This window comes from Hippocampus guttulatus, chromosome 3 (genome assembly GCF_054856545.1).
Source record: "Hippocampus guttulatus isolate MCC_2025c chromosome 3, RoL_Hgut_1.0, whole genome shotgun sequence".
In the NCBI taxonomy this organism is placed as follows: domain Eukaryota; kingdom Metazoa; phylum Chordata; class Actinopteri; order Syngnathiformes; family Syngnathidae; genus Hippocampus; species Hippocampus guttulatus.
In genome coordinates this window covers 26,769,355-26,906,569 of record NC_141263.1, presented here as the reverse complement: position 1 = coordinate 26,906,569, position 137,215 = coordinate 26,769,355, and the positions used below count along the sequence as shown (strand labels likewise).

Genomic DNA, 137,215 nt, shown 5'->3' with positions numbered 1-137,215 from the left:
CTGCCAGCGTTTTTGACAAAGCCCACGTCGGCCAACACAGCCTGGCAGATGTCACAGCAGAAGCAGTCAGGGTGCCAACTGTTATTCATGGCCTTAATAACACGACCAATGATGAACTCACCTGAAAGAGACCACAAGTGATAGATTTACGTCACTTTTTTTTCTGTCTTGCTGATAAGCACTCCCCTGGAATCAGAGGGAAAGGATCATTGAGCGAATTCAACAGCTGGTGTTCCTAGTTGCTGATATGAATTAAAATTGTACATAGGAAAGTTCAAGTATGAATCATCCCTTGTTAGATTCCACAAGATGTTGAGTACTCTCTTTTTTCCACACATCAACGGAGCTTTTAAATATACAGTATTTCCACATATTGCTGCACTTTATCATTAGCTAAACGAGTGTGGGACATCACCTAAAAACTAAAACAGTACTCACATTGTTAAATAAATGCAATCAGACAATCCCATTATCAGCTCTTGTACTTCAACTTACAAAGTGGATTTCATGACGTTGGTACATTCAATCAAGAGTCCAGTCAATGTGGAATTTACGTTCTTGCGGTTTGGTTTCATCTCATCTTGTTTTACTGATTAAAAAAATATTCATTCTTAAGGTAGTACAGTTCAACACCCACCACATTGGCGACAGCAGGGAGCAAAGAGCATCTGAAAGTCGTGCTCACAGTATTTTCTGCCTTCAAACTGTAAAGCAAATGAGATCCATTGGAGAAAAGCATTTTCAAATCATAAGAGTGCTTGTAATCAGTGACAGTTTTTTTTATTACCGTGAGTCATGCTTGATAATGAGACCTGATAATGAGACCTACATGAAATGAAGCACTACCTCATAGAAGAGTCCTTCCGGAAACTGCTGGAAACACTGGGCACACACGAAGCACTGCTCATGGTACAATTCTCCATTGCTGTTAACAATCTTCTCAGTGGCAGCAAAGCCACTCTTACATCGCTCACAGGCTGCACTGGCCAGGGCATTGGCGATGCTGTTGCATGACACGAGAAAGCAATAAATTAGTCATCTTACACGACACTTGATGAATCTTGGCGTTTTTCACACAACTCCAATATCATCTGCAACGACGTTTCTTCCAGCACTTGTTACCATCGAAGCCAATCAGGGGGGGAAACCAAAATTACTCCACGCATCTCATCGTAGAATTCGGTGAGAAAGAGAGGCACAACGATGTGGCCTCGCCTCTAAACTCAAAAACGCACACCTACCTACAGACTTTGTCTTGGCATGGACGCATTAGTACGTGTTCACTCGGTTATTACTGCCCATGCCGACATACATACTCAATTGCAAAAAGAAAAGTTGCAGGGTTGAAAAAAACGAATTAGCATGCTAACTTAAACACATAACGGGGTAGGACTAGATAAGTTTTTTACTTCCTCCTACTCCCTTGAACATAATAACTGTGTTGAATGAAGACTGATTTCTTTCTTTTTACTATTTTATCTACCTTATTTTCTGTCAAATTATTACTGTATAGGTTTTATGTTAAATAAACAACAACAAACCAAAACTTGCTAACGTTCGCTCAAGAGTAAAAAAATGTATTTAGCCAAACTGTGCATTTATTTTAATAATCGGTCCGTAATTAAGAACTTGGATATCGTCGGGCACACGTCCTGTTAAAATGACGTTAGCTTTGGCTCGCCAGTGACTAGCGCTAGCTAGCTCTTGAATTAGCAGCAGTGAATGCTCGCTGTGTTAACTCGGTTCATGTTCATGTTGACGCTCACCTGCCCGTCACTCCGGCCACCCCCAGCATCACCTCTAGACATTCAAGATTTATAGAAACGTATTTGGTGAACTGAAGCGTTGGTTCTTCTCTCTGAGCTCAGTCTGTTGTTTTTTTCTGGGATTGGGCGATGCCTTGCCCGTGTCGTCACGCTACGTGAAGAGACTTGCCCGCTGGGCGAAGACTCTGCTCCAGACAACTCCACTCTCGCAGGGATAGGAAGTTCACCCTCACGCTGCAGCTGCTGGCGCATTTAAATCTGTAAATGTCGCTGTTCCACGTGTTCTGATTTGAATCCAAAACTCGGTTTTGATTGAAAAGATCCAAGTGCATCGAATTGAACCGCTTTAACATATGTGAAGATAGAGTTCCTCTTTTTTTTTTTTGGTCATGTATACACGTGTGCATGACATTTGCCCGATGACAGTGAACACACTGTCGGTGTAACCAGGGGATTAGTTAAGGGGATAGATGCCTTGCTCAAAGACACGGCAGCCCTGTGTCGGGTCAACAGACAAGAGTTTGTGCTCTCTGGTTGGTTACTTTTGGTTTCCATTAGATCTACTGCCAGGCATAGATGTTGAAATCTACTGAGATATTTAACCCAACCCGGATAACTGTTGAGCCATTCTACATATGCAGGTACATTTAGCCGTGCTATTGCAACGAAGGACGGGTGCACAACCTATCAAATAACAGCGCATTTTATTTCACACCGTGGCGCAAATAGGGACAGTGGCTGAGAACCTTAAATTCCAGAAAACAAAACACATGCTGCTTTAAGATCCGGGTATCTAGCTGTATAGTCATGTTGCATTCATATGTTTAAGGGAAAAATAGCTTCTGGTTTTCAATTTAAAACAAGACTGACAAACTTCTGGCCAATATTAGCCTATCTGCAGACAGCTAAATTGGGTCGCTGAAGAATTCTGTCTCTTGAAATGTGTTTTCCCGGTTGCAACGTGTCCACTTCCGTTCTTGCACGAAACACCATTCTTGTTCAAGTTGGTACATTTCAAAGACAAGGTGATCGCTCTTCAAGACAGCACTGAATGATTGTTCAATGTCAACTTGGGTTTGAGTTTGAACGCTTCCCATGTTGTCACAATGCGGCCGGAGGTTAGCGTGCCACTTCACGCTGAACGCGCAAGTGCTCCATGCCATTTCGGTGGTGGTTTTGTTTTTTCAAATAAATGAATATTTGAAAAAAATAATTAACTGCACAAGTGCCCATGCCCTGAGAACTAAATTTTTTCTAGCTTTGCTATTGTGCACTAACACGGACAGATGAACAAAGGTTGTGTCCACCAATACACGGTCTGCATTTATGAAGACATTTTACCGTATAGCAAAAAAGAACAAAGCCCACTGCCAAGGTCATGCACCCCTGTAGCAGATGGCGAACATTTACAAATAAATGAAGAAATAACAAAAGCCTGATCGTCAACCTTGAACAGGCAAAGCGGTGCATAAAAATGGATGGAAGGTTTCAACACAATGATTTAAAGGGTTCCTTTATTGAACAGTCCAAGGGTGATGTCCTTCAGTGAGTCCACAGACAAGAGACGTGCTTTGTGTATTTTAAGACTTTATCCAGTTACATTCTGCTTGACTGCCAGGAAAAATAGTGAAAAATGAAAACATCTCACTGACAGACAGCAATAAAGTTTCACCCGCCGAGACGTTAGTTGAGCACTTACTCGGGATGATTTCCATTTTTGAATTCTAATTACATATGAACAGTGACTACTATTCAAGCATTGGGGTGGGTTCCTCTTGCTCGTATACCAAAAAAATAAAAATACAAACCCCAACTAACCGGACTTTTGAGTCGTACAAAATAGATATCGGTCTGCTCAGATTCAACCTGAGATGATGCTGTTGCATCAGTACAGCTAGAGGCCCTTATAAACGTGCATTTTCTCAAATGTATAGTAGAGTACGTGTAAATCCTGAGGACTGTACTTTACGTTTCAAAAACCCAGGAGCTCATAGACAGCATCATCAATTCACAGCTACGAGACCGTCATGTATCGCTAAGTGTGTTGGCTATCAAATACATTGCGGGTGCCTTTTAAAAAAACCTTGAGTTAAAATACTTGGCGATGAAGAACAATGGATATACTCAGAATTCATTCGGAGACGGAAACTGCCAAGTACGGGATAACTGCTTAGTACACAGGTGTCAAACCCAAGGCCCGAGGGCCAGATCTGGCCCGCCACATCATTTTATGTGGCCCACGAAAGCAGCTCAAACATGTCAACTTCCATGATCCTTTCTAATATGTCTACCAAAATGTCAAATTCTCATATGTAATAAATAAGAGATCTATTCAAAGGATTTTTTTGTTACCAAACCCCTCACGATAGTAACTAAAACATTAGTTGAATCAACACTTATTCTTGACTTCTTTATATGGTTTCAGTGGTTCACCCCGAAACCTACGAAGACATTTTTAATCACAACGACAAAAATGTGAGCTTTTAAAGGTTATTCACTGCAAATCTCTCCGTGCGCTCTATGAGGGCCATTAAAAGTGTTTCTTTCACCCCGTGCCTCCATATACTGGAGACAATGTCAAAGGTGGACTGTCTGGAAAAAAGCTGAAATTCAAAGCAGATTGTGATTCCAATTTGAAAGGTTCTCCTTTATGTCAGAGGCGTACGGTTTCTTACTCAATAAATACATACGGACGTCCAGGATACCACTGCCGCAATGTCCCCTACATTCCAAAACATTTCTGTTGATTTGCACGGAAAATGTCATCCCTAAAATCTGCTTCTGTCAAATCTGTACGTTGCTGAGAGAACAAAGCGCTGAAGGTTTCGTCAAAACAAAAACAATTAATTTAAAGATATATAAATATACAGAAAAAATATATATATACTGTATATATACAAAGAACAGCCTGGCAGACGTGAGAACAATTTGAACAGATTTCTTTTGGAACCCACGGGATTAGATCCAAATCTAAATCGATGGAATTTTGTCCATGTTGTAAAATGTACTAGAGTACATTTCATTTTTCGCAATAACACTCCCAAAAAAATAAAATAAAATCTCGCCGCAGCTCCCCACCCTGGAACGACTTCACCAGGTGGGCATCATGTCAGGGAACCAGACGCGGCCCAGATGCTTCGACACCTCCCAGTGGATATCATCCAGCCCGTAGCGGTGATCTGGAACAAGCACTTCTTCCATGATTGACAACTGGGTCAGTCTGTCTCCGCACATCTTGACAAACTCCACAAAGGCGCTGCAAGACACTTCGCACTCTCCCAAGCCGATGGCCGAGAGCTGCGTGCAGCGCTGAGCTATGCGGATCAGCTCCTCATCCAGCGGCCGCAGCCCATTGGCGCACACCACCAACTCCACCAGGCGAGGGCAGGTGAGCCCGACGCGGCCCAGCACGTCTTTGCTGACCGAGCGGCCGAAGTACAGATGCGTGACGGGCAGCTCGTCACGGAAGAAGGGGCCAAACTCATCCTCGTAGAGGAAGAAGTACATGACCAGGTTGAATTTCGGGGAGTGGCGCACCATGGCGTCCCAGCTGCTCTTCTTGATTGTATGGAACTGCTGGCCCGGATTCTCACTCACCACGTCGATGCGCAGGTGCTCCAGGTGAACGTGCTTCTCTGAGGAAAGTGCGATGAGGAGCTCGTCGCTCAGCAAATGGTAGTTGAGAGCCAATTCTCGCAGACCGTGGCACTGATCCGCCACACACAGGATGCCTGAGAGAGGAGAATGTGACTTAGGCCGTGAAGAAAAGACCGTAGTTGCGCAGTTATACTCAGAAGTAGTCAAGAAATTTTGGATTGCCCTGCAAAAAAAACTAAACAAAACTTCATTTCCTTTTCGCTTCTTCCCGAAGATTCGCTTCTTCCCATTTTCTATTTGTTAAAAGTCCAGCCATGGGGCCAGACAGAATTGATCTTGCCAAGACGGATTGCTGCAGCAACTTTGCACACCAACAGCAACAATTGTTGTAGATCAATCGAATGGTAATGATAATTTATCACGAGGCCTTATTCTCTAATTTGTTCTCGCCGTCAGTACCTGCGGGTGACACGTGAGGACAACTGCTCATTTTCAGCAGTTTCAGCGTGTCGCTGTTATTGGCCACGAGTACTTTGAGGGAGGGGTCGTCCACAGGCGTGTCATCAATCTTCAGGGAGGACAACGATTTGGAGTTGACAAAAACCACCGTCAATGCTGAGATGAAGTGAGACTGTTGAACAGATACCGCAAAAGGACAAATATGTGAGTTTACTTTTTTATCTCGAAGGCAAAAGCACCATATCCGATTGTGCTCAGAAAGACGGCAAACGCTGGCAATGTAGACAACGGGGATGATGTCATTATTTTCTTCATGCTATGCTTGGGTCGAATTGTTGCTTTTGTTTAATTATTGTGTTATTTTTGGGACGGCTCATTTTCAGGATGCAGAGGAAACATTTGGTCGGACTACGACACGTATGACAATTCCACCGCGGAAGATTCTACTGACCTTAGGCAGCTCCATGAAGCTGGGCCGAGCCGTGGAGATGAGGCCCAGCGTTTTCAGAGAGCAATTAACAAGCTGAGAGAGGATGTCGCATGCCGCTTCTGCTGACTCTCTGCTGCTGTCCACCTGGGTGCGGAATGACAAAGACTCCGATATGAGCTGAGACGGCACATCCGCAACGGCGCCTGTTCTCCCCTCGCTGACGGGCTCGTACCTTGAAGCTGACGTACTGCAAGTGGTCGGCGTGCCTTTTGATGATTTGCTTAATGAGGTCCGGGTGTGTGGCCTTCAGGTAGGAGCTGGCTGGCTGATTCAACTCAAACTCAAAGCATCGCCACAGCTCAGGCATGTGAAAAGCGTGGTTCCAGCCTCGGCACACCTGCGTTCATACAAGTCGCATCAGTCCCGCCTGGTCCGAGTCACCCCAGAATTAAAACACCCAGGAAATAGCAACAATTCTCTCAATACCATCATCTGTATTTTCAGTCCGTTATGACATTAAATGACTTGGACTTAGCCATGTGTCCAATGTTGCCTTAGCCACCAGGGTCAGAGGTCACACCCCTTCTTTGGAGGAAGTGCACAGAAAGTAATGGATCCTGACGAGAAGGGAGTGCAAGTAATGACCTGAAAACTGAACTCACCTTCTTATTGTTTTCTCAAATGATTTAAGGGTAGAGGTGTCAAAATTGTTTTTGTTCAGGGGCCACATTCATCCCAGTTTGATCTCAAGTGGGCCGGACCAGTGCATTTGCGGCCCAAGAAACTATAACTAAGTCCACGTTTCCCCATTTTTGGGTGCAAACGATTCCATTTGGAAAATATTCACATTTATGAATTATCTTGATGAAAACCTTGTTTCAAATAAAAAGAGTGCAATTTCAACACTATTTGGAATCACGTGCAACTCAACTTAAGAGTCACGGTGGCACCTTCTATAGAGCAACTAATGATAACGAAATCATTTGAAATTGACGTCATTTCCATATCCATCGGTAAATCTTGACAATCTTAACTAAACTCGTCACACCACACAAACTAAGGTGGTAACTATTGAGAAAGAGGTTATTCGGCTATTTTGAAAATATATGTATAAAAATACCAACGCGTTGTGGCAGTCCCTGAAAAAAAAATGGTGGTTGCAGACGATTTGAGAATGTTATCTAAGTAGTCGTCAGAGCACCCTCCAGTGGACAAAATGAGCAACGACAGTTCATTTTGTTGAAAATTGTTCTGTCCCCATGGGCTCAGATTGGACCCTCTGGTCAGCTGATTCTGGCTCATGGGCTGCATGTTTGACATCATTGATTAATTATGATAATGAAGATACAATTTCCAGAATAGCTGTCTTAAAATTACCATTTAAACTATATGTCAGTCAGTCACATTTTTCTTTCTCTGCGTGCAGAAGTCCAACAGTTGTAAAGGGACTGTGTAAAAGAGGCAAACCACTGATTCTTGCCGAGTACTTTCCACTGGTTGTACTGACTCTAGATTTGCTCAAATGTGTACCTGAGATGCATACGCTCTATCCAGCAGAGGCAGGTACTGGAATATGTGGAGAAGGACCTCCTGCGGCAGGCACTCCCAGTGGACCGCTTCTTCGTCAAGTTCTGCGTCCCTCTTCTGTTTACGAGACCGCTTGAGAGACCCGCTACTGGTGCCGCCCCCATCCTCCTGTTTAGTTCCCTGGAGACCTCGTTTCATCCTGGAGGTTACAAACGGTCGACTGTTGAGGGGAGGGCCGTGGTAAACACGTAATTATGTAAATATGCTTGATCAGACAACAGATGTTATTACACTGAACTGATGGAATTTACATGATTAAACAGTATTCATACGTTCTTCATATATAATAAGATTATCAATTATTACTACTAGTGCCGTTGCTCGGTAATATTCTGTCAAAATAATTTTCATATTTCAGTCAGAAGGGCAAATAGGGATAATGATGTATGGTAGGTTGACATATACTGTATTCAAAGTCAGCATTGCAACGACTCGGCTCATCTGATAATGATCAGCGATCACATTCAAGAGGGTGGACACGCCTCCCTTTTGCCACAACAAACACGAGCGTCTCATGAGCAATTCATAAACACTACGTTATCTTCGACTCGCCAAAACTGGTTTCCCAGCCAAGATAACCAAAAATGCAGTTAGCTCCGACTCTCGGGTTATATCTAGCATTGGCTAAAACCGACCGCATGAGTAATTTGCTTACACACACACACACACACACACAACAGTTAGCTCGCTCGCTCACTTGCATGTCATGTAGCTTAGCCAAAGCCATACTTAGCACGTTCGAGAAAACGTCGAGCTGCCAACGTGCAATCGTCGAGTCAAACACAGATACTAACAAGAGTCCCAAAAGTCTTCCTCTTACCTGATTTCGCCTCAGTCAGCTGCTTGTTATAAAAAGCTACCAGTGAGCGTCAACCAGGTCCGACACAACAAAACTGCGTTCGGGCTGCCCGACCGCTCAAACACATTGGACCATAAAGCGTCGCGATTGATCGAGAGATTGGTAAATATCAGCGAGGATGCGAAGAGTGGAGATTTCCAGACGCCGTTTCGTCTCCGAATGCGTGACCCAGATTCGTCCAACAGGGCTGATTCAGTAGTTAGTCAGTCAGTTTAAAATGGCGTTTGCGTTGCTGGCGTCGAGAAGCCGTTCGGCTGCCTGACCTGCCTGCGCTTACAGTGAAAGGTCAACCGGGGGCGCTAATTCACTGAGTTTTCTATGCTACTCGAGTTTCATTTTAACAATGGTGATAACGTTAAAAATCAAAACAAACAAAACCCACGCTGGTAAAAGTATTGATATATAAATTACACACATTTGCGCTTGGTTCACCATCTTCCTCTCACATTCCCCAGAATATACATGTTCGTTTTATTACAGCCAATTTCCACTTTTCCAATTTCCTTCCAAATTGTCCATGAGTATGAAAGTGAGTGGCTGGTGAGCTCTCGCCTACTAACCACCGACAGTATAGATACTGTCGAAAATGGATGGATGGGTGAGCATGTATATGTAAGCGAGTCTGCTCATTTTAAAGTTGTATTGTCATAGTAAGACAAAGGTTTCTAACTGCAAGTTTGCTATTCTGAGGTATAGTGTGTCCTCCTGTAGAACAGCCTGGAAATGTTCTCTTGAGGCAAGCTAGGTGAAAATGACATCCATGGTGTGTACAAATGTACACGAATCAATTTACTACTACAGTGCTGATGAAGAAATCAGGAATCCAAAAAATACCCCCGGAAGACAGAGCATTGAGTTAAACAAAGACACTCCAAGTACATCTGTGGAACATTTTTTTAAGTGCAGTTCATGGAATCCAGACCAACACGGTTGAATGTTTCGTATTGAATTTATTAAATTTGTTTTGCAGGGGGGTCCGGTTTTAAACATATGTTTTATGTTCAATAAACAAACAAACAAACACTGAAGATTGTTTTTGTTGTGAAAACATAAGTCTACTGATCTTACAGGAATTAAAACACGAATGCCAGACCGTAAACGATTTCTCAAAGGAGCAGTGGAGGAAGTTCTTCGGGGTTTGTATATTGAGGTTTACAGCGCCATCAATTTTAATAACGGACAGTGCAACAATTCAAATACAAAAGTATTTCATTCATTTGAATTTGGAACCATGAGTAAAAACAGTTTGCACGGCTTCAACGAATATCCCATTCTTTCACGATCAAAGTAGCGGTTTTATTTTCCCACAAATTCAGTCCAGTGCTGAACTGCCACAGTAAAAGACAAACACTCATCACACATTACGAAGTCTGTCACTTTTACACATATGGCCGTAATTTCAGGTATTTGCTCTAAGTAATACAATAAAGCAATGTCACCTTCCCTTTTTAAACGTGTGGTGCTGCAGAGTAAAAAATGAATAACTGATGATGGGAGTCAGTTACATTTGGCCTAGTGATGCTATTTTTTTTAATTCACTCTGTGGGTAAGAATGGAAATTGCAGCACTGATTCTAGAGCAGCATCAACGGGGAAATCAATATTTGAAGAAATCCAAAAGGAATTGCAACTATGTGCTTCGAATTGTAACCAGTTTTGTCAGTTGTTGAGCTAGTTCAAGCTCTTTCGTCATTTACACATCATGCATTTCGAGATGAGCAGTAAACCTCATCATCAACAAGGAAAGTCATCAAAGTCACCAGATGCAAGAGCAAATTACAACACATGTATGTTGTTAATTCCAACAACCAGAACTTAAGGCAGAAGGTAAACGGTAAAAATAGCTTTTTCATTTGAGAGGCCTCATGTCGTCTGCGTGGTGCTTGTTAGATGAATCAGCAAAAACAACTCAACAGTGAAGCTCGAGATAGTGTAGGAGTTGTCTTGTTCTTGATTAAATGATTAAGGGGCAGGTCATTTAGCTTTGACCTTGTTTATTTAAAAAAAAAAAAATCTGAATCGACTGCATCACACGCTCAACACCATCTGCTTCCTCTCACAGTTGCACTTTCCTCTTCTCTCAAACACATCGCTGCCTTTGTGATTCTTGCAGACTCCATCAGTGACTTAACCACAGCAACGGATGCTTTGCCCTCGTCCACAAAGTCATCAGCCTTGGCAAAAGCCAGCACAACCTGCGTCGTTTGGGCGCTTCTAATCATAGATTACACTGTTGTGCGGTGGGCCACGGCTCACGTGTGGTTGCTGCTGTTAGCTAATTGTCTCTTTGTTGGGGAGTCTCTCATTCTTTGGGCTGCACAGTGTGTATGGACAGGCACGCCGCCCGGCAAACACACCACATCGGGGTCACTGAAGGTGTTGTGGCATAAGTGGCATCCCTTCTTTGTCGACACAGCAATTGGCTTCTTCGTCTCTTTCAACTGGATCAGAAAAAAAAAGTGTGTAAGAGATGTGGTCCAGTAGTGAAAACTATTTCCAATACAGGGGATCTTTGACTGAATTGTGGTATGAACTATGAATATAAATCAAATATGCAAACATACAAAAATGACAAAACTTTTGTCACCATTAATGTGAAAAGAAAAAAAACCCACGCAGGCACGGGGAGAACATGCAAACTCCACACAGGAAGGCCGGAGCCTACACCTCCGCACTGTGAGGCCGACGTGGCGCGCAGACTGGTGCAACCAAATAATCTGTTGGTGAACCTCCCCTCTCTCAAAGATATAATTCCACAAAAACCTGGCATTCGAACAGGGATTTTACATCCGCTACATGCATGTTTGTATGCATTTACTCTGCGCGTAATGAAGCGCTCACCTTGTCGTGCAATATTTGAAGATGTTCCGAGTGGGCGAGCCCAAGAGCAATCTGGGACGTGCGGGAGGCATGCATGCTAGCCCTGATGGCTCGACCCAGAAAAGGCCGGAGCAGCTGCAGCGACCAGCCTTCCGGCAGTATCCTCAGCACCCGGACAGGATCAAACAACTCTCCGTGACGATTCAGCAGGTCGACCGCTGCCATTTCTAGATCGCCGCTGTCGTCGCACACTGCCGACTGGGATTTGCCGGTGGCGCTTTTGTCAAGATACATCCCCAGGAGGAGGTGGAACAGCTGCTGTTTGTAAGCAGAATCCCGACAAGACGAGGTCCAAATACAAAAGGCTTCGGCAGATTGGAAGTCTCTCAGCTTGTGCACTAAAATATGCAGCGCTTTATCATGGTCCTCCAATTTTCCATACAGAGTTGCACGCTCCAGCAGCAGTTGTTCGCAGTTTTCCATCTTTCCTAAATAACGTCAAAGCAAAAAAAAGATAAAATAAACAAACACGCAGTCACATCAGTAGTTCTTGAACAGAAAGAATCTGGAGGAAACTTTTGTTGTAAATCATTTTGGAATGGTCACATTTTGGCATGACAGTGATGAGAAACATGTCGCCCCGTCAAATATCAAACAGCTCTCGATCATCAGAATGCATTTCCAATGACGATCTCACCTAAAAGATACTGAACTCGGTACAAATTGGACTCCCTGAGTAGACCTTGGAGCTTCTCTCTGGATCTACTGAGCTGCTCTTCATTGGTCGGAGACTCTGACAGTAAAGAGAAGACCCTCTCCAGGTACAGGACTGCCAAATGCGTGTGGAATTGCTCCTCCTACAGTCAAGAAAAGAATCACAACTGCAAATTTACCGATATTCAAGGTCCTCTCAAATAGTCAGAACACCAGCACATAGAGTTGTGCATTTAAAAAATGATGTCTGTAGGAAAAAAAAAAATTGTGTGAGCCTGATGATGTCAGCGCCAGAATGATGCTACCCTATTGGTTTGGTTGAAAAGTTAAGAAAAAATGAAACTAAATGGGCTGGACTAAGCAGAAGTGTAATTTGCAGCAATCATTTCAACAATTCTGAATTTTACAATACATCTTTATTGATATAGTGCAATCACAACAGCCGCAGCTGTAACAAAGCGCTTTACAGAACAGTTAAGATAAAAAAAACAAAACACGGTAATAAAAAAACAATAACCCCACATAAGACATGGACAGTCATGCAAGTGAGTTTAGTGAAATACAACCCTTTTAGTTTTTAACCTTTGATACTATATAAAACAAACCAGCATTTAATAATATGCTCGATGTGTACAGTACACGCTCCTATCACTATTTCTATGGCCATCGCGTTCACATGAAGATTCTGTGAGCGGTACCTGAATCCGTCGTTCATGCACCAGGTGCTCCAAGTAGAGAAGAAGAGCCTCCCTGTGCCTTTCCAGGTATGTAAGGACATCCTCGGGATTCATGTCTGACTGGGCTTTGCCAACGGGCCTCTTAGTGAAGATGTGGACAGCTGTCTATGAAGAAAAGTGAATGCCACGGGTTACCATTGCACCTAAATTGCATGATACACGCTAGCAAATGAAAGTACTGTGGCCACAACAACAGTAATGGAGAGGTATTTATTTAACAATACGTTTATTATTCCACTTGTGTCATATCATGAGTTGTTTTTTTTTTTTTAAAGCTTTGGTTACCTTACTGAGCTACGTTGGAGAAACAATAGTTTTCTTTTCCTATGACTCGTCGTCAAAGTAACATCTGCAAGCAACTAATAGAGGTTGACCTACAGTGGGATTCTTGTGTAGGGCCCAGGTTGCAAACTTCCACACTAGGTCCACATCGGCAGTGGAGCTGAGAAAATCTACAATATACTCAAAGAGATCAGGTCTCGTAGTGTCCTGCAGTTCCTTGTCTGCAACCCGAATCCACATCTGCGGGGGAGGGGAAAAAAAGTGCGTAAAGAATTCCGTCCGATTGCATTGGTGTAGTTTCACACGTGTGAGTTTACCTGAAGTGCCGCCGGATCCTGACCATTACAATGGTAAAGCAGCCCAAGTGCAAAATATCTGCGACAGGGAGGAAGGAAAACGGTGCTTGATGAAACAAAATCTTTACTGGGATGTTTTTTTCAAACAAAGTATTGCGAGAAACAATACAAGGGTGGTAATAGGCAGCTGCATATGTGATAGAAATACGGTTTTTGACGCCTTTCCCCTTATCAAGACATGAATTAACTCCGCATTCAAACTCGCTGTTCATTGTTGCGATCGTGGCTCCATTCAAAGATTCAAACTTTGCTCTTCAATTTCTCCAGGGGACTCCTTGCAGGGAAGTCAGGTGCACCATCAATTAAATATTAAACATGAGGTCTAAAGTGCAGTCAAGTTTCAGTTTTATGGGAAAATGTTTGGGATGATCCATTTCATCGATCGCTCTACACCGTCTGCTCCAAAGCAGCGTGGAAAGGGATGGAAATCAAAACACAGAAAAAGCATACACACTTTTGATATTTCTCCAACCAGGGGACACAGTCTGCGAGCAGGCAGGCGTTGTCTGATGCTAGCAGGTCGAGAAGGCTCTCGTGATTCTGTTCAGCGTACAGCTTTAACAATGCCGTGTCCACATCCTCTCTGCAACCGTTAACGACTTCTGTGCTTCGGACCTGCAAAGTGAGCAGCATAGGCATAGATAATGAACGATGAGGCACATGGATGGAAAATAACAAACGCATTAAGCCTCTGATGATGAGAAAATTAAAGCAATCAAGTATGTTTAAAAAAAAAACTGTTTTCTCTGTTACCTCTGTCAAATAAGTGATTAGGAATTTCTTGCATTTCAAGACTTTTTCCTGATCACCCTGTGCCAGGTGGTTGAGATCTGCAAACTCATGGAGAGGAGGGTGGCAGCGTGTGAAGGAAGATGAAGCTGGCAGTAGCAGCGGGTAGAGAGAGATCAGCTCACGCACATCCAGCTGACCTTTCCTGCAATCGCAAAGCCAAAGAACGGAATGTGGTGGACGCCAACCGACTGCCCCTGACAACCTAACGCCACATAAAAACATTTACCGGTACCTGAAATGTTCTTTTGCTTCTACAAACTGAAGTTGGCCAAACTGTATGAAGCCTGCCTGCTGCAGGATTCTTTTGTACAAAACCTGTGTCACCGTGTAGAAATTGAGATGAAAGTTAATACTGTTGACATGATGTCATCCGTTGAAATACATGTCGGACACATGCAGATGATAGTAGAAATTAATCACTGATCCTTTTTATATGGAAGATATAATAAAATGATGTGGCACAATTATAACAGAACACATAATAAAGGGACTGTTTATTACCATGAACTTTTCTTTGGGAATACTTCGTTGTGCCCCCTCTGTTAGGACAAGTGCCTCCTCCACTCTGTGGCTGGCCAGTAAATCTTGGATTTGTCTCTCCAGCGGCAAGGGCACCATAACGTACACAGCTTTAGTGGACGCCACAATGACCTTTCCTAGGAACGAAAAACATAAATAAATAAAACGGCATCAGAAATCCACTGCTCTACACGCTACCCATCATCCTGTTCAGACACCGTATGAAGATGAAGAAAAAAGAACAGCAGGAAGATTCATGCCCGAGTACCTTCAAAGTCTTGCATAATGCGCCCATCCCTGAATGAAAGTGTCTGCTTCAGCTGCTGATCCAACATGCTGTGGATGGTGATGAAGCTCTCATCCAAGGCCACCACATATGGGAAGCACACAGCCGCACCAATGACACTCTCGGACCAGTTGACGGGAGCCCGTTGAGAAGCCCCGTCCGCATTGGCAAACATGCCTATCGGGAAGGGCCGGGAGGAGATGTTCAAGAGACATGACAGGCCTTACTACCTCATCTGAGCGTGATTGACATGAGGTCATGTTTCATTGATGACAGCTTGGTTAGTTAGACAGTTATGGAAAGGTGACAGAACTGATTGCCACCAAAAAAAAAAACTGTAAAGGGGTAATGCAAGAGCCAAGGGGAAACCTGTTAAATTTTTGGAGGCGCTACGGATAAATGTGCAGCTCAAGAAAAGCTTCTCCGTTTGAAGTTGTCTGCTTGCGTAGGTGTAATGACCGGCCAGCAGACGCAGGTGCAATGAAAAAGCATGCTGTGTGTGGTAGTTGGTGGTATCCACTTTGTTTTGTGTATTATTGCCATGACAGGGATGGAGGTCATAATTTTTCAACCACAGCTTCAAAGATGCTTCATAAAGCAGTTCTTGTATTTTTCACCTCCTCAAGATGGCGCTCCATGTTCAACGTGTCATTCATTTGATTCCTTTCTCTCAAACAACAGTGCCATCAAGGAGACAAAAAAATTCGGCAACTTGTTCATGAAGCATCTTTGAAGCTTCATTTTCCAATCACTAATTATTGAATAACAGAACGTTGTAATAGCCATTGAGATGCTAGCACAGGGGTGGGCAAACTTTTTGGCTCGGGGGCCGCATTGACTTTTAAAATTTGACAGAAGGGCCAGGTCAGCACGAGCTATGGTACATTAAAAAAAAACTGCATTTGTTGACAGTCCATATCAAACGTCAACAGAACAAAAGCATGAAAGTACGGTATTAATATACTTTTTTTAAATGGCAAAAGTGTTGTTGATGACCTATTTTAGCCTGTGCATCGCTGCAGATGGGTTGTGATCAGACCAGTAGAAGTAGAGCGATACAGAGGTACTAAGTGGTCGAAAAGATTGCCCCGCCCCCCCGTGTTCTGCAACTTCAAGTCAATGCGCCACCTGGCGGTGAAATGCCTGTCATTACAAGTCCAATTGAAATGAATGCAATCATTCACATCGAACCTTAATTGAGGACCAACCTTCGGCGGGCCGGATTAAAAAGACCAATGGGCCGGATTCGGCCCGCGGGCCGTAGTTTTCCCACCACTGTGCTAGCAAGCCAAAAAACATTATGACACAATATAGTGACAGCTCTGATTAAATCGCGTGTGTGTGTGTGTGTGAAAAGTCTTGAAAAAGGTGCTTCATAGGGAAGTCGTAAATTCCATGAATAAAGTGAATAATTAAAAGCCAAAGCTTGAGCATCTTTAAGTTGGAGGTAATTTTGAAACTCATCATGACTCAACTTACCAAGACCACCTGGTGCCGCCAAGAGGAACTCCTCCCGAGCAATTCTTTTTACAATGGGCCTCCGCTCCTCACTGTTGTAAGGGAAAAGATCTTGTGCAGCTTCTGTGTTGTAGTTTAGGATCATGTACTGCGTCGCCAACGCCAGGCACAGGAAGTAACCATCGAGACTGACAGCACAGGGTTGCTCCGGCGTGCTCACCTCTTTAACCAGCTGTACCCTGTCCTCATAAACTATGTAAATTTGCACTGTCCTACGCTTCAAGGAAAGGACACCCATTTCCACGCAGAATGGATCACCGTTCACTGGATTCTCATTAACGCAGAATGTCGTCACACCTCTAATCCTGGCACCGCCTCCTGACGTTGACGGCACATTTTCCAGAGTCACCATGTCCACGAGAAAAACGATTCCATCACAAAGGACTATGAGACGCTCCAAAGCAGAGGCGGCCCGCAGCTCTGCCACAGGCTTCTTAAGGCCCATGTATTTGTGCAGCAGTTTCTGAGCCGCGTAAGTCAGTTTCCCTTTGGCAGAAGTGAGCTCGTCGAGCAGGAAGTGGTGGATGAAGCAATCGTTGGTTCCCACATACAAGTGTTTCCCACAACATTCTATACACTCAATGTTGATGCGAGCCTTGTCGCCCATGAGGAGGTCCCGCTCCACAGCCGGGATGAGCTCGAAGGCCTTCACGCTCATCTTGGTCGAGGCATTGAAACTAGAGGAAAAAAAAAGAGTGGTAGGAATCATCTTATCTGTGAAAGAATGGTCAGTATGGAGGAAGACTACTATTAGTACAGTGATAATATCACAGCCAAAGTATACTTTTAGCACATTTGAAAGGCCCAGATTCCATGTGAAATGTAAAAGGACAAAGCTAGACTATTTCTTTGGCATGTCCCAAACAATCGACTAAAATGAAAAAGTTCAATTTTCAAAAACATAAATATATGGGTGTCGAAGTGGACATTTTAAAAATCACTTTACAGCCATATTAATCCTCACATAAACGTTTGAAAGTTAAGATTAGAGTACACGTTTAGAGGACCACAACAACTTTGCTTGTTTTAATGCCCAGCCAATCTGCAGCACACAGACAGGCAAACAGAATCAGTAAGGCAGAAATGAAATCTGTGTAGTTGATATGCTCTGCCATCCACAGTATTTAGCACTTGAATACAAGTACATGCAGGTGATTTACTGCATGATATCCTTGTACTGTATATTCTGTATGAATAACTGTCACAAACCTGATGTATCCTGACAGTACGAAATTCGTTCCCATTCTCTTTTTGATACTATTTCATGTGTCACTTTTGAAAATGTTTCTGGTCCTGTTTAGCAGGCGACAGCCCATATCAAAACAATAGCGACGCCCTTTTCAAGTGCTAACGCTCAGAATGTTAGTGCTAGCTAGCTTGTCAAATTCATGGACGTTCAGGTCAATCATGGCGTATACTTGTGGTTAACGCTGCTTAAATGTGACAGAATTAGGTTGAAGAACGTAGTGCATCCACAAACTAGTGAGGAAATCTTGCCTCGTGTTAAATTCATTCAATAGGAAGCTAACGTTAGCCTTCACTGACTGCTCTGTGCTGCCAAAGCTAGCAATCGATATGGGACTTTTCATGGGGGTTATTCATCATATGATCAAACAGATATACAGTACACGCACGCACGCGCACACACACATGGTGACACTTATTGAAACAATGCAAATCTTTCCAACCAGCCTTTCTTCCCTGAAGACGATCTGCGTGTACCAACCCCCTGCCCAGTTTCCCCACATGCTTGCTTGGCATAACTTACCGCTCAAGACACCCTCGCTGAAGACAGACTGGAAACAGAGGAAAGCACTACTCCTCCGCAAATAACCACGAAGTATGCACACGGACAAATATCAATCTGTCCATTTTGACAGGTGACACAAAACCGCATGAAGTGGCATGAGTGGTGACGCTCGGTCTCGTCGATCCAGAATTAAACACCGCCCAGAGCATCTGACTCTCACTTGGATCTGACTAGTCAGAATTGCGTCCAAGACCATTCAGCAACACGAATACGTCATTTTAAATGAAGCAGTTGAACGCCTGTTTCCCCAAAATCTCAGCAGAAAAATATTTCTGATATTAGGAAGATTTTTTGATTATTTAAATACGTTAAAATGATCTGATGTTTCTCTTCTGTTTTCAACATGTAATGAACTTTCTGTTTCTTGTCTCAAGCCCACTCCATTCCAAAGTGTCCCTGAACGCAACTCGTTTATATTCACCCAAGATGCACCTGTCCGAATGAACCGAAAAGCCATTTTGTTGCGTAAGCTAGCCGTTTGGGCAAAATGTAAATAAAAACAACGTGTTAACATGAATATCATGGACCTGTGACACACACCCTCACTATTTCACCTCTTTGATGTATTTTGCTATCTCAAGATGTTAAAATCGAACCAACTCGTTCCCGTAAGTCGTCATACGATTTGTGGATTAGCAGTGATGCTAATGCTTTGCGGCGGCGACGTTAAGTATGCTGCAGTTACAGAAGCACACTGTCGCCTAGCCGGCTGCTCTTTATTGTTTTATTTGGTTGAGTAACCAAACATTACTCAGGGTTTTTTCGCAGATGTTCTGTATAAAGCCCGCGGCTCATTTTCTCGCGATCAAAGGTACTTGGTTCAAGAATTACGCTTTATATGGTCACTAGGCGGCTGGGCAATCAAAGGGAAAAACTTGGCGAAAACACTTGGAAGGAGCAAGCGTTAGGCTTTTAAAGCTAATCTGATCATGGCCGAAGACACCAGACAGGACAAGAGGGCCAACTTCTCGGCTTTAACGGACACCAACGGGATGACCAGGACATCTTCCATGTCTTCCGGAAAATCTGTCTCTTCCAAGAAAATAGTGATAAAAAATTTTAAAGGTATTGTTCTCAACACCATGTTAGCCACAGTGACCCCGTTTTATATTGACAGACGGGATGCATTCATCCTGTCCCCCACAGTTAAAAATCAACATATAATTTGATAACAGGTGTAAATTAGTTGCACATGTCGGGCAATTCTCTCAATGCCTCTAATGTGTAACTATTGATCACGCTAACGTATGATGTAACTTAACTGCATGCACTTTCTTGCTGGACACCGCTGGCAACGTTTTGATGGTTTTGTAGCCCCTTACACTATTAGAACTTTATGAGGCAACAGTTGGAGTGCTAGTATTGGGTGCCCTTGCCTGTAAACAGATTATAGTCTATGAATTTGCCTAAAAATATCATACCACGTCTATTACTTAATCGGTGACGTTTGAATTAAACTGCAAATATTTAGCCGAAGTGGGCAGTGTTTATAAACCAGTCTATTTTAACGACCAGTCAAACCTATAATCAATGCTGTACTCTTATAATGAAGCACTACAACATTTTGGCTGTTTTTCTCTCATGACAGATCGGCCCAAATTAGCCGAGAATTACACTGAGGACACTTGGTTGAAACTGAGAGATGCAGTCAGTGCCATCCAGAACAGCACATCTATCAAGTACAACCTTGAAGAGCTCTATCAGGTTTGCTGTCATTTCATTGCCAATTAGTCTTTGTCAGGTGACTTGTATAGAGAGAGGCTGTTCCGTTTCAATCTGTTTTGATTCATCTGAAATGTTCAATGTACATTATCTAGCATAGTTGATTGACTGATGTTTTTCTATTTTTTTTTCTTTCACCCTTGGCTTGTTCTTTCTTGCCGAAGGCTGTGGAGAACATGTGTTCCTATAAAGTCTCGCCCACGTTGTACAAGCAGCTACGGCAGGTCTGTGAAGATCACGTGCAGGCCCAGATCTACCAGTTTAGAGAATATCCTTTTATTCTGCATGCTCAAACCGCTGAAACGTTGACAGTGTTGTTTGTTTCAACACCGGGGATTCACTGTATTAAAGATCCGGATTTGTTGCTAAGGCATTTTGTATTCAAAATTGGTAATTTATTGACATAAGAGAGGCACGCCTCAATGCGAAGCTGTGCAGTTCTACAATGCTGTGATTACAACCACACAAAGTCCAGAAAAAAACAAAAACGCTTTGAAAGATGACTTGAGGTCACATTTCCTCAATATTGAGCTCACAGAATCTTTGGACAACCTGTCTTTCCTGAAGAGGATGAATCGCTGCTGGCTGGATCACTGCCGGCAAACTGTATGTGTGTGATCAGCTCTTGTTACTTCATGGGAACGTTTGAGCGTCGATACTGGATTGATACGAATGTTCTTCCTTGATCTTTCATATAGATCATGATACGAAGCATCTTTCTCTTCCTGGATCGCACATATGTCCTGCAAAGCTCCTTGCTCCCATCCATCTGGTAATTGTCACCCTTGCAATTACTTTGGCGAGGTGAATGAGGAGACATTTTTTTGTTTTGTTTTGTTGTGCCATTCAGGGATACTGGGCTGGAACTGTTTCGTGTCCACATTGTAAGTGATAGCGTTGTCCAGAAGCGTACGGTAGACGGCATTTTGGAGCAGATCGAACTTGAGCGGAATGGCGAGACAGCTGACCGCAGTTTGTTGAGAAGCCTGCTGGGAATGCTTTCGGACCTCCAGGTAGACCATTGACTGCCCGCCGTAGCGATAAGCAATGCCGTTTTACTTTTGTCCGATGTCTTTGCAGGTTTATAAAGTGTCTTTTGAAGAGAGGTTTTTGTTTGAAACAAATCGCTTGTACGCCGCAGAGGGACAGCGGTTGATGCAAGACAGAGACGTGAGTGACACGGAGCACTCATGAATCTGGAATGAATGCAGGCGTGCCTTATCTTGTGCGTTTTCCACGCAACCAGGTGCCCGAGTACCTGCACCATGTGGCTCGTCGACTGGAGGAGGAGAACGATCGTATCATGAGCTACCTCGACCTGAGCACCCAGTAAGACTTGCATTCAATGTAAAAACGGTCATTCTGGTCAAATAATTTGGGTTTCATCAGACTACATGGAAGTCATGTGACATTATTATGGCGTTTAGGAAAGAGAAATTATTTTGGTCATCGTAACTGACCAACAAAAGGAAACGTGTCGTCTCATTTCATGCCGGAACACTGAGGAGAAAAGCCGAGTGTGTCTTCAGGTGTAAACGTACGGTTTCAACTGTAATTTTTTTTTTGTGTACGTGTTTTGTTACATTTCTTTATGTTGTCTCCACTTTCATGTAGGAAACCTCTGATTAGCTGCGTTGAGAAACAACTTTTAGAGGAGCACATGAATGCAATTCTGCAGAAGGGTACGTTGGCCCAGAACTTTACACTTACCTCTGTGCGCATTTTCAAAAATTTCTACTGAATGACTGCATATACTGATTCGCCTTCACTGTGAAGGGATCTGTTGGGAAAACTGTTTTGTTTTGTTTTTTTCCTAAAATTGCACAGAAATGTCTACTTTTAATGACAATTTGTGTGTGACATTTTCACAGGTTTGAGCATACTTTTGGATGGGAATCGTGTGACCGAGCTGGCCCTCCTTTACCAACTGTTCAGTAAGGTGGTGGGAGGACTGTCCACATTATTGCAGTTTTGGAGGGACTACATCAAGGTGTGCGCGTCACTTCCATCTGCAGTCACCCCCCCTCCCTCCCGCCCCCTTACACGCACACACACACACACACAGTGCTGCTGACCTTCTATTATGTACTTGATGTCCATAGTCCTTTGGTGGAGAGATTGTCTGTACCCCAGAGAAAGACCAGGACATGGTACAAGAGCTGCTGGACTTCAAGGACAAGATGGACAATGTGGCTCAGAGCTGCTTTGCGCGGAACGAGGGATTCATCAATGCCATGAAGGAGGCCTTTGAGACATTTATCAACAAGAGGCCCAACAAACCCGCAGAACTCATCGGTATGTCGGGCTTAAGACATACTACTCTATTTTACAGGAAAAAATGGCCTCATTGTTCAAAATGTTTGGGTGGGAGTTATAGGTTGCATATTTGAGTGTTTTTTATTTATTTTTTTTTTTTTACTTCACCTTTTATTTACCCTTGGCTTTCATTCCAGCTAAATACGTGGATTCTAAGTTGAGAGCTGGTAACAAGGAGGCTACAGAGGAAGAGCTTGAGAGAATTCTTGACAAGATCATGATCATTTTCCGCTTCATACACGGTGAGTTGCACATTTGAAGTGTTTGTTTTTCACTTTGGGCACTGACGGTCGGATGAGAGTTTTCATGCATTGCACGGCAAATGTGGCAAAACACCTCCTGGCAATATTGTACAACTCACTGTTGCATTCATTCCTGGGACGGAGTTGTTGCTTGCCGAAGTGAGTGCTGGTGTGCAGGGCACCCAAGATGGTTTGAACGCAAATAGAAACATGATGTGTCAGATGTAAATACGGTTTTCTCAGTCAAGTGCATTTATTGTCAGTCAACTCTTTAGATGCACTGAACACCCCTGTTGTCGCGCTTGCTTGTCTAGGCAAAGATGTTTTTGAAGCGTTTTACAAAAAAGACTTGGCCAAGCGTCTACTGGTTGGCAAGAGTGCTTCTGTCGATGCCGAAAAATCCATGCTCTCCAAGCTGAAACACGGTAAGCCGGCCGGTATATCATTAGTATAAATTTGTAACTTACTTTGTTGCATCCTGCTTTGGGCACAATATTCCATTGGGAATTTTGTGTCATGGCAAAGCTCCATAAAGCTCTCTTGTATAGCATAGAAAAGCGTAGACATGTTTTGGCTGTTACGTTTGTGCCGTTGACTTCGCACAGAATGCGGAGCGGCATTTACCAGCAAGCTCGAAGGGATGTTTAAGGACATGGAGCTCTCCAAAGACATCATGATTCAGTTCAAACAGGTACTCTCACGTTCTCTGTCCGCGTCAGGCCACTTTGAAAACGTAACGCGAGAATCTCCGCTGTCATTTCACGCCTGAAATTGTGGCGTTTCCTCTCAGTACATGCAAAACCAGAGTGAGCCGAGCAACATTGAACTAACAGTCAACATCCTGACCATGGGCTACTGGCCTTCATACTCGCCCATGGAAGTCCACTTGCCCCCAGAGGTAAGTACACTGAAATCATCGTATTTATATTCCTCATTGTTCACATACCGTGCCTTGAAAAATGTTCATAGCCCTGGAACCTTTTGCCATATTGTGACCTTCCAATCACCAACGTCAGTGTATTTTGTTCAAAAATTGATGTGATAAACAAACACAGATCACAGATAGCACATCACTTTTGAAGTGGAACAAAAATGAGATGTGTTTTTCAAGAGATTAATCTAATATGAAAATGAAGAATGTGGTGTGCATTTGAATTCTGCATTCTGATGCATTCCACGGCAATCACGTGCCTTTGTAAGTTACAAAATAAGCAAATAGAATCTACTTGTGTATAATTGACCCTTAAAGCTCATCACCCTGCAGCTAAAATAACACGTATTTTTGTTGAATTAATAATACCTAATATTGCAATTAAGATGTAGCAGGCAGAATTATTGAAACAGCTCCGAATGGATCAGTATTGGGTTTTACAGCTACGCTAGATTTTGCAGGCAGGCGCAAAGTCACGCCTAGTGATCAGTGATTGATCCGTTATTGTACCCTGTGTGTTTATCTCATCTGACCTTGACGGTACGGTTTTCTCTTTTATTTATTTATTTTTTGGAGATGGTAAAACTCCAGGAAGTGTTTAAGCTCTTCTACTTGGGGAAGCACAGTGGGAGGAAGCTGCAGTGGCAGCCCACGCTGGGCCACGCTGTCCTTAAGGCGGAGTTCAAAGACGTAAGTTCATTCGTGATCACAGCTCCGAAACTCAGCTTGTCTTAAGACGTTTATTCATCGATCGCCCTGCAGGGAAAGAAGGAGCTTCAGGTCTCCCTGTTCCAGACGTTAGTGCTGCTGATGTTCAATGAGGGAGAGGAATTCAGCATGGAAGAGATTGGCGCTGCCACGGGTATAGGTTAGTGGGGTTTGCTTATTGCCTCAATCATTTAGCAGGCGAGTCAGTAGACACGCCCGAGGTACACCTTAGCTTTTCTCTTCCCGCACAGAGGAGGGCGAGCTCAGGCGTACGTTGCAGTCGCTGGCCTGTGGAAAAGCCCGCGTCCTCAACAAGATTCCGCGGGGAAAAGATGTGGAGGACGGAGACCGCTTCGATTTCAATAATGAGTTCAAACACAAACTCTTCCGCATCAAGATCAACCAGATCCAAATGAAAGAAACCGTAAGAACGCATTTCATGTCGGGCCCATTCCCAAAGTCGGCGCTAGCTTTGCGATGAAATGGCGTTTTCCTTGTAGGTAGAGGAGCAGGTCAGCACCACAGAGCGGGTGTTTCAAGACCGGCAGTATCAGATTGATGCAGCTGTGGTGCGCATCATGAAGATGAGGAAGACACTCAGTCACAATTTACTTGTGTCAGAGCTCTACAACCAGTTGAAGTTCCCCGTCAAGGTGACGACTACGAGTCTAAAACTTCTCTCGACACACGATCACAAAGCTCATTCGCCTCTGACTCACTCTTCTCCCCGCAGCCCGGCGACTTGAAAAAGCGTATTGAGTCCCTCATCGACAGAGACTACATGGAACGTGACAAGGAGACGCCAAACCAGTACCACTATGTTGCCTGAGGTGGCAGCACTGAGCAGCCATGTTTTTGTTGTGAAGTGTTGGGCTGGTCCCCAAAGCAGCCCCGCAGTCCTTCAGCCGCCGACTTTATTCCTGGTGCCACGACATTGGGTGCAGCATCAAGGTCCCAAGAGTCGAGACTTGGCTGGGTTCTGTCTCGCACGCGATGGCTCTGCCATGGGAGTTAAGTCCGAGAGGAGGCTGGAGGAGTGATCCAGATTGTTTGTTTGGTTTAAAAAAAAAAAAAGAAAAAAACTAAGACAAGCACTTTCCTTTCACTTTGCTTTGTTTTATTGCTGTGGGAGGGGATTTTTTTGTTTTCCCTCTATTGCCCTGCTCTGAAGTCATTTCAGGGTGGCTTTTGTTTTGTCGAAGTTTTATGTTTTAAGTGTTTAATTTCTTCCCCAAGAAGTTATCTCCAAGTGTGATTGTTACTGATGTGAAGCGAGGGTTGTGGCTGATGAGAATGTAGGTGTTTTACCAAATTGCTCAAATGTCATGTGCAAAATTACTTTTTTTGGTTTTGAGATTAAATTGTTTTCAATGTATTGACAAAAGTAAATAAATGGATATTCAATGAGTGATTTGACACGTGACAAGTGCTGTTATTTTTCTGGAGGATTCAACTGACGCTGTTTTTTCTCTATGTCGTGTGAATTGTGCAACATACTGAAATCTACTATGGAGCAATTTAAGTTTAATGTTTGAAAAGTGCCTTATCTGCCGTTCAAAATGTTGTCGATATGTGAGGAGAATGTTGCAAGATTCTGCAAAGTGTTGAAGCGCAGCATTAAAGCAGTCTGCGTTCCTGCTGGGGTTTTACACTCTCTCGTGAATTGATGCCTGTCAGCTGACTTAACCACAATACATGCACTTTGCACTTGTGTGTGTGAGAGAGAGAGAAACAGAAGACTGTCTCATGCTATCTACAACCCAACGTAGTGAGTACAGTAAAATGCAATCCAGTAGGACAATACTGGGAGGACAAAAGTTCTTTATTTACTTTCTGAATTAGTTTCTTTGTATTGGTTTCTTTTCAGATAATTATGGGAATTTTTGTATTACATTTACCTCGTACCAAGGCAATAATACTTATGGGTTGTGGTTAATGATAAAGCACTGTATTTCACAAACTTGTGTATTATTGAGTTGTAAATTCTGAGCAGCATGTTGAGAAATCGAAAATGTAAAGACCTCCATATCAAGCTGTGCTTCAAATGAAGTTCCTATAGGACCTAATGTGAACTGAAAGTATATATGTTCATGGCTAGCAATTATGAGCAGAGTGTAATGATAATGTGTACGTTAGTCTAACCAACAGGCACCAGGTAGCCCAAGTCCCCCAAGGATCGGCCTGTTCTAAAAATAGTTTACCAGTGATGGGAGATTATTCAAGGAATGTTGTTGAAGTGATCATTTGAACATGTAAAGCCTGCCAAAGATTCATGAAAATAATGTTTTGCAGATTGTGTTTATCTGTTCACAAATTATTGACAGATCATCAAAAATATAAGCGTCTTTAGATAAATCAATATTATTAATTATTGATAATAATATGTAACGCTTATTTGAGCAAATTTGTTTTGTCGGAAGCCTGGAACAAACTGGCATCCCTTCACATTGACAAGTCGCTCTCACAGTTACTTAACAAGAAAAGGTTCAAGTATCGCGTGGACAGCGCTCGGGGGGCGCGTTCACGTGACATGCTAGCTGTGGACGCTACCAGCTCACGTGACGTGACGTAGCTTTCAGTTGCTCCTGCTCCTCTTTGCTCCTTGACGTATAGAGGGAAGGCTGTTAAAACCGGCGCGGTGTTAAATCATTCTCACCTACGCCACCCACGAAGAAGAAGAGGACGAAGGCGCCATCGGATCCAGCGTCGCTTAATTTGACAGTGGGCTAACTGACGTGCACATTTCCGTGCGGAGGTCCCACCTGCGAGTGAGGAGCGGCGGCCGAACAGCATCTCTCGCTCCACCTCGACAGCCTTTCCGCGTCTTTGTGACACAAACGCTCATCCTCGTTCTGCATATTAGTAGCCTCTGCCGTGGCACGACGGAAAGGATGAAGCTCTCCATGGCTTCTGGCTCGCTGTTGCTGCTCACGTGGTTTGCCGTGTTGGGTGAGTATTTTTGCTCAATCAATGAACAGCTGCTTGCATGACCAGTGGCGTGATCGGCTAGCAGAGAATGCTACATGTTAATGTTCGCTACTAGTTTAGGTTAGCAACCCTAATTGGTGCCACAATATGTCACAAAGTGTACTAACTTAGCATATGTTAGTTAATGACCAACATATATCGTTCCTCACCCACATTTGGTCATTTGTGATTCAAAAAGAATGTATTTCCCCCACTGAATAGCAAGAGCTTTCCGATTTGTCTTCTTAACTCCTGTCGGTTTTGAAACAAAATGCCGTCAAAGTCGATCACAATACACGAGAAGTCTCTGGACTAATTGTATTGTGTTGTAATTCGTCATGCAAGTTGTATCGATTTTGCGCAACAGCAACAGCTTTGTCATCTGAGAGCTTCATGTGACTTCTGTGTGCTGCTTTGTGTTGCGTAGACAACGATGCACTACTTCTGATTTTCATATCGCGTTTAATATCTGTTCCAGTTACCGACCAAGAGCAGAAATACAAGGCAATCTAATTCTAGCTTTCTTGTTAATAAATATATCATTGTTTATTACAGTGACATTTCGATACAAATCTACATCAAAGCAAAAAGCAAAGTCGTGTCATTTTTGTGTTTTGTTTCTCTGTTGTGTAAACTGCGTGTGTTGACGTGGTGAACGGGGGTGGCAGTTGGTTCAAGTTTCAGCAGACAGTGCTGAAACGATGGTGTGATGGGGGTTGGGAGAGTACGGTACAGTACTGAATATTGAGTTCATAGTCACGGAGAAATAATGATAAGAATTAATGAATATGGCCAATCGGCTGTGGAATGTCAGTTCCAGTACCACTGTACCCGCGTTTACATGGTGGGTAACACTTATTAAAATTAAGAAAACCTTTATTAGTCTCGCAATGGAGAAATTCCTAATTCACAGCAGCAAAGTTATGAAAGGAAGAAGTAGAACAACAAAATATAGGAGCTGCTGGAAAGGCAGCCACTCTCACGGCGCCATTTTGAAGTCAAAATAACAAAAATAACACAACACAACACATAGGACACAGACAGCCGTGCAATCTTCACCACTTTTCTGCATACACTTTGAGCTCTTCTTTTTAATTGTAAATCAGTAAGTTGTGAGGGGCGTAACTTGTAAACATAATTTTCTTCTCTGAATTCCTAGATGTATTTTATTGATCGACAATTCTTCAATGTAGAAATAAGTGAAATAAAAAGCACTATATACTCAATAGAGGAAGCGAAAGGGGTCGTGGTCACTTGCTGATGCGATGTGAAATGTTTCAATCGTGACACCCCTATGCATATTGCTTTATTTGTAGGAGGGTTGAGTTTTTTTAAGGTTATTAGCAGAGCTTCGATTCACACCCCAAATCCTGATTGTGTTTTTTCTTTTGATGTCGGCAAGCAAGTTCTGAATAGATTTGTATATTTTGCACTTTTCCAGGCATTAAAAAAAAAACACCTCATTGTGAAACACATAAAAAATCCAATTAGATTGAAATGGAAAATGGAGTCCACTTGCAGGTACTGGTACTAATTTATGATACTTTGTATAATGCAGGCTTCCTTCAGGCTGTTACTCTCGAAGTGAGGGAGAGGAACTCCACATGCATCAAGGCTGAGCTCTCTGCAGTGTTCTCCATCACCTACAACACCTCCAGCAGCCCGGTACGTACAGCCGCGGATACTATTTTTCCAGCTATAACCGATACATTTGAACTTCCATCGGACATCCATTACGATTCTCAATCAATCCCTTGTCTTCCCTCAGAGAACTGTGCAGGTTCCGCTGCCCAACACCACCACGGTCGACTTAGCAAGCAGCTCATGTGGCTCAGTTGCCGGCACGCCGGCGCTAGTGGCAACGTTTGGATCTGGACATGCCCTGGGGCTGAGCTTCTCAACCAACGGAAGTCTTTATAGCATGGCTGCCCTGATGCTGCAGTACAACCTCAGCGACTCCTCCATCTTCGCCGAGGCCAACAGCTCTGGTGAGAATTGGCACGACAACAAATTGCACAGAAGCTTGTTGCCCTCCGCCAAGGTGGTGATTTTTTTTGTGTGCATCCATCTCATGATGGGTATTGTTCTGAAAATTTTGGCGATAAAAGGTCAGCATAGAAAAAGGTTGAAAACGGTTTATGATTCTTAACTTTAGAGGGTAATAATCTACTCATAGACTTTACAATTGACTAACGTGGTGCCAGATATTTGGCCCCGTCTTACTGCTCTGTTTGAAAAATGTCATTCATTTGGAGTAGAATTGAAATCATTTTTCAGGAAACAAGATCCACTTGTTTCAAAACTAATTTGGATTTCCTGTCTTCCTTTTTTTTTTTTTTTAAACCTTCAGCTGTGGTAACTGTCACGTCAGCTTCTCCTGGCATCTGGGCAGCAATCAACACCACCTACCATTGTGTGAGCGCCACCTCTGTCGTACTTGGGGACCAAACGGTCACCTTTTCTGAGATGAGACTTGAAGCATACATGCCAGGAAATGGTCTGAGTTCAGATGGTATGACATTTCTTGTGTCCGCAATTCTGCTCAATTTTATAGCTGCGGCTGCCAAGTCCCAAAACGATCTTTGCTTTGTTACTTCAGAAACAATATGTAGAGCAGATCAGGCTCGCACTACCACAACCACTCCCACCACCACTGCCCGTACTCCAACCACAGCGTCTCCAGCCCCCACAACACCCGGACCTCCTGAACGGGGAATTTACTCCATTCGCAACAGCAACGGCACAGTTTGCCTCTTGGCCCAAATGGGGCTTCAGCTCAATGTCTCCTATGTCTCCCAATCTCAGAATAAGGTAGTGCAAGAGCCACTCTGTAATGTTCGACCTATTTCCGATTAGTGATGCATCGGATTTTGTTTCGCTTCGTTTTTTTAAACAAATTATTAATGTATTTTCAGACTGTCCAAGAATATTTTAATCTCACTCCTAATCTGACAAATTCTTCCGGATCCTGTGAAGACAACAGCGCTACCTTGGTTCTGGCTCAGGGCCGGACGACCACACTCGGCCTCATCTTTACCCTGGTAACAGTACGCCGAGCACTGCTGTCTCCGCTACTCACGCTTTGTGCGTGGACTAATCCGGACTGTCTCAACAGAATTCCACGGCCAACAAATACCGCCTTAGCGGGATAAACGTGCTCGCCAATTGGTCTGATATGACAGGTATCGAAGCAACATGTTGCACGTCGATCCGAATTCAATTTCATGCGTGCCTCAGGGTTGTCTCTTTTCCAGCGCCCTTTTCAGCCGACAACACCAGTCTTGACTACCTACGGACCACGCTGGGACGTTCCTACATGTGTAATACGGAGCAAACTCTGGCTGTGGTGCCGAGCTTCTCTCTCAACACATTTAAACTGCAGGTTCAAGCCTTTGGGGTCACCACCAACCAGTTTGCCACAGGTACCAAAGCCTATTGGGTTTCTTCTGCGTGCGTGTGTGTGTACTCCTTTGACCTGAGGTCAGGGGTGCCCAACTCCGGTCCTGGAGAGGCCCTTATCCAGCCCGTTGTTGATGTATTCTTCCTTCGACTGAATCAGGTGCGTTAGAGGAGGGACACATCTAAAACAAGCTGGATAAGGGCCCTCAAGGATTGGACCTTAAGTCTTGATTTTAAAATTGTTGTCAGTGCCTATCATGTTCAAACTACCGTATTTTCCACACTAAAAGGCGCACTGGATTATGAGGCGCACCTTCAATGAATGGCCTATTTTGTAATTTTTTTTTTTTTTTTTTTACATATATTGGAGGTACCGCATTATAAGTTGCAATCTACAATGCATCCACTAGATGGAGCTACGCTCAAGGAAGTGCCAACAGAACACAACACTACACCCTGATTTATATCTTTCAGCGCTCTCTTGCCGCTGCTCTATTTCCGTGTTCAACTGCGAAACCGATCGCCTTTGGTTTGAACTCTGCGTTGTAAGCATATCTCTAGCAAGGAGCCATTTTGGGGTCGAACTATTACCGTAATGACCATACACAAGGCACATCGGATTTTAAGGCGCGCTGTGAGCTTTGAAGAAAATGGAAGGCTTTTCGGTGCGCCTTATAGTGCGGAAAACACGGTAATCGGACACATCAGCATTCTAGATTGTCACAAATCTCTCCACCTCCTCGCCGGTCTCCAGCGGAGGAGTGTCAAATGGATCAAGATGAGATGCTGATCCCCATCATCGTTGGCGCGGCCCTTGCCGGCCTTGTGCTGGTTGTCCTCATTGCATACCTAATAGGGCGCAAGAGGAGCCACGCCGGATACCAGACCATCTGAACCAGAACCCTCATCTGAGGGAAACGCCACAGAGCGGGTGTGAGGTGTAACAGCGAAGCGGCCAAACTGCAGGCACAAGCGTTAAGTCAGTGGAAACGAGTGTTGCCAAGTCTGCGTATTGTTTCACAATATTTGGAGATTATGTAATTTTTTCCCCCTGGATGATAAAGTCGAATGCAACCAAGTGGGCATCAAGATTGAGTCCGGGATCGAGGCAGCATGTTGACCATGACCTTTTTGGGGAATGTTTTCATGATGGAAATTCTTCTTTTTGCGTCAAATGTGTTTGTTTTCAGCTGAGTAAAGTATTTATAAATCTTGTCTTCTCCTGCTACTGAAGAGAGAGGGAATATGATGAAGTAAAGGTGTGATTTATTGTTGGCGGCTGGAATTGCTTTTTTTGGACAGCTCAGAATGTGTGTATTCAAATGTTTTAAGGATTGATTGGCAGTGAGTCTCCCATTAGCAGGTGGTGATGATCCAAGTCAGCGAATGCTCTGATGTTTCCCCTCTCCCGATGCTTTGCGGTGAAGCGTGACGTTCTACACTGTCTTTTACATTTTTATTTTTAATCAGTGTGTGTGGTGGTCCAACAACACAAGCGCTGCCTTGTCCCCCCCCCTCCCCCCATTGCCGATACCCTCAACATCCACTAAAAGTGTTCATAGAAACTGATGATTTGATCTTTATTTTTTTATAGAAAATACTCTAAAGTCATTTTTGCATTGTGCGTCCTACTGAAACATAATAAACATTTGGGTGGTGATTCCTTTTGAGTATACAGCGTGCGCAAGAGTGTGGGATTTGTTCTGTCATATCCATTTAACAGCGTTGAACTGAGTAATTCAACAGCACAGATAATAAGATCGATACCACGGTTATTTTGGAGTACTGAAACAATATCTGGCTTGAGAACGCCGCACCGAACAAATTGGACGCACCATTCCTGGAATCACATCAGCGGGAGTGCTATATTTTGGTCAGAGTGAGGGGAATGACAGACAAAACACAAGAGATGTACGATCCTGAAGCTCTAGTCATCTTTACAATTCACATTCATGTTGCAAGCTCATTGACGGTTCCCAATTCATCCACCTCAAAGAATTTGTCAACGCAGCAAGGATTTACCAAAAATACATCGGGCGTGCCTCTTGGCCGTGCTCAAAGTGTACAAAGCAAATAAATGAAACCTGGATTTTGACAGCTGTTGAGCAGACCCGGAGTACAATGCCTGATCTCAAGTATAAGCCCAAAAAAAAGTGTGTTTGACTTTCATGATGCTATAAATATTTTTAAAAAATGCATTTATGTTGGAACTGAAATGATGTTTAAGATGAAATCAATACATGGAGGTCAAGCCATAGCAAGTTGTTTGGTCCTTCTTCCAGTGGAATTTTCAGAGCAAACCGAATTCACTCGGCCTCCTCGGCGATAACTCGTGCTTGACACGCTGCTCTGAGCTTCGTCAACGTTGCAATGGATAGACTTCCGGGCTCAGTAAAGATTTTCTAGGTAGAAATTTTTTTTAAAAAAGATGAAGCGGATGACTTTGGCACTGTTGTCTTTTTACTCGGTCTTGTCTTACCTGCATGAAAGGGTGGCATTCTTCCACAAACGCCCCACTTGTGATCTGTTTGAAGATTTGGCATATGTCTGGCAGGGACTGAGCTTGTTCAATTAAATCTCTGTAGTGATGAATCAGTGTCAGCGCTACACGGAACAGGATTTTCGAGCCCTCGTAGAACAGGCAATCCCAAATTCGTAGAACTGTCTGCAATCGAAGGTCATTGAGGACATCCAAGTAGTTATAACAACACGGTTGATGGCACAAAAACGGTGTATTATGAATGATTAAGAATATGAATTTAAAACTGCACTCTGAACGAATTCATGAGAGCCTTGTGATGGGAAAATGAGGCCTCAAATTTGCTTCATGAGCCAGTTATACTTTTTGACTCCTCTAGACGGCAGTGTTGGTTTAATTAAAAAGCGTTTAACAAAGGGCAAGTTACTCTTTAACTGCCACATCTACAAGAGTAAAAAAAAATAATAATACAACTGGTTCATGAAGCATATTTGAAGCTTCATTTTCCCCATCACTACTAGAGCCCTCACCTCCACAGGCAGAATGTCTATGAAGAGACAGATGAACCATCGGGACACCACAAGAGTCCACATGACGTTGTGATCCATCATGGCCTTCCACACTCGGGGGGACTTGACTCTGACTAACTCCCCCAACACCTCCTGGTCCGTCTTCAAGCCAAGCATTGCCGGACTGTAGTAGTCTGCCACCAGACATGTACGTATGTAGGTCATGTAAACAAAGCCATTCTTCATGAAGCAATAGTAAGACGACGCGCGTACACGCACTGTAGGTAACAATGACTCAACACCTGGTAAGATTCTGCCAAGGAGTGCGTCCATCAGCCAGAAAGACTTCTCTTCATCTTTTGTTACGATAAGCAGATAGCCAGCTATAAAATTCATGCCCTGAGACCAAATCAAAAGACATGTGACATGACAAAATACGTACTCGAATCTAATCAAAACAAGAGACTACTGGACATGAAGAAAACGTGGGATGCGTAGCGATAAATGAAAGATACATTTACAATGCAAAGTAGGTTACTACGATGTGCTGAAAGAGATTTCCGTTCCAAATACAAAGCAATGACAACGGATGTGTTAACATTGTAGTCGACACAAAGTATTTACCTGGATGTGCTGTTTTCATGGTTAATTTTTAAACTCTGACTATGTCACCTCATGATGGAATTTTTCAAAAGCATTTTTTAACTGATTTGTATATTACCTGACAATAACCCACAGCGGCATTGTGGTGACCGTAAGCCAGCAGCACATTGTACAAAGCTTTCTGCAGACACGGGTTGGACGTCTTTCGAAATTGCACATTGTCTGGAAATGTCCGGTTCAAGTCTGGGAAATAAATAAATAACCATAATAATCAATCTGACCTCTGCCATGAGGTTTACCGTGAATAAAAGCTACCACAGGCTAACTAACCTGTGCAGATGGTCTCCACCAGTTTGGGGTCGTGCTGAGCTCCAAGCAGGGCCTGGTAGTAGCCTGGGTTTTTTTCTAACTGCTCTTGAGCGCCACTCGCCGCCATCCAAACCAGAGCCCGGTGCTCATTGGGCACCCCCTTACGTATGTAACGCTTTACTGAAGCGGAAGGGAAATGGCAGTTGACTGTGTGCAAGACGAGCCCGTCGTGACACTTGCGCGTTTCACACACTCACATTTCACATTCCGCTGCACCTTGCGTTTGCTCTTCAGTAGTTTGGACCACTTGATGGACCTTTGAGTGAGCACAACGAGATACTCGGACATCAGCTCTTCATAGGACTCGTAGTCAAAGTCTTCTGGGCGTTCAAAGCCATATGGATCCACCCTGGGCGAAATATGGCAAAATGAGAGTTAATACTTGTTCGCGCAACACTCTCGGAATGGGCCTACACTTGTGTGCTGCGCAAAGTATTTTGGTTTAGACTTTTTAAACAAATATGGAAACCCACCAAATATTCAGTTGAAGTGCATTTTGAAGTCTACCCACTGAACCGGAGTGTATTTATTTTGAACGGCAGAATGCTTTGTTTGTCTAGTCCCCTTACCTAAATATACTTTGCTATAGTGAGAGTGGATGGCTTGAAGCAGTAACTTTAAGAAGATTACATAACAGGATAAGCGTTCTTAACACTTTAACAAGAGTGACTACTTCTCCATAAGAATGAAGCATTTTATTCACATACATGACGTGTGTTTTGAAGAGGCCCAACAAGATTTTCATGTGAATCACCTGACTAGAATTTAAAGACAAAACGGTATTTAAAATGTCACGAGTGTGTGTAGAAGGTGATAAAGTCAACTCAGGATATCCGTATTGCCATAACAAAGGTAACGCTTTGGTGACGCAGGTAAATTGGGAAATAATTCCCCTTTTAACTTTGACAATTGTTGATTTTGAATTGGATGAGAACAAAATGTTCACACATGGAGAATGTTGGTTTTTTTTTGCAAAGGAGTGTCACACGAATTCACCTGACCAGTTTTTGCGACGTTTCCATCGTGTCCCATTTTCAACTAGTCAGGCAATCTATACTGTAGCTGCTTTGTAAAAATGCAAATAAATACAAAATGTACTTTTTGGATTTGCTGGCATGAATGAGCGAAAAAAATCAAACATGTATGTGGTGATTCATCTGCTTGTAAGAATGGGTCAATTTCACTCAATTAAATTTATGGAAAGGAAGCTGTGCTTTGTGGCATTCACGATACGAGTTCAAGCATAATCATTTTTGATGAGACATTCTTTGAAACAAAAGCAATTAACACTGTCCCTGCTTGTATTGAATCCACCATTTTTTTTGTATTAATCTGAATGTATAGCGTTCTTTGCATGTATGTAAATGCGAAATTGATTTGTATAATCTTAAATTGCATATGCCTAATAAAGTTCTGGTAAAAAAAAAAAGTAAATAAACACTAAAGAAGAATTTTGGGTGACCATGACGACAGTTAAGTTTTCTTCAGCGTTGAATATCACAGCTCAAGTTTTGCGTTCGTGTAGAAATCAATGAATTTTTAAAAGTTGAAGTTGAACTACCAAGTTACCTGTTCACTCTGTCTTTGGCTGTGTCGCCGGTGGAGTTCGTCTTGTTCTTCTCCATGCTTTCTCCTTTCCTCGCTTCTGTTCCTTTCTGCCTTATTTGCCCACCGGTGTATTTACAGGCTGCGTTCGATCAAAAGCTGCACGTTGAGTGTCAGGTGTTTGATTTTTTTTCTCTCGACCTGGAGGTCTCTGTACGCTGCACGCTATTCTTGACAACCGGACACGTTGGAAAACTGGTTATCCTTAATTTATCGTTTTCTTTCTTCGCCGCGCTCATGAAAATCGCTCACTTGTTGGCTTCGCAGATTCCCAGTCCGCCATTCTGGCTGCCATATGGCGAGAACTTTTAAGTTTGACTTTTACAGCCATTCACAACATGCACCTGCTGCTTGTTTTTCTTCGCTACCTCGGAATACAAAGAGTGGCCTGCCAAAAAGCTCGATTCACCAATGCAATCCGGACATAAAGACCGAAGGTTGGCTGCCTGCCGAGTGCCGATGCCAGCTGAAGATCTTCCTTGAGCTTCCGGAGATGTCCGTGGAAAAAAGGTTACACACGCGTGACGCTTGTCCCGGGATCGACTAACACATGCACTCCAGTCACAACTCATGGTGCCTTCAAGGGAATCAGGTAAAATCGCTCGCTTTTTCCCTCCCTAAACAGTGGTCACCGACCTTGTCCATGGCAACAAATTAGTAGATTTTGATCTACAGTATTATAGAGTAAATATTTGCATTTAAAACACTTATATACCATAGGTATAAAACAATTGAACGCAAAACTGTAAATACGGGGAAAGTGAGCGTGCTTTACTGTGTCTTGCGCAAACTATTTCTTTGGCGCTGTTTTAACCTAATAAAAAACGTCCGATTGTCCGGGCCATCACAAGCCGAGCACTCAGTGAAATTTCGAACGACCTGTCGCGACCCACCCATTTTGAGAATCACGGGTTTAAGTTTTGTAGCGCACACACTCTAGCCTACCCTTTGCACTTACCGTCTATTAAAACACGAATAATACTGCACTTGTTTTAACGTTTGAGTAGCGTGATAGAGAGAAATTCAAGCAAAAACAAGACCCGTTGTTATGACAAAACTCATCACAGCGTCTATATTAGTGATGATATTGTGGTCAAGAGTTATGTTGCATACAATCAGAGTGACAAAGAGGATCAAACATTGCACTTCTGAAAATACATCATTTAAAATCTAGTACGATTTATACGGGTTGGGATCGACCACTTGAGGGCGACACCGACAAAGAAAAATTGTACTGTGCAGTCGTCCACTTAAATTGAAGCGATAAAAAGAAAATCATTATTAGATTAGTTTGTATTAGGGGATATTTTACAGCACTGGAATAAGTCCAGTAGTCGTTTGGCTTCTACCATCTGGGGCACCATAACAGAAAGCAAACAGTCCACGGGACAATGATGTTCTGTCAACTACATACATATTGGACTAGGGCACAACTAGGGGCATATTTTTAATTCAAAATTCGACTCGGTGAGGTGTGTAAGGTGATTTTTTTTTCCTTTTTTGCGGGTTGTCGAGGTTTTGTATTTTAATGGGGGAAAATACCAAACAAATCAAAATAAAACACCTTCAATAACAACAATTATTTCCATGACTTCAACTTCGAAATGCCATTTAATGTGATCACACAGTTCACACGTGACACAAACATTTTTGAAAGTCTCACTCCAATTGACTACTAGCGTTTGGTAGGTAGAAATAGAAAATGGTTTGGAAAAAGTAAAGTGAGTTATTTTTCATATGGTCTGATTAAGATGCCTCTCGCCCAAGTCATCAAAATACAGCAGTTGTATTCAATTAAAAATGCTATAATTTCACATGTACAATCGAGAATGATGTCACATTACGATATTATCACCATATGAATCTGACAATGCGATAATTATCACGACATTGGAGGGAAATTGGTCACAATACGGGTCCGTTATTTGATGGACATATGATACTTTTACGAACGTAACATGACGGCGATGATATCACGGCAATTTTCGTTTTGCGATATCGCCATTATCGTTACATTCGTCTGGATGATTCCCAGCAACCTAGAAGGTAAATGTGTCGGTAAATCGTATGACCTTGGGTTTATATGTTTGTTTGACATCCGGGTCGCCGTAGTTTATCGACGTATACTTTGCTCTCTGAGTTTTGCTGGTCATCGGTAATTGACTTTGAGCCGGTGACGCTAGCATAGCGACAACGGGCTCAGATGTTTGACAGCTCTGTGGTAGGACTTCCGTGTCTCTCATTTCTGCTGTTATCGCGCCGCTTTTAACTTCATGCTGATCACGTTTTTGCCGAAATGTTCTTTCTGTTTTATTTTCTTCTGCTACACTTTGTACCTTAACATCAAGAGGGCGTGACTCCTGTAAAGTTCCCTTTGTGCTCAATCCGGCTCCAATAACATTTGTAGAACAGTTCCAGGGTGAAGTCGGCATTTTTGCCAAAAGAGATTCTGAGTGTTGAGCATCACCCTGTTGAGCATCAAATCTACAAATGTGTGGTACAGCGTAATGGGGCAGTCCTCTTTGGCTAGCTGCGTGTCTGTGTCGATTTGTGTCATCCATCAGTTCTTTCCCCATCGAGCTATAGTCTGTACCAATGGGGGGTCGCCCAAAATATGTATCTTTTTCTATCCGTTTTGTGTCAGGACTAGCTGAAGCCTCGTGTTTACGTCTCTTGAAGTATTGCTTCGGAGAAGAATCCCCACATGTGGACCATAGGATGGAGCATGGTAGCACGATGGTCATATGGCACTTCAGGGGAGCGTCACTGTGCAGAACAAGCCTGCAGGGCCCAGGGAGGCACCGCTGTGTTACACATCGAAATTGGATTATCTCTCGACGGGCGTAGTTCAGCTTTGCCGTGGTCCAAATCGTTTCTTTTCCCTCGCAGTCTATTTCACCAGAACTCCCGCAGTGCGCATCACTTCTGATGTCGTGTAACAAATTGAAACCGTTGTCATCCGAATGTGGCGGAATTCGCCCTCCTTTCAAGTTAAGGCGTTGCTTCTCCTCAGGGTTTTGTGGCCCCTCAGCTGTTCTCTGATTTGCTTTCGACCGCGTACGTAAACTTTTCGACGTCACTTTTTTACCTTGGCTTTGTTTGAGATCGTTTGCATCCACTGCTGGGCTGTGCCCCTTTTCACAGCAAGCAACCCGCTGCTTTACGCTGACTATTCCAGGAGGTCTCTCCCTTGGCCATTTTGATTTGATCCCCTTCGACACAATGGCCATGTTATCAAACTTGTCCATCAAGGAGGACAGGAGGATCCCTTTTCCAATGAGTCTCGAGTTCCTCTCCAGTCCCATTTCCTTCTGCTCGGTCATGGCAAACTTGGCCACGGTATCTTTGACGATGCCACCTCGCTTCCGCTTGTGCTCTCTTCTGTCTTTGCTCATTGCACGCACACCATCTTGCCTGTGATTTGGAGCACCCGCCGTTCCTCCGCTGAATGAAAGCGTTCCGACCTCCCTTCTGTTTGTCAGAGGCGGCTTTGGGGTAGACCTTGTGAATTTGGACTGGAGCAGCCGGAATGTGGTAAGGCGCCGGGGTGGTGGGTCTTCTACTCTTTCACCTCCTCCAGACATACTTTCAAATCTCTCTCGTGGTTGCAGGCACCATTTTTTTCCTGGGATCTTACACCTGTTTTCAGAAGTCTCTCTTTTGCTCATTTTATCCGGTGCATAAATCACCGGCATGCGACTTGTATTAAGTTCAGGCTGCTTAACCAAAGTCCGGATTCTCTGATCAATCTCTGGACACCCTCTCTTTCTCTGAAAGGAGGTTTTGAAAACGAGCTCATCCCCGTCTTGGGTTCCGGTGGTCCTATCGGAGAGGTCCTGTGTCAGGTATTGCAGGAGATTCTCCAGAATCCCTCGGAGTACTGGACGACAGGCACGGTCTCTGAGTAACTTCCTCAACATACTGGCGTCGGGGATGATACGGGCTTTCTGAGAATCTGGTCTATAGAGAATAGAGGATATGCAAAACTTAATCCACATGATTGATATGTCCAGATTAGCAGATAGAACACAGTTTGTCAGGATTTGGTTGAGGGACCAACAGGTGGCGCTGTAGTGTCGGGTCATTGTTTGCTCTTGCTACTGTCATATTTGTTTGTTTGCTGTTCCTTTGCTGCCGTCATGTTTGTTCTAGTAGTGTTTTGGTTATTGATAGTTTTTGTTTAAGTCATGGTTTTTGTTTGTTACTTTGGACTTTGTTTTGGATTTAGTTTTCTTTGTTTTCAATACAATTCGTCAAGTACACCCTGCTCCTCCCTCCTGCCTGCTTTTTGGGGTCCACCACCACGCAACGTGACACAGCTATGACGTTTTCTTTGTACTAGCTGCGCTTTTTCAAGTAAGTACGGTACTCATGCACGGAATCAACTTTTCTCCTCTGCGGTGACCTAACGTGTGTCAAACAAAAGAGATCCTTTTTTTTCCCCATTGGTTAAAGTGAAGCTACTTACTGTACATCCTCAAAGAAATGATCTGAATGCACATTCAAATAAAAAGTTCGTAAACTGAAGCTCGAAACTCTTTCAATGGAGCCAATTACATTTTTAGTGGACCAGCACGACTATTATTTTCTTTTGTAAATGGCTATGAACGTTTTTTTTTTAATTTTCATACAGTACATTCAAAAGAATTTAAAGGTAAAATATTTACCGTGTATATAATACAACCTGAAATGTCGTTTTTTTTTTCTCTCTGATTTGCTGGTATCCATTATTATCATTTGGTTGCATTTGTGTAAGAGCACATTTTTTATACTCTCGTGACGCCATCTCAGTATACACTTGAAAAAAAAAATGATGGTTAAAAGTTGCCATCTTTTTGACATGATTTTACTGTCATCAATAAGGTGCTTAGCAGCCAGCTTTGTGTTGATTAAGGAGCACAGTCATTCATTGTTAATCAAGTGCCAAGAGAAAAAGAGTCAGGGGCTTTTTAGAGCTAACTACATTTTAATCATTGCTAAGTTAACTCACATGCATGTTCACGTCACTCTTCAAATCACAATCACAGATTCTGGAAACACGAGTGTGCGTGCACTAAAATAAAATCTATTATTATTATTATTATTGACTAATTATGATCATGACGGAATTGAATGTACTGACAAGCTGCAAGTTGGAGAGACTCATGTCAAAAAAATCTCATTGAGAGCTTTGAGACTCTTATGAAACGTGTCCAGCTTTTTGTTGAAGAATATCGTTGATCTCGAGAAAATGTGCTTAAATGCAGGTTAGCATTTAAATGGGGATTAGGGTTCGGGTGATCCTTAGCTTGCTAAACGTTTGCTTAAAGGCTGCAAAAGTTGACGTCTATACACAGCAATGAAACACATTCCGATCCATACATGTGAAAAAAAACAAAAACATTCTCCATCATAGCAGATCGAGTACTTCATGTGGAATAGATGCTGATTAGTTCATTGGACAAATGTCGAATCATAGTTTGCGCAGTGGCCTAAGTTTGGCGTTTTTTGTGATTTGTTGTAATAAGTGGTTTTAGCAAGATGGGGGTGGGGGGTGGGTGTGAAGATGAAGAGAGGATAGGTTACATTAGAAAGAATCTGCCAGGACTAGAGGACAGTGCGGGGGACGAAGGGGTCTTTGGGTCGTGCAGTTCCTTTGATAGCCGTTCGGCTTGCGAAGTGCACTTTTACTTGTCTATGCACTTCTCCTCGGATGCCGCTTTGTAAAGCGCCTCTCCCAGCTCCTCCAAACGCTGCCTTTTGTCTAAATCCCGGTACAGGGTTGAGGGAACCTTGCTTAAGCCGTACATTAAGCCGTAGAGGCAACCGGCGATGAGGCCTGTGGCTTCGCTCTCCCCTAAAATAAGATAAGATAAGATAAGAAAACCTTTATTAGTCTCGCAATGGAGAAATTCCCAATTCACAGCAGCAAAGTTATGAGAGGAAGAAGTAGAACAACAAAATATAGGAGCTGCTGGAAAGGCAGCCACTCTCGCGGCGCCATTTTGAAGTCAAAATAACAAAAAGAACACAACACAACACATAGGACACAGACAGTCGTAACACACAAGTCTCAGTGAGCAGGTCTTCTTTCGGGTCTGCTCTCCGCCAAATGTCGTGATATCTTACCTCCATGGAACATGGCTCTTCTGCATAGTTCGGCCCAGTCATTTCCCGCAATCAGAAGGGCGTCGTAGGCTATCATAGGGGCGTCGTGTCCCATCCGGCCCGCACGGCCTTCTGAGCTCCATCGCTTGTACACCTGAGCCAACAAGAGTACCGTGTTACACTGTGTAACCGTACTCCGGAGTTGATTTCTACTGAAAAAAAAAAAAGGGACTTACCTTATCGGTTTCTTCCGCATCGTAGCGATTGTCAAACAACGGCTTATTCTGACCTTCTTTTTCCAGTTCTCGCTCTTCCAAGTAAAACTGCCACTTAGCCTCGAAGTAGAACCAGTTTTCCTGATATTCTGCAGAGAAACGCACTGAATAAGTGCCCGCAACATGCAGTCCGAGATTTTTAGCCTTCCCCTCTGGAATGTGTGTGTTCAAACTGAACTCGAACGGGTTTTCAATGAAATGTTTTCCCATTCATCGGTTCATTCCGTCTCTGTCGAAACGGAATTCATAAACATGAACCAAAATTTGGATTTACCTGCCACATGGCGTATGGTCTTCCGACAGTACTCCTCAGCGCGAGGAATGACTTTCATGAGCTCACGGCCCCAAGCCCCAAGAGGTTTTCCCTGGATTGCATAGGATGCAAACAGTGCGGTTGTCAGGGAACCCAGGAACCCTGAAAGGCAGTAGTGACATCTTCATACGGCACTTTGATATCAAAAATCATCTTGCGGATAGATCACCTGTGGGGTGATTGTGGGTCATCCTGCCAGTTTCAATGCTGACCTCTACGAGGCTGTCTAGTCTCTCAGGTTGCCAGTATTTCATACCCACACACATGGCCTTAGCAGCGCCCCCAAATCCTGACCCTGACCAGACATTTACATTTCAGCATTTTCATGGGGGGGGGGGGGGGGAATAGAAAAATCAAACACCCCCAACCCCCAAAGACCTTTTTCATTGAAGGGCGTATGCCAAGCGAGGAGAAAATTGTCAGGTTTGAGGTGAATGCAAGCTTCCACTGTCGCCGGATCAGGGCTTTTTCCCTGCAGAGACACCGTGGCTTCAACGTAGAGACGCACCAGCTCACGGTAAAGGTCCTCCAGACACCAGTAATCTGCACGCACACAAACGCAGAGTCTTTCTGAGTCATTCATAATTGGCACGCAAGAGGAGACGAGTGTTGCTGAAGTGGGACTAAGTTTAGCCTCAGCCTACAACCCGACCCATTAAAACGAGCACGCCTTGAGCAAGTGGAGACAGTAACGCACACACTGCTCAGAGGAGATCCACAAACGGATCTCACAGCCATGTCTCTTGTCTATTTGTTTCAGCGGCTTTTACTTGACTGGTCGACTGGTCAGAAGATTGAAATGCAGTCTAATGCGGTGGTCCTCAAACCTTTTGTGTCAAGGACCGGTTGAGACGAGTACATGCTGTTCGCGGACCGCCAACCATTTTTTTTCTTTGCATTTCATTTGCCAGTTTTAAACCACTCTTACTGACAATAAATATAGAGTAATTCAACATTTTATTAACGTTTGTTAATTTCAAACAGTATTATTCGACGGCACAACAAACGTAGGATAAAATAAAATGACACCAAGCGGTATTAAGAAATGGACCAATTAAGAAGAAAAAATATGCCTTATCATGTTAACATAATCTTTTTTTTTTTTTTTTTTAAGTTACGCTCCCACAAACAGCGTTAGCATGATTGCTACGTGTAAATGGGACTGATCAAAAGAGGACACGTTTGACTGCTGCTTCCATCCGGTGCTGGCTAGTTATTAGTGACGAAACTGCTCATACATTATTTACGTGGGCAGTGTGTTCAAATTCCGCTGGCATTTTTGCTACTTGTTCAAATAATTCAACGGGTGTCTTGTTTTTGAAGACAGCACGCACAACAGCTTTCTCCTCCATGTCACTGGGGGAGGAACTTCTCTTTTCATAATAGCTTCATCTTGGGAAGGATGTCCTGGCAGCTCAACAGCTATGCGTTGAGCTGGACAATCGGTCAATTTGTTACAATTACTTTCGGTTTGTGCTTCTTATTTCATTTAGTGGCGGATTCCGTTTATTTCAACCAGCAAGGTGATGAAGGGGATTCCGATTGGCTCGAGTGGCACACATTTCCGCCACGCGTATTTGCTCAAAGTTCGGAGGTCTGTCTCTGTGCGGGTCCCAAACGGGGACCACAGGTTTAGTGTTTCAGTCTGGCTGCCGTGCATGTTGATTTACGTGTGCGTGTGCGCATGTGTGCTGGCATTCCAGGATGTGTCTAAATGGGGAGCCCTAATCTCAAAAGATGTCATCGCCATGTTACTGTTGCCTTGTTACCAGCAGCGTCTGACCAGCTATTGTTCACCGGGGCCAGAGCTAAGCTTGCGTCTGCTATTTTGGACTCCTCCGTCCTGAAAATTTATCGCCATCCCCCGCGGGGCTTAAGATGGCATTCGGGTGAGGACAAATATACTTTCTCACGGTTTGTACTTTGATTTTCTCTTTTCGTTTTATCCATAAACGACGTGCTTCATCGATAACATTCTACTCAAATTAGAAACTGATATCGTCACTCAAGATGGATCCCAAACCATACCTGTGATAAGTGCCTCTGCTGTGGTCATGTGCATTAGCGTCGCATCACTCAGCGGCCAGTTGTCAGGGTCCAGTTTGAGCGCTCCCAGACCGCCAAGGGACACCAGTTCTTCTTGGATCTTTCTACCTGATGGGCAACTTTCCCAGTGGCCTTTTCTGAAGCCCAAGGCATCGCCGGCACCACCTAGAACCATACCTGCCTTGAATTTGTCCATTCTTCTGCGATTTGCTGTTCAGGTCACAACTTCCAATGAATGTCGAGGTTTTTCAATGATAGCTTTTCTCTCCCACCCCACTAAAAAAAAAAAAAACTAAGCGGTCCGGTATCGCTGCAAAATTTCTTTCAAAACTTTATGCTGTGCCAACAGCGTTGTGGTCATTGTTTCTTCACCAGGTTGCCATTATTGCAGCTGTCCTCTCGCTTTTCACCAGTTGTCCGTACCAAGTCCAAATCAGTCGTAAAATGCACCTTATGATTCAAGGATGGCCCCTCGCATTGGAGTTTGCTTTTATCATCTACAGCTTCTTTATGCCAGCCATGGTATGTCGACGGGAATCGGGTGTCTCCTAAAAAGGCAATCCCTCTTGGCTCCGTAGCTTAAAAGACAAGTGGCTGGGTTTGGGCTCGTGATGGGGCATGGAAGCTCTAACTGTAAGAGATGCTAATGGGCGGCTCGTCAGCTGGTGCTGGACCCTTGTTGCAATTCCACCCACCCCAACGGGAGGAGGAGAGTAAGCGCAAAACATCGTCCTCAATCCGAGCAATCACTCGGTGAAGGTGACTCGAATGCTTGGCGCACTATTGCTGACATTTTCAAACACTTTTTACATTTGTGTGCTGTGCTGCCCAAGTGTTCCGCTTGAGCGTCATTTTTGCCTATTCCAGAAAATGCTCAAATGTGTTGCTGGATTTGAAGCCTCGCCCATAATCTCTTCAGCCCCCCACACACACACACTTGTGAGTTGCCATTTGATTGCAGAGCCAGACAGCTAAAGTAACAGGAGACAAAGCATTACCACAAGTGCTTATGAACAACTGTTACCGAGCAGACATGAAGTCTCGCACACAAATACACAGTTTCTGGCAGCATTGAGTGCTGTACACGTCCAGACTTTTCATGTTTGTATGCCGATAATCTCCTCAAATTGATAAAACGAGTCTCGTATTTGCTATGGCACTGCGTTGTTTCGCAGGTTTTATTTTACTTTGACACTACATTCATGAATATTGGGTGGTCATCGCGTCTGCCTCGGAGGCCGAAAATCCGATTTGAATCTCTGATGAAACGTGTGTGCGGAGCTTGCAGTTGTTTTTTTTCTTGATGGTTCCTCACACATCCCGAGAATGTGCTTTCTTCATTAATTGAAGACGCAAAATTGTCACAAATGTGCATGACAGTGTGAATGGTTACATTTTTTTTGCTGTCTTTATGTGGCCCGCAATGAACTGGTGACCAATCCAGGGTGTTGCCCGCCTCTCCTCCGAAGTCAGCCGGGATAGGCTCCACCCAGAATTATAAGTGCAGCGAGGGTAAGAGAAAATGGACGGGTAATGGATTGAAAAGGAGAGCTCGGATATTTTTATGTGTACAAGCCTGTATTTTGATCTGCTTGCACTCATCCAATGATATCATGTGTATGAGCTATTTTAAAAGGCCGGCCGGCTTCACACATTAACCGAGGCGGATTATGAACCGCGTGCAAATACAGGAGCAACTGTCACAAAATAAAACAATCGATTCCTTTACTTCAAAACTCATGTGCAGTGACCCGATTGCTTCCATGCTCATTTCGCTCCGTCACTTAGTAGCACTGACCCCCCCCCCCCCCCCCACTAAATATAATGTCTGGAATCCAGTTCACACGCATGCTTTATTGACATTCTTGTGTAAAACACACTTTTGGGACGTAACAATCGCTCTCCTTTGCCAAGTCAAACTATTGGGGTAACCAGAAACAGAGGTAAAAGAGAGGACGGGCACAAAATGTAACACGTTGCTCATCGAACGTTACCTTTTCCCGTTCTGCGGTCATGCAATGAGGTCACCGGCAATCAGTTACATAAGCTTTCACATCATCTGCATATTTCCACAAGGACAAGGGTGTGCAGACGCCTACGGTGTGCCAAAAGTACACATCGGCGTACTAGAGTACACAAACAACCCGGTGCTGTCGAACACGGGCATCGCTCACTGTGGACAAAACCTGTTTTGTAGCGTTCACATTCAATGCAGGTTTCAAGATACGAGATGACAGCTTTGTGCGGACAGCAGTGCAAGATCTTGCGTGGAAATGAGATTCATTGATGCAGGTGCCGTTGCACTGCCCGCAGGCACCCCCAGATGGCAGCAGCAATGTCAAGAGTGAGACCTTTTATGAAAAACTTCCCGAGAGTCAAACCAAAACCTCAAACAGTGTCAACAAAATACATTAAAAATACTGATGGCTTGTATGGTGTAAAATGTAGCAGCTAATTGTGATAAAAGTATGCAAAACAGAGTAAATCAGTGCAGTTTGTAGTTGGCAAGTCAGCATTCACCAGGACGCGAGAAAACGGTTCACACGTTGCTTCAACCTATTGAGAAATAAAAGGCAGTTGTGTTTGAAGAGAGTATGCAATTGAGGAACAACTACAAATTATTAGGTACAGTACTGTGATTACTGTAATTTTGCTGGTATTGAACTCAAAATGCATACTCCTCTGGTCAACTCTCAAATTCGAGTACAAAATGCAGAGCTGGATATTTAACTCATTCCACATGGAGACGTAAATTACCATGTTATTAATTGTAAAAGCAAATTAAAATACTCCTCATGCACCCGAACCGAACCACTCATTCATTGCGCATTTTGCTCAGCTCTCACCGTGATTGTCAGCGAGATCGTCCAAGGGCACGGCTTCGTTCGACAGAAACACGCGCGAGTTAATGTGCTGTTCCATTCACGGACAAAAGGAAGACGGCACCTACTACTGCACCAAAAGCTCACTCTCGCTGCTGTGCAAAAGATTTAGGTCAGTGAGCCAAGTCCGCAGCAGCACGATGAATGTTTTGTCCATAAATGCCAAGTACCAGACGACCGTCACTTCTCAAGCCCACTTAAAGTCGGCGTAAGAACATCTTGGCACAGCTTCGTCCGCGAACAAGCAGGCATCTTATGCAGGCTCAACGTTGGACAACTCTGCAGACAAGACTACTGATGATGTCTTTTTGGCTTATGTGGTTGAAAAAATATATATATAATTCACAAAAAAAAATAAAAATTGGGGGGATAAGTCCATTCAAAGCACGAGTCAAACACTATGTCATGCCGCTCTTGCTCCCCATTACAATTGGTCGTGCAAACTCCACAAAGTCATCAATGAGAACAGGCCACGCCCCTGAGAAGAGATTAAAAAAAAATTTGCTACATTTCAACGGAGCTGATATGCAAAATTTGGAGGCGATTTATTCAAGTCGTGTCCTGTAATTCATCATCCTCGTGCATGTCAAATATCCCAACTTCATCAGCTCACCCTCTTCATCGTAGTTTGACATGTCGTCCGCAATCATATTGCCGAAGTCCAGAAGGAGATTCCATGTGTCTTTGGGGATAGAACGCTTGTGGTGCTCCTGAATTCAAGCGCAGTAAGCAAACATTTCATAAGATGGGGGGACAGAGACATGACACCTTTCTCCACTCACCTGCAGGAATCTGTTCCAAAGATCCAAAAACTTGAAGCGACCTGTGAGAACTAGATTCCAGTAAGCCACGGCCATCTCTAACTCTGAGGAATTCAGAATTATGGAGAGAAACAGTCTGAATAACCCCCACCCCCCAAAAAATTTTTACCAAAAATGTCTGCTCTTGACCTTACCTAAACCTTTCTGCCCAGGATTCTTGGCAAAATTAAAGGTAAACTGGTAAAAGTCTTTAAACTTCCCAGTGTCTTTTAGCTCTTGCTCTAGTCTGGGAAGGGCGGCCTTCAGTTTGTCAGGAGTGTCACAGCTACGGGGAATAAAGACAAATTAAAGACTTTTATTCTCATTGAAACATTAGGATTTTATCCGCAGTAATGAACTAACTAAAAGCCATGCTTTCATTTGCAATTGAAAATACATTTCTTATGACCCATTTCACAATCACTCACCCAAGGTCTGCCATTCCGTCCATGAACTCTTTCTTGCTAAACTCGCACTGCGTGGCTGCTCTGAACTTCCACGCTACCACCAATATGCTCATGCTCGCCGGGTCCAGAGTCAGGTCATCGCAAAACTGCTGGATTCCATCGATGCCAATCTTATTCTCATCCTGGGGATCTGCAAAGATTGAATGGAAATGCGATTAAACCACCGTAAGCAGCCCCTGACAATGTCACTGCATGAATCCTACTGCTCACCTTTATATCTGTTATAGAGCTGTTCCAGCTTCTTGCGATCTACTGAATTTTTCATGGACTCTTTGTAGTAAAGGTCTGGATTCTGGAAGTAGTTATCGGTCGCGACTTCTAGTTTCCAGTCATTCTGTGATAGGCAGTACACAGCAGTTCTCTCTCCTGCCTGCGTGAAGGACATGAACTGCCGAACCTTGTCTCTCTGTGATGACTTTAACTTGTGCTGAAGGAAGAATCCACACCAAGGACCACAGGGTAAACACTAAGCCGGATGAATGCACCTTGATTGAGTTCAGCGGAGTTGCGAAACCCATTTTCATATGCCACGCCCCAGTCTAGTAAGCAATAGAAGTGTACTGCGTAAAGTATATTTTTTTTTAAAGCTATAGCGAAACAACCTCTAAAATGCGGCACACATTTGATATGGATACAAATGTGTTTGATGACAGGCAGTGTTGGCTTAATATTTTTATTCATACAACGAGGGTGTAGGTATATCAAAGGATGAAGGAGTTCCAAAAGCGTCAACACAACGTCCCGATGATTTGCACAATTGTCCCACTGTGCTAAATTAACCTCGAAGGTCATCACTTGCAAAATTGCCAACCCGACCCACCGGGGTATCGAACAGCGCATTCACCGTGACACAACCAAACGGGATCCTCCGAGTGGTCTCCTGACCCGGAGGAGCGCCTGCGGGGGCATCAGTTACCAAAAAGGGAAAGGTACGTGCCACAAGTGCTCTCGTGCGCGTTCCAAATATACCAACCACTGACCTTCCCTTTCCATCATATTCCATCCAGTGCGACTCAAGGTTAAAGATATGACGGTCAACTGTGTAGCAGAACCTCACATTATGAAGAACGGACATTTGCAGCGTTTGCAATTTGAAGCACTTGTTCTGGCCTCGCGTTTTGAATTGTACCTACCATTTTATCACCCGCTGTTTTGGCCAACATACCTATTTAGCCTTTCTGCGCATGCTCCGTAGAACAGCACGATTGTGTTCACAGAGGATTCATGGGAGGTGTAGTCCAAAAGCCGTGTGATTTGACGTCGAGGTTTGCACTAAACTAATGTGGGCCTATTCACACAAAGATTACCTCAGAACATGTTTTTGCCTTTATAGAAGATTGTTTGGTCGTGACACTACTGAAGAGAGATTCCGCAGTTGTCGTTTATAGAAGTTTCTCTAGAACGGTGTTTATAAAACTCGGAATTACGGGTTGGGGAGGGCGGGTGTCACATTGAGTTTTAGCACATTGCTGAAGCAATGCTACGATTCGACTTTCTTTCTTGAACTGCACTTTGAAGACGCAAAACAAGAATAAAAAATATTATTATGACTATTCTTATGATCAATTCGACGTCAATGTTGTAGTTGTGCCAGTTTGGGGCACTGTACTTGCTCGGACAGAAAATCAAAACTACAACTCCCATACATACCGAAGCAGAAAACTGTTTCGGAAGTAATATCGGATGGCTCCAAGAACACAACCGAATTCAGAGCAACGTAGATTATGGCCATTCCTTTACCCCATTTTCGCATTAAAGCGATGGATTAATGACGTACTCTGTATTAAAAGGCCGTTTGTACTGATGCAGGCTAATGGCGTTGGCAAAGTTCTGTTAGCTTTAGCTTCATGTGTCATGGGAGTACACCGAATGTTGAGTTGACTCAGCTGAATCGAGGTGGTCTGACAGCCGCAAGGGGAGAGCAGGTAAAACTTTATAACCACTCCATGAAAAAAGAATAATACATCAAACATTGTCGTGGGGAAAAAACAGTCTCTTTACCTACCCCGGTGACTGAGCGAGCGACTGCCCTGTCTTGGCTAGCATCAGCTGTTGCTGTTTATCCTTGAGGCTGGTTCACGGAAGTAAACGTTTAAGTTGATGTCCAAGTGAGTCGCTGGAAAGCTGCATGCATGGAGGCCGGCTTGGTTGAGCAATGTGGCGCGACTGGGCCAGGAGGGGGGAGCCATCCGTGCAATACAACAACCTGATTGTTCCCGGATTATTCAGCAGTCGTCCATCGGAGAGCCAACGCAGTGCAAATAAGGTTTCGCAGGTAGCTGTTGCCTTATTCGTGTATTTAGACTGGATATTGGTCAAATTGGATGTGTTATTGGATTTGTTTTCGCCGTCCTCCGTTCTTCCTCATCTTTGCATGATGGTAGGTAGGATCTGTCACGATTTTTTTCCAATTTCATTGCATACTTTTTCGCTCATTCTCTGTTGGATGTACGGAATCGTTGCTGCGCGTGATTCCTCGTGAAACAAGGAGGACAATTGATTGTCAGTCAGTCGTTATTTGTCATTGTGCGTTTTCGTGTTCATAATGTCGTTCATTATAAAAAGTCTCCACCCACCGCAGTCGTATTCGTGTTGCTTTCTTTTCTCTTGTTCCTTTTTGGCCATTGTTTCTCTTTACATTTCTAAATAGCAAATCTATTTTTCCTCTTACTGTACTGACACTGCCCCAAATACAACAAGCGCCTCTTGCCAAACAAATCATTCACTCTTTAAATATTAAGTATCTAGTAACATAGTACTGACTGTACCATAAGATTTCCATCACAGTGCAGTCAGTAAAAAGGATTGTGAACAAATGGTTCCATATACTGTATACTTTATATATCTCCTCACAAATTGACATTAGACATCGGACCAGATCATATTCCAACTGTAAGATCTTTACACGGATGAATGTTTTCACGACAGCAGCTAGCCTGTGAACAGTGGTGCTATTGACCTCCAGCACAAGCAGCAGTGCCCCAGCGGCATTCCAGCTACTGAAAAAAAGACAGAGCTGTCGCGAGGAAAGTTAACGTCACTCCGTTTTGTTAATGCTAACTCAGGTGAGAAGCATCTTGGGCATGAGTTGAATTTCTTAAGTGTACTGAATCTGTGAAGGGCAATGTGCGGGATTCCTGGACAATCAATGGGCGGTCTTGAGAGTTTTGACACTCTTAATATTTAGGTCGTGCTGCAATGCAAACACTTGTCATAGTCACTCATGTCAAATGCACTCAGCAACTGGGTGGTGTTCAGTAATTAAAGACAACATGGGTTGTTTGACCCGACCAGCTCAAACCACACCTTACCTAAATATTCACTGTTCTGTAAGGCCGCTCAATGACTGACCTACAACACTCACAAACAAGTATCCCAGTTTTTTTTCCTCAATGATGTAGCTGACAACTTATTGATAGATTCCCAGCTTGGAAAAAAAATGCAAGACAACTTGCTTGCCCCTAATTTGCTTCTGATGATATAAGAATGAATTTCTTGTATAACTCATTATTGTCCTTTCCAGTCGACGGATTTTGAGGTTGGAGGTGTATTCAGATACACTACCGGTCATTTTGGAGGGAAGGGGGACATTTTTAGGTGGCAGGACGAGCATTGCTTGTGTCATCCATCACTTTATTCAAGGATTTTAGTCCGTGGGGGGGGGACTATTACATATGCCAAATGACAGACATGTCCTTGATACTTGATTTTTGTATGCCCAATTTTCAGGCCTATTAGTCCCTCAACGCTCACCGGTGGAACGAGTAGCCTCTTTGGATGCAGATTGTTTGTTTGTTCCTGTGCCTTGGCCTGGCTGTGGCTTCTGCTGTGCAGCAGACAAACCGGAGGGCTCAGCATGCCGCCAGGAAACAGAGCAGGAGTGCGGCCACGCTGGGCAATACCTGGTTGGTCAACAACTGCGTGTGGCTGGGTAACCTCCTGCGCCGAAAGAACGTGGTCGTAAACAAGTTGGCAGAAGCCGCGGCTGCTGCGAAGAAAGACCAAACCCTTTCAGAGACTGAGCGTCACTTTCAGGTAAAAAGGTGTTCCTGTTTGTACGGTACTTATTTTATGTTGACGTGATCTTTGAGCTCCAACATTTTTTTTTTCCTGAACTAAGCATGCATCTCCGCCTTCCTGCAGGTGCACACGATCCAAGTTTTCCAGAAAGAGTTGAACGAGAGCGAGCACATGGTATTCCAGGCGGTACACAGTCTGCAGAGGGTGCTGCAGGGAGACTACAGGGACGTGGGCAACATGAAGGAGAGTAGCAAGCAGAGGTTGGAGGCACTCAGGGAAGCCGCCATCCAGGTTAGGGCAAACCTAATCTGGTTTCTCACTTTCTTGTGATCCTCTTGGCCGACGTGTCCTGAAACATGAACGGTCCAGAGGGGATCGCACGCCGTCAATCATTTTGAACTACAGCTTTCCCCATGAAACATTGAAACGTTTTTTTTTGGGCTCAATTAAGAAAGTTTCATGGGGAGCGGTGGGGGTTGTGCAGCGAAAGCACCCTGCCCAGCGCTGACAAGGCAGGACATAAGATGGAAACCCTTCCCCCAATGAGTCCCTCCTGTAGGGGAATGGCTTTCACTTGAGAAGAAAAAAAAAAAGAGATTCCGGATGTGTACTTTGCCACGTTCCCGGCCATCTACCTTATCGAGCTCTATTTGCTTTTTATAAAAGGAAAGTGCGTGCGGCTTTTGAGCCGGCTTGTCAGCCGCACCCATTCACCGAAGCCTGCGCGCTTAACCTTTTCATCGGGCGTTACAGACGGAATTGTAAATACTGTTGTAAGACGCAAGACGTGTGCGGCCGGTTGGATCTGCAACTCTCAGGCTTGATCGCAAAAATTCCATCAGTGCATTCCACATTAATAACTGTGACTTTTTACACATTGCGGGCTTTCTGTCAATCTACAAAAGGTGACAAATGAGTATATGGATATAATATTACCTGATTACAATCAGAGGTCCAGGTGGCAAAGTGACCACCACAAGCACACTTTTTGATTTCTAGATTTATAGCGCAGTTTTTTTTTTTTTTTTTTCCGATAATAACCTTTTAAGAGGTCCCATTTAAATGATGTTGTTGTGCTCTCCTGTCTGTGACTGCCTCCTCCAGGAGGAGCAGGAGTATGTCGAACTGGTGGCTGCGGAGAAGCATCAGCAGGAGGCTGCAAAGAGCGTCCTCGCTCGGAATAAGACTCTGTCCATGGTCGACGAGATCCTGGAGGATGTCAGGAAGGCAGCGGACCGACTGGAAGAGGAGATTGAAGAACATGCCTTTGACAACAACAAGCAGGTGAACAATTCACCCCACTGTGGGCGCATCATTTCAAAATTGTCCGTAGGATCCCTAAAGCAGCCAAAATACACATCGGGGAAAAAATCTTTCTCCGGATAGTCTCTTCTTTTTCAATGCAAATACAATTTTTTTTTATCAAAGCCATACAGTTGGCCAGGCTGTGATGTGTTCTCCACCCCCCCCCCCCCCCCCCCACACTCTCTGCTTTGCTGCGTAGATGCAAGGAGTGAATGTCGAAGCGGTACTGAGAGTGGAGGAAGGTGAAGAGAACGGAGGCATAAGGAAAAACAAATCAAGTCAGAGGGAAGCGGAAGAGGACTTGGGCCTGAGCATGCTCATTGACTCTCAAAACAACCAGTATGTGCTGACCAAACCCAGAGATTCCACCATGCCGAGGGCAGACCATCATTTCATCAAGGTCAGTCCCACACCCCGCTGTGACAAACCACCTGATTCGTCACCTCGCGGGGGTCTACAAAATTCCGCATTGCTCATCATACTTCCAGTCCTCGGAGCGCTACGAATGTAATGATTCGTCGCATTTATTTCAAATCTGTCTTTTGTAGGATTTGGTGTCCGTGGTCATGTTGTCGCTACCCTGCGGCTGGATGTGCACTCTGGTGGGTCTTCCTCCCATGTTTGGATACATCATCTGTGGGGTCCTGCTCGGACCGTCCGGTCTCAACAGCATCAAGGTGCGTGGCTTTGTGAGATCGTGTCTGTCCCCGAAAGTATTCGCTTCCTGTTCACCCAGAAAGCTGATTTGATCTCCCAACAGTCTATGGTCCAAGTGGAGACTTTGGGAGAGCTGGGGGTGTTCTTTACCCTCTTTGTGGTCGGGCTGGAGTTCTCACCCGAGCGCCTCCGGAAGGTGAAACGCAAACTGGGACTTCAGTTGGGTGTCTTAAACGCGCGTGGCATCAAATGTATCCTGACGCGACGCGATTTGAAACCTGCTGCGTGTAGGTATGGAAGACCTCAGTGCAGGGTTCCTGCTACCTGTGTCTGCTCATGGTTGTTAGCGGGTTGCTATGGGGACGAGTGCTGCACATCCAACCCATCCAGACTGTCTTCATAGCCACCTGCCTGTCCCTATCCAGCACCCCATTAGTGTCTCGTTTCTTAGCGGGAGGAAGCAGAGGGGAGAAGGAAGGTTAGTGTCTCAGACTGACCTGAAACGGTCAGAATTCGACAGAATGGCCCAATCGAGAACGGAGTCGAGTGTTTGTTTGGCTCTTCATCGATCATTTATGGCCTGGCAGAAATCGTCTCCTCATTCGCTACTACTGCGCATCGCTACATTCTCACGAGAAAGTACAAAAATGACACGACTAGGACGTTTTTTTTGACGCCACTTCTCGTCTTCTCTCTGTACCTAATATTGCGGTCTGAAAATAATTCCTGGAAGACACACAACCCCCGACCCCAACGAAGTTTGGACATTGCGTTACGCGTGAATAAAAAGCGAATGCAATGATTTTAAAACGCGACGAAGACAAATATTTCATGTTCAAACGGATGAACTTGATTGCGTTCACGCAAGTGCTCACTCGTTTCGAAAACGGGGCCAAGACACCGGCTCGTACTTTTGAACGTTTCATTTCGATGCCGTCGTCATCTTAAAACATAAATGGACGCGGTCAGCATTTTCGAAGCGGCTCGTGACTCGGCACGCGTGGCGCAGGTGACCTCGACTACAGCAGCGTACTCCTCGGCACGCTAGTGATGCAAGACGTTCAGCTGGGCCTATTCATCGCCGTCATGCCCACGATGATCCGGGCGCAAAGCGGAGACGCCGACAGGTCGGTTGGACCTCGCCTCACGTTTCTTCTGCCACCGAGCGTGGCCTCTGTAAAACCCGGAAGCTCCGGTTCTGTGCGCTGCAGCTTCCTGCTCGAAAGCCTGCGTGTGCTGAAACTGCTGGCGCAGGTCCTGGCGTCTCTGGCTGTGGTGCTGCTCCTGTGTGTGTTGCTCAAATCCTTTGCGGTCGGCCCCTTTTGCAAGAAACTGCACGCTGAGAGCAAAGGCAACAAGGAGATCCTGGTGCTGGGGGTTGCGGCCTTCGTTTTTTTCATGCTAACGGTACGTGCGTGATTTTTTTGTGTTTTTTTTTTTTTTTTCCCCCCCTAAATTTGATTGTCAGTGGTTGATGGTCGTAAGCATGATGAAGTGGCCGCTGTACGTATTTATTGTTTCGATGCTTTGCTTATGCAGGTTACCGAGTTTCTCGACGTTTCGATGGAGTTGGGCTGCTTCCTAGCCGGAGCGTTGCTCTCCTCCCAAGGTCACATGGTCACCGCAGAGGTCAAGGGATGCTTTGAGCCAATTCAAGATTTCCTCGCCATCATCTTCTTTGCTTCAATCGGTCAGATACGCGTCACCATTTCATGACGATGCCGATGGTAACGCGACATTCTTCCCGTGCCGCAGGACTCCACGTCTTCCCGACGTTCGTACTGTATGAGCTCACCGTCCTGGTTGCGCTCACACTCACGCTTGTCATCTTGAAGGTATCATTGACATTTGACCCTCCTCTGTTGCATTGAATTCTCTTTGCCCTCCTGCAGTTTTGTTTTCTCCTCCTCTTCTCAGTTCATGATGGCCGTGCTGGTGATGTACGTGATCTTGCCACCCAGCGCTCGTCACATTCGCTGGATCGTCTCAGCCGGGCTGGCGCAGGTCAGCGAGTTCTCCTTTGTCCTCAGCAGTCGGGCGCGTCGTGCCGGCATCATCTCCAGAGAGGTCAGTTTCGACGCCGTACGCGGACATAAGCGGCCGGCAAAACATTATTTTCAAACCGCACAATGCAATGAGAGATGGAACGAGAGCTGTATCGTCGTCGTTTGAATTGTGGCTGTTTGCCCGGCGCCGCATCGTAGGTGAGACCTTTGCCCCTCGTCTTCTGGCTGGTCTGCATCGTTTGCTCTCTTAACTGCCACAAAACGAGTTTTGAGTTAGGTTGTAGAAAGTACTGAACAATTAACAAGGATTCATCAAATGTACGAAAAAGTATTTCATGTCGTTTTTTTATGTCTGGTACGTTGCTCTCCTCAGGTGTACCTGCTGGTTCTCAGCGTCAGCACCCTCAGCTTGCTGCTGGCACCAATCCTGTGGAGGGTGACAACACACGCATGGGTGTCACGAAGAACTACCGGGATCACATGACCGGACCCGGTTTTTCCGGAAGAGATGTCGCTGCTGCAAGGTGGGAAATACAGCGGCGGCAATGCGGTTTGCATTCATTTGGCAGCAGAGTAAAGTCAGGTTTTGTCATCTCATCTCATTTAATGGGGGCTGTACAAAAAGAGTTTTTTTTTTGTTTTAGTTTTTTTTAAGCTGACCTTTTTTGAAGATGTTTATTACTCACCGTCCAAACTACTTTTCCTTCCATTCATTTTATTTTATCATTAGTGTCATTCTGTTAAATGCAGCTGTATACACACATTCGAGTATCACCAAAAACTAATTTTGTAATTTTTGTTTTTCCAATGAATGTAAACAACATTATGTTTTACTTTGTAGTTGTTGTACCCATTTGACTTTTCTCCATACAGTTGCAAAAAAAAACATGCATGTGAACGCTTTGGAATTACCCTGATCGCTGCTTAAAGTGGCCATAAAATGTGATCTGATCTTGATCGAAGTCATAAGAACGGACAAGTTGTCTTAAACTCGTATCACACAAACATTTTATGTGTCCATTTTTTTACCGAGCTAGACAGCAGGGCATGGATGTCAAATATGTGACCCAACTGATTGAGTCTCCTTTGGCAGCAATAACCTCAGCCAGACATTTGCTACAGGCGTGAATCCGACCTACGTGTGGTTTCATTTCAATTCAGCTCTAATGTGCCTGCGACGTATTGTGCTGTTTTTTTTTCCCCCCTTCACGCTTAATCTGTCCGAACCTAAAACGTGTCGCAATGTTTTGTTTTGTTTTTTAATTAGACAGTAGTGGCTTTGTCCGTGGTGTGCTCTAACACCCATTTATGTTTTATGTGTTACATACCATTTGTCAATTTCATCCCAGATTGGCCTCCAATACGATATTATTTTAAGCAGGCTATATTGTAACTTATCAATAACATTTTAAACCAATTTATGTAGCATTGCAGGTAATTCCAAATGGTTGACGTAAAATTTCCTTGCAACTGTTATCGTATGTACGGGAAAAAAATGCCATTCCTACTTATCGTGCCTGCTCAACTTGCTGCTCTGCATACTGCTCATTAGCTCGTCTATGGCATTATGTATTCTATGGAAATGAATGTACGGGACATACTTGTGCAATGAAATGTTTTCTGTTTCTATACTGTACATATTACTGTTAACAACCTTCCAATGGAAAGACGTTTTCTTGGGTTCTGTTTATTTATTAAACAGATGAAAGAACATTGAGTCTGCTTATTTCAGTGGTCTCATTTGTTGACTGTTTTCATATTTCTACTTTTTCCTCACTAATATATATACTAAGAAAGGTCTAGTAGCATGTATTTGATGAAAAAAAAGATGACCTTGCCCAATGACCTGCGATGTGACTTGATCCACCTGCTCTGTGTCATGAGGGAACTTCCCTTGTAAGGCGTTTTTAGCCGAAAAAAACGACCATTTATACGAAGGTGTTTTTAGCCGATAATAAACCGAAAAAAACGACCATGTATATTAAGGCGTTTTTAGCCGAAAAAAACGACCATGTATAGCACAGCGTTTTTAGCCGAAAAAAAAATGACCATGTATAGTAAGGCATTTTTAGACGAAAACAACGACCTAGTACAATAAGGCGTTTTTAGCCGGGAAAAAAACGTGTGTAGTAAGGCGTTTTTAGCCGAATAAAACGACCATGTATAGTAAGGCATTTTTAGCCCCCAAAAAACGACCATATATATATAGTAAGGCATTTTTGGCCGAAAAAAACGACCATGTATATATAGTAAGGCATTTTTAGCGTCAAAAACGACCATGTATATATAGTAAGGCATTTTTGGCCGAAAAAAACCGACCATGTATATATAGTAAGGCATTTTTAGCCGAAAAAAAAAACGACCATGTATAGTAAGGGATTTTTGGCCGAAAAAAAACGACCATGTATATAGTAAGGCGTTTTTAGCCCAAAAAAATGACCATGTATAGTAAGGCAATTTTGGCCGAAAAAAAACGACCATGTATAGTAAGGCGTTTTTCGCCGAAAAAAACGACCATGTATAGTAAGGCATTTTTAACCGAAAAAAATGACCATGTATGGTAAGGCGTTTTTGGCCGAAAAAAAATGACCATGTATAGTAAGGCGTTTTTAGCCGAAAAAAACGACCATGTATAGCATATGTGTCAAACTCAGGTCTTGAAGGGCCGCTGCCCTGCATGTTTTCCAAGTCTCCCTGTTGTAACACCTCTGATTCAAATGAACAGGTTCAATGTCAGGCTTGCGCAGAGCTTGCTGATGATTGATCATTTGAATCAGGTGTGTTGCAACAGGGAGACTTGGAAAACATGCAGGGCAGCGGCCATCCAGGACCTGAGTTTGACACATATGCTGTATAGTAAGGTGTTTTTAGCCGAAAAAAAATGACCATGTATAGTAAGGCGTTTTTAGATGAAAAAAACGTCCATGTATATTAAGGCGTTTTTAGCCGAAAAAAACGACCATGTATAGCAAGGAGTTTTTAGCCGAAAAAAAATGACGATGCATAGTAAGGCATTTTTAGCCGAAAAAAACGACCATGTATATTAAGGCGTTTTTGGCCGAAAGAAAATGACGTGTATTGTAAGGTGTTTTTAGCCCAAAAAAACGACCATGTATAGTAAGGCATTTTTAGCGTCAAAAACGACCATGTATAGTAAGGCGATTTTAGCCGAAAAAAAATCACCATGTATAGTAAGGCGTTTTTAGCCGAAAAAAACGACCATGTATAGCATAGGTGTCAAACTCAGGTCCTGGAGGGCCGCTGCCCTGCATGTTTTCCAAGTCTCCCTGTTGCAACACACCTGATTCAAATGAACAGGTTCAATGTCAGGCTTGCGCAGAGCTTGCTGATGATCTGATCATGGTTGTTTTTTTTCGGCTAAAAACGCCTTACTATACATGGTCGTTTTTTTCGGCTAAAAATGCCTTACTATACATGGTTGTTTTTTTGGGGCTAAAAACGCCTTACTATACATGGTCGTTTTTTGGGGGCTAAAATTGCCTTATTATACATGGTCGGGGGTTTTTTCGGCTGAAAACTCCGTGCTATACATGGTTGTTTTTTTCGGCTAAAAATGCCTTACTATACATGGTTGTTTTTTTTGGGCTAAAAACGCCTTACTATACATGGTCATTTTTTTCCCGCCATAAACGCCTTACTATACATGGTCGTTTTTTTCGGCCAAAAATGCCTTACTATACATGGTCGTTTTTTTCGGCTAAAAACACCTTACTATACATGGTTTTTTTTTTCGGCTAAAAACGCCTTACCATACATGGTCTTTTTTTTTCTGGTAAAATTGCCTTACTATACATGGTCGTTTTTTTGGGCTAAAAACGCCTTACTCTCTACATGGTCGTTTTTTTGGGCTAAAAATCCCTTTTTAAAAATGACTTACTGTACATGGTCGTTTTTTTCAGCCAAAATTGCCTTACTATATACATGGTCTTTTTTTTTTTTTAGCTAAAAATGCCTTACTATACATGGTCGTTTTTTGGGGGCTAAAATTGCCTTATTATACATGGTCGGGGTTTTTTTCGGCTGAAAACTCCGTGCTATACATGGTTGTTTTTTTCAGCTAAAAATGCCTTACTATACATGGTCATTTTTTGGGGGCTAAAAATGCCTTACTATACATGGTCGTTTTTTTTCGGCCAAAAATACCTTACTATACATGGTCATTTTTTTTCGGCCAAAAATGCCTTACTATACATGGTCGTTTTTCTGGGCTAAAAATGCCTTACTATACATGGTCGTTTTTTTTCGGCCAAAAATACCTTACTATACATGGTCATTTTTTTTCGGCCAAAAATGCCTTACTATACAAGGTCGTTTTTTTCGGCTAAAAACGCCTTACTATACATGGTCGTTTTTTGGGGCTAAACACGCCATACTATCCATGGTCGGGTTTTTTTCGGCCAAAAATGCCTTACTATACATGGTACTTTTTTTGGGCTAAAAACGCCTGACTATACATGGTTGTTTTTTTCGTCCAAAAATGCCTTACTATCCATGGTCGGGGTTTTATTTCGGCCAAAAATGCCCTACTGTACATGGTCTTTTTTTTTTCGGGTAAAAACGCCTTACTATACATGGTCGTTTTTTTCGGCTAAAAACGCCTTAGTCATTTTTTGGTCATTTTTTTCGGCTAAAAGCGCCTTGCTAGACGTGGTTGTTTTTTTGGGCTAAAAAGGCCTTACTATACATAGTTGTTTTTTTCGGCCAAAAATGACCTGGTCATTTTTGTTTCTTTTTTTTTCGGCCAAAAATGCCTTACTATCCATGGTCGATTTTTTTGGGCCAAAAACGCCTGACTATACATGGGTTTTTTTTTTTCGGCTAAAACGCCTTACTGTACATGGTCGTTTTTTTCGGCTAAAAACGCCTTACTATACATGGTAAAAAAAAATTCAGCTAAAAACACCTTAATATACTGGACATGGTCGTTTTTTTCGGCTAAAAATGCCTTAGTATACATGGTCGTTTTTTTCGGCTAAAAGCGCCTTACTATACGTGGTCGTTTTTTTCGGCTAAAAACGCTTTATTATACATGGTCGTTTTTTTCGGCTAAAAACACCTTACTAGACATGGTCGTCTTTTTTCGTTGAAAAACGCCTTACTATACATGGTCTTTTTTTTTGGGTTAAAACGCCTTACTATTCATGATCTTTTTTTTCGGCTAAAAATGCCTTACTACACATGGTCCTGATTTTTGGCTAAAAACGGCTGACTATATACATGGTCGTTTTTTTTCGTTGAAAAACGCCTTACTATAAATACATGGTCATTTTTTTGTGTTAAAACGCCTTACTATCCATGGTCGTTTTTTTTCGGCTAAAAACGCCTTACTCAACATGGTCGTTTTTTTTCGGCTAAAAACGCCTTACTATACATGGTCGTTTTTTTCGGCTAAAAACGGCTTACGATATACTCTACATGGTCATCTTTTTTGGCTAAAAAAGCCTTACTTTACATGGATTTTTTTTTCGTCGAAAAACGCCTTACTACACATGGGGTTTTTTTCGTTGAAAAACGCCTTACTATATATATACATGGTCGTTTTTTTCGGCTAAAAACGCCTTACTACACATGCTCATGATTTTATGCTAAAAACGGCTGACTATATACATGTTACTTTTTTTCGTCTAAAAACGCCTTACGATATACTCTACATGGTCATCTTTTTCGGCTAAAAAAGCCTTACTTTACATGGTCGTTTTTTTCGGCTAAAAACGCCTTACTATACATGGTTGGTTTTTTTTCGGGTTAAAACGCCTTACTATACATGGTCGTTTTTTTCGGCTAAAAACGCCTTACTAAACGGTCGTTTTTTTTTCTGCTAAAAACGCCTTACTATACATGGTCGTTTTTTTTTCGGGTTAAAACGCCTTACTATTTGACTTTTTCTGAAATAAATGTCAGAAAGAATGACTGACTTTCATCCGGATGCATTGATTGAAGTACATGATTCGACTTTTTTTATTGTTTAGACTTGTTTTAAAATGTTATAAGAACCCATCCCTACTCATGAGTACAGTGTTTCTATTTTTGGATAGATTGACCATCGGAGGGCGCTGTAAACTCAAACACCCTCTTCAACTCAACAGCATGATGAGCAGACACATAACACCAACCTGCGGAATCAAGCTCATGTAAGATGTATGAGGAAAGAAGTGAACGACTGTGGATGCTCATTCTCTCTCTCTCTCTCTCTCTCTCTCTCTCTCTCTCTTTCTCTGCTTCAGGCAAAGTTGAGACGTGTGAGCTCAGGTTCAGCTGTGGTGAACACTTCTTCTGGGGGCAAAAATGTTTGAATGTATATCCTGTGTCAATTGTGAGCAGACACCTTGGAGGATGCAATAGTTGTGGTACCTAAAAACTTCAAGCAAGCTTGTTGAGATCCTTCCTTTTTCTTCATTCATCTTTTCCGAATCAAAATGCAACAGCCAGAAGCTCGCCAGACCACTCAGCCACCGGACACCGAGATCCTGGACCCAGAAGGTATTGTGTCCTATTTTCTCATTGAACTGAACCTCAACGCAAGCAAGTACCCCTCAAATCAAAATATTTCTACTGAAACTGTTTTCCTGTTTATGTATTGCTTGTACTGCTTTGTTGCTCTTTGTTATTTTTTCCCAAAAAAAGCAACTTAAAAAAAGAATAGAAGAACGAAGACTAATTTAGTTGAATGTCTTAGTGGTTAGCACATCCGTCTCACAGATCTGAGGTTGAGCGTCCAAATCCAGACCCTGGCACTCATAGGTGGAGATCGCAAATTTTCTGCAGGGCTTTCCTCCGGCTTCCTCCCCCATTCCCATACCTGTCAACTCATACGGTTTAGCCATAGTTCATACGGATTTTGTGGTGAATCTTACGTATATGGCCGTATCGCACAAATCATACGGATCCTGAAAATTTCCGTCTGTCCGCCCCCACCCCCCCCAACAGGTAGTTCCGTTTGCTTTTGCCCAGAATGGTGATAGTCTACTCGAATGCTTTCATTTCGAAAGTAAATATGAATGGATGCTGTAACTTCGAGCCGATGGGTCAGCATTTGGAGTTGGTGAAAAAAGTAACGCAGGAATACAACTCTGAACACAGTAATGCCACTAAGTAGAATGATGATTAGACATTAACCAGACATTGTATTATGGAGATCTACAATAAATATCATTGAAAATTTCGTGGGTTTTTTTCTGCCGTTATTTTGACATATAAAATGCTTTGGTATGTTATAAGGATTTTTTGCACTTTATAAGGATTTTTTTGGTAGTTTATACAGGTTGGCGCTCCGAAAAGTTGACAGGTATGCATTCCACAAACGGAAAAGATTGTTTAGGGTCAGCAAAGACTGGAAATTGCCCGTAGATGTGAATGGTTGTACATTATTTTCTAGGGCCCCGTGTCATGGCCCCTCTGAATCAGCGTCATTTTTCTCCTGATTGCGGTGAAAAACGTTCCCTTTGAGAGTATCTCTCGTCCACAGTTGCGTACGTGCGGAGGAAGAAAACTGCTCTGTGGGTAACTGTGGCTCTACTCACTTTATCTCTGGTGGTGTTGGCCGTGGGTTTGATCTCCGCCACTCGCACGGACAACGTTCCGGTGGCCGGATATTACCCGGGGATCACCGTGAGTGGCAAGCACCTCCCCCTACTCATAACTCTACTTTGACGGTTTAGCCTGAGTTTTTGTAGAATAATGTCCATTTTGCTTGCTGTCCTCAACCAGTTGAGTTTTGGGGCATTTCTGGGCATCGTTGGCATCCACCTGGTAGAAAACCGCAGGCCTATGGTAAGTCTTCTGAACCTTGTTAAAAATGTGGTTGAAAAAAAAACCCCAGTTGGGACCGGGGTTATAATGTATTTGTATTTTTCAGTGCAGTTAAATTTTATTTCCTTTTTAAGAGCAAATGTTGTTAGTTTGTATATATATATATATATAATTAGTTTTAGTTTATTTTTTATTAGTTTTAGTGTTAGTTTTATTTATTTTATTTTTTTATACAGGGAGGATTTGTCAAGTGCGGGACGGAAAAAAAAAAGGTCGCTAAGTGGTGTGTAATAAACTAAAGCAAACTACAATTCCCAAACGACTGTTTAACCTTCCATCCACAATCCAGATGTGCAGCAATACCAAAATAGATTATTTTAAAATGAACTTGTGTGAAAGAAAAGGACATTTTCGCTTCAATTATAGTTAGTTTTCATTTGTTTTATGAACAGCATCTGTAGTTTCTTGACGTTTTTATTTTATTTTGTTGAAGAAAATATTTTTTCCAATTTTAGCTTTAACAAGCCTCCCTTTTCCATAAGTATATAACCTTGCTTGCGATGGACAGTCACATGACACAATTTAGGTTTTCATGGAGCACTGTTTAATCCAGTTTGCTGAAAATGACAAAACGTGACGGATCGATAGATCAATAGAAAAAAGATACATCTGCCATATATCAAAGATTGTGCTCATGTCATGTGTGTGTGTTTTACAGGAAATTGTTGACATGAGGAAAAATGCGATTATCCTCTGCCCAAGTAATGCGTCCTTGCTCTCTGGGCGCTGGTCGCCCTTCATGACTGCATTTGTGGTCAGCCAAAGAGATTCTGATTGGATCCGTATTTCGGTGGCAAAAACTGAAAATGAATTAGCATTGGTTGTTTGCTGAAGGGGCCTCGCTTGTTTGAGACAGCCACACAGCCAAAGTGCTTGTTTGTGGAATTGGAGCCACATCAATGTGATCGTATTACCCATTCCCGAACTGAAAAGCTTACTTTTTTTAGCATGTCGTCTCAAAGATTTGTGGTCGTTGTATTTTTTTTTTCATAATTCATGTCAATGAAATGACAATTAGACAAATATGAGATTGGCAGAGGGCTGCCAGGAGCTGAGGGAGTTTTATTTTTGGTGTCATTGAAGTGCCATTCTCAATATCACATTCACATTGCGCGATACAAGGTCTGACAAAAACACCAGAGACCCCAAAACTAGTACAGTAACTGTTATAAAATCACCTTTGACCTTAATTCTCTGGTAATTTACCAAAACACGAATTGGGTTGAAGAATTTCTTTTTCAGTCTGTTCACTTATTGCAATATGTGCTTTTCAGTCGGCGACTTGTCTACAAATAAATACAGATGACCGAGAGCTTTTCTGTGGCGTTAGTTTGATCAAAAATCTTAGGAAGCAAATCAAATACAACAGCCTGCCTCCCATCCACCCTTCATTCATGCTCATACTGTACTGCATATTCTGTCTTCTGTCATCCAGTCTGCTCTCATCTCTCAGCCTATCCACCACTATTGCAAAGAGCAAGGGGCTTAGACCTGATCCCTGATGCCCTCCCACCTTCACATTAAACTACTCTGTCACGCTTCCAGCACACCTCACAACTATTCCGCTGCAATCAGACCACGACTGGTACGCAGCTCTTTGAAGATGACATTTAAAGGAAGATAGTGGATGTAAACATAGATCATTATGTAGATCATAAAAATTAAACGTTTAATTTATATGTATTATAAATATACTGAGTATATTGAAAGTATTACATGTGACTCAAAGGTGGCTGTGACGCTGTGAGCAAGTTCGAAGCATGGCGGGGCAGCACCATTAAGAGCTTACAAATCTTAAAATCGGTGCACAACGTATCCAGAAGCCGATGGAGAAATGCTCATTCCTTTCTTGAAGAAGTTGATCACGGCTCGGCATTAGTTCAGTTCCTAATTGGTGATTGATCGAAAATATTTTCACAGAGATGCTGGAATAGTTTTATATAGGCTGTCTGGAAAAAAGTGGAGATTTTTATTTCGTAGCCATTCCCTCTGCTCTCTTCATGCCTGCTGACGGCGACCAAGTGCGTCTGTCGTGAATTTTTCATGTGGACTTGACGGTGTCGTGTGGCAGCTCGGATCCGCTTGTCGGTGTCGAGTGTTTCATTCGAAAGCTGAGCAATGGTGGAAAAAAGATGAATTGCAAGCGCTTTTCATTATTATACCTATGACGTTTCCAAAAAAAAAAAAAAAATCCACTTATTGCTGAACCCACCCCTTAATTCATAAATACAAAGAAATATATTCCAAGATATTATTAGTAACTTATTATTTTTTATTATTACATAAACCTAATGTGCTGGAGAAAATTCTGTACTTTGTGTGCACATATGAGTAATTCGTGCGCACCAAGTATTTTTTTTTCTCCGCCAAATGTCGCGGTGCTCCGTAGCTTTTGGACACAGTGGCTTTTATACTTGATGACGAAACGCTTCACCAGACGAGTGTTCTGTTCTCATCTCTAAAAGGCTCTCGTTGACACCCCCACTATATTTCACAGACAAAAGCCTTCCCGGTCACCTTGCAGCACGAGGAACATTATCGTATTTTAACCAACAGGCAACGGGACGTTCACTTCTTATTACGCGCACGGTGGTGCTCTGTCACTGGACCACTGAGCACTGCAAAAACACCTTGTGGTGACTTTTGTCACACGGCGTCGAAAGCATTCTTTTCCCCATGCAAGGCAGCTTACATTTCTTTCCTTCTTTTTAAATGCTGCCTTGCATCGCTCATCTACGCACATGAGGGCACATTAGAGGCTCTGTTCGGAGTGTGTGCGTAAATGTGTTTTATGTCCTGACAGCTGGTGCTAAGCTAATGTGAAGCCGTGCATTTTGTCTGGCTCTATTGTCTGTGCCGCTAGCCTCATCTCCCGCTTGGAGCCCATAAAAGTCGAGGCATTTAAACAGCTAATGAAGCGGAGAGTCTGGGCTGGGGGCAGATAAAAAAATCCCATCCGGAAAATTGTTGTTCCTTTTTTTTCCCACCGCTGTGCTTTCATTCATTCAACAGTCATCCACTTGTGTCGTCGTTTCTCATGTAAGATAGAGATGGATGGTACCCTTCAAAACTTGGGGACAGGGCGGGGGCTTGCCTAACGAAGGTCATTCCAGAGGAAAGGACCGGCAACGGAAAAGACTCGTCCCCCTCTCAGGCTCCGCTTCATCCTCGGCACCTCTGATTAGAATAAAGTGTAATTGCACCTCCACTACAGTTGGTGGCAGTGGTGTGCTCATTGTCAGAGAGCGCACAAGAAGTATCAGCTCCGCGGGCGCAAAATATTGTATTGTTCCTGACGGCGGGAAGAAAAAAAAAAAAAGAATTGAGAAGCGCTGCCTTAACCTCATGTTTTGTCGCATCTGTCCAAAAGACACTTCCCCAGAAGCTTTGTGGCCGGTCTGTAACGCATTCTGGCAAATTTTAGTCCCTTTTTTGTCAAGTCATAGCAGTGATCATAGTGGCTTGTTTGAAGCAAGAATTTGGCCGAGGTGGGAAGGGGTCAGCAATCAAGACGGTTAAGTAAACGGATATGAAACGGTGCAAAACATCATCCATTAGCAAAACTTGAAAAAGACATTTACCAGCCACTTAAGCCTTACAGACATGCTCTAATATTCACATTGGTGAAAAGGTACAATTAAGATTTGTTATTAGACCGCAATCTAACACCGTCAGTCATAAATTATAGTATGCCCCCCCCCTACAGCTATGAAATATGATACTGTATGTTGGAAACATTGGTGTACACACAAACAAACCACAGCAGCAACTTAATGTGGAGCATACAGTTAAAAAAAATAATAATAATATTGAAAGCAATAACAGAGCTGATTTCATATAGACGCAAAATGATTCCATAGAGTATTTTAAATTCATTTGTCAAATGTATTGGAGGCACTTAGCTGGTGGCATAATTGAACACGGTAAACGATGCGGAGACATTACTGTAAATGTTATTATAAAGTTTATGATGGGACATCTGTCACAGGGTAGCCGGGGCTTCGGAACAAGCCGGTGTATCTGTGCGAGTGTGTGTGTGTGTGTGTGTGTGTGTGTGTGTGTGTGCGTGTTATTTTTACTCGATCAGAGAAATGCAGAGAACTATACTGTCATATCTGTGTGTGCATATTACACTTTCTTGGCCAAACATGAACAGTCATTTTGCTTTGTTGCCACGTCGCTTTTCATAAAGTTATACGACGCATGACCATCTTTTTTTTTTCCCCACGTCTCTTCTCTCCAAGCTGATGGCGGCCATTATCTTTGTCAGCATCGGCGTCATTGCGTCCTTCTTCTGTGCCATCGTGGATGGGATCATCGCGTCAGAATTTATTGTGAGTAGAAAGAAAGCAGGGAAAATGTCGACATGCTAACGTCCACTGCCATCCCACTTTCCTGGAAATGAGCAAAGGCTCCGCTTGGCCCATTAACCCAGTGAAATATCAAATACTTTATATTTGAATGAGTGTGGACGACTAGGGGGCTCTTGGCACGGCTTGGCCGATATTGATCAGGAATGCAATCAAAGGCGCCTCGCAGCCTCACGGGACAGCGGAATTTATATTCATTGCTCCGGCAAGGCTCACGCAATGAAATCATCGAATGAGCTCGTTCGTTCTATCATCCCGGTGCAGGCGGTGGGCCGCTAAACTGCAGCGTGAGCCGTAAAACTGCTACAGCCGCGCCAATGTGGAAGAATTGGAAACCTTGAAACGGTTGCACTGGCAAAAGCTTTTGGGATTGTTTGGTGAGCACAACGAAGGCTCGGTGGGATGCAAAGCAACATTGGATGCTGGGGGCGAGGGGCCGATTTTCATGACCCTTGCCCATTCCTTCGGAAAAAGAATTTATTGAAAATTCTGGGGTGGTCAGGATAATTGGAAACCCTAAATTGAAACTCTAACCCTAGTTTAAAATCCTACTTCAAAATCCTTACCCTATTTTGAAACTTTAACCCAAATTTGAAACCCTACTTTGAACAATAGCCTTAGTTTAAAACCCGACTTTAAGACCATAACCCCAGTTTAAAACCCTACTTTGAAAGCCTAACCGTATTTGGAAATCCTAAATTAAAACCCTAACCCTAGTTTGAGACCCTCCTTTAAAACCATAACCCAAGATTTTAACCCACATTTCAAACTCCAACTACAATATGCAATCCGATTATCAAACCCGAACCCAATTTTAAAACCCTACTTTGAAAAGCCGGATTCCCCTCTCACATGAATGCGCAATTGTGTTTCTGTGCCGCGGACGCCTCCCTCAGGTTGATGCCCGGGGTCACCGCCCCGTTGTCTCCACCCTCTCTGCACGCCCCAGCTTTAGCGACATTTGTCTTTTTATTTGGATTTATTTTTTAAACCCTCCTATACAGGACATAAGACCTTTGCAAGAGGACATGTGTGATTTTTACACCAGTGGATCTGGCTACGTCTTTGACAGCTACTACACTGAGGTGAATCTACACACGCACTTTGATACCGTCTGCCGTTGCTGGTTTGAGAGATTAGGAAAGAACGTTTGAGCAGTTGGCGTTGACGTCACTCAAACTGTTGCGTTATTTTCTTTGAGCGGTTCTCTCAATTGGCAAAGTTTATAATTGCATGATTATTGATGACAGATACAAGTGGACATGAATGTGACACCAAAAAGCGACATTTTATCACACATTCCAGTTTACAGGCGGTATGGCCAAATGCAAGTGTGAATTGTACTCCAAGCTCTTTCCAAAGTTTTAAATTTAGTGACATCTAGTGGTTGAACGCCTTTACTGCTCAAAATGCAATCAATGACGAATAACAGCAAAAATGTGTAGAGCGCCCCCTATTGTCATACAAAAAAAAGGTTAAAAGGGCGATTCTTTAGTTTGGACGTTGCACTCATCCTGAAAGCTGAAAAAGTACAGCTTAAGTAGCTCGCCAAATGTATGACAGAGTATGTCCAAATTGAGCATTAAACCCGTGAGATCCTTAACGGTAACCTTTTGAACGCTTGAAAACTCGCAGATGACGTGCGGTTCATCGGGCAAATCCTGCAAGTTGAAGCTGAGAAGCAACACCTGCTACTGCTGCTACCTTTATAACTGCGAGAGGTAACGTTTTGCACACGTTATCGCTCACCTCCTTTCCAGCAGTTACGCTGCGTGGCCATGCACAGTCGACAGTTGCTAATCGGCCGTCAGACTTGACGGCGAAATGGAAAACGGACAATTCTGCCGGGACTTTTGGACTGTTTTGATGACTATTTTGTGTGTTACAGCACAGAGTACCACCCCCAGTACTTTGAGTTCACCGGGGTCAGCGGCTGCTGGGATGTGATCCACCTCCATCGTCTGCTGTGGGCCTCGGTGGTCCTCAACGTGACCGGCCTCTTCCTGGGAATCATCGCTGCCGCCATCCTTGGAGCCTACAAGGACATGGTGAGAAGAAGCAAGGGACCTTGATTCAAGCGGAATTGAAATGTAGCTCAGTACGTTCATGTATGTGAGTAATGGTGACTAATCGGTGCTCTAAATCCGCTTCTCGGCCCGCACGCCGTTGTTCCACTCACGCCTTAAACCCCGCAGCAGAAGCCGACTCCAGCAATGGCACCAAGCCCGGCGCCACCGCCCCACATCCTGTACAACCCCACTCAGCATATGCTCACCTACGCTGGCTTCTGTCCTCCGGGGCAGAATCTTCCTGCCTACCCCAATTATCCGGGGACAGTGCAGGTGGGGTCACACAGTGCAAACCGGAGCACAATGGAGCAGTATGACATTGCAACCACACAGTTTTTGTTTTTCATTTAATAAAGTCTTCCGGACCACCATAGAAGACAAATGACAGAGAGCTGTGACGTTCATCTGGTCTTCTTAACTAGTTGAATTAGGTCGAAGGTTACTTTTTTTTGTGTGTGTGAAGAGAAAAAGAGAAAAACACTCACCAGGCCGACAGTTTCGGCTATCACTTCAGCCTTCATCAGAGCTGTCGCTGCTTCCGTGTGACGTGACTTAAAATGAAACGTGATCATTTCTTGGGGATAGTTTGAAGGGTCATCTGCATGGACTTATTACTTTTGATTTTTAAGGGTGTGAAATTGTTCATTATTTGTCAGCACCCTCAAGGGAAATGCCATTTGTCCTTCTGCAATATAAAACATACAGCACATCGACCATAAACACACACAGGCACTAACAGGATTCTATGGAAACGCACTCAGGTTAAAGCAGGGCAATTCTTCATCACTTCAAACTGCAGCAACAAAAATAACGATACGATTATGTTAACATCTCTCTGGGTGATAACAGTTTCAACTTACCTCCTTGAAAAATCTAAATCTCAAGGTCTACCTTGTAAAGTGGCTCGCAAGTACATAACGGGTCGTAACGTCACCTTCCTTTTCTTTTCTTTCCTCAGACTACCAGCAGTAGTTTTCAGGGACCCGCCACCCCACAAATGATCCCCGAGGGAGGTCCCGTCGGCACGACGTGTCCTTCCGAAGAAACCCAGAGTCAGCCGCCCTCACAAGGTGCCAGCCAAATGTTACAGCAGGGGCCCACCCAGGAAGCGGGAGGCGGCTTCATGCTTACACCCAACGCGCCGGTCCTCTATGGATCCGCTCACGGCCCCTTCGAGAAACCTCCGCCTTACGCCTATTGAACCCCGCCCCCAGCCAAAAGGAAAACAAAGCATTCGTGTCTCCAGTTTGTTTGCCCGAACTTAGAAGACGCTTGATTAGGAGGCCGTGTAGATGGAGAGGTCAGATGTCTGTTTCGTAGTAAGCGTAGTTCATGTTCATTGACGACTAGGCCTCCAGCATTAGTTTATCGACTGGCCAACATCAATTTCTTGGGTTATATCTAACCGGTTTCTTTGCAGGTGTTCCCTCGTGCGCTTTGAAAACAATAACAAATGCACTACAATTAAGGGCTTATGCGGATAAAACCACACCGTGGCTGCTACGTTGCGGGTTGACGATTAAGTCGGCTTTATAATACAGGCAAAGATGTGCGTTAGGGGCAGAAAAGTGCTAATTGTAGCACTAGCACTCGCCGATGGCTTGGACATAAAATACGTGTGAACAATGTCCAGATCCCGTGGCTCATTAGCATAATCACAAAAAGTCTCGCGTGACTCTTGACGCTCATTGAAACTGTTTATTTTGCTTCTTAAATACAGTTTTCATCCTGGTAGATTCAAACTTTATCGTAGCATTGTGCAATTTGCCGATAAAAAAAATGAAGAAAAGAAAAAAAATCATTGGACATTACAACATACGCAACGTGATAAAGAAAAGAAAAAAAAAAGCACATTCTGATATCCGGGCATTCATTCATGAGAAAACTCCCAAAATGGTACAGCAGAGTGAAGCCAAAATAATACTGGAGCCTTTTGGACGAACGCAATGCTTCTCAGTCTCACGTTCTGGGGTTTTTTTTCTTCTTTTTCTGCATTTTGGTTCATTCAGCATCTACGAAATGAAGAATAAAACAATGATTCTGTAAAATTCTATTTTAAGATTGTGACTATTGCTCTTAATCCCACTGTTGGGGAGAATCACAGCTGTACTTTGTTTTGTCTGAAGAATATTACATTGAGACTATATGGTAAGTGTCGCTTAACTTGGATGCAAAGATGACCTCGGGGAGCCTATTGTACGTACGTTGAGTTTCTGCCCTTCTATAAAGCATTGTACAGTCACATTATTTACAAACTCAGTATAATACAGCGCGCTAGGTTTGCTCTCAGTAGCTCGTGTGGTACATTGGATGCGGCGGTCTCCCATTTCTGAACGTCAGCCTCCTCTTGCTCCCTCCCAATGACCAATCTGCCGTCGTCCGACTGGTTTAGGGTGGTTTTTTTTTTTGGTTTTTTTTGCATTCACGTGGTTCTGAAATAGCAAGATATTTGATCTTTGCGCACGAGCGGAGATGCAAAGTGCACATTTCACAAAGAGGGGTGGCGGTCATTCGGTGAGCGATGATGTTTGCAGCTGTGGCAGAATTCGCCTGTTTTTAGAGCACTCAAGTAGGCACAAGGTAAGATTCCCCCCCCTCCTCCAAGGTTGCACGTAGACATGGAGAAGGTGGAGATGAGCTCATGAATATGGCTTCATGGTGCAAACCGCATCTACCGACAACTATGTGCAAAGGTTTTCTAGAATACGCAAAGAAATCAAGGTGGGCAGCGTCCTGCTTCGGGCGGCTCGCCGTGAGTAATTGAGCCTTGAGATCTTTTTTAGGTTTTAGACATTTTGACCTGGGCTTAACTTAATATTCTTGAGGGCTTATAAGGTGATGTGACGGACGAAGCATTCCATCCTAAGACTTGTGACTGATGAAGTGGACATTGTTGGCTTATTATTTTTCTTCTAATATGCAAAGAGTCCTTGCGAGAGCTTCCTGGCAGCAAGCACCACCGTCACAGTCAAGACCAAAGGACAGCGTGACATTGTTCTGAGGGCCCAGTAGGACCGCAACACTTGCTTTAGATTTCACGGCATTTAAATCTAAGAAGTCTCTTCTCTCTACTCGAGGCGCGTGATCTTATAAATATTCTGGAAACGATCTCCCCTGCTTCTGGATTTGCTTTGGCAGAGTACTGTGCGCAATCACTGGTTCGAATCCAGCAGGGGGCAGGAGTGGGAGCGGATGTCGTTATGTTTCTGCGTGGCCTGGTCCAGATCCAGAGTTTGTCCGTTCACCGCGACCTTCATGCAGCCGCTGAATGGCGCAGACACCAGCGTGGAGACCAGCGGGACACCTGAGGCACAAGTGACACGACGAAAGGCGCAAATGGACGTTCAATGTCAAAGAAAATTCATTTCAAATCTGTCATCCACAAGGGTTGTGAATTTTCAATAATTATTTGTGCAATGTCAGTGTTTTCATTTGGCATTCAAGTGCGATATTTTGAAATACAGTATTCATTCATAACCCCGCTTCATCAACACTGTTCGTTCATGGCTCCACAATTGCCTTTTGAGAAATTTCTCCTTGGATGAAAAGATGAAAGATTTGGAATTAAGGTCTCGAGGTTTACATTTAATATATACAAAAGAATCTATTGTATACATCAGATATGAACCCCGAGGTAAAATAAATGTGGTCAAATAGGATAGGTCAAAGTTCTACAAAGAGCGGTCTGCCACCTAGCGGTGACAGGTGGCATTACAACTTTAAACAGATCAGGTGGTGTAGGGGAAACTGTTGTATGAAGTTGCCAACCCTGACCTGGACAGTACATGTTGTAAGGGGCCCTCTACGCACCCTGTTTAAGCGGTATTGCAACTTCCTCTTCTACGCGAACGAACGTCTTCCTCGTGTGTATTGTGCTCAGTGCTCACCACCGGGGAGGCCTCCAATGTAGGTGCTGGACGGCGAAAGGAGGTTGACCTCCGCGTCTTCGCTGCGTCCAGGCTCCCCGTCGACAAGGAGCTGGGTGCGGTTGCCTGAGATCTTCACCTGGATTTCGTGACTCTCGCCATCGCAGAGGGGCGCCGGAGAGCTGGCCAGGATGACGCCGCCCGCCGTCACCAGAACAAACTGAAAACGCGGTTTATTCCCATTAATGGCGAGCCGAACTTTATACGATATTTTAGCGGCACTTACGTCTCTCCACTCATCGGTGCCAGGGTGATAGTCAGCCAGAGCGACGGAGAGGGGGACAGTGTCTTCGCGAACGAGAGCAAAGAGCACCCCGATGGCGGTCGTCGGATAAAGGGTCAACTGGACACTCAGGTTCTGGGACTCTGAGCACAAACGAGGACGGCTCGATGAACAAAAAGATGTCAACGCTGAACCGAGCATGCGGTCATCACCGCACACACACACACACACACACACACACACACACACACACCGCACCATAACTGATGTTGAAGAGAGCAAAGCCCGTGCCGGGGTAATATGCTCCGGGATTCTCGGTGCTGAAACACTGAATGTTCTCATTAGTCATGATGCTTTCGTGCATGGACCGGTCTTCCCCCGTCATCCAGCGCCACTCCTTCATGCACCCGTCCAGACGAGGGTTGACCTAAGAAGCAGCAGCAGAGGTTGATGACGACCGGCAGGCAGAGACCTCACGGAAAAATGGGGGGGCCGGAGGGAGGGGGGTGAAACCAAGACCTTGCTGACGAGGCTGCTCTCCCTAAAGGGAACTCCTCCTACAGTGAGGTTAAGCTCGTGCATGTCCTTCTTGAGTGTGAACAGATCACCGTTAACCGCAATCTTCATGACGGCCTCCCGGTCAATCTTTATCACGAGACTCCGGCCCTGCTCCTCGACGGAAATCTGGTTCGAAAAGAGCAAACGTGGCGGGACGTGGCGGTCAGAACCGACGCGGCGGACGACCGAGTCCGCTTCGGATAAAAAATAGCAACCTTCCTCCACTGGCCGTCATTGATGACGGGTCCGCTGCTGGTGACCCTGCTGACCGGGCCGTACTTGAGCTGCAACTCAAGTTTGCCGTGGTGAATGGCAAGCACGATCCAGGAGCTGTTCAGATGACCGCCGGCAAAGAAGATCACTCCCTCTGAGTCGTATGTGCGGAAATCAAACTCTGCGGAAAAACTGTGGCAGAAAAGGATGTTAAGAATGACTTTCCGAAATGACTTCGTTTGGCTTAATTCACAACATTTTAAAAAACATTTTCATGAACGAAATGCTTTTCAACCAAACCAACATTAACGGAAACTACTGTTTATCTTTCTTTGTTTACGACTGTTTATCTTACTCATTATTTCCTATAATGACAGTGGAAATGTCATTCGTTTCCATCTTTGTCAATGAATGTCATACATGCGCTTTGTGTTGATAGGAATAAGACAGCCACACATTATTACGCGCGGCAATGACGTGATGTCATCTTTAGTAGACGTCTCCATTAAATGAGGAGTTAAAGGAGCTTTGCCTCATATCCCCAAAATATTTCTACCTTCTCTCGTAATACGATATGACAAGATGAGCCCTCAACACAGGAACCGTATTTACTTCCGTAAGCAACTTCTGTCAAGAAAGCGCCACGTGACGCCCTGCGGTGTGAACGTGGCCGATCATATGTAGGCCGAGTACAGAGAACATGGTCAGAGATTTTTTTTCAAATGAGAAGGGGATAAAGGAAAAGGCCCATTCACACACTTGCTCACCCGGTGTTAATCCTTCGACGGAAGCGAAGCCTCATCACCGGCAAGCCGTTGAACATGCGGCCCAGATAGAGAGAGCGAGAGTTCCTCTTTAGAGCTGGCGTCATACAAGGAGTTATAGCCTGCAGACAAAAAAAACGACCTTGTCACTCTTGCCGGTTTTGGACAAGCTAGAGCACGCATCATTGTTTGATGTGTTTCACCGAACCGGGAAATTGTTGACGTGTCAAAGAGCTGAATGAGCTCAAACCAAAAGGCTCTTTTTTTTTTTGGGCATTTCACCTGACAGCTCCTGAGGTCCCGTTCCAGCTTCCTGCCCTGACGCCCGTCGCACAAACAGCGGAAACTCCCCCGAGTGTTGAGACACTCTTCCGCGCACACGCTTGCCTCACACTCATCCACATCTGGGAGGTGAGAACCAAAGGAGAGACCAGAGCTGCAAAATGATGACTGCTGCGCCAACGGTTACAAAAGAAAAAGCTCAGGACTCAATCAAAACATGAACTCTGGAAGGATGTTTAAAAAAAAAAAAAAAACACAAAACAAAGAAAAAAAAGATGGGAACTGGCTTCGCGTCAGCATCGTGAGGAATGCAAACAACACTCGTATCAAGTGGAATTTGACGTGAAGCCAGCCGCTATCGGCCCGCCGCACACGAATGACCATATACGGCCATGCCTTGTCTGGCTATAATAAAACGTAAACATTCGCAGAGGAGAGACACTGTGGTTATGTAAAGTCAGTTTTTTTTCACACAGACAAGGGGGAAAAAAAAATACACAATACATAAATAATAATGAATAATGACTCACAGTCACGACCGGTATTTCTTTTCCTTTTTTGTCCCCAAGATAAATTCTCAATTGAAGCTACTGGTATGGGAGTTGTCAAGCAGGGGGCACAATTGGATATTTGAAAGTCAATGTTTTATTTTAGCTTCTGTTTTTGCCACCTACCTACCTAAAATCTAAGTCCCGTAATATGTCTAACGAAAAGCCCTGTGAATAACAGACACTCTTGTATAACATGCCCGACTCCAAAATCACCCATAAAATGCATTTTATTTCTCTACTACACTCTAATACGCTCCCCCAATTTGCTGTACTATCACAGTGAATAATTATAATAATTCAAAACGTGTGTGTGTGTGTGCGCCTCTATATGTGTATATATATATATGTGTGTATATATATATATATATATACACAGTATATCAAGGTTTTTAACCTGGTTTGAAAAGCATTTACATTTCATTGGTATGTTTTGAATTTTTAATTATAATTATTATTATTTTAATTATAATTAAAAAAAAGAAAATCGAGTACCTTTATATAAATTTATATATATATATATATATATACTGTATATATATTTTTTTTAATTCCCCCCCCCCCCCCACAGGTTTTGAGAGTACTTTTATTGTCCTAACAGGACTTTGCTGAAACAGACAGGACACAGTCGACAAACAACCCGTTACCTACTGCAAATTCATTTGCTTGCCATTTGCAAGCATGCCTTTGCCGACCCCGCAGGGCAGCAGCGTCAACGCCTGCTGACACCGAAGCCTCTTCTCCAGCAGGACTCGCTACGCTTGCGCGAGTGCGTTCAGCTTACCCACGCAGCTCTTGGTCTCGTTGTCAAAGACGTAGCCGGGATCGCACAGACATTCGTAGCCTCCCTCGTTATTCTCACAGTGAGCTGACCCGCATGCGTTCGCGACATCTTGACACTCGTCCACGTCTGAAAGGCGGACAGCGAGGCAACATGAACCCGAGAAACAATCGAGAGTGGCAATCGTGTGTGATGAATCGCACGGGCGTGTCTTGTTGCTCACCGAAGCACATGTGATGTCCTCGCAACGTGTAACCTGGGCGACAGGAGCAGCGGTAGCTCCCCATTGTGTTATTGCACTCGTGGTCGCATCCTCCGTTGCTCTTGCCGCACTCGTCAACATCTGCCGGAGGGGAATGGAGTATCGTGGATTACTTTGGGGGTTTCCAACACACAATGAGCTCTTTGTCAATGACCGTCTTTGCCGGGCAAGTGTGAAATACAGTTTTCGTGTTTGCGCTTTCACAATCCTCCCCAGTGGAAAAGCCGCGAGGAAACCGAGTCCTCCTCGATTTCCACTCCGGGTAAGGTGGTAAGATGAGTCACGGTGGAAAAGTGTGAATGGAGTGGCTGTGAAGCATCTTCCGCCGCGCCTCGCAGTGCGCACTCTTTCCAGTTTGCGCTTGGACATTTCATCTTGTCGACAAGTTGGAAGCCTCGAAGGTCAGCTCATTCGGGGAAGGCGGCATCCTTTTCCTCATATCGATTACACGCCAGAATGCGTGCTGCTGACCTCGACAGATTGCACGAATGAACGTATCAAAGTCCCGCATCACGATGGATTCAAAAGTATCTTTGACAAATTGAATCGCGGGCACGTCTGTCAAGATTATGTTGCGATCTACACGCACGATTAGACAGACTCACTGTTTTGTTGTTCTTGAAATGAAAACGGTCTCCATATAGGGACCTTTTTCCTTCTAAATTGGTGCCATGTGCACGATTCAAAATCATTTCGAAGATCCAAAGCAGGAAGAGCATGAAAAGACGAGATCTACGACGTGAACGCGTCCGAGTACGGTTAAGCCAAGCGACAGCTGTCAAAAGGTCACATCCATGGCATTGCGTGACGGTGCCAAGCTACGCCCCCCCCCACCCCACCCCCTGCGCACATAAAAGTTCAACATGCGATGACAGTACCTTGAGCACAAAAGGCCCCCGTCCAACCTGAAAAACAGTGACAGAGGAAGGAGCCCTTTTTGTCCTCGCAGCGCACGGTTCCTCTGGAGTTGCAGGGGGAAGGGGAGCATTGGTCCGGAATGTCTGGTTGTGGAGAAAACAAAAAGGAGACACGACAAATTTGATATCGACACTGAACAGAAGGTTGGGTGCATTAGAACAGCGGTCCCTGATCCCCGGGCCGCGGACCGGTACCGGTCCGTGGGTCATTTGGTATCGGGCCGTGCAGGAAAAAAAAAAAAAAAAAAATCAAGAACTTACATTACTTCCGTTTTATTTATTTCACATTCTGAAAGATGTTTTACTTTGAAAAACGAGCGGATTCTCTGTTACATCCGTCTACAGCAGAGGTGGGCAAACTACGGCCCGCGGGCCAAATCCAGCCCGTTGGTCTTTTTAATCCGGCCCGCCGAACGTTGGTACACAATTACGGTTCGATGTCAATGACTGCATTCATTTCATTTGGACTTGTAATGACAGGCACTTCAACGACGATACGGAAGCCCGCAGTAGCGCCAAGTCAAGCAAATCCCGTTCGATACGACGGAATAATGTACTCTTAAAGTCTGAAAAACGTGCCAAAAAATGCAAAATACTGCTTTTTAAATAAAAGACATCCAATTAATATTATGTCGAATTTAGTTCACCCTTTTGATCCGGCCCTCCATAATATTTTCTGGTTCTCATGTGGCCCTATGCAAAAAATAATTGCCCACCCCTGGTCTACAGTATGTCAACGCTTGACGCAAGTCAAGGCGCGCTTCTCGGTCACGTGATAGGTTACCGCTAAAATGAAACCCGAAGACGGCAAAATAATAAAAAAAAAACAAGCATCTTTGAAAAGTTTTTTGGGGAGGGGAAAAGGCCCAGCCAGGAGACAGAAGAGGAGCCTTCGACTTCCAAGAAAAAGAAGGCTACATTTAATAGGCGAGTATCAGGATCACCTACTTAAAAATCAAGATTTATCTCAACGGGAGATTCCCACACACCGAGCCCACTCTGCATAATATGCGGCGACGGTGAGTCGTATTTTTCATGCACTTTGTATTTGCGGTGTATCTTATTTTGAAGGCACGATTCGTGTTTATGATTATGTTTAGAAAATACCACACTTTTCATGCAGGTCATATCGTATTATTTTGTTGTATTTATCCGGCCTATGTCGTCTGACGTGGCGTACTGTTAGCTAAGCTCTCTTCTGAGAGATGTCCCGATTCGGTTTTTCTTCCAAAGTGTGCCCTCTGCCTCATAAGATTATCTTATTATTCCACTGCAGGTTCTGTTCTTTTAGTCCGAGGTTGATTTTTCTTTTGGTTGCAGGGGAGTCTGCGCAAGTCTACGCACGCCAGCTCATATCAGATAAGCGAGTGTACAGAGAGTGTGCAGCGGGGCCTGGAGGAAGACAGATGCTGCTTACAAGTGTTTGAATCTGACACGGTTTCTAAACAGCGGAATTCCAGTTCCTTCAGCGGTTCTGACGTCGCATTTGAAGAATTGCACTCGCCTGTTTTGGCAGCAGTGGCGACGCAACAATAACGCGCATACGACTACCAGATGTGCGCAGCTACCGAACTTGAATCGCAGAGTGTTGCCTGTGCTTTTTGTGCACACACAAATCAAACGCCTCAAATCTGTTTCTGGCTTCTGATGTGCGGCCAAATGACATCATTTTGTTGTTAACAGAGGAATGCCAAGATGTGGTCTGATCCCAAATTAGAAGAAAAAGGTGGGAGAGGCACATAAAAAAAATTAATAAATAAAATAAAAAAGGGAGAGCTGCCGTCCTTGAAGCCGCGCTCTGCTACGCAGGGCACAACAGCCGAGTCACAGCCACCAACACCGCCCCCCCCCCCCACCTCACCCCCTCCGTCACTCGAAGCCAGATGAGGTCTGCTGCACACTGATGCAGCAGAAATTTTGTACCCAACTCACGTAAGAGTTTAGCCGCGTCATCTCTGACGAGCGTGTGACGAAGGATAGGCGGGGGGGGGGGTCGTACGTCACTCAGCAATGCGCCGCATCACTGCAGTTGCATCGTCACGGCGCCGAGACGTTCCTCACCCCCAGCGCCGATGATGGCAGTCTACTTTCAAGTTAATTGCACCGTGACATTTCCTACTGCGGTACCCACGGCTGCGATGCAGACCGACCGCCGCGCGCGTCCCCCCCGAAAGAAGAAAGTGCCCCACCCAGGATGCGCAATATATTATTCGCGGTACGGAAGCCAAATCGCGAGAGACAAAACAGGTCGAGTGAAAATTTACGGCGCCCGTGTTGAGACGCAAACAAGGCAACATAGAACCTACTGTGGACGCATGTGATCAGATCGTGCTTCTTCTTTGCTGATCCTCCAAACTTGTCCAAACAATCTGAGCGGGAGAAGAAAAGCAAAAAAAAAAAAAAAAAAAAAAAGAAAGGAAGAAAGAAAGAGGTTGAGAAAAAAGTTTGTTTCGTCAAGCTCGGCATTGTTGGCCAGCGGTGGCAAAATACGACTTACTTAAATACTTGGGATAGAAGTAGTCCTAAAGGAGATGGAGACATGGAAACGGTTCATTTTAGACATTGAATAATTGATGTCTTTGAATAGAGCTCTTGACTATTTGCTTTTACACCCGTGCTAAAGGTGAAAAAGCTACGACTTTGTCAAACTGCACGGCAATCCATCAAGATCTCCACCCACTGAACGTTTCATTTGCCACCTGCCTGAGCTAATGACATTCAATTCAACAGCTACAAAAAAAAATCTACCTCGACAGAGAGAATGCCGCAGTGTGGCAGTGAGTTTGCAAGTCGAGGAAAATAGGATCACTTCCAGGTCACAGCTTGCAAAGGGTGCCGGCCATCGCCAGAGGCATCCTGACAATTCTCTAAATTCCTGATCAGGAGCAGCAGCGGCATCTTTGCCTCCTGGTTGCTGCTGTAACCCCCCCCCCCCCCTCCCCCTCCTCCTCCTCCTCCTCATCCCCAAAAAATCTGGCAGAATTCACAGATGCATGCTGAAGATGCAGCCAAGTGTGGCTTTGCAAAGTGTCACAAATCCGACTTGTGATACCAAACCTCATTAAAAGCTCAAGTTGAGCCCCTTGACCTTTATGATAGTTCGATCCAGATTCTCAATCAGATGCGAGCTATTCATTATTGGGCTCTCTCCCTCTCATGCTTGATTAAAAAAAGAATGTGCGCGTGTGCATGTGCTGCAGAGATCAACTCGGCCGAACCTTTTTGCGGAGTCAGAAGCTGCAGCAGAGTAAATCGCAGCGACAAGGAATGAATATTGAACCTTGTTTTGACGATGCAAAAAAAAAAGAAAAAAAAAAAAACGACACCCACAAATAAGCCCGTCACAGCAGCAAACGGATGCCGATCGGACCTTTTCGTTCATCGCACGTTCACATGGCTGGGATGGCTGACCCGCACGCTCATGAAAGCAACCTGGGCCCTGAGCTGCTGTCGACGGCTCTGAGCGCGAGCGGGGTGATGCATTGTGTCGCTAAAAATGTATGCAGATGACTGAAGACAACGAAAACACGCTAAGCAAATGTGATTTGCGCTGAGATAAGAAAATAAGTCAGGAGCTGCCTGATTAGATAGTGGGGGAGGGGGGGGGAAGCAAAACAGGAAGCACACGTGAGACATGCTGGGCCCTTCCGTGAAGAATGGGGGAAAATTCAGCGGAAGAGTGAAATGCATTCCCCAACGGAGATAAGAGAAAAGGACGCACACGCGTGACGTGACTGTGTGGATACTTTTGAAAAGGAAGGATGAAGACTGCAGCATTTTCCAAAATGCTGCATGGCACAAACTAAGACTTAGTCATGCTGACTCAGTGACCACCACAGAAACCAAAAAGAAATTATTATTATTATTATTTTTTTTTTTTGGTTGTAAAACATGTCCATCAACCCCCCATTCGAATATTATCATGCTTGTCAGCACTGACGGAAGCATCAACATCAACAGCTCAGACTATGAATCATCAGTCACGATAAAACACGCACAACTCATGCCGGAGGTCTTAAACAGAGCAGAATGCAGATTTGGGTCACGTTTACACGCTGTCAATGGCACGCTCGCTGGTCAAAACATTGGGAAATGCTGCGAAATCCAATGCAAAAGAAAAAAAAAAAAAAAAAGAACTTAAGAGTTTTTGTTTCTTCAACTCCAAGAGGTACGACACCACACTTAATTTCACAGTGTGCACTTCGACAGTCGTGTCAACTACTACGAACAGCAATCAATTCGTCTCTAATTAAAATTGGACACCAAATCGGCATAGGAGATCAAGCGCTGACATCGCAGGTCTACTTGATGTTCTGGCAGCATTGTTTTCACGGCCCAGACAAAAGAATCGCCGACCCGCTTTTGAATAGTGATCAAAACTTTCAGGGAGTTTACTCACAGTCTCAGGGTCATTTTCAAAGACTTCTCTGGCCTCCTCCTTGGAACACTTTTCTTCCACACACTCCCTCTCCAAGTGTCCTTGCTTGGTCTCCTCAAACACTTGATTGGCTCTCCGGTGTCTACTAAGGAACTGGTTGGCCTTTTGGTGTGACAGGGAGACTGGACAGAACAAAACAAGACATCAGAGGTGACGAAAGTACTCGCACGCCGTGCTGAAGTAAAAATATAGATACTTGTGTCGCAAAAGACGAATTAATGTATAAGTCCTCGTTGCACTATTTTATGTACTTTAAGTACTAATGTTGTCAACAGATGAGTAAAAATGTTAAGTTAGTTAATGATAACGGAAAATATTCACATTCCTTTTAGTGGGGGGGGGGGTCTGACTCAGCAGAGGTTTTGAACGGTGTGAAGCTACAAACCTCAAACAAACAATAAGACCATGGATGGGAAATATCTTGCGTTCTCTGAATGTAGCATGTTAATGCTCCCTTGTTCATGTTCCTTCGTGGATCTCAACTGTATTTCTAGAGCACTTTCAGACAGCCATCGCTGCATACAAAGTGTTGTCCTTATTTCCCACCCCTAAGATGTCAATCAAGATTTCCAAGAAAAGAATTACAAGCCTATTTTCCCAAGGTAAAAATAAACACAGTCCCCAAAGGTATTGGAACATCAAGGTCAAAAGATGAATATGAGACAAAAGTGGAGGATTCCAGCTTTTATTTCATAGTATTTATATCAAGAAGTGTCAAACGCCTTTCGTTTGAAGCGACCCACTTTTCAAGCAAGCAAAGGTATTAGGACGGAAATGATTTGACTTACATTCATCTATTCATCTGGAAATAAATGTTTTCAGTACACAACAAAAACAAAGGGGTTGACCTTGCCGTTGCAAGACTTTTGGTGGGGGACTGTATCGGTTTTCGAATGGAAGGCACAAGTCAAAAGTTGTCGGGAAAATAAAGACTAAGGTAGAGCACGGATACCTGAAAAATCTCGCGTGTAACGAAATAATGCGTACGCCGTTGCTTCGCAACACACGTATTTAGGAACAATAGACGGGTCAGGTAGCGTGGAGGTGCCCCCAATGTGGTCCACCGCGTCGGGGAGTTGGTAGGGGGGCAACTTGAAGGACGCTGGCGTTTTTGTTCTCATCGCAACACAAAAGTGAAGAGGCACTTAGCACTGCGGCGCGCCAGTTAGCCACCTAGCATGCAAGTGTTTACTTACTACTACTGGGGGAGCAGCGAGCGGCCAGCAGGATTAGCAGCGCGGCCGATGCGAGCCAGTTGGTCCGGCTCACACGCATCGTGTAGCCGCCGTCTCCGCACCGAGCACCGTACTTTCGTCTTAAAAAAAAAGAAAAAATAAATCAGTCCTTTCTCTGTCGCCTGTGAGCGCGACCCTGAAAATCCGAAGGTAACGTCAGGTCTGCAGGTTTTCGGGTACTTGTGAAAGACCGCAGAGGCGTGTTGGAGGCTAAACGTCTGTGTGCGCCCCCCGCATGTCTTCACTGCTCAACCGCCGTCGTCCTCCTCGGGCTGCGGTTAGCTCGTCTCCATTGCGGTCCGCACTTTTTGTCCTTTGGCTCCTCTCATCTCCACCTCCTCCTCCTCCTCCTGCTTACACTTGCGTGTGTGTGCGTGCGTTTCGACGAGTGTGAGGAGTGCGAGCGAGACTGCATCACTTTGTTCGATGCAGACACGCACTTTTTTCATCTGAACCTCCCCTTCAAAGCCTCAAACCCGATGCAAGATTTGACGCATTGAGGAGAGGATTGGACATTTGCGTCGCATGAGTTGACTACCTGCGTGGGATTTGTAGTGTAACACTCTATTGAACATTCTGCGTTTGTCGTGACACCGTTTAATTCGTTCATTGGTTGATTTCCACAACACTTCGTGTCTTCCTTTCCACCCACTTAATGGTGCTTTCCTTCCATTTGGACTTTTTTTTTGGATTCGGATGAACGTTTTCACCAGTTAACGATGAAGGAGTTCTTCTAAAATTCAGTCAAGTTTGGAAAGGCCATCAAATTCTAGTGGTCTCAAACCCACTAAGATCAAGAAATTCAAGCTCTGATATTGCACAGCGGTGAACTTAGAGCACATGTTTCAAAGCCAAGGCCCAGGGGCCAGATCTGGCCCGCAACGTCATTTTATGTGGCCCGCGAAAGCAAATCAAGCATGTCAGGTTCCATGATGCTTGCTAAAGTCTGAACCAAAATTTCAAATGGTCATATGTAATCCACAATAACAGTCATTATGCTTGACTTCTGATTTTAAGTGAGGCAGTCAATGTTACCACGCGTGAGCTGTAAAGGCGAGAGCAGATTCAAACCCCGAGCCTCTCATCAGTGAGGGAGACATGTGCTGCTAACCAATGTGTTCAAATGACTAAATATAAGGGATGCAATGAAATTTTGGTTACCAAATCATTTTAGCCGGAAATGGACCCCCACAATTGTCATTTTATGTTAACTGTTCTTTTGATGGCGGCACGGGCATCCGCAGCGGCTCCTCTCTCTCCTGCGGTTGAGAGGAATGGCGTTTCATCTGTGCTGTATGTTGCGCATGCAGCACATTTGACAATAAAGTTGACTTGAACTTGAACTTGAAAATGCATTTTCCAGACAAAAGACTTTTCTTGGCACCAAAACAATGCAGCAGAAACAGGATGTGGTGATGATGTAAGCAAAAACATTTTAGGTAACCATGGTGGGTGAGCGAATCAGTGCGAACCCCTGGTATAGCAAGCAGGGGTTCGGTCATCGTGGAGCACTGCCTTGGAGGGGGCGGGGGGTGCATCATGCTCCTGCGGCCGCCCACAGTGCACCTTGGTCGGCCATCCATGTGCCAATAGCCTGTTAAACCGTTTTTTTGGGGGGGTTTTTTTAGGTTTTTAAGGTATCGTAATTCACTTCAGTGTTCCAGTTTTCAGCCTTGGTTTCCTCATTTTCAGTTTTCGGTTTCAACCAAGAATGATCATTTTGTTCCATCCCTGTAAAATATGGTGAAATAAATTGGGTTCAAGGATGACTCCAACAAGACAATATAAATCTGGATGGTTAAAAAAAAAATAAAAATCTTCAAGCATTTGTTTGCCTTTTATTTCAAGTTATTTATCCTCATAGCTGACTCATCAGACTTGATGAGAAGAAGAATCCAACAAAGATCCGGCGACAGAGGCCAGGCTGCAGGTGGCTTCGGAGCCTGGTCTTCAGGGGTCGTGTGTCACTAACGCAACTGTCTCTTGCTCAACACGTTTTGCTGCACTCCCAACATTTCTTGGAATTACTTGGTTGCAGCAAAGTGCAAAAACTACGTCATCCAGCTTCCAGCAAACTAGCTGTCGTCAAACATCACAAGTAAATGAGGAAAGGAAAAAAAACAACATTGATAAGTGTGGCCAAATCTTTGAAACTCTTCTCGATACGTTCATCCCTCCTACTCCCTCGCATCGCTAAATTTTGAATCTCCCATGAGGGGAACGACGCTGCTACCTACTGCAAGTGCTGGTGTTAATTAAGGTCACTTTCCATGTGGCTGAGGCGCATCACTTGGTTGAAGCAGGAGGACAGGAATGGGACTTGATACTGTTGTGTTTGCTCAGGGCCTCGTCAAAGTCCAACATCTGGCCGTTGACAGTGACGTCCATGCAGCCGTGATAAAAGGCAGTCACTGGCGTGGCATCCAATGGGACATCAGCTGAAAGACCAGAGCCGCGAGAAAAATACGGAGAGATGATATTAGGACCGGGAATCATTCTGTGCATGGATTTCATAACTCTCTCTTCTCTGTCTCTCTCTATATATATTTATATATTGTCCTTGAATACTTTTGCACACTATTTAGCAAGTTACATGGGGTACAACACAAAGAGAGAGAGGGGGGGGGGGTGCGGCACAGTGGGCAATGGTTAGCACGTCCGCCTCACAGTGCAGAGGTGCAAGGTTCGATTCCGGCCTTCTTGTGTGGAGTTTGCATGTTCTCCACGTCCCTGCGTGGGTTTTCTCCGGGTGCTCCGGTTTCCTCCCACGTTCCAAAAACATGAATGGCAGGTTGATCGAACACTCCAAATTGTCCCGAGGTGCGAGTGTGAGTGCGAATGGTTGTTCGTTTCTGTGTGTCCTGCGATTGGCATGCAACCGGTTCAGGGTGTCCTCTGACTACTGCCCGAAGAAAGCTGGGATAGGCTCCAGCACCCCCCCCCCCCCCCCCGGCGACCCTTGTGAGGAGAAGCGGATTGGAAAATGGATGGATGGGTATAAAAATAATAAGATATCCTTTATTAGTCCCACACTGGGGAGAGTGAGAGAAACTGACTGCAATTTGGAAGTGTTCAGAAGTCACAAAGTCCCTCCACCTTGACTAAATCTTCAATTCTTGCGGAAGAAAAACAATCCCGAAGCATGATGCAGCCACAGACTCCTGATTGCATTTGTGCCAAGCACCTAGTATACTTTGGAATCGTGTCCAAAAAGTTGAAGCTTGATTTCATCACACCATAACACATTCCACCCCGCGTTTTTTTTCCCCTGTTCATTGAACTTGAATACAGTTCTGAGCTCTCAACGACTGTCACCAATTGTCAACAGCTCCGATCCATTTGGTGCACAGAAAGACCTCGGTTGAATGCGGGATGCAATTCATCTTCTTTGATCAGCGCAACAACATCAAACCTCGGGTGTAAATTCTTACAGTTGCGCGCTGCGACCGATTCACCTACCGAGACCACAAAGAAACACAGATCATCGCTTTCTGGAATCAATCATGATTGGTCACTTGGAAATGCTTCGGGGGGGAAAGTTTCCTGTAACTACTTTAAGCTCGCTTTGAAGCACTTTTTGGAAGACCTCAAAGACAAAAACGGGATATTCAGATTGAAATGATTAGCGCCGGCACGTCGGCCTTTATATGGTCAGCATATGTCGCCGAGTGCACTGCCGAGCAAATAACGACCTTCGCGAAAAGAGATACCCCTGTGCGTTTTTCGGCGACTTGAAACCGACCTGGTATCCCACCAATGTAGGTGCTGATTGGGTTCCGCATGGTGGCGTTGAGGCCCTGGAGTGCCTCCTGCTGGGCATCGGCCGGTATTTTCTTGACATTTGAGGAGTTGGCCGAGATCGAAATCTCGGTCGGCGTGACACTCAGCAGCACCGTTAATCGGTCGGGGTAACACAACAGCAAGGAGTCCAGCGTTGCCACCACTACGCCATCCAAGAACACTTGCAGGTTCTGCGACGGAGTGACGACACAAATCGATTGTCAGCACGTCGTTCAGAAACGCGCTTTGCGAACAAACGAGTGCTTTTTCATCCGCACGTACGGCATCATATTCGCCCTCTGTTAGCACGGCAAGCGACAAAGGGACCCTGTTGTTGGACACGAGAGCAAAGAGGACGCCCGTGCTGCTTGAAGGACGTATAGTCATCCGTAAATCCACCTTCCAGCTTTCAGAGTCACCTGGGCACAGACGGGACAAAAATTAGGTGCTACACTGCCTGTAGTGAATTCACACGAAGCGCCTTACAAAATAGTAGTCACTACTAAGTGCACTAAAACCCTTCCCTGATAATGTCACGATGATTAGTTTTGGTTTAGTTTTCCGCATAGCGCAGAGAGTTTTCCAAAACGGCTTTGGACATTCAAATTTTTTGAAATTCCCAAACACGAGTGCAAAATATCCTCGGCAACAGAATCTATTTATTGTGTTACATATATTCCAGTGCACTGGTGTCAAAGTCCAGGCCCGGGGGCCAAATCCGGCCCGCCACGTCATTTTATGTGGGCCCCCAAGAGCAAATGATGTGTGTCAACATCCATGATGCTTGCTAAAATCTGTACCGGAATGTCAAATTGAGCAGTGATTTCAAAACTAGTCAATTTGTTGCGCACAGGTAAAAATACGATGAGATGATTGCGCAAACATTTATTCGGTTTCACTGCCGTAGCGGCCCTCCAGCGGAAGACGTAACTCCAAAGCGGCACGTGACAAAAATGAGTTTGACACGCATGTAGCTTTAGTACATCAGGAGCAGTCTAAACCTAAGAAAATGTGGACCTCATTTGAGCTTTAAAGTATGCCAGGACACGGCGGTCGACCGGTTAGCATGTCAGGTCTCACAGTGTAGAGGTACAGGGTTTGATTCCGGCTGCAGCCTCCCTGTGTGGAGTTTGCATGTTGCCCGCGTGGGTTTTCTCCGGGTACTCCAGTAAATGGAGAACGCTAAATTGTCTCCCGGTGTGAGTGTGAGCGCGAATGGTTGTTCGTCTACGTGTAGTTGAGGATGTACCCCGCCCAAGACAGCTGGAATGGGTTCCGACAAGCCCGCGGCCCTCGTGAGGAAAAGCGGATTAAAAAATGGATGGATGGATGGATGCCATGAGTATTCTCTTTTTTCCTCTCAACCCCTACCACACACTCATCTTCAGTCAGACTCGCGTGATTTTAATTCAACAGTCTTGGTTTGGCACGAAGGTGAAGCACATTCAGAGGACATTTCCCTGTGCGGGCGGATAAAGTCTAACTTAACTTACTCACTGTAGTCAACATTGAAGTGTGCCAGTCCTTCCCCAGTGAAAAAAGATCCTCGCTCCACATGGACGTAGCAGTGTTTACTTTCCTTCTCCTTGATGGCCTCTTTCACTCCAGATGCTCCCTGGTTCATCATGTTCCAGCCCCGGATGCAGCCGTCAAGTCGCGGGTTGATCTATCGGACAGATGGACGGTGAGCGGCTCGTCCAAGTGACCTTCCTGTCATTCACTATCATCCGTGACCATCAATCGGGCGCGAGCCAAAGCCAAAGAAAACACGCAAATGGTGCACTTCAACTTACAGGTCTGACAAGACTGTTGCTGCGGGTGGGGAGACCGGCGATGTAAACTTTGGTCTCCAGTTTGCCGTTCACCCCCGTAAAGAGACGCTCCGGGCTGTTGATGCTCATGACGGCTTCCTTGCTGATCTTCACGCTGATGCTGTTTTCCAGTTCGTCCACAGAGATCTGCGTGTCGCAAAAGGGCGTCGCCGTCGCCATTAGTCCAATCGCATTTCATGACCGTGAACACACTCACTCCTAGAAATGTGTCGCGCCTTCAAACCTTCTTACCACATGCCACTGTCCATCGTTGATGGCTTTGCCCCCAGTGGTGACCTTTACCGTGTGCTGATTTTTAAACTGGACCTCGATTTGGCCGCCTCGTAGGCCCAGCATGAACCAGGCGTCCTGGGAGGATTCCGCATAGAGAATAACTCCCTCCGGGTCGAATGTGCGGAAGTCAAACTCGGCTGCAAACCTGCCGTCCGCAATTCAATGATATCGACATTGGAGGTGATTCACTCCCGTTCGCACACGTTTATATGCTAAGCTACACGTATCTGGTGTTGAACAAGAGTCAACAACAATTACATTAATTAAATTAAATAATAAATAATTAAAAATTGTATTACAAATATTATTTTTTAGAAAGAAAAATAAATAATTAAATTAAATCACTGTACATGTCCCTGACAGTATTCACTTATAATAATAATAATATAATAATAATAGATTTTATTTATAAGCGCCTTTCAAGACACCCAAGGACACTTTACAATAACAAAAAACACAAAACAATACGGGTTGAGCAGCGGCAGCCAAAAACTCTTATAGTATCATTATATTTAATTATAAAATTCTATTTTATAATTTTATAATTTAATATAATTTTTAATATAAAAATTATATTAAAAATATTATTAACAATATTATTTTTAAAAAATAAAAATAAATTATTAAATTAAATCACTGTACATGTCCCTGACAGTATTCACTTATAGTATCATTATATTTAATTATAAAATTCTATTTTATAATTTTATAATTTAATATAATTTTTAATATAAAATTATATTAAAAATATTATTAACAATATTATTTTTAAAAAATAAAAATAAATTATTAAATTAAATCACTGTACATGTCCCTGACAGTATTCACTTATAGTGTCATTATGTCATAAGGACTGATGTGAGAAAAAAAAAGTGCTGTGTATTTATTGACGTGACTGTTGTTGTTGTTGTTTTTTCTTTGGCGTTGCAATTCCAACGCGACGACACGCGCGACTGAGGGTAACCGGCCGCGCTCACTTTGTTGTGTCCGGCAGACGGAAGAGAAGATAGATCACGGGAAGCCCCGCAAACTGCTCCCCGAGGTACAACATCTCAGCGTATTTGGAGTCGTGCAACTCCACGCAGACCGGGATCCTTTCACAAGTGCGCTCGTCGTCCGCCAAGCGGAGACGCTGCCGCCCGTCGCAGCGGCAGGTGTAGCTGCCCACGTTGTTGACGCACGTGCCATCGCACACGTTCCCCGCGCACTCATCCACATCTGCAAGGATGGATTCACACACACACACGGGTCGCTATCTCTCCTCATGTAAATCTCGCATGGAGAATGACTTTTAAATCATCATGCGAAAGGCGGCGATACTTTTAAAACTCACCGCTGCAGCTTTTGGAAGTGAAGTTGTATTTGTACCCTGCTGGGCACTGACACTCAAACATGCCTGGTGTATTGACACATTGAGCTGGCTCTTGACAAATACTCGGATACATTCGGCACTCGTTGACATCTGAAAAGTGAATAGAGACAACCGCCCCCGCACCCCCAAAAACAACCCTTTTGAGCCTTTATAAGACCAAGAAAAAACACACACGACCCCTTTCCATTCCAATCTGATGCTGTGTCTTAACTTATTTTATCATCGTGTATAATGGCGACTTGTGAGCATCTCACAGATATTTTACTTGTCGAGGTTTAATATCGGTCGCAGTGCTTCTGACACAAGAAATAAGTCCTCCTTTTCAAATGTTCACATCCTAACGAAACAAGCGCAGGTCAACTACGAATATGTAAGAGCGAGAGCTATTTGCAAACAACCTGACCTGATCAAAAGTGTAAACGTTTCCCAGTGAGTCAGTGCATGTTTGGAGAGACTTTGTACTCAACCAGCGCAAGATAAATAGCGACAAATAGGAGCGCTCGCTACCCGCTAATGTGAGACAGCAAACGACAACAAATACGAGGGGATGATCTCGGTTTAAGGTTGAAGGCTAAACAATCGGTTCTGACGCCTTGGAGGGCACTTTTGGTTTCAGCCGCCGCAAGAATCGATGGTGTAGAAAAAGTTGGATGACCAAAGATTCCATATTTCCTTCTGATTATGCTCAGGACATGATCGAGGGGGAAGTTGCGAGGGAAATGTTTGCTGAGCTGCTGCAAATCCACCGTCGTGGGCGCCGTAAAAACATCGGCACTCATATGTCAGACGACCGCGTGAACGCTAAACGAGTTTATTATTGCAGCTGCAGGTTGCAGGGGTGTAGAATTAAAATGAGGTAGTCGAGTTCTGCACCGAAAAAAAATGCTGTGGTCACTTTACTCCCATTTTATTTTGTCAAGTGGCCGCGCAAAATAAAATCATCTGCATCTGGATACATTTTTTTAAAGTTCATGACAGGGGCCGACCATCTTTTGAGTCCGCTAAAACTATTTCAAGCATAATTGTGTTCGTTTTTTTGAACGCAACCCACCCAGGTTCATAGTTCGACCTATTCACTTAACAACAAAAATGTTTTTGTTCGGCAATCTCCGGCAAGTGATGTCATTTACAGAATACTGAGTGCCAATCAACCATTGCAAGGTGGATTGTCCCGTGAACTGCTCTTTGCCAGTGTTATCGAGTTATCCGGCGAAATGCCTCGGCGCTGTGTGGCGATGCACAGTTCATATTCAATTGCAAATATAGCTACACACGCACACACACACACACACGCACGCACAATTTTAGCGAAGAAAATCCAAGCGAAATGCGCATACGTCTTACCCGCACAGTTGATGTTGTCAATGAGATAGTAGCCATCTTTACACGAGCAGTGGAAGCTTCCAGGAATGTTGTCACATTTTTGGTTACATCCCGCCAGAAACTTGGGATCGGAACATTCATCGATGTCTGTGCAATGGACAGTTGGCGGGGTAAGCGTCATTTGAAAAACGTGAAACAAGCTTCGAAAAACAACTCACCTTCCTCACAGCTTTGCCCATTCCAGCCAGGCTTGCACACGCATATATAAGAGGCTTGACCGTCCACGCAGCGTTCCGTACCTTCCCTGTAGCACGGATATGGCGTGCACTGATTGCTGATTTCTGCCCGACAACAAAGACATTTTGATGTGATGAAAGCAATTGAGACCCCCCAAAAAAAGTCACATTTAACTGTGACATGGACAATGATGCCAGCGTTTCCCAACATTTATTTACAATAGAAAAAAAACCTCACAGCGCAACACCAAACAAAAATGTCCCCGAAAACCTTTTTGACCAGTTAAGTGAAATGTATAACGATGATGATGTCTCAGAGCACCAACGTAGAACCAGCTCCCACCTTTCACGCAGGTCCGAAGGTCTGACGGGATGGCAGAATCGGAATTGTGGTTGTTAATGCCAACGCGGTGGGAGCCCAGACAAGCTTCAAAAGACATTGTTAATCATTACGAAGATCATTCATAGTCCAATATATTAAAAAATGTAAAAAAAATCGGTCTGTCTGCAAACTTACCAACATACCTCGGATAAAAGAAGTCCTGGAAAAGAAAAGGCTTTTTTTTAGGATGTTGCAGTGGCAGTAAGGAAAGTGTGACAGCTTCAGTGCCAAGTAGTTCAAGTATTCATGTTGCACCGTGAACCCTATGAAATATCATATTTACAGTTCGGCAATTGGAGGTATTTGTCAATTATTTTGGAAACTTATCCATCGTTGTTTGGCGAAAAACTCACATCTTCGCTGTTTTGGTGCTCACACCAAAGCTCTGTCCAGTATAGAAATATTGCTTTAATGCTATCTTGCGGCCAAGAAACTATATTGCAATGACGAGAGGAACTTGGTTTTGTCAGACCATAGCCATGTCTAATAGAGAATTATGTTCTTTGCCGCCATCTTGTGGCATCTATATTCAATGACGTGCCTTTTTGGGTGGCTGTCAATTACAGATGAATTTTTGCAATTCGCAGGGAAAAAAAAGACTTTTATCCCGCGAGTCGCTTGGGAACATTTATAATGGCATAATAGTTCGGGACTCCTCATTTGAGTGGATTTTTATTTCTTTTGGATTTTTATTTCTTTTTAAAATTCGTTTTGTTTTTCGAGCGACTTTTCCCTCTTTTTGTCACCCAAGGACGTGCTGTTCAAATGCCATTTGTTTGTGATGTGGGGAAAAAAAATGACACCAAAAGAAATCATTTCAAAGCCTTTTCCACCGTGAATTGAGTCCAGCTCACCAACGACCCAGCATGAGGACAAGTGGTCGCGCCAATGGTTGGATGGATGGATGGAGCAGGTTTTTTGCTCTCGGTGAGGTGAGGACAGTGTGGGCCCTTCTTACCGTCTCGGGGATGTTCTCAAAGATCTCCCTGGCCTCCTCCCGGTTGCAGAGCTCCTCAATGCACTCCCTCTCCAGGTTGCCCTTCTTGCGCTCCTCAAAGAGCGAGTTGGCCCTCCTGCGCCGGCTCAGGAAGTGCGATGCTGTGCCCTTGCTCAGAACTGGAACACACATGGAAACACGCGCATCAACACACGTGTCAACAAACCAGTTGTTGGTACTTTCGGAACAACAAGAAGTTCCCGCATACGGGATTCATCCAAGAATCCACGCGGCTTCATGTTACAATAACATATGACTGATGCAAGCAGGAATTTAGTCATGTTTGCTCCTGACAGATGGCAGATGGAGCTGGAGCCTGCATGGAAGAATTGGCCAAGCCAAATTGCTCTTATATGAACTGGCCTGGAACAAAAAAAAAAAAGAGAGGTCATTGCGAAACTGAGATTTCCAAGAAATGACCTTTTGTTAGAATCAGCACCTCGTGATGTGCACGCGTAGTTTGAATCTTAAAACGCACTTTGTGTTCACTCCTTGGAGTTAGCGGTCACACACAAACACACACACACACACAAAATATATCTATCAATGAAGTTTCTCCAAAGTCGCTCAAGACAAGAACTGTTGGGTCTGAATCGAAACGGTCGCAAACTTACATCTCGAAGCTTCGGCGAACGTCAGCAGAAAAACGAGACATGCCGAGACAAGATTCTGCCTCCACATAGTCGAGTCGTTTCGTCCCGCTAGGCCCCGCTTGGCTCCGGTAAAAGACGGACTTCAAACCTTATTCTTCCCGAAAACTGAGAGAAGCTGCGGAGGGGGGGGGCAGCTAGGGGCAGTCAAGTGCGTGTCTGTGTTGCCTTTGTGTGTGCGTGTGTGTGCGCGCGCGCGCACTAACTGCTGGTGGGTGGAACTCGTGCAGAAAACAGATTTACTCCACACAATGCACGCCGGGAGGTCAGCAGCTCCGCAATGTGGGCCGGTGGGTCGTCAACAACAAACCCTTCGGTGGGAATTTGGGATCAGAGCGGCAACAAAAGTGTACTGTATTGACATTGCGTATGCAAGTACAAATGCAGATGGACTACTGGGGAAGAAAGTGTTGCGGTACAGCACTAATTTAGCTCAAGGAAGAGTAAAAAAAAAAAAAAGAATAAATGTAGACTCTGAAACTTCAGTACAAAAGCTGAGAGCTGAAAATAGTTTCCCTTTAAACCTTACTAGATTAATGATACACCTTGATGCTTGTCATTTTTAGGTTGCCAATAAGACACACCGCATCACCATGAATCCATAATGGAGCAGACAGCATCAAAAAGATGATCTGAAATGAATTCACGGTTGGGGAATACTGTATCCCTCTTCACCGAGTCCGTTATGTCATCATTGTTCACGGTCACTGGTGTTTGTTTCCGCCATGTCACTGTGGTGCTCTGCCAGTTTCTTTCTGGCTCCCAATCACAATTAATCAGTCAATCAACAGCTCAGTTGACCTCTGTGTCTTTTTCATTATGTTCATGTTGAAAAAAAAGTAACAAGACTTTTTGGCCAAAGGAGTAGAAAGTACAGGCATCTGATTATAAATGCTGGGAAGTAAAATAAAATGTGCAAGTGTAGTCCAGATGCCTGAAAAATCATTGACAGGAACAAAATAGTGCTATGGCCTTCATCTTATCTACTGATTGGGTAAATTAGGTTTCAGGTTTTTTTTGTTGTTGTTTTTTTTGGGGGGGAGGGGCGGGTGAAGAGAAAACTCCACCCTAGCTGACTGTTTCTGCTGTCACTTCAGCCTTCTTCGGCGCCGCCGCTGCTTCCTTGTGATGTGTCTTTAAAAAAACTGTCAGCTTGGGAAGAGTTTTTCTCTTCACCCCGAAAAAAAATGCCTTGGGAAAAAAAAACAACTTTAAACCAAAGTACCAAAATATTTGTAGATGTTTACTTCCGGCGGCCCGGTAGTCCAGTGGTTAGCACGTCGGCTTCACAGTGCAGAGGTACCGGGTTCGATTCCAGCTCCGGCCTCCCTGTGTGGAGTTTGCATGTTCTCCCCGGGCCTGCGTGGGTTTTCTCCGGGTGCTCCGGTTTCCTCCCACATTCCAAAAACATGCATGGCAGGCTGATTGGACGCTCTAAATTGTCCCTAGGTGTGAGTGTGAGCGTGGTTGGTTGTTCGTCTCTGTGTGCCCTGCGATTGGCTGGCAACCGATTCAGGGTGTCCCCCGCCTACTGCCCGAAGACGGCTGGGATAGGCTCCAGCACCCCCCGCGACCAAGCGGTTCGGAAATTGGATGGACGGATGTTTACTTCCCACCAGCCGGAGCACATTATACATTCGTATTTGTCGATGCTGCTGACTAAATGGATGCTGTAACTTTTCAAACGTTTGGGGTCAATTAGGTGAGCTATTCTTGATCTTGGCCCAAAGACTGGCTCCGAAATAGCAGTACTTTTTCCTCAGGATGTTCAAAAGCAAAATGAGGAGTGAAAAAAAAAGCAATGATATCATGACTTTGATTTCACAGGAAGATCAAAGCACGCAACAGGCACCCAATCGGATTCCTCCGACGCCTCGTATCCATCGTTCGAGGCCTCGAGGACGTGAATGGATTTGCTTGGTGTGCGAGCGTTGCTCTGACATGCGCTTCTGTGTTATCGTCCTTAATTACGCCGCAATTTGGAGTTCAGGGAATGCTTTGTCCTTCCAGTTGACTTCCCATGACTTGTGTAATATTTGCACCGTGCTGGCCCGACAACTAACAAATACCCACCGAATCATCTGGAAAATGTTAGGAAAGCATCAAAGAACATGGGGAAGTTCTTCCAAAGGTCTTCGAGTCGAACAGCGACGTTTCCAACTGCGCGACTGAGCAAAACAGGCCACGAATTTGCCTTTCTCTTAAATGTTGTCGAACTCTTTTTCGTGTTTGAAAGTCAAACATGCAAGGAAATAGGGAGCTTGCGTGAGTTTCGCAAAGATCATAACATGCATACCGAGTACCGTCACTGCAATCTTTCATTTGCAAAAAAGCCAAATCTAAAACGAAATAAGAAAGAAAGAACGAAAGGACTAAACAACACAATACAATACATGCTGACTTATATAGCGCTTTCACAACAGCGGCAGCTGTAACAAAGCGCTTCACAAAACAGTTAACATAAAGTAAAATAATAAACACAAGACATTGCATAAAACACTGTCAGTCGTGCAGTCCTAACCACTTTTCCGTCACACGCTTTGTTGTTTGAAGCAGTTTGAGATGAAAGAGGAGAGAATCAAAGTGTCCTTTGACCAGTGGATCAGAGACGTCATGCTCAAAATGTGCACGCGTCGGCTACGAGCCAAGTTTCAAAGTCAACAAGAAGCTGTAGCATCCATTGACGAAAAAAGAGATTGGTTCACTTCTCCTGTCCCATGGAAATCCATTTCAATTTGGGTGAATGGGTCACAATATAAATACAGTTGACTTGACTTGACTTGACAATGCTGACGAAATGGCGAACAAACACTTTCGGCTCGACTGAAGTCAAGTTATTTTGACAGATGACGCGGACACCACATTTGCATGAATATTTTCATTTAGTTGTTGAGGGGGAAAAAAAAAAGCACAGTACATTTCACCATTCATCCCACTGTTCTATATACAGGACACTTACAATGGGCTATATTTTACTTTCTTCAAATATTTGGACAAAATCCAACTAGATATGGATTTTATGTGTTGTTAATTTGCACATGGATGGGGAAAAGGTCGATATTATTGCAAGGTCGATTAAAAAAATAAAACGCCGTTGCGGAAATCAGTCATTTGTTGGCTTCAGTGGCAAAGCTGCAGTCACTTGAACGACTTTTCCCCGAAACTCAGCTGATGTTTGCAGGGGTTAAAGAAAAAGAACATGACTGAATGAGCTTGGTTGTGTGGTTTATATTCAAAACCTGAGGAGTTAGTAGACACAAGTTGCACATTTGGCCAGAATTAATTCGGTTCCATGAGAAAGAACTGTGGTACGACATATCCATGAAGAGCAACGGGAACATAATAAGACAGTTACCGCATGTGATTAGCATCATGACAGGCGACAGTGATTGTTTTTTTTTTAAAAGTATATTTCACAATTGGCACGCTGCCTTATCACCACTAACACTGGGTCGAAAACTTGGCGAGTCAGTTATACGTTCGCACGCCCCCCCCACACACACACATTAAGAAACATTTCAGTCATTCAACTCAGAGTCAAATTCAGAGAAACAGCTAACTACTGTGTATCTATCTATCTATATAGATAGATATATACACACACACACACCGAATATCTCTCTCTCTCTCTCTCTCTCTCTCTATATATATATATACATACACACACACTTTTTTTACTGAGGATTTTATAGATGTTTAAAAAATAAAAAAAAAAGACTGGCACTGACCACAACGGTGGGGAGACAACCAGGTGCTTACATTTGGAGATACGAAGAAAGCATGTGAATGTTTTCTTTTCACCTGATTGCACAGAGGTGACTGGAGTCTGCTGTGAGTACACATGCAGTGGTTTGGCAAGAAAAAGCACAGTAATGACACAGTGTTGAGAGGTTGCAAGGACAACACACACACACAAAAGTGTGTGCAAGATTAAAATCCGGTACCTTTGAGGGAATATGAGGTGCAAGCTTGGCAGCAGGCAGCCTCTCAAATACGTTGGACACTACGGGTCCGTGTTTTCATGGCAACACACAGGTATGCAGCTTAAATGAAGTTAGTAGGCAGCCGATAGGCAACACAGCTCGTCACAAAAAAAAAAAAAACAATTTCACAATAGCGTGAGATGGGTCGAATGTCAGATGTGGTCGTCAAGAGTAAAGCGAAAGACAAATCTCGGTTGCTCGAGATGTGTGTGATGTCACTCGTTTCATAGCTGAGGGAGAGTTTGCTTCCGTCTTCAAACCAAGACAGAAAATCCGCAATTGGATGCCATTCCTATGAATCTCTGCATCCAGTTCGGCAGGCGGCCAATAAAATTGATTGTGAAACGCGCGAAGCATTTCGTACGTAGCTTGACACCACCTCCGTCCCGGCGCCGACGACCTCCAACAACGAAGTGATGCAAAGCCAACGTCTGAGGCAATCGCTGAAACTGCTCGCACAGGAACCAAAATAGGCTCGCAGGTTTTTTTTTTTTGTTTGGATTCAGTTCAACTTCAGATCTCACTCAACCGGCCAGGGCATGACTTCAAAACACTCCGGAAAATAAAAGCTCAGCATTTGTTAGCACGCTGATGATAAATGACGGCAGTCGGTGCCAGGGAAGTATCATTTTGCTCACATTTCCAACGCAGCAGGCTGCGCATGGTCCGGAAAAGCCATTTTTGTCAGCTATCGACCTTTCTCGGTTGGCGGGGGGGCAGTCCCTTAAAAAAACAAACAAACAAAAACAGGAAATACTGTTGCTCCTTCCGAAGTTTTGGTCTGTGAGATGTGATATTCAAGGAAATATGACATCAACCAAAGTACAAATGAAAGCCATGAAATATAGCTTTTGAAAAATGTGCGGCGAGTCTTGTTGGCGCATTGATTTGGAGGTGATTAAAGTGCGTGTCTTTCACTGTCGATGCTGTCCAGTGAAAAGTTTGGTTCTGTCATCACATCACGGGAAGAGTCATCACATCCCCTTCCGTTCGAAATGACCTGAGGTCAGTTTCTCCGTATAGGTGGAGTGTTGCATCTTGAGTCGTCCCGTTTCCCGTTCGGAAACGTCCAACTCGTGTTTTCCCTGAATTCAACACATCCGGCGCGAGCCACTACGGTCGAGTCCAACGCGCTGCAAGCGCGGGAGGAATATCAAGAGTCTGCCGGTCACCGCTCAGATGGAGTAAGTGGAGCTCTCTGACTGCTGACGGATGTAGCACTGGAAACTCTTGTCCCCGATTGGATGTTCTCTGGGGAAACAAGGAGAACTCACGGTTAGCTGTTACAGGGCACGGGATTGATCGGGAGTACAATTTCGCGTTCGGATGAGCTCCACTACAGGAGAGGCAAAATCTGCCTTTACAAAAACACCCATGCTCAATTTTGATTGGCGCAACACCGTATCAGTGACATAAGAAACATTTCTTCACGATCACGAGCAAGCCATTATACTGGATCGATTTAGATTGTGCAGGGGTTCCTAATATTGTGGCCAGCGAGTGTCGCATCCAGGGCTGGCATACTTCACCGCAAAGCGGCTTCAGACGACCCGTAAAATAGTTTCCGAACCATTTTGGAGCCAAACGCGCATATTCGCGACAGTTTGGTCTGAATTTTACAAATTGACTTTGGAGTCAACCAATCCTCCATGAAACGTCTCCAGTAGGTCCAAAATTCTGCTAATCACCTCTTGACTGGTACTCGTAAGAGGCATCCCTTCACTGTCCCCCTGTACATTTTAGAGTTCTTTTTAAGATCCTATTATTGGCCTCGGGTCTGCGCACTAGAAACTATTCGAGGTACGAGAACTAAGCGGAGGGTCAGATTCTCGCAGCGCACTGGTTGGGAATCATGTTGTAAATGCCACAATTTAAAAAAAATTTTTTTATTGTCAAGCAGGACCACGTACTGGCTGCCTATCTTGGTCTTCTTGAACTTGTCTCGTTTGTACTTGGTATGCTGCTGCTCCAAAGTCTGCACAGCTGAAACGATCTGCTTCAAGGTTTTGTAGGTCTCCTGGGGGTCGTCAATGACAAAGCTGGAGTATTCCTCCTGCTCGGGGCCGTCGTACACCGACTTGCTGCCGCAGGCCTCTGCAGGCCAAAGGGAGAGCCAACCGAAGAAGCGAGAGCGTGTGAGGAAAGACAACAGCCGAACGCAAACGCACATTTGCCCTTTCTGACCTTCCATCTTGATCAGTTTGGTCATGTATGTGCTGTAGAGGGAATAGATCCTCTCAGTCTCTCTGTCCCCGTCGACATCCAGCTGGATGTTGGCTGGGAGCCCGCTAGAAACAGATGCACGCAGCACCGTGAGAAAGCAAAAGCAAAACGATAAGGCCCACCCAAAGAGGATTTTTTTTGGACAAGTCCACACACCCGGTGCAGGGCGTACAGCCAGGCGCCGCTTCGGCCGAGAGCTTGCAGCAGAGCCAGTGGCCGTTTAGGTAGGCTGAAGGATGATAGGTGCTGAGACGCTTGTGGTTGCATTGGCTGACTTTGGTCAGGATGTCGATCCAATCTCGCGCCTCGACGCAGTTGTTGGCTTGGATGTAGAGGGCCCGCTCGTACTGGATCACCTGGAACATCTGCACCGAACCGCACAGGGAAGCCATGATTCACTTGAAGGTTTTCTCAAAATCTGTCAAATGGCTTTTTGTTGGGCTCTGACATTTTTCATCTTGAATGACTCCTCCTCCAGCCTTTCAACGGCCAGGATGTTCTCGATGGGAATGCTGCACAGCGCGCCCTCTCCTGGAAGCAAGAGGGTAATGCATGAGTGGCCTTCTTTCAGTTGGGGATTTCTGTTCTAGGTTTCTAGACTCTTTTTTTTTTTAAATACTGTACATTTTTCACAATTATCACCAGCTGACAACACATATACATACTACTCCTCGCGCCATATACAGATATATTTTTTTCATTTTTAATATTACCATTAAGAAGAAAGCAATTACAGAAATACACGTGAGCGTAGATGCTCCTTTACTTTAAAAAAAAAAAAAATTGTATCTGTCATTATGTTTACGGTACGTTTGACCAGTCAGTATATCAGAAAAATGTGTGTCGGTTTAATTATTGCATCGATAACACATGACGAATGATAGGAATTGAGAAAATGTTGAAGTCTTCAAGTGCCGCGTTGGTTGATTGATTCCAGCCTCTTGCCATTTAATGTGCACAAAAAGGCAAAAGGAAGACGCTACCTTTGGTCTTGTGGTACGTGAACTCGTGGTTGGTGAGACGAAACCATCTCTTTTTAAAGTTTTTCATTCCGAATCGGTTTCTTCCTTGGGCTCTCTTTATCATAAATCTGAAAGGGGGGAAAAAAAAAAAAAAGAGAGAGAGATAGTCAGCTGAAAATATTTATAGATGAGCCCGAGCTCAAGGTATTTACGGTGGGGAGAGAGAACACTCCTACGTGTTAAATATGTCGTCCATATGTGCGTTTGCCATACAACTCGCTGCTGTACAAATTACAGTACGCGGTACACGTGAAGTAAACTCATTTTGTCAAGTGGGGAAAAGTAAAAGGATGCGCTTGTGCTATTTGGCTCAAATACAGACCCATAAAATGGAACGACACTCACAACTTGGGAAAATGTTTCATCACATCGATAGGAGACCTGGACAAACGGTGCCGCTTTTGGCATGACATTCACCGAATACGAAACCACAAGCTATTCGCAAGTGCAAGTCATCACCGCGTGGCGGTTTGTGAACCCCAAATGTATTTCCAGTCGACGTTTACAACTTAGCAACTGCCGCTCGGATCCAACGGTGGGAAAATTAGAAACGGCGCACTCTTGAAAACCGCCGGCGAGATTGATAGCGCAGACGTCGCTAATTGACAAAACATGTATCGGAGCATTGAGCACAAGAGAGACTCGTATGTAAGCGCCAGACTATTTAGGGGAAATGATGCAACGGGATTCCACAGTGAGACTTGTCTCCTTTTCGCATTCCTGAGCCCCAAGCGTGCAGATTTTCCAAACCGTTTGGAGCAGTGCCGGAGTGTCTCATGTACAGCGATAAGGTGACAGTGGAGACAAAGAGTACAAAGGGGTCAGGATGTGGGCAGATATATGAGAAGGCAGGAATGTGCGTACAGTAAGCAGTTCCCGCTGTCACATCTGGCGTGATGAGGAACGCGAGGGGCTACCGATGTCGAAGCGAGTCAAATAAAAAGGCTTTTAGGCTTAACTTGAGACACCTTTGCAGTCCCCATGCACGTCAGCCTGCTGGGCGCGCGGCGTCACCCAAAAGCTGTCACTTGATTTACGTGCGGCCACATAAAAACCAAGAGCAGCGGTTTCTAAACGTGTCACGGGGGGGGGAGAGGAGGTGGACCACTTGGGGAGGTTTTGGAGTGCACACACGAGGGGTCACGAGGGCTAAAGAGAAGCTCTTACCTGCCCTTGGTGCCTTTTGACCCCTTCCCATCAACCCTCTTTATTGTGACTTTTACACTTCTACTCCCGGTAGCAGTAAAGACAAGAGGGCGGGGATGTTGGTGAGTGAGGCGGGAGGAAACTAACTTTCCCCCGAAGCCTCATTAAAAAGCAGCGTTGAAGTGAGAGCTGTGCACAAAACGACTCCGTTCGTATCGGTAAAAATATTCATTTTAGCCCGGGCACAGATGCAGTTGTCATCGGGAAGGGACAGGTCAACCATAGTCGTTAAAACAGCAGTGAAATGGTCCCCGCGGAGAAATATCACGTTAAAAACGTCAAGGCGGCATACCCTTCTTTGAGCATGATTGGTGTTTCAATACTCTTCTGATCCCACTTCCCCGAAGTCGATATGAGGTCCAGAAACTGTGGAATGAGAACAAGTGTCACCAAGGCTTCTCTAGAGTAGATGCTAAATAGTACGCTAGACTTTTTGTGTTGCCAAGAATCTTGGGACACCGGGGCCTTTTTTTTTTTTTTTCTCCCCCCAAATAATTTTCTCAGTCAATCAGGGGTTGGAAAAAGGGGGAAAATTTCAAGGAGACAATGTGAAGTCCTGTGAAATTTCTCAACATTAAATATACATTATTTAACATTGGATGTTGGAAAAAAAAAAACCCTGACTCACATTCTTCACAGCATCGGCATACTTCTGCTCATTGAAGTACTCATAAAATGCTGCCATGTAAGCCTCTTTGAAATTGGCCTTGAAGAAAGACGCCAAGAGGCATCGGGGAGAGAAAGCGATCAGACAATGTCGTCAGGATTGAACCGTTGGAAAAACATCATCCCCCGTTTCGGTTGGAGAAACTCACGGATTTTGACGTGGCGAGACTTCCCAACGTCTGGATGGTCTTGGAGATGAGGGTAAGCGTTCGAGAGGTGGCGGGATCCTGCCGAGCCAAATAAGAAAGATGAGCGGCGCAAGGACGCATCGCAAACGGCAGACAGCAAATGACCAAGCAGTTTGCGTGCGAGATTGTAAACCGGCAGTCAATCCAACTCACCGGGTGGTGAGGCCGTAACTGAAAGAGGTTGGGCGAGAGGATGGCTGGGGCGAAGAAACGCAGGAAGATGAAACTGCTCACTGCTGTGTATCGGACATCTTGGTCCACTAGAGGAAAGAAAAAAAATGGATTCTCATGTCTGTGCGACATGACACTTGACATACTGTACATTTACGAGTCACAAGATGAGATACAATTGTTACAATCTAATGAGGCTTGACACGAAACGAAAGAGACTTTTATGGTAAAATAAACAATGAATGTTTGTTTCTTGTTGGACTTTCAGTTCTCTTTGGCTCATTTATCTCTGTAAAGGCAGTTCTTATGTTTGGACGGCAGCAACAGATTGCACAATTTTAAGGACAGTTAAACAAGCACTGTCAAAACCAGTGAAAAAATGACACCCGGACCAGCAGCTCCTATCTACCACCTTCGGATAAAACAACAGCGAGTATCAGTCGCAGTTTGTGTCTGAGCGGCACCAGAGAGCAGGGCAGAAATGTGAGCGCTTTTACGAATGCCTGCTTATTTTTCAGAGGAAATGTTAGTGAGCGTAAAGCTCAGCGAGAGGTTAGAAACAAGACCCCTGGGGGATGTCGTGCATGTGTGGCAAGGAGAAGTCGGTGATAAATTGATGATACACTAGCTGGGAGTTTAGAGAGACGTCCGCCCCTGCTCCGCACCCTGACACTGGTCCGAAGGGTTTCACTTCACTGGAAAGTTTTTCGTCAAAATAGCTCAATGATAACAATGTGAACATTTTTCTTTGAAAGTGTAGTGTAATATTTTGACGGTATTTGTAATTGTGTGGAACTGCATTGCAGCATATTGAAAGTTGTTTTGTATTTGACCAGCGCAGATAGGCCATTATAGAACAAAAATGCGAGAAAGAAAAACAAATACAATACTATCACTATCACAAATTAAGACAATGTTTGAAGAGTTATTTCAGTTCATGTCCGTCTTACCTTAAATATTTTTGATGTACTTATTTTGTACCGTATTTTCAGAAAGGCAGTTAATTTGGATTCTTGTGGCTGCAGTACCACAACCCAGCCACACGGGAGCAGCAGAGTATAGAACACAAGCTACAGTGTACCGGCAAGCCTCATAAAAAATGGCGACAACATAAAGCAACCTGTAATTGTGAGTGAATTGCAAAAGGTGGCCTTGAACACATCGCGCTATTAAGTGCCTGTTTATTTGCTGCGATAGTCGCACACGAGGTCAGTTACCTTGGAAACGTGTGGCCGCAGACTCCCTCAGCGAGAAGAAGATGTCACACATCACAGTTGGACAGCGAACGCCAGAGGTGGTGATCACGTTAAAGATGCGGTCCACATAGCGGCGAAGGTTTCCCTGCGGCAAGAAGGTCAATCAGATTTGTCGGATAATAGCGGCCGCATGCCGACCCTGCGCAGCCACGCGCGGTCGCTTTCCTACCCTGTTTGTCTCCAGGTTTTCCGATTCCTTGAGCTTAACTGGGTCAATTTCACAGGGCTTGTGTTCGGTGCAGATCTGTGAAGAGACGAAATCGAGAGCGCTTTGATACTTGTGCACTCTATCCCGAGTTGCTTAAGATGCAAGAAGAGCGTGTGACCTCCAACCTCATCTATGATTGGTTTCAGTGTGACTCGCAGATAGTCCATCCCTGCCAGTTTCATGGTCTCGTCGATGCATTTGGACGTGAGCGAGTTCCCCCGAAAAATGGTGTTTGGATCCCTGTTTGGAAGGCAAAACAGTCAAAACAGCAAAAATACACCCCAGCATCGAGTTTAGCTCAACATCCAGTGCTTGACCAATTCATTAGATCATCCCCTAGTTGACCCAGGGACCTTCCAATATCAACTGAAGTGAATTGCTTTAATAAAATATAAATATTGATTGATGAAACCATTTTGAAGAGGAAAGATGAATTTCAATCCAAATTCACCTTTTTACTCAGATTTGAGTCGCTGAGAAATCTGTCTCGCATTGCATTCGGATTTGCAAGTAAATAAGGGTCATTTAACCATGAAATAGTATTGTGATTTCCTATTTTTTAGAAATACTGAATATGTGGCTTGATTTAAAAGATCTTAGATTCACAGTGTTAACGTTCACAGAAACATTCAAGAAAAAAAAAAGGGTCATTTTCAATGCTATTCATTGAGGTTAGCAAAACCTGACACTGGTCGATGGTCTAATCAGATGATTAAGCACTGCACACATCTTCGTGATATCATTTCTTGAACGCTAATTCAATTAATTATTCACATTTCGTGAAGCACAAGATCCAATAACAGCTTTGCACTTCACTTCAATTGACTTTCTAGTCTGCAACACTGAGCTGGCTTATGGTGAGTGTCGGCTCTTCAGACAATCGTCACATTTACAAACACGCGTCCGTCTTTCCGGTGATGATTGCGTCTCCCTCCTTCCAAAAAAAACCCCAAACATCATTATTAGAGCGCTCACTGTGTGCGGTGAACTTCGGCGTGCGCGATGGCGCTGATGAAAGGCACAATCTTGCCATAGTGGAGGAAGAGACGCACGAGAGGTATGGCGGCCTCTTGCTTCTCTCGACACACCTCCCCCAGAATGTTCGCAGTGGACGCCGACACGGGCTGCACAAAAGAAACGTAAACGTGTGGCCTGTGCCACGTGGCCGGCGAAGATCCGCTCGCTCGCGCACCTGCACGTTAGCCGAGTGCAGCAGCAAATCTCTGAGCGGGGTGTAGTGCTCCGAGGGGAAAACGTGGTCCTCGGTGTAAACGATGTTCAGGCGCAGAGATCCCAGCTCTTCCACCTTGACAGACTTCCCTCCGTTTTCCCTGGGCTGAAGATAGTACCTGAGAAGAGAATTCAGCCACCAAATTTACATTTTTTTTTCAAAAAATAAACGGATTCGCTCAACAGGGAGCATCAGAATTGAAAATGCCATATCGGCCCCTTTCGAGTAAGCTAAATAAGGTCACCAATATACAGTAAGAGAAACATTTCGGTACGATGCAGTGCAGTTTAGTGTTTAGGATTTTTGAATCCTGGACTATTTACGTTAACAAGAGATATGATTCTAATTGGATTGAGAAGATATAGCTGTTGTGCTGTGTGCATGTATTCATTTGTATGCAGTATGCACAGTATATGAGCCAGGGTGCAACTACCGATTTCATATATTAATATTCAAAGTGTTCACGTAAGTCAATTCATTGTGAGTGCATTTGACATGTTGTGTACTGCATTTCATATTAAAGTCCCGAAAATAATTCAGGGTACATTTTTGGTCTTTTTACCCCTCACCACAGGGGGCTGAAGTTTACTCTATGAAAAAAAAAAAGTGTACTGTTAACGTGTACCATGGAGTGGTGCTGCTGCATCAAATTATTCGTATTAATAGCATTACAATAAATTAGTTTTAAAAGTCCAATCTGTTCCTCTTTTGCTGTGGCTTAACTTTGACTACGTCAGACTTGACGGTTCAGTCACAGAGCCCCCCCCCCCCCCAAAAAACGTGATGCTTCTCTTTCCAAAAGGAAGGTAGAAAAGAGCAACGAGATGATGTCCTGTCAGTCGAACCAGTGCGGGACACATCACACCTACCATGCATCGTGGACTCCAAATTGACCCAAAACTCTAAGTGGAACCCGCACTCCTCCCAGGAACTCATCACCAAACTTCAAGTTGCTGGCATTCCACAGGTCCACCCTGGACATAAACCAGAGTGCGCTGGTTTTTTTTGTTTTTTTTCCAACACGCAGACTCAGCTGATTGGAACTTTGCAAGGCTGCTTTCTCTTACCTCAAAGCTAGTTTGTCCACATCTTCCTCTTCGACATCAAACTGTCGTTTTGTGTAGCTCAAGGGCCGTGTCACCTAAAAGAAGAGGAACCATCAAATAGGGTGGGGGCGGGGCTCATCATCAAATCTCATCAAATCATGCGTTGTAAGTAGGTCACAGTCTTGCGGGAACAAAATGGGTCTTCCCCGATCTAAAATTGGAATCCTATGCCTCCCAATATGATTCAGTCCATACTGTGGAATCCGCCATCGATTTACTGTGCACATCTTAAGAGCCCGGGCATTTGTATTTTGTGTGTCAATCGCAATCTCGTCCTACCGGTCTGCGGTCGCCAAAAAGGAAGAGGGAGGAGCCGCACACGGACGATGGGGGTCAACAACTATCTGACCGCATTTTCAAATGCGTCCAAAGAAGAATCAAGGCCTTTTCCTCGAGAACCTTCACTCATCAAAAGTCATCGAATTTCATCCATTGGACGGTCACAGGCAGACACACCTTTTAAGGTCACTGAAACGTTCTGATTCGGAACCGCCGTGATGAAAACAACAAGACTCTCCGAAAAAGATGATAGAGCCTTCGCACTATCTCGTGGCTCCAGGACAGGATGTTTGCGCAGTGTGGGACAGCAGATAGGACAGATAGCGCAGTAACGCTAATGTGATTAACCAATGATAGCAAATAATCGCCCGGTTCAAACCAGAACATTTCCGTTTCGAAATGCTCAGAGGATGGATGTTTTGGAAAGAAGCTCAAAGGCACCCAAGCACACGCGGGCTCACGCATATGTACACACAAACGTACATGCGTATACGTCGATATAAGTCGACACTCCGCTGATAAACACGCTCTCAGATGTCAGCCACTTCAACGTTATGCATCCGAATGGATCAATAAAAGTGATTCTTTGGCGGGAGATGTGGATCAGATGCACTTGAGATCAAATCACAGCAAACCCAATCCATTTAATTGAGTGAGGCTCACTAAATTACGGCTTGTACTCAGTCCCAAAAAAAGGGTTTCGATTGATGGAATGACAAGACCCCCCCCCCCCCCCCCCAGGTGGACTTGTAAGGCGTTGATGCAAATTAGAATCTTAAAAAGTCATCGGGGCCGCCGCATTGATTGACTGCTCCGCATCCGTACCTCTGTGCGGCCAGGCTTCAAAATGTAGAGCAGAGCTTCCTGAACTCTTTCTTCTTATTGAGAGACGCACACAACAATGACACGCTAAGGTCGACCTTTGTGGCGCAGGCTAACGAACGGAGTATTTTACCTCAAAATAGAAAACTTCATCAAACTGTGGATTATTGGTTTTCCTCTTCACTTTGGTCTTCTTTGCTTCTGACCTGAAGGGAGCGGAAATACAGCGGAAAGCAGTCATTACGGTGAGGGCAATGCGGTTTCCAGACTTTATTGCAGTCATTGACATGTTAGATTGCTGCTTTGAATGTCATCCTGCACAGTAACAACCTCCCTCCACCCTCCCGAATTGCACGTTTTTGATTGATTGATTTTTTTTGTCCAGCTGTTACTTTGTTTATTTTGGGTATGATTACACTCTCAAGCCAGTTCAAACCAATTAGATGGGAGCACACTACTTTGTTTGACACTGTGAAAGGAGAATGAAAACAGGAAGTATTTCAGCTCAGCCAAGTTTTTAACTGGAGTTAACTGAGCGTCAAATCCTCTTCAATCCTGCTTTTTGCACCGACAGAAAGTGACTGACAGGTAGGTTCATTTTATCATTTACATATTTGGGCAGGATTCTTGATGTATATAGCGAGATAACTCAAGTTTGTTGATTTGGAAAAAAAAAACAGGATTTGTTTCCTCTAAATACGTAAAAGAATCACTGTTTGTACACTATTTTTGTTATGCCTTGCCCCTGCTCCGTCACATATGTCATTAAATGTGTTAATATTATTGAAAAAGTATGTTAACCAGAAATGAGGTTCAACTGCATTCAGCCGTATTCCCCAAAAATGTGAACGACATGGTGGCATGGACATGTGATGTGTTGAATGATAGCAGAGACAACTGTGTGCACTGCGGATCTAACCTGGAAGGACCAAGTAGCGAGACAGCAGCATAAGGGTCACATTGGCCATTAACGATGGGAAGACCTTGGCACTCCAGCACTCTGTAGGGACGCAAACGAGACATGTTTTTCTTTTTCATGAAACATACCTCGCGCTCTGCACCCACATGCACTGAACAAAGGAAATCGAAATCAAAACGAGATCCCGGATACTAGTGGGCCGAAACGAGTTTCCTCCGCAGGGTGTCCGGGCTCTCCCTTAGAGATAAGGTGAGAGGCTTGGACTTCCGCGAGAGATTCCGAGGCAAGCCGCTTCTCCTCCACGTCGAGAGGAGCCAGATGAGGTGGCTCGGGCATCTGATTAGGATGCCTCCTGGATGCCTCACTGGTGAGGTCTTCTGGGCATGTCCCACCGGTAGGAGGCCCCAGGGACGACCCAGGACACCATGGGGAGGCTGTGTCTTGGCTGGCCGCGACCCGACCTCGGATAAGCGGTCGAGAATGGCCTTCTTTCCACCTTTTAGTTGTCTTCGAGTACACCAGTGGTTTCCTTCTTCAGGACATTTCAAATGGTTGTATTGGCTGTGAGCGATCTGAAATCTTGGCCCTGATTGATTTTCCATCTTTTCTCAACTACGCAATTGCTTGTTTCTCATCCATAGACAGCTCAATGCTTTTCATATTGGTTAAACCTCCAACTAGTCAATCAACGGAGTCTTCACGGGCCAAACCGGAGTTTCTCATTGGCGCATTTTATTGAAAACTATCAAACTCTGACCAAATATATTTATCCTCTTTGTACTTGACAAATGTGGGAAGGACAGTTCTGCATTTATCTTCCTGTGAGAACACAATCTGTCTAAAACTGTCCCGCTCCCAGATGACATCATGCCGTTACGGGATTATCACCCACACGGGACGAGACACCCGGCAGGACGAATCACTTCCTGTGTGTCACGGTGATGCACTACTCGTCACACAGCCTGATGAATTACACAGCGAATTGCACCACGTCTCTCACATAGGCGTGCGCGCGCACACACCCACACCCACACACACACACACACTCTCTCACACACACACACACACACACACACACACACACACACACACACACACACACACACACACACGCACACACGCACATGCACAGGGATTCCTAATAAAGAAGAAAGGCTGGGTTAAGCATCCCTAATGCCAGCACACTTCCTGTCCAATAAGCTTGTTTATGTAACCCCTGCTTGGCCTACTATCCGGCCCCTCTCTCAACGCCGCACCGAGTTCTGACATGCCGCTCAGTCTGCCCGGCAGACAGATTTGTTTTGGTTGATGCGACTGGTTTTTATGGTAATGCGCTTGTTTTTGGCGGCCCCCATATCCTGTCCAAAACAATTCCACTCCAGCAGCAGGATAATGAATTAGAGATCACTCCAAAGTGAGGCAAAAATAGCGTGCCGCGGGCTAAGCAGTATAGCAGATGAAGGATAACCTTCTACTGGAGCTGATCTATGGTTAATAGATAACAGATTTCAAACTAGAATGACAATCAGTAACATTCCTTATTACCTTCTGTGCCAAATTAAAACAAACAAAAAAAAAAAACGTCTGCATGCCTGATAATTAATGATGGATTAAAGTGAATGTACAGTATTAGTGACTGGAAAAAAGAACATTTCATCAGCCCAGTTTTGCTAACTCTTATGCTTTCAAAAATAACACATTCGATAACCACATTGCACGCTTCTTGACAAAAAGTAAAACAGATTTTTCCAAATTTTGACGATACGACTACACACGCGGTGGAACAAAAATATTTGCCACTTCTGGAACCGACACTCAATCTGTGACTCGTATCAAATGTCAAGAGATCACTCTGGCGGGATTTCTTTGAATGAGTGTTGAATGTAAGCGTGAGTGGGACTTAGCCCCCCCCCACCCCGTCGTCCGAGCGTCGATCTCGAAGGGCGAAATAGGATGACTTTGTGCTCTTGGCTCTAAGCACCTTAGCCACAGTGCGTGGGAGCGCAGCCAGCCTGGCTCATCATCGGACTTGTACTACTTCCTACAGAGGAGAAATTGGAACGCACGCACGCACTCAAAAACATCCATTCCGAAGGATCACGGAGCATCGTTCCTTGCTCGCCTGTCGGCAGCAAATAGTTGAATACTCTATGACACGCATCTGTAATTCACTTGATCTTTTCCTGGACTAAATTAATCAACTGGGACAGCAAATTAGTTTTGATTGGTTTCTAGCACAGGTCCGTACTTTAAATTCGTGGAAATCTGTTTTGTTGATCAGGTATTGTTGTCATAGCAACCTGTGAATGCAGGCAAAAATAGAAGCTCCTGCCTTGCGCTTTGAAGTCGGTGAGGGTAACAAGGTCATCACCGCGAAACAAACTCGCGCAGCTCAAAACTCTCGCCGGTTCAAACCTGTTTGGCCGGCAACCAATTGTCAACTTGGGAAGGTCATGTAACAGGCATGATGAAAAACAGCAGCAAGCATTCATACCAGCACGGAGGAAGCTAGCGTAGTTAAAACCTCCGCAAGAATGTTTACTAGCAAGAGAAAAAAAAATAGATTGAACTTTTTTTTTTTTTTTTTTTTAATGCCAATCCATCCATTAGCAAAGCGGAGGGCGGCTGTCCTCAAGATGGTGACGGCAGCTGACGGGAAGTGGTGGCAAGTCTTGCCTCGCAATGTTGATGTGTTACAAAACTGCGCGTGTGGACACACATCCTGCAGGTTGACACTTTGTCAGTCTGCTAAATATCGCCTCAGTGTTAAACCTGTCCAACACGAGATGAGTACAGCCAGAATGGGAGGCTACTCGATCGAGTACAGACCTTTGCCGTGCTTTCACAGTTATCAAAAGTGGAAGAGTCCAGGATTTCAATCGCTTTATCTGCATGTTGAATTTTGCAAAATGCTAAGAGCAGATGGCCGGGACGATACAATCTGAGCCTTTGTGTTTGCCCGTTGTAAGAACAACACAAAGCATGCGCAGAGTCTCACCGGGTAGCTAGTTTGTGGTTGATGACGCCGCTGTCTGTGATGACTTCGCTCAGACGGAGCTCCAGGTGCACTTTTCCCTGCGAAAAAGGTGCACAAAAGTGGACATGTTTTTAGTGTCAGCAAAAGTTACAATTCACAAAGAGGACATGTTCACCTAATTGAGAATAATTCAATATTGTTTAAAGCAAAAAACCTTAATGTACTTTTTGATTGATTTATTTTTTTGTGGATCTGGAATGAACCAAAACAAGGGCATAAATGCAGTAAGTACGGTTGACTCGTAAATGTCATTTTCATATTTGCCTCAGAAACCGTATCAATCATGCATTCCTAATAAATTAGTAAATTGAATTAGTCAGGGCCAAAGTGGTTTCAATGTTTTATTATGTACTTAAAAAGAGTCACGTAATTCTTTGCCTTGACTGTAAACAGCTCATTCAACATGAGTCTTAATGAAAAGCATCAGGTCCAGCTTTTACATTGTGAGACCAAAACAAAACAATCAAAAACATCTTAACATCGGCACATTCAATGATGATATTTTCAGACTTGTAGTCCAATCTACTTGGTTTAATACGTACATCACGTGTGAGAGAAGTGCCGCACGAAAGTCGATAAGACGGATAGAAGGCGGCCTTCCTTCATACGTGAATTTGCACGAAACGAAAACACAAGCACGAGTTGCGGCATTCCTCCACTGAGAGGAAGTAGTCACGCCGGACGAAGTTGTTTTTATTCTGAAGCGATTGGATTAATGGCATAATGACAGCGTGGCCGTACAGCTGTCGAGAAAAGCTCCATTAATTAACAGCATCGCGACGCAAACTCGCAGGCGCCACACTCTGTCTGAGCGATTTGAGCAAAGGGAGCGGAGCGCGGACGCACGGGGCCAACAATGTGTCCTCTCTCTTGAAAATAGAAAAGAGTGGCTCTCTTCCGACTTCATTTGATCCATCTCGCTCGCGTTCTCTCTTTCACTCCCGTTCTCCTCACTCATCCTTCCGCCCGACGCCCCCTCGGATGAATGAGTCTCTGTTCCAGGGCGACACACACCCATCTGTCTGCAGATGTTCCCATTCATTGTGTTTTCGGATCCTGTGCGTGTGAGAGCCTCTGTGAGGAACTACTGGGGTGTGAATGTGAGGCTGTGCGTGTACTCCTGACTGCGCGTACATCTGGGCGGGTGACCCGCCGGACGGCTGAATCGTGAATAGCCCAAAAGCAACGCATGTGGGAGGGAGGGATCAAACACTGGAAGCTAAGTCCTGAAAAAGAACTTCAGGACAGCAAAATATCTACAATGCCACATCGCGCAGGGCTCCATTCACATTTATTGCTCGCTTAGTAGACTCCGGGGCGTAGCTAGAAATGTTTCAGTGGGGTGGCCAGGGCCGGGGTAACACAACACCTCCACAAAAGGGGGCCAGCGGTTCATGCTTCATTCTTCATTATAAAATCCACACTCAGGGTTTCATGAGCTAAAATCCACACCTCTCCAGAACAAACACTTTTTACTTTTCACAATCAGTAGAAAGTGATGTTTTGCGAAACTTAATTTTATTCGATAATGCCCTTTTATTTGCCGTGGTTTTGCTTCAAAAGGGCAAGAAGTAAATGGCCAAAGCAGGAAAAAAACAACAACAAGGTTTTCCCGCTCAGCTTGAGATGGTATCTTACATATTGTGCATGAAGAGCTTTGATGAGAAATGATAGTAAAGTTGATCCCTGCAGTGCAGGTTATTCTTTCTTCAGTCCGTCGGTTGCTCAACAACGAGTCACACTTACGGGAAGTTTCTCTTCAGCTAAACTGACGGCTTGCCACCGGATCACAAAGTACCATGAGTCCAGTCTTGACATCTGACAGGAACAAACTCATCGACTGTAATTGCCACCGAAAGCTTGGGACCGGAGTGGAGCGTACAATGTAATCTGACAACCTAGCTATGAACATTAGCGCCTATATTTTTGTTTGTTTGTTTGGAATGTGAGCGATGAGGCCAAGCTACAATTTAAAACTTTTAGGGTAACCTAAGTTTGAAAAGGTCACAAGAGGTCAAAGGTGGATTGGCTCATCTTATGTGATGACAGAGCAAAAATGAATACCAGTAATTAATTTGTCACTCAATGCCGCTGGTACTTTGTTGACTCAAACACGAACAAGGTACAGCGCTAAGCATCGTAACGTGTTTACGACGGATCCACTGACAAAAGGAAGCAGAAAAGCTTCCATGAGAGCTATTTAAAGAGTGGAAGACTTTGCGCATTCTCTTTGTGTGTACTGACCTGCACCTCTGAGTCAGCGCTGACAGGCTGGAGCTGGAACCAGGTGTCTTTCCCGTGATATTTCTGCAGGTCTTCTTTCTTCACCGCAACCTTACCTACGCACATCATTGCAAGTCAGAATGACGAATGAGCTCGGGAAAAAAAAAAAAGGGAAGACACGGTCGACATTAAAAGAAATTCAAAACGTTTCCGGTGTGAGCAGGATGAGCGGCTGAGAAGCATATCAAAAAGAACTCCAAATGATCACAGCGCTTCAGTGTTAAAAATGGACGTTCTGAGATTGGTGCAGAGGGAAGAGGGATGGGAAGTAGACTACTGGCATGTCATTCTCATCATGATCGCACATCACCAACATAATCATGACTGCTAATCAGAGCGATGAAATATTTCCCATTTTAACACAAAAAAAACACTGGCAACACATTTGGGGGGGTGGGGGTGGGGGGGTTGTTTTGTTTTTCTGACCAAGCAGAAATTCTAAAAACTATGAAGTCTTAATGCTATGTTAAATTGCAACGTCATAGAAGGGGGAAAAAAAAGACATCTCGTTGCTTCAGTTAATTAGGCCTTATTAGATGGAGAAAACTATGTTTGGGTTAAAAATGTAAAAAAAAAAAAATTAGAATAGCCGAATGAGTGTTTCTAGAAAGTTTGTTGTTGACAATATCAACACTGTAGTGCCATTGAAACTTTCCATTCCATGCGGAGTGCAAAACCACAGACTGCCAGCTGCACTTCCTGACGTTCATCTGACATCTGTTGATGCGTACGCCACAGCGCACCCTTTCAGAGCGATGCCACAATAGTAAAAGCGCCATTAAGTATCCCGGCGAAGCGCTTTCATAATGAAAAGTTATCCTTGCACATCAACGAGGGGTGCGACTTTGGTCAGTGGTTAGCGGAATTCGTGAAGTCGAGCTGTAGTGGAATCTTGCTACCGGTAGTTGCTTTTTTTAAAACTTCAAACTCCCCCTTGGAGGGAAATCATGACTTCGAATGTGACTCAAATGTTATATAAACATTTTGTTGGTTAGAAATAAAAATCTAAAGTCCCACTGATTTATTACGCAGCAGCCGAGACAGCCAATGGAATGCGTTTATGTGAACATGACTTCCGAACCCTCATGTGTAACTGCTTCGGTCAGTTAATTCCACCTGACCAATACACACGTACATGAAACCATATCTGAGATGTTTTTGCCCCAAAAACAATTTCGCTTTTTACCCACCGATACTTGAGTCCCTCCTGAAGACGTCCCTGTCAAAGATATAGAAGGAGAGATGTCTGAAGCTACGTGGGATCTCACAATAGAAGTCCTCTCCATAGAACGGACTGCCAGAGAAAGGGGACGCAGGGTGAAAAAAAAGAAAACAGTGTTATGTGAAGGAAGACCTCAAGGCGAAACTCAATCCTCCACACGCGAGAACAGTTGTCACCTGAGATGTGAAGAGCTCGCGCAGGTAAAATGACAGTACAGTGGAACAAGATGTAAGAAGAGCCTACGCTGGCACAACAAAATACAACTTCTTCTGTTGTGATTTCACACGCAGACAAGCAAGGCGGCTCAGGATTATAAACTTGGCAGGACTTCCAAAAACATAAGACGTGACACAGATGGGATGGGGTTTTTTTCTTCTATTTGGTGCAGTTAATGTGATTGTTATTGCATCAGATTCTTTCTAAAAATAGCAATCCAATAAAATACAACACACACACACGCGCGCGCAGAAAATCAGCAAATATTGACATGAATGGAAGCGTTCAAAAATGATAAAGTTAGGCACCATTGTGAAAAGAGAAACAATTCTTCTTCAGGTGATCGGCCAGAGGTGATTATTTATTTAGTCGTTATTTATGCTTGCATTAATCATTGAGACCAGTGGCAGCTGGTCAGTACAGTTCACTAAGCCGGGGCACCGCTGTTCTGAGTCGGCTTGAGTAAGACTAAAACTCAATCATGAAAATGCAATATTATAGCAAAAATATTAGAAAACACACGTGTAGCTATTTTTAGATAAACTGGATACAGTTAAGGAGGAGTAAAAAAAAGTTTTGGTTCACCTCATTTGTCTCATTTTGTGGCGTACTTCCAATTTGGGGCGCAAAAATCTTGGAATTAAAAGTGGGACATGCTTAATAGATATTTTCAAGACAAGAGAAACAGCGTGCTGGGGTGTTAAATTCCAACAGCCACGGAGGAATGCACCTGATTATCACATTGCTGATTGACAAGTGGACCTGTATTTATGCAGTGTCGCATACGACTGGATTGGGTTCACTCATTGTCTGCTGGAACTGGATTTCAGGTTTCATTTTAAAAGATTTTTTTTTCTGTGATGCTGTACATACGTACAGATTAGAAAGGTCAAACAGTTTACAATTTCACTATATTTAATTAGGGCGGCCCGGTAGTCCAGTGGTTAGCGCGTCGACTTCACAGTGCAGAGGTACCGGGTTCAATTCCAGCTCCGGCCTCCCTGTGTGGAGTTTGCATGTTCTCCCCGGGCCTGCGTGGGTTTTCTCCGGGTACTTCGGTTTCCTCCCACATTCCAAAAACATGCATGGCAGGCTGATTGAACTCTCTAGAATTGTCCCTAGGTGTGAATGTGAGCGTGGATGGTTGTTTGTCTCTGTGTGCCCTGCGATTGGCTGGCAACCGATTCAGGGTATCCCCCGCCTACTGCCCGAAGACAGCTGGGATAGGCTCCAGCATCCCCTGCGACCCTAGTGAGGATTAAGCGGTTCGGAAAATGGATATATTTAATTACCTTTTTTTGGGGAGGAGGTGGGGCGGGGGGACAAAAAAAACTAAAACTCATACCAAAACAAATTTTAAAAATTTTTAATAAAATGAAACTAATAAATTATTTTAAAAAATGAATAATCCTGTTGTAAAAATAATTCAATCTAACTGACTCAAGAAAAAGTCAAAATGAAGTAAAAAATAACTATAAAGAAACATCCAAAACTATCATAACCCTGATAGGGACAAATACACTCACACAATGGCGATAATGTGCTGCATGACATTGTCCCTGGAAATTTTTAGGCTGTTCCGTGAGACACAAACAAACCAACTAACCCAGTTCACCAGGGAACAGAAATTTCAGGTTTGTCGGTCCTCACGTCAACCTCACACAAATCGCCTTCATTCCTTCTAAGTATTATTTGACGGGAATGGTTCCATTATGTTGGTCGTTGAAAGTTGTATTGAACTTCCTGTCCACGCGGCCAAAAAAAACCCCCCCAAAAACTTCAGGAACCAGAAAGAGGCAGGATGGTAAGCATACCAGAGCGACTTCTCGACAATCTTGGTTCTGAAGACTTCTTCTTGGTCCAGATTGACAGTGCAATAACAGTCCCTCATCCTGTTTGGCCCCGGGTATGGAGGGATGTTTTTGGCTTCTCCTGTACAGAGAGCGAGAAGAAGAAAGGTGAGTGAGTGTGTGCTTATGATGCAGGAACGCTGGGGTAAGCGGGAACAAAGTGTTTACTCGGGCAACAATGCTAAAAGTGACTCTTATTAAAGAACAGCCACAGTAATAAAACACCCTTATATAAGAGTGTACATTTTGACTGAACCACACATGCTTAACACACACGATCATGACATCATCAAATCCCACAACGTGTATCATGAGCTTAGTTCTCGTAGCGTGGCTACTTTTAAACGGGGCACACTGTCATGTTATGCTTTCAGACAACCACTCGGCGGGCATTTCGAACAACGTGCCAAGGTTGTTATTGCGCCTCGTGCGTGTGTGTGCATGTGTGTGCTTGACGTCTGATCTGTGAATGAAAGGAACCGAGTGGGACACTTCCTTCATCCTGTCCAAGTCTGCTCTATCTGTTCCTCAAACATATGTGACAGATAGCACTCCCTTTCACAAGAATGCGGTCCAACCACCCACATCGACGCGCATGCATGCACACACGTGCTCGCGCACGCACACACACAAAGGTAGTGTCCCAGTCCCTTCGTGAGGAATATATTCCCCTTCCACAAAGCCTCAGATGAATAGAAGTCAGCTCTTTGTTATGTTCACCTTCATCCAGGAGACCCACACACACACACTGATAAAAAATTGCGTGTTGAATTTACTCCACTTTATTTTTTGTTAAGTGGCCGCACACAATAGAATCATCTGGATGCAGGCGCATTTTTGATGAGGTTAAATGCACTTGACGAAATAAAACAGAGTAAATTCCGCACACCATTTTTTTTTTTCCAGTGCGGCTCAGCAGTCTCAGGGCCACATGTGTTCATTCAACACGCCTCGCTCACATGTGTGCAGCCACATGCAATGATGTTGTTCAGCAACTCAGCTGCAGCAGGTCTATCACCAGTAGTAGTTTGGACTCAGTGACTCTGCGTAAGAAGGCCACATGTATGTGTTTGTGTGCTTTTAAGTGTCGAGTAAGACTCAATTCTACTACGACGACCACAGATGTCATAAATAGAAAGGTAATGTAACTTGAAACGTTTTACCGAGTTACTAAATCATAGAAACAGACCAGTGTAGCCATTGTTAGAGACAAACGAGTGCCAAGTAGATCATCTGGGCATTGACTGTATCTACAAACGGTTTGCTGTGAGCAGAGATATAATACACCGCTTTGTTTCCGTGTGCCTGATGGGGGAAGGGGAGAAAACAGCAAACAGATTCTCCCCGTGAAAGGACATGATTGATGAGTCAGTTTATCAGTGCATGAATACTCAAGAGATTTCATCAATTTTACACTTCTATGCCTTTCCATGGGGAGCCTTGTAAACCATCTTTTTTCAGAGTGTGTGTGTGTGTAAACACACACACATACACGCACACACAGTTTCTGTGCACCCAGTGACAGTTTGAAGGATGTGTCATCATCGTTTCGACGACAAAATTACGCAGCTGAAGAAGGATGGAAGGTGCGTTAATTTATTCACTCAGTCATTTTTCTTATGGAATTGTGTGACGAACCCATTTCTCAAGAGAATTTCTTCTGATTCCCAGTGAAAGACCAAAACAGAAAATGAACGCACACCGAAGAAAATGCTGCGCTGAATTTACTGATTTATTTTGTCAAGTGGTTGCACAAAAAAGAAAAAGAAGAAAAAAATCTGGATCCAGATGCGTCTTTTAAGTAGGCGCGTCGTCGACTTCAAAAATGTCTCTGCATCCAAATGATCTGATTTCATTCAACCCTCTGATGAAATAAAATTGAGCAAGTTTACACATTGTTGCAACTGTTAAGAAGAGCACGTTGAACCATTTTAACCATCCTCGAAAAATGTGATGGCGTTGTCGGTCCCAACTTTTGACTTTTTTATAAACAGCATGCAATGAACTTGTGGAGCGATCAGCCCTTCCAGCATGGAAGCCATTTAAAGTGAACAAAAAAAAAAGGAATTGCTCTCATTGTTTCTTTCATTTGATCAGTGTAAATGTATGGCCTTGATAGAAGTTGTGACTTTTGGGTTACATTGGGGTCATTGGAATGGAACACGATCGTAAACTGAATAGCCTCTCTATTTAAAAAAAATGCTGTACGGAGGGTGTGTGTGTGTGTATTTTCTATGAATGTACTTTTCTAATTTCCTGAAAAAGTAGTCATGGCATACGATGTGTGGAACTGCAAGCTCATTTACTCCTTTATTTAGACTCTGTAAAGTATGTAAAACAAAACAAATAATAAGATTGTTTGCCGTTTGGTGTAACTGGATTGAGCCACTGCTTCGCTCATAACTACAGTTCAAATGGCCTCAGGGCATTTGTGCTGTCCTATTTTCTCTGCCATTATCTCTTTGCTCCAGTGACTCAATCAGTGGCTCAATGTCGCCTCTTCCTGGATAAATTACGATCGAAAAGACAACCTCTCAGATCCGACAAAGTCTAAAAATACAGACGGCATTGGAAGAATTTTCTAAGCATCACTGCATCACAAAGGAAGCCTGTGGCAATGCAACCGAAGGTGATGTGTGCCACTCTGGGGGCTGATTCATACAGCACCGTTCATAAAAACAGCAACAATCATTCACAAAATTCTTAAAGATACCCGAGGTTTAAAGGTGGGATTCCAACCACACCCTGGTGAGTAAAATAAAAAGTAAAACGTTTCTACCCATTATCCCCATCAAAAGCTGCTCTTTGAAAGCAAAATGGTGGTCTTGCTTCTCGTCATTGTATATCTTTACTACTTTCCATTTTTAAATCGCCTGAACGCTTCACTTTGCTTATTTATTCTCACGTTCATTCCATCACTCAGCAATAATCCTTCATTTCCAATTCCATTCCAATATTTGTTTTCTTCTCATCCATGACCTAATAGGTCCCTCGATTGGACTGCGGCATCAAGGTTTTCTTTGTAACCAAACCATCGTGGATTTACTTATTTTTCTGGAGTGTAAAATCTGCCAGAGGGTACAAATGAGTGCTTACACACATTCCATGACTTGTTCTTCTGGGTTCATGTGTTGAAACAGTCAGTTAGATATCGACCTTTATAGCGATAACCAAACTCATCATGAGGGGTGTTCACACGGCACACATTTGCTCCGGCGCTGCGCCGATGTATTTTGTTGCGATATATTTTGCACCGCAGCAAATTGTGTGGAGCGTTCACACGTACAAAGCCGCTGAGCGTGTCTGCACCGGCACAGCGTCGGTGCAGCCCCGCTTGCGTTCACACGGCAGTTTCTGCAGCGGGGCAAAACGACAGAAAACAAATGAGCTGTCGTGTTGGTTCTTTTTAAAACGTATACACAACTCAAGCGACGACTGGACAGGCACGTCCTTCTCCTTCTCGGTCTCCGTGCCTTCTGCTCGAGAGTGACGCCCCCGAAAACGTAAATCAACGATGACTTCAATGACACTCAGAAAAGCAAACACGTAATGCGCCAAACAGAAAATCAAGAGAGGAAATCACAAAATAAATTATATGGGGAGCGGGGGGTTGTGAACACACAACAAATGAACAAACTACACAAACAACTCCGAGACAGTCCAGTCTCCTACAAAAGGAAAGATGTTACCAGCCAAGTCTTGTGTCGTTATTAAACAAACACATGACGGAAGTCCGACAGAGCGCGAAAGCAACGCATTCTCGCCGTACGTAAACTCTTCACAAGCATTTGCTCTGGAGCAAATTTAACCCAGTTGCGTTCACTCGTGCAAATTTACACCGGTGCTGCTTCGCTAACGAGCATTTGCTCTGGAGCAAATTTTTAAACCACCTCCCTGAGGTGGATCAAATTTGGTCCGGTGTAAGCTGTTTTCCGGGGCTACGCCGGAGCTAATTTGCACGTGTGAACGCTCTACTGGGGCAGCCCCGGCGTAGCACCGGACCAAATCTTGCCGTGTGAACACCCCTATTTATATTTGGCCAAATGGCTAGTTAATTACTTAATATGGCATGAAAATCAACTTGAAACTGGTAAATTTGAAACTCCTGGGATATTATCTAACATCATGACCTTTTTCATCAACTGTTTGCTTTTTTTGAAGTGCAACAAACCGGATATATTTTATACTGCTTACCTGTACGACTACATCATTGCGCTGAAAAGCCATACTTAGGTGTATCTACAGGGCATTTTTTTATGTGTCTGTCTATCTGTCTAGCAACCTAGCTAGCAACCTAGCTCGCCAACTAGCTAGCTATCAAGCTCTTTCGCCCTCTCTCTGTCTCTGTAGCTAGTTAGCTATCTAGCTAGCTATCGACCTACCTACCACACCCCTTTCTCTTTTTGCTTTCTGATTTTCTTTTATTTTGTAACTTTTATGCCCACAGCTTCAATATTCATTTTTGAAACACGTTTAAACCTCATTTACATTTTTCCCGCATCACCCCCCCCCCCCCCTCGTTTTTCTCCAAGGGGTTTGGATTTCATTTTCTCAACTCAATATTAAAAAACAAGCAGCCAAAAACAACGGCTTTCTCCTCTCATCATGCAAAGCTCATCAGCGCTGCTGTCCTTTTAGAATACCTCGCCCTTGTATGTGAACAAAACACACACTGCTCTTAGAAGGTGTGTGCAAGTGCATATGCACACAAAACAAGATGAGCATATATGAGAGAAAAAAACTGGTGCACGCGAACACTGGGTCAACTCTCCATCCGATTACATGACTGGAGAGTGAATGAGGCAAAGACGGATGGATGCAAGGAAGGCAGCAGGAAGCACAAGTGGCTGAAGCAATGCCCTCAGTGAGATGTGCTACTTTGTTGATTTTGTTGATTATGTGCAGTTACAGCAAGGGCGACTTGTGTTTCTAATTTCCGGCGAATTGAACGCATCCAAGGATACACGGGCATGAACACTTTCCGTCGCTGTTTGCACAACACGTAAGGAAGACATGGGCTTCAGGAAATAAATGGCAATGTATGCGAAAGGAAATCATATGCAGAGGACTCAGTGAGTTGTGAGGGGGAACAACTACTGTGGAAGGGAAAGAGAGGGCAGTGGAGAGAAGTTAGCATTGGAGAATGCTACAAGAGGAAATGAGATGAGGAGAAAGGAATTTCAACTGGATCCAAGATGTAGCTTGAAAGCAGCAAAAGCCCCAGTTATGATCCAGTGTGTGTGTGTGTGTGTGTGTGTGTGTGTGTGTGCGTGTAGTTTATTTTCACAATTCATCTTATTTTGACATCTAAGTACGTATGTCAGCCTTTCTGAACAAAATGTCAACCAATAATGATAACACGATGTAAGTAAAAAGTATTGAGGCCACTAACGCAAATCTTAAAGAAACATCCACTTTGATTTCATCAAAAAGTGACTAACTGGTTCCTTGGCTCAAAGTCCTGATGCGACATTTCCGCTAACGCATCTTGACACGTTCATCATCTTGACAGGTAAACGTTTACATTCTTCCAAACCACAAGCAGAACAAGCTTGTGGCAGTAGTATTTGTGCAAAGAACATAACGATGGCAACAAAACAATCATTACCTTTTACTTACAATGACAAACACTATTTTTTTTCATCCTCAGATGGTCAGATGGAAACCATCTTTGGTTGAAGCGGTGTTTCTATTTTCGAACACAGTATTTCCATTGTGAACTCAGATGACCCCTGATGGCATCACCAGGGTTCTTCGGTTATTATGTGACTCATTCCAAAGCCATTGAATGTCAAATATGCAAACTGCACGAAACATCTCTTCCAGTTATAAAACCACTGCAGATAATAATGTTAAATTAATTAAGAGGCGGATGTGCGAACCGGTCGCCCACCGTGCCGCCCCAATTGTACTCCAAAATGTTTAAATTCAACTCAATTAGAGGGGAAAATGTGACAGAATTTTATCAGCATAATAATCATTAAATTGACAGAAAAAAATAGAGACTCTTACATTCAAACAGAAGTAGCTACATCTTTTTTCTTTTCCAGCAATTTTTATAGCAGCGGTGGCACAAGTGCTGCAAGCAGGAGCCTTTTGGAAAAGTGTATTTAGAGTTAATGACTGCTCATGCAGCAAACCGTCGTCCCTGGGAAAAAAAAGCAGGATTGGCTTACTGATCAAACTCATTCCCATGTTGCGCTGGCAACTGCTAATGTTCACGCCAATCCGCTAAGTCTCAATGGAAAACTTGAGTGAGACAAAAATAAACAACCACAAACATGCATTCAAACGCACACTTGCGCAGCTCCATTGTGCAAGTTCACTAAATAGGGGGAGACTTTAAACATGTGGATGTGATACAATCCAAATGTTTGCTCGGTGGCCTTACTTGGCTTTTCAGAAAGACCGATGCTAAGAATAAAGTTTATAAGAGGCTTGGATATAGGCTGCACTAATGAAAAAACACGCATGCATCCATCTTCCATTTAAGCAGGGGAGGCCAGACTTCCTTCCTCCCCAGTCACTTCGCCCAGCTCTTCCGGGGAAATCCAAAGGCATTCCCGGGACAATCAGCCAACAGAGTCACTCCAGCGTGCCCCCGGGGCCTCTTCCTGGTGGGACGTACCTGGAACACCTCACTACGTTGCCGTCCAGGAGGGACCCTGCTCAGATGCCCGAGCCACCTCAGCTGACTACTTTCAATGGGGAGGAGCAGCAGCCAAGCAAGCTTCTAAACCTATCTCTGAAGGACCGCCCGGAGGAAACTTACTTCAGGGCGATTTTACACCACTGGAACATAGATGGGGCACTCCACCCTTTTCCGATTGAGTAACACGGTCTCGGGTTTACAGGTGCTGATTCTCATCCCAATAGATTCACCGAGAGTGGAAAATTTTGTCTCGATGAAGCCAACAGACGACATCGTCTGCAAATACAGAGCTGCAATACTGATGTCACCAAACGGACGCTGGCAACACTAGACTGTGTCTAGAAATTCTGTGCATAAAAGCTACGAAGAAAACTAGAGACAAACGGGAGCCTGAGGGGAATCCAACCCTGACGGGAAACAAATCAAACCGACCTGACACTGGACGTACAGGGACCCAACTGCCCGCCCGGAAACTGCTTACTCCCAGAGCACCGCCCACAAGATCACTTAAGCGCTTCGTGGAACGCCTTCTCCAAGTACCAAACTCCCACGCACCCTCGAGGATCCTGCCGAGGATGCAGTCCGAAGCTAAGGTTCTTTTTCACAACTCTGCGTCGTTTAAATCACGACTGAGGTTCTCGACTGAGGCTCGAGGTCACGACAGGGAGAGATCACATCTCTGACAGGACCTCTGAAGGGCAACATCAGGGAGCCGCGTACTCCGAAGCCTTTATTTACCCCTTCCATCCCCGCATGTGGGGCCTACTGTGGATATTCCTCGCTATTCCAAGTACCGCTTGCTCATTGCGGCCAGATTACTGAGGAGGACCTTCTGTGTCCGAAACACTGTCTCCGCCTCAAGAGTCAACACAAATGTTTTCAGAAAACCTTTGTACTTCCCAGAAAAATTGCTTTCTAGGACAAGGCAGGGGAAGTATATTGCGATATTGTAACTCAAATAGAGGTGTTCCCGAGAAAGAGAGAAGACGTCGGCTTTGGTGGTTTTCCTTCCCTTCTCACTCGCTCCATGCCTTCTATTCAGTCTGGACAGGGGGAGGTTCGGGGAACTTCTGTTAGCCAGCTGTGAAGGGGGTGAGGGGAGAAGCCGGAGGTGGGGGGTTTCTGTCGAAAAAAAAAAGTCACTTTTCCCTTCCAGTCTCAGGCCCACCGAAGTCATACATCTCGAGGGGCCGAAATTCAGCTTTTGTAGCACACTACCTCTTGACATCTCAACTCATCCAGTTTCTACCGCTGTGCCGTGTTTCCATAACATCCAAAAACACACTTGAACTGAAAGATGCTATGAAATGATAACAACAAGTGATTGGGTCAACACTGAAGCCAACTGGATTAATGCCGGGCAGAGTCAAAGACTTTATACTCATAAACATGAATTAAGCTACACAATCCAAATGTGGCAATTTGTGCCAACAACAGATGGACAATATCTGGTTTGAAATGTCATAGAAACATTTCATTCAAGTATCGGTTTGTGCTCATTTATTTCCCCTAATTTTAAAAACACTGAAATTCACCCGAGCCCTTTTCAGCTGTATTATTTACTTTCATGATTGATAAGTGGTTCCATTTTAGTTCAGTCTACCAGCAGTTTCATTCTTGGAAATGTATATGTTCCTGTAGCTCAAGTAGGTGAATATTGAGATGCTTATGTTGACTCTATTGGCTCTATTTTCATGACCACCGTGAATCTGGCGTGGCAGGCGGCACATCTCTGTGCACGGGAGGTTTAGAAACAACCGATTTGGGTAATTTCTCAGACGAGTGCAAGTTGGCGGATCTATGAGAGGGAGGGCTGCGCAGCTGTGGGAGTTGTCACATCCAACTTCACTCACGGCCAATCAAAGTGGCTCCTTCATTCCCTTAAAGGGTTAGGGGTAAAGGTTGGAGTCTCAACCTTGCAAAAGCATATCTGCAGTTGGAGGCACCCCCCCCCCCATCCCCTCACTCATGCTTGTTTGCATGCTCCCCCACAGCTGGGTCATCCAGTTGGTTATATAAGGAAATGATTCAGAGCCTTTGTTTAGACATGTATGAATGAAATAGATTTAACATCAACCTCTCATGTCACGGAGCTCATAATGTGTGTTAAGGGTCTATTTCTGCTCCTCTAGCAACACAAATGTGCCCCTTGAGGAAAATCATTCGACTCACAACCTTCAGAAAGTTTAAGTTTTTCATGGGTAAGAAAGGCAAAGTCAATGAGTGCCCATATACCCATCAAGGTAAAAATAACTTCTTCTTTTTTTTTTTTTGTAAGCATAAATGCGGACAATTTGGTAGCTGCATAGCCCACATACTGTTAATCAACCGCAGGGAACACCAACAATTTTCTGCACGGTCATATTTACGTGCATTTTATATTATTATTATTATTATTATTATGAAATGTCATATTTTCAATTTTAAATGATCCAGTGGTTTTAAATGAATGCACACATTTCAATGTTTAAAGCTAGTTTTAATGGCTTCAGGAAAAAAATGTAAATTGACCCAAAAGAGTGAATGGACAAGGATCTGGCATTATTAGACAGTACATTCTGCACCTACAAAGTATATTCCAGGTGAGGTTAATGTGTTAAAAACGCTGTATTTACATTTTAACAAATGAACATTAATCCCCCCCCCCCCACACACTTTTTTTTTCTTTCTCTCTCTCTGCCAAGTGTGAAACTCCGGTCGTACAGGCTTTATTATAAGTACATTCTGTACTTATTCCAGATGATGGTGATATCCGAAGAACATTAACCTGGCATTTACCTCTTAACAAATATTAGGATATGTGCATTGATTTCACACTTATTTTCCCCACCAAGTGTGGCTGTGCAAAAGCGAGAGGCATTGTTTTGAACCAAAACATTTTTCATTTGTTGGAAGTGAGATTATATAAAAACTCCATAACCATTTTTTTTTTTTAAACAGAAAACCCAATAGAGATAGACTATTGCTGCAGTTGTTCCGGCTGTATGACGACATGAACGTCGTCCGTTTGGACAGCCTCAATTGCTTTCAACACAACAGCGCGGGAGAAGTGAGTGTTGAGTGTTGACCCAACAGCCTTATATTGGTCCAATGACTTGGTCAGCTTTTCTGTGTCAGTATCATTTATACCAAACGGGTGCCCAAGGAAAAGGCAGATAAATCTCCCCTTGAAGAGCTTGTTTAAAAGTGTCTAAACACAAATACGACCTTCTACGGTTTCACGGGACCGACCGTCTTCTGAACCAGCAAGTGAGCGGCTGACAAACAAAATGCACTCTTTTTTTTTTTCCACTTGAGCAAACAGTTAATTCTTGGGTGGCACAATTTTGCATGCCATTCAAGCTTGTTTATGTCTTTTCCCAAGCTCTCGTCTTGAGTTTGTCGAATTGGAAACAGTTAAAGACAAGTCAAATGCGTGTGCTGTAGTTAATTTGTGCCAAGTTCCAACTCCGGCTGTGCCTCTGAGAATCAAGAAGTGACAGATAAAGTGCAGCCCGGGCCACTTCTGTATGTGAGACAGCAACTCTGTCCCCCTTCTGTGTCCCACCGCATCTGCTATGTATTAGCTTGATGCCATACAGGAAAAAACACAATTCTTCTGTATTCTAGTGCAGCCAATCAGGAAGCGAATCGGGGGGGGGGGGGGGGGGGGTACTTTCCTGTTTCCTGTTTTACAGACGGTATGTACTGTATGAACACCCACTATCCCTTCTTGGTTTCCGAAAATCAGGGGAGTCATCATCTGGCAAGAGTGTCCCAATAGGAAGTCGTCTCAGAAGCAAAAAAGCTTCAGGTCTGAGTCATCGGCCAACCGCATGCCAAAGACAATGTGGTGAAAACAGTGTGACGCAAGGGTTGCACAGGCCGATAAGGATCACACAACTTGACGGCCGCTCAAGAATACGCGGCGGAAACTCGACTGTATATTACAGGGGGCGGTCTCACACCTTGAGCTTCATGGAAGTGATGACAAACAGTGATAACAAGTTGCAAATATTAAGCCATAATCATCTACTTATTCAACACTGAAGTAGGTCCAACTGCTACAATCAAAAATAAATGCCTTTATATGTGAATGCATGATTGACATGTTGTATTTCTGACGTATGGAAAGAAATGCTACAAAAACTCATTTTGGATCAGCTTGACTGTTTTTGTTCAACGCGTGTGTGTGCCGTCATTTTATTTAAGTTTTTTTTTTTCTTTTGTTCCTCCCTTCTGTTGCGCATTTGGAGTCAAAACAATCCGGGCATCACAGCTAGGATGAATAGGGTGCCAGATGTCAGTGAGATTGTTCCTTATTGACCATGCAGGAATAACAATTAGGGCACACACAGGAAATGAATGTGCCGCTGAATTCATTAAAAAGGCCAAAAATAGAAACATACAGAGCGCACCCCATCTCAGAAGAAACATTTACTATCATCACGACGGAATGTGTTTGGGTCACATAACTGAAACCATTTTAGGTGCATTTCACGCAACAACAAAAAAATGGAATGACTGGAAGATTATTGAAGGTAACTTCAAATTTGCATCCGAGACAATGATGTTTCTTAGACGTAACTACTGAAGTTATTATCTATTGCAATGTGCGGGATAGGCACCCATTCAGTGCAGTACACATGTAGCCTTTCGGCAACTATGTATCGTGGACTGCAATGATAATGTCTAAAAGGGTCAAGAAAGCTCCAACAGAGCTTTCACTGTAAGACACTTTGAGCATTTCTGGCTCCATTCATAACAAATCAGTGTACGCACTATGCACTTAACGTCTCTTGCAAACCAGGATACCCGCTGGAGACATCTAAATATAGCAAGCTTTTCCAACAATCAATGACTAGACTGTGGTTGTGGTGGTGTGGTATCGGGGGATTTTGAGGATGACCATCAGAATATGAACTATACAAAAACATGTTCACTTTTTGTCCATTATTTGCGGGCAAATAGAGGCATTGCAATCGGAACAGACGAGATGGCTCTTGTGTGCCAGCCAGCTGCTACATTCCCACAGTCCCCCCCGAAGCCACAAGGCTGTCGAAGTGTCTTTTTTCCACTGCACGGACATTTGTTGTACAGTCTACACGGAACCGCATGTGATTTGAATTAGAATAACATTAACAAGACAGATCAGTCTCGCTCCTCCAGCCCTCGGTGCCCGTCTGGCCCATAAACGAGGAGGCATCCATCGAGGCGCTCGGATTGGGGGGTGGGGATTCTTTTTTTTTTTTCCTTACCTATTTTAATTTTAACGCTCTGAAAAACCCGCAGACCTTCCTCTTCTACCGCCATGCTGTCGCCGTCCCTCAGTTCCCTTTAGCCGGCTGAACGGACGCGGACGTCCACGCTGGTCGCTTGCAGCCTCTCCAGCAATGGGATATTCCAGAGGTTTTTGCACATCTATGCGCACATAGCTGCGATGGCACTCTGAGCCCAGCACCGCGTCGCTGGCTGATTGAGAACAATTGAGGACCGCTACAGCTCTCAGTCCGTCAAGCAGCAGCGGCAGCGGCAGCAACAGCGGCTGTGTGTGTTGGGGGGGGGGGGGGGGGCGACTTCGTCGAGCTCCGCCCACTTCTACGAGGCGTGACAGAGGAAAAGAAGTCAGACGTGCAGATGAAAAGACGAACTAGCATATTCTATTCAGTTCGGATGCGAGAGCTCTATAAACGTGAAGATGGCCGTGTAATTGATGCTCACTTTTGATTGCCTGTCACCGTGGTATTGTTTTAACAGTATCAGAGGTGATAGACGTACTCACAGTCTTGACTGAAGTAAAAGGACAGATTTTAAAAAAAGTAGAAGTACTGATTTCAGAGATGGCACCACACCGATGTTAGGGGGCCATATCCCCGTCAGAAATCTGTTTAGCCCCAGTTAAACGTATCTCGCACTTTATTTTATCTTCTAAAATAAATATCGAAATGATTTTCCTTGCCTCCCTGTGTATCAATTTATCGAACTTTATTAATATAGTACTTTTCATACATCGGTCAAGCCATTACAAATTCATCCAACTGCACATTGTCCTCATTCGGAGTTTCCAAGAGATGAATTACCTTGTCGATAATTTTTTTTTCTTCCAAAGAATAAATAAATAAAGTAAAGTTGGTCAAATGCTTTTCATGACAGAATGTCTGTTGGGTTTGGGGGAGGGGGCGGGGTGGTCATGAGTAGGCATTAATCACCCCTCAAACACAGCATCGTGCTGATGGCTAAATTACAGAGAAAAGGAACAGCCCATAATTATGGTCTTCTTCATAAAGTATAATTTTAGAAGTTGGCAAGGCTGGTCACCATGCCCACATACTTGAATTTGAACCCATCTCTGAGCTTTGGCAATGAATGATCGTGTTTCCTGCAGTGACTCCGCCGCAACTGATTGGTACCTAAATCGAATGGATTGCAGATGTTTTCTCAACAATAAAATCATTGAGGTATTCGATCCATAACCATGACTTGAGCAAGATGTGGTGTGAACAAATGCTAGTACAATATGGTACTGTATAACTATCAACAGAAACCTTGTCATATTCTGTGCTGCCAATTGTTATTTTCAACAAATTAGCGTGACAGTAAGTCATAGAACACGAAGAGTCCTGAAATAGGAATGGATCCACTTTTCCTGTTGACACTGATCTTGGGACAGATTTAACATAAGGGAGTCCAACTGAAAGTGTTGACCTGACCTGTGGGATGTATGTCTGGGAGGGATCAAAGGTCCATTCAGGTGGAAAGCCCAAGGCTATTATCAGGCCACATTCGAGCCTACTGGGCCACGCCTACGAGACCATAATGGCCACAATTCTCAAAATAACCCGGCACTGGTGCGGAACATACGACCTCAGCCGGCCAAGCCAGAGATGTGGGCGTAAGGAGCAGTTGGACTTCCCCTTCACCAGAAATCACAGCTTGCTGCACTGTCGAGATTAGCAGTGACTGCTTTGGAAAAGCTCTAAAGCTAATTAGGCTGCATCTCAGCTAGACATGCCTGACATCAGAAATCATACTCTCCACACGTTGCGGCGGACCGAGTGTTCATATTAGTGAGCTGGTAATGCGTGTATCCGTGGCTATCTGGAGCGGTGTGCCCATTTTAAAACACAATAACCAATCTTGTGAGTGATGAGTGAAACCGCACTGCTCCCGCCAAAGCTACTATATCAGTGACCCCAAATCCCAGCCTTTGCAGGAAAAAAACAACAATAATTGTGTCGGTCTACCAAGTTAGCCACATCCTGAAGCATCTAAGATGCGCACTTGCTGCATCATATCGAGAAATAACGCCTAGAACCAGATTGTATTTCATGTAGCTGTTGTGACTACGCCCTGTGGCAAACCACAAGCCTGTGAGTGAAACTGTATGTACTTTTCTCTGCGTAAGATTTTAGATTTTTGGAGGAGCCTCATTTAACAGAATGTATGGCAACTAAATTAAAGAAAAATGGAACGATGTTTGCAAAAATGTGCACCTGCATGACAAAAGCAAAGAAAAAGGCAATGTAAGGCAGCTTTATTGATATCGCACATTTTATATACCAGGCAACTCACTGTGCTTCACGCAAGCAAGGAAACAACACCTAGACAGTTTTCATAAACACATCAGTTAATGATATTCAGAATCAAAGCAGATAAAAAAAAAGGAGTAGCCTCCCAAAATTACTAAAAGAACATATATTGACACATTCAAAGAAAACTTGAAAAACATTCACTAAAAGAAAAACGATTGTAAAATGTTGGGACTTTAATGGGATGAAAAGCAAAGTGTTTTTAACCTGGATTTAAAGACATTGCGGCATAAAAGCTAAATGCAGCCTCACCATCTTTACTTTGAACTTGAGGCTCCACCAATTGTCCCAAGTCTGCAGATCTCAGCACCCTACCAGGCTTCTATTCAATCAGATTTTCTTCAAGGTATTCAGGACCCAAACCATGTACTGATTCATAGATCAGTCGCAAAATTTTAAAACCTATTCTCCAGCTAATTGGGAGGCAGGGTAAAGATTAGACAAAGCACTTTTTTTTTCCTGGAGATACATGCTGATCAACCACTACCACAAAGTGTGAGGGCGTTGTCACCCTTACAACAACTGTACGACCACGTGCTTTGTGCTAATACACGCACAACAACTCTTAATGCACATATAGGCGCTCAATGACTGTACTTTCTAGCCGAGTGGGGACTTGACTGCAACAGATGGTGTTTGACATGTACAAAGTTAATCTTTCTCGAGCATTATTCTCCATACAGGGCTTGAATCAAATCAGAGTAGATCCCTCAAAATCTGATGTGATCTGTGATGAACAAAAGGACCAGTGTGAACTTGGCTGGGGGGATCAGGCCATCTATTATTTTTAACCTGTTAACCTGCATGTGTTTTCATTAATGACTTGGCTGGGGGGGGATCAGGCCATCTATTATTTTTAACCTGTTAACCCGCATGTGTTTTCATTAATGCGGTCGGTAGTCATCGTTAAAGCAATGCTTTCGACTTGTTGTGCTGCAACAGCGAAGACAGCAACAGGAAAACAGATTTTCTGTTCTGTTTTAGGCAACTGTCAGCTAAAAGCATGTGTGCAAATGGATGTGTTACTCAGATAATTGTACTCGGCGCTGTGTCCCCATAGCGGTTTAACATCGCAGTACAACGTACTTTCAGGGGTTTATGGATTCAGTGGAAAACAAAAGAACATTTTGCTGGATTAAGTCAAAATCTTCAGACTGACTTTATCAAGACACATGAAAAAAACATCAACAGTTATCGTGACGGGACTGTACAGTACCGTAAGAACACACAGTGAATAGTTACATATCTGCTCCAGCACACCCAACCCTGTGTAATAATAAGGCTAAGCAGTACAGAGAATGGATGGATGGATGTCTATCAGTATTATACCACCATCTAGTGAGTACACAGTCAAACATAATCCACAAGCATGTGGACACAGTTAATGTAGTTGAACAATGCTTTTTCAACCAATTCTAACAGTCCCTACTCTGATTCTCAGCCACTTCAATGGCCGTGCACAATGAATTAAAATATTTTTTGTAAAAACATATTTAATACAAATGAGTGTGACTTTTTTCTTTTGATATGTAAGCTTAAGGTTTCCATGGTATGTATGTATGTATGTATGTATGTATGTGTGTATGTACAGTATATATATGTATATATATATATATATATATATATATATATATATATATATATATATATATATATATATATATATATATATGGGCGGCCCGGTAGTCCAGTGGTTGGCACGTCGGCTTCACAGTGCAGAGGTACCGGGTTCGATTCCAGCTCCGGCCTCCCTGTGTGGAGTTTGCATGTTCTCCCCGGGCCTGTGTGGGTTTTCTCCGGGTGCTCCGGTTTCCTCCCACATTCCAAAAACATGCATGTCAGGCTGATTGGACGCTCTAAATTGTCCCTAGGTGTGAGTGTGGGCGTGGATGGTTGTTCGTCTCTGTGTGCCCTGCGATTGGCTGGCAACTGATTCAGGGTGTCGCCTGCCTACTGCCCGGAGATGGCTGGGATAGGCTCCAGCACCCCCCGCGACCCTAGTGAGGATCCAGCGGTTCGGAAAATGGATGGATGGATGGAGAGAGAGAGAGAGAGAGAGAGAGAGATATATATATATATATATATATATATATATATATATATATATATATATATATATATCTCTCTCTCTCTCTCTCTCGTGATCATAGATAAAGGGCAGAGGAAAGCCGTTGTAGTGGATGTAGCGGTCCCAAGTGATGGAAACATCAGAAAGAAGGAACACGAGAAACTCGAGAAATACCAAGGGCTCAGAGAGGAGCTGGAGAGAGCCTGGAAGGTAAAGGTGACAGTCGTGCCTGTGGTGGTCGGAGCACTCGGGGCAGTGACCCCCAAACTAGATGAGTGGTTGCAACAGATCCCGGGAACAACATCGTACATCTCAGTCCAGAAATGTGCAGTGCTGGGAACAGCAAGGATACTGCGCAGAACCCTCAAGCTTCCTGGCCTCTGGTAGAGGACCCGAGCTGAATGAGGGATGGACACCACCCGAGGGGGGGTGAGACGAGGAATTTTATATATACAGTATATATATATATATACACACACACACTCAATAACTTTCTACAAACAAAGCTTGACTCTTAGTTGAGAACGACTTAAATATAC

General features: G+C 44.1%; 13 protein-coding genes across 26 annotated transcripts in view; 4 read left to right on the top strand and 9 right to left on the bottom strand.

Moving 5' to 3' along the window:
• The window catches only part of LOC147208042 (LIM and senescent cell antigen-like-containing domain protein 1), a 5,282-nt gene extending 3,203 nt beyond the window's left edge, over positions 1–2,079 (bottom strand). Inside the window, exons 1-4 of one of the 2 annotated variants that reach the window (XM_086107811.1) lie at positions 1,767–2,079; positions 847–1,003; positions 638–704; positions 1–121 (exon numbers count right to left, since the gene is read on the bottom strand). In XM_086107811.1, coding sequence (XP_085963937.1) covers positions 1–121; positions 638–704; positions 847–1,003; positions 1,767–1,795 — 374 coding nt within the window. In that variant the 5' untranslated portion in view covers positions 1,796–2,079. The remainder of the gene's footprint in view (positions 122–637; positions 705–846; positions 1,004–1,766) is intronic. The other variant, XM_086107812.1, reaches the window with a different exon arrangement.
• Positions 2,080–3,263: 1,184 nt separating this feature from the next.
• Positions 3,264–8,961, bottom strand: LOC147208041 (F-box/LRR-repeat protein 3-like). 2 transcript variants are annotated; one of them, XM_086107810.1, is made up of 6 exons: positions 8,660–8,961; positions 7,783–7,999; positions 6,485–6,649; positions 6,274–6,396; positions 5,823–5,994; positions 3,264–5,497 (listed from the first exon to the last, which is right to left on the bottom strand). In XM_086107810.1, exons 2-6 carry the CDS (start codon positions 7,975–7,977, stop codon positions 4,857–4,859), a joined length of 1,296 nt encoding a protein of 431 aa, XP_085963936.1. In that variant the 5' UTR covers positions 7,978–7,999; positions 8,660–8,961; the 3' UTR covers positions 3,264–4,856. The 2 variants fall into 2 exon arrangements, with proteins under 2 accessions (XP_085963936.1, XP_085963935.1); XM_086107809.1 differs by having other exon boundaries at positions 7,783–7,978.
• Positions 8,962–9,628: 667 nt separating this feature from the next.
• Positions 9,629–18,854, bottom strand: tgfbrap1 (transforming growth factor, beta receptor associated protein 1). Of its 2 annotated transcripts, none has more exons than XM_086107803.1 (13): positions 18,490–18,854; positions 16,683–17,398; positions 15,186–15,380; positions 14,900–15,054; positions 14,631–14,713; positions 14,360–14,540; positions 14,061–14,221; positions 13,568–13,625; positions 13,347–13,490; positions 12,930–13,073; positions 12,215–12,374; positions 11,539–12,005; positions 9,629–11,138 (listed from the first exon to the last, which is right to left on the bottom strand). In XM_086107803.1, the coding sequence occupies exons 2-13, from the start codon at positions 17,377–17,379 to the stop codon at positions 10,950–10,952; spliced, it is 2,634 nt and encodes an 877-aa protein (XP_085963929.1). In that variant the 5' UTR covers positions 17,380–17,398; positions 18,490–18,854; the 3' UTR covers positions 9,629–10,949. The 2 variants fall into 2 exon arrangements, with proteins under 2 accessions (XP_085963929.1, XP_085963930.1); XM_086107804.1 differs by lacking the exon at positions 18,490–18,854 and adding an exon at positions 18,410–18,442.
• A 92-nt stretch (positions 18,855–18,946) lies between these two features.
• cul4a (cullin 4A) lies at positions 18,947–25,866 on the top strand. Of its 3 annotated transcripts, XM_086107807.1 has the most exons (21): positions 18,947–19,139; positions 19,381–19,596; positions 20,120–20,235; positions 20,418–20,522; positions 20,791–20,859; positions 20,952–21,025; positions 21,104–21,266; positions 21,334–21,423; positions 21,500–21,582; positions 21,868–21,935; positions 22,125–22,243; positions 22,356–22,548; positions 22,707–22,811; positions 23,126–23,236; positions 23,417–23,502; positions 23,602–23,709; positions 24,319–24,432; positions 24,505–24,610; positions 24,702–24,874; positions 24,951–25,103; positions 25,184–25,866. In XM_086107807.1, the coding sequence occupies exons 2-21, from the start codon at positions 19,461–19,463 to the stop codon at positions 25,277–25,279; spliced, it is 2,268 nt and encodes a 755-aa protein (XP_085963933.1). In that variant the 5' UTR covers positions 18,947–19,139; positions 19,381–19,460; the 3' UTR covers positions 25,280–25,866. The 3 variants fall into 3 exon arrangements, with proteins under 3 accessions (XP_085963933.1, XP_085963934.1, XP_085963931.1); XM_086107808.1 differs by lacking the exon at positions 19,381–19,596; XM_086107805.1 differs by having other exon boundaries at positions 18,947–19,596.
• A 1,134-nt stretch (positions 25,867–27,000) lies between these two features.
• Positions 27,001–32,491, top strand: lamp1a (lysosome associated membrane protein 1a). Its single transcript, XM_086107801.1, has 9 exons — positions 27,001–27,399; positions 28,976–29,082; positions 29,186–29,405; positions 29,768–29,929; positions 30,017–30,228; positions 30,333–30,458; positions 30,533–30,599; positions 30,672–30,839; positions 31,571–32,491. The coding sequence occupies exons 1-9, from the start codon at positions 27,342–27,344 to the stop codon at positions 31,708–31,710; spliced, it is 1,260 nt and encodes a 419-aa protein (XP_085963927.1). The 5' UTR covers positions 27,001–27,341; the 3' UTR covers positions 31,711–32,491.
• Positions 32,492–32,653: 162 nt separating this feature from the next.
• On the bottom strand, positions 32,654–36,930 carry grtp1a (growth hormone regulated TBC protein 1a). Its single transcript, XM_086107802.1, has 8 exons — positions 36,346–36,930; positions 34,974–35,125; positions 34,738–34,896; positions 34,526–34,650; positions 34,107–34,203; positions 33,826–33,998; positions 33,296–33,481; positions 32,654–33,218 (listed from the first exon to the last, which is right to left on the bottom strand). The coding sequence occupies exons 1-8, from the start codon at positions 36,399–36,401 to the stop codon at positions 33,123–33,125; spliced, it is 1,044 nt and encodes a 347-aa protein (XP_085963928.1). The 5' UTR covers positions 36,402–36,930; the 3' UTR covers positions 32,654–33,122.
• A 4,558-nt stretch (positions 36,931–41,488) lies between these two features.
• Positions 41,489–45,707, bottom strand: adprhl1 (ADP-ribosylhydrolase like 1). The gene is made up of 7 exons (XM_086106814.1): positions 45,085–45,707; positions 43,435–43,599; positions 43,226–43,351; positions 43,018–43,158; positions 42,705–42,832; positions 42,490–42,622; positions 41,489–42,217 (listed from the first exon to the last, which is right to left on the bottom strand). Exons 1-7 carry the CDS (start codon positions 45,296–45,298, stop codon positions 42,048–42,050), a joined length of 1,077 nt encoding a protein of 358 aa, XP_085962940.1. The 5' UTR covers positions 45,299–45,707; the 3' UTR covers positions 41,489–42,047.
• Positions 45,708–46,936: 1,229 nt separating this feature from the next.
• Positions 46,937–51,405, bottom strand: dcun1d2b (DCN1, defective in cullin neddylation 1, domain containing 2b). 4 transcript variants are annotated; one of them, XM_086107796.1, is made up of 7 exons: positions 51,257–51,405; positions 49,462–49,678; positions 49,213–49,381; positions 48,940–49,070; positions 48,767–48,849; positions 48,598–48,694; positions 46,937–48,462 (listed from the first exon to the last, which is right to left on the bottom strand). In XM_086107796.1, exons 2-7 carry the CDS (start codon positions 49,634–49,636, stop codon positions 48,383–48,385), a joined length of 735 nt encoding a protein of 244 aa, XP_085963922.1. In that variant the 5' UTR covers positions 49,637–49,678; positions 51,257–51,405; the 3' UTR covers positions 46,937–48,382. The 4 variants fall into 4 exon arrangements, with proteins under 4 accessions (XP_085963922.1, XP_085963925.1, XP_085963923.1 ...); XM_086107799.1 differs by having other exon boundaries at positions 51,253–51,400; XM_086107797.1 differs by lacking the exon at positions 51,257–51,405 and adding an exon at positions 50,232–50,808.
• Positions 50,944–58,952, top strand: slc9d1 (solute carrier family 9 member D1). Of its 5 annotated transcripts, none has more exons than XM_086107794.1 (15): positions 51,398–51,526; positions 52,180–52,316; positions 52,981–53,286; positions 53,395–53,562; positions 54,376–54,555; positions 54,776–54,976; positions 55,125–55,253; positions 55,337–55,429; positions 55,525–55,711; positions 56,243–56,360; positions 56,445–56,640; positions 56,773–56,923; positions 56,989–57,068; positions 57,151–57,300; positions 57,613–58,952. In XM_086107794.1, exons 3-15 carry the CDS (start codon positions 53,029–53,031, stop codon positions 57,721–57,723), a joined length of 2,022 nt encoding a protein of 673 aa, XP_085963920.1. In that variant the 5' UTR covers positions 51,398–51,526; positions 52,180–52,316; positions 52,981–53,028; the 3' UTR covers positions 57,724–58,952. The 5 variants fall into 5 exon arrangements, with proteins under 5 accessions (XP_085963917.1, XP_085963918.1, XP_085963920.1 ...); XM_086107793.1 differs by having other exon boundaries at positions 51,493–51,631; XM_086107791.1 differs by lacking the exons at positions 51,398–51,526; positions 52,180–52,316 and adding an exon at positions 50,944–51,176.
• Positions 58,953–63,676: 4,724 nt separating this feature from the next.
• On the top strand, positions 63,677–73,822 carry tmem255b (transmembrane protein 255B). The gene is made up of 9 exons (XM_086106487.1): positions 63,677–63,740; positions 64,726–64,868; positions 64,968–65,030; positions 69,314–69,403; positions 70,444–70,524; positions 71,075–71,160; positions 71,328–71,487; positions 71,635–71,786; positions 72,475–73,822. Exons 1-9 carry the CDS (start codon positions 63,677–63,679, stop codon positions 72,707–72,709), a joined length of 1,074 nt encoding a protein of 357 aa, XP_085962613.1. The 3' UTR covers positions 72,710–73,822.
• gas6 (growth arrest-specific 6) lies at positions 73,193–86,138 on the bottom strand. The gene is made up of 16 exons (XM_086107787.1): positions 85,836–86,138; positions 85,617–85,735; positions 84,382–84,542; positions 82,480–82,504; positions 82,289–82,351; positions 79,944–80,066; positions 79,027–79,146; positions 78,807–78,932; positions 77,475–77,596; positions 77,196–77,314; positions 76,431–76,620; positions 76,177–76,341; positions 75,916–76,084; positions 75,661–75,800; positions 75,396–75,594; positions 73,193–74,812 (listed from the first exon to the last, which is right to left on the bottom strand). Exons 2-16 carry the CDS (start codon positions 85,693–85,695, stop codon positions 74,661–74,663), a joined length of 1,953 nt encoding a protein of 650 aa, XP_085963913.1. The 5' UTR covers positions 85,696–85,735; positions 85,836–86,138; the 3' UTR covers positions 73,193–74,660.
• A 1,335-nt stretch (positions 86,139–87,473) lies between these two features.
• pros1 (protein S) lies at positions 87,474–96,678 on the bottom strand. Its single transcript, XM_086107786.1, has 14 exons — positions 96,465–96,678; positions 95,812–95,969; positions 94,989–95,013; positions 94,815–94,898; positions 94,454–94,576; positions 94,257–94,382; positions 92,874–93,002; positions 92,518–92,758; positions 91,499–91,685; positions 91,229–91,393; positions 90,933–91,101; positions 89,718–89,854; positions 89,398–89,626; positions 87,474–88,093 (listed from the first exon to the last, which is right to left on the bottom strand). Exons 1-14 carry the CDS (start codon positions 96,529–96,531, stop codon positions 87,942–87,944), a joined length of 1,992 nt encoding a protein of 663 aa, XP_085963912.1. The 5' UTR covers positions 96,532–96,678; the 3' UTR covers positions 87,474–87,941.
• A 2,685-nt stretch (positions 96,679–99,363) lies between these two features.
• Positions 99,364–132,562, bottom strand: rasa3 (RAS p21 protein activator 3). Of its 2 annotated transcripts, XM_086107783.1 has the most exons (25): positions 132,278–132,562; positions 120,353–120,470; positions 118,291–118,394; positions 117,062–117,156; positions 114,779–114,855; positions 111,781–111,861; positions 110,995–111,067; positions 109,722–109,795; positions 109,524–109,628; positions 108,616–108,772; positions 108,399–108,547; positions 107,549–107,663; positions 107,385–107,459; positions 107,177–107,300; positions 105,942–106,048; positions 105,750–105,827; positions 105,563–105,640; positions 105,227–105,300; positions 104,896–104,955; positions 103,690–103,796; positions 103,155–103,237; positions 102,863–103,071; positions 102,668–102,771; positions 102,394–102,577; positions 99,364–101,734 (listed from the first exon to the last, which is right to left on the bottom strand). In XM_086107783.1, exons 1-25 carry the CDS (start codon positions 132,330–132,332, stop codon positions 101,659–101,661), a joined length of 2,562 nt encoding a protein of 853 aa, XP_085963909.1. In that variant the 5' UTR covers positions 132,333–132,562; the 3' UTR covers positions 99,364–101,658. The 2 variants fall into 2 exon arrangements, with proteins under 2 accessions (XP_085963909.1, XP_085963910.1); XM_086107784.1 differs by lacking the exon at positions 104,896–104,955.
• Positions 132,563–137,215: the final 4,653 nt, after the last annotated feature.

Coding starts and splice junctions, on each gene's coding strand:
- LOC147208041 (XM_086107810.1), bottom strand. CDS start 7,977: ATGAAACGAGGTCTCCAGGGAACTAAACAGGAGGATGGGGGCGGCACC. Junction 6,397..6,484: donor TGCAGTACGTCAGCTTCAAG/GTACGAGCCCGT, acceptor TTCCGCACCCAG/GTGGACAGCAGCAGAGAGTC. Junction 5,995..6,273: donor GCTTCATGGAGCTGCCTAAG/GTCAGTAGAATC, acceptor TCTGTTCAACAG/TCTCACTTCATCTCAGCATT.
- rasa3 (XM_086107783.1), bottom strand. CDS start 132,332: ATGGCGGTAGAAGAGGAAGGTCTGCGGGTTTTTCAGAGCGTTAAAATT. Junction 107,664..108,398: donor GCCGAAGTTCACCGCACACA/GTGAGCGCTCTA, acceptor CCTTCCAAACAG/GGATCCAAACACCATTTTTC. Junction 101,735..102,393: donor AAGACCAAGATAGGCAGCCA/GTACGTGGTCCT, acceptor TTGTTTCCCCAG/AGAACATCCAATCGGGGACA.
- tmem255b (XM_086106487.1), top strand. CDS start 63,677: ATGCAACAGCCAGAAGCTCGCCAGACCACTCAGCCACCGGACACCGAG. Junction 63,741..64,725: donor CGAGATCCTGGACCCAGAAG/GTATTGTGTCCT, acceptor TCTCGTCCACAG/TTGCGTACGTGCGGAGGAAG. Junction 71,488..71,634: donor TTGGAGCCTACAAGGACATG/GTGAGAAGAAGC, acceptor TAAACCCCGCAG/CAGAAGCCGACTCCAGCAAT.
- lamp1a (XM_086107801.1), top strand. CDS start 27,342: ATGAAGCTCTCCATGGCTTCTGGCTCGCTGTTGCTGCTCACGTGGTTT. Junction 29,083..29,185: donor ACAACACCTCCAGCAGCCCG/GTACGTACAGCC, acceptor GTCTTCCCTCAG/AGAACTGTGCAGGTTCCGCT. Junction 29,406..29,767: donor CGCCGAGGCCAACAGCTCTG/GTGAGAATTGGC, acceptor TTAAACCTTCAG/CTGTGGTAACTGTCACGTCA.
- gas6 (XM_086107787.1), bottom strand. CDS start 85,695: ATGCGTGTGAGCCGGACCAACTGGCTCGCATCGGCCGCGCTGCTAATC. Junction 76,621..77,195: donor CGTCGAAGGATTAACACCGG/GTGAGCAAGTGT, acceptor TTTCTGCCACAG/TTTTTCCGCAGAGTTTGATT. Junction 75,595..75,660: donor GCACCGATGAGTGGAGAGAC/GTAAGTGCCGCT, acceptor CCGCGTTTTCAG/TTTGTTCTGGTGACGGCGGG.
- adprhl1 (XM_086106814.1), bottom strand. CDS start 45,298: ATGGACAAATTCAAGGCAGGTATGGTTCTAGGTGGTGCCGGCGATGCC. Junction 43,600..45,084: donor AGCAGAGGCACTTATCACAG/GTATGGTTTGGG, acceptor GTGTGCGTGCAG/ATTACTGGTGTCTGGAGGAC. Junction 42,833..43,017: donor GACCATACGCCATGTGGCAG/GTAAATCCAAAT, acceptor GTTTCTCTGCAG/AATATCAGGAAAACTGGTTC.
- tgfbrap1 (XM_086107803.1), bottom strand. CDS start 17,379: ATGAGCGTGAAGGCCTTCGAGCTCATCCCGGCTGTGGAGCGGGACCTC. Junction 14,714..14,899: donor TTCCCAAAGAAAAGTTCATG/GTAATAAACAGT, acceptor ACGGTGACACAG/GTTTTGTACAAAAGAATCCT. Junction 14,222..14,359: donor TAATCACTTATTTGACAGAG/GTAACAGAGAAA, acceptor CTCACTTTGCAG/GTCCGAAGCACAGAAGTCGT.
- pros1 (XM_086107786.1), bottom strand. CDS start 96,531: ATGTGGAGGCAGAATCTTGTCTCGGCATGTCTCGTTTTTCTGCTGACG. Junction 94,577..94,814: donor CCTTCGGACCTGCGTGAAAG/GTGGGAGCTGGT, acceptor GTTGTCGGGCAG/AAATCAGCAATCAGTGCACG. Junction 91,394..91,498: donor ACGATGGACAGTGGCATGTG/GTAAGAAGGTTT, acceptor TGCGACACGCAG/ATCTCTGTGGACGAACTGGA.
- slc9d1 (XM_086107791.1), top strand. CDS start 53,029: ATGCAGATTGTTTGTTTGTTCCTGTGCCTTGGCCTGGCTGTGGCTTCT. Junction 55,254..55,336: donor CCGGTCTCAACAGCATCAAG/GTGCGTGGCTTT, acceptor ATCTCCCAACAG/TCTATGGTCCAAGTGGAGAC. Junction 56,641..56,772: donor TCGTTTTTTTCATGCTAACG/GTACGTGCGTGA, acceptor TTGCTTATGCAG/GTTACCGAGTTTCTCGACGT.
- dcun1d2b (XM_086107795.1), bottom strand. CDS start 50,414: ATGTTGGCCAAAACAGCGGGTGATAAAATG. Junction 49,679..50,384: donor AAACAGCGGGTGATAAAATG/GTAGGTACAATT, acceptor TTCTTCCTTCAG/CACAAGTTAAAGTCATCACA. Junction 49,382..49,461: donor GCTCTATAACAGATATAAAG/GTGAGCAGTAGG, acceptor CAATCTTTGCAG/ATCCCCAGGATGAGAATAAG.
- cul4a (XM_086107807.1), top strand. CDS start 19,461: ATGGCCGAAGACACCAGACAGGACAAGAGGGCCAACTTCTCGGCTTTA. Junction 20,523..20,790: donor AGATCTACCAGTTTAGAGAA/TATCCTTTTATT, acceptor ATTGAGCTCACA/GAATCTTTGGACAACCTGTC. Junction 23,710..24,318: donor AAGTCCACTTGCCCCCAGAG/GTAAGTACACTG, acceptor TATTTTTTGGAG/ATGGTAAAACTCCAGGAAGT.
- grtp1a (XM_086107802.1), bottom strand. CDS start 36,401: ATGGAGAAGAACAAGACGAACTCCACCGGCGACACAGCCAAAGACAGA. Junction 34,651..34,737: donor GGTGGAGACCATCTGCACAG/GTTAGTTAGCCT, acceptor TTTATTTCCCAG/ACTTGAACCGGACATTTCCA. Junction 33,219..33,295: donor AATGCCACCCTTTCATGCAG/GTAAGACAAGAC, acceptor ATTTCTACCTAG/AAAATCTTTACTGAGCCCGG.